The 144,179-nt window shown below is 34.5% G+C and overlaps 1 pseudogene; it reads left to right on the top strand.

Annotated features, from left to right (window-relative positions):
- Window positions 1–32,752: 32,752 nt before the first annotated feature.
- On the top strand, window positions 32,753–109,055 carry LOC131831132 (large ribosomal subunit protein eL20-like; annotated as a pseudogene).
- Window positions 109,056–144,179: the final 35,124 nt, after the last annotated feature.

Here is a 144,179-nt window from a genome sequence, read left to right as displayed (position 1 = left end):
TTAAAATGGCCAAAAGTAGTGATAAAGAAAGGATTTTAAAAGTAGCAAGAGAAAACAATTACATGCAAAGGAAACCGAATAAGGCTGATTTTTCAGCAAAAATTTTGCAGGCCAGAAGAGAATAGCATGATATATTCAGTGTTGAAAGAGAAAACTTGCAGTCAGGAATGCTCTATTTCAACTAAGGCTATCATTCAGGAAAAGGGAAAGAAAGAGTTTCCCAGACAAACATAAATTAAAGGAAGTCATGCGCACCAAATCAGCCTCATAAGAAATGTTGAAGGGGACACTAAGTGCAGAGGGAAGACCATATATAGGATTAAGAAAAGTAGGAAGCATAAAAGCAATAAAAACAAGTATATTTATAAAAGTCAAAGGATTCAAAAAATAAAAGAATATAAAGTATGACACCATATATTTAAAACATGCGAGGTAAGAGGAGTAAATAATGGGTTCAAACTTAAGAGAATATCAACCTAACATAAATAGCTATATGCATAAAATACTAGATACAAACCTAATGGTAACCACAAATAAAAAACCAATAATACTATCCAAAAAATAAAGAGAAAGGAATCCATGTATATCCTAAAGAAAGCAAACAAATCATGAAAGAAGAAAGTAAGAGAAGAAACAGGAAAGAACAAAAAAAAAATCACAAAATACATAACAAAAAGACAATAAATGCACACTTATCAATAACTAAATTAACTTAGTTAACTTAACTTAATATAAATGGACAAAATTAACTTAATTAACTTAAATGTAAATGGACCAAACATTCCAATCAAAAGACATAGGGTGAAAAAAATGGATAAAAGAGCAATACACATCTATATGCTACCTATAAAGAGACTCACTTCAGACTTAAAGCACATGCAGACTGAAAGTGAAGGGATGGAAAAGTACTTATCATGCAAAAGGAGTGAAAAGAAAGCTGGGGAAACAATACTTATATCAGACAAAAGACCCTAAATAACCAAAGCAATCTTGAAAAAAGAGTAGAACTAGAGGCATTAAAATCCTAGATTTCAAGATACACTACAAATCTGTAATAATCAAAAAACTATGATATTGGCACACAAACAGACACAAAGATAATGGAACAGAATAGAGAGGCCAGAAATAAACCCATACTTCTACCATCAATGAATCTATGACAAAGGAGGCAAGAATACATTCCAGGGGGGAAAAAGTCTCTGCAACAAATGATGCTGAAAACCAAACAGCTACATGTAAAAGAATGAAACTGGACCACTTCCTTACACCATACACAAAAATAAACTCAGAATAGATTAAAAACCTACACACGAGACCTGAAACTGTAAAAATGCTAGAAGAGAGCCTAGGCAATAACTTCTCTGAATCAGCTATAGTACCATTTTTCTATATATGCCCAAGGCAAGGGAAACAAAAGCAAAAATAAACTATTGGGACTACATCAAAAACAAAGAAAACAATCAACGAAGCTAAAAGACAACTTACTAAATGGGAGAAGATATTTGCAAACAACATATCCAATAAACAGTTAGTATCCAAAATATATGAAGAACTTACACAACTCAACACCAAAAGAACCCAAATAATTCAACTAAAAAAATGGGCAGAAAATATGAACAGACATTTCTCCAAAGAAGACGTACAGATGATCTATAGACATTTGAAAAGATGCTCAACATCACTCATTATGAGTGAAATGTAAATCAAAACCACAATGAGATATTGTCTGATACATGTAGGAATGGCTAAAATCAAAAATGCAAGAAATAACAAGTGTTGGGTGAGGATGTGGAGAAAAAGGAACCCTTGTGCACTATTGCCTAGAATATAAACTGGTATAGTCACTGTGACAGAAAGTATGTAGGTTCTTCAAAAAATAGAACTATCCTATGACCCAGTAATTCTGCTAATGGATAGTTATTGAAAGAATATTAAAACACTAATTTAAAAAGATATATGCACCCCTACATTTATTGTAACATTATTTACAACAGACATGATATGGAAGCAAAGCAAGTATCTATCAGTAGACAAGTGGATAAAGAAGTGATTATATATATATATACATATATATATATAAAATAATATTCCATTGGAAAAAAAATTACATATATATGTGATTTTCTAATGGAATATTACTCGGTCATAAAAAAGAATGCAATCTTGCCATTTGCCGCAATGTGCATGGGTCTAGAGTATAATGCTAAGCAAAATAAGTCAGTCAGAAAAAAATACCATATGATTTCACTCATATGTGGAATTTAAAAAGCAAAAGAAAAAAAGAGACAAACCAAAACACCAGACTCCTAACTATAGAGAAAAACAGGTTGTTACCAGTGGGGGTATGGGCAAAATAGTTGAAGGGATTAAAAGTACACCTATCTTGATGAGTGCTGAGTAATGCATAGAATTGTTGAATCACTATATTGTACAACTGAAACTAATATAACACTGTATGTTAACTATATTAGAATTCTTAAAAAATATGCAAATGTCCAATAAATATCTAAGAATCAGAGACTCAACATTATCATCTGCAGGGAAATTTTGTGGAGTTGTAAGACTATTCTATAAATCCTAGAAATATTTCAATTAAATCTGAAAAACATAGTTGAAATCACAAATATCTGGGTGCCTGGGTGGCTCAGTTGGTTAAGCTTCTGCCTTCAGCTCAGGTCATGATCCCAGGGTTTTGGGATCAAGCCCCATGGGGGACTCTCTGCTCAGTGGGATCCTCGTCCTCCCTCTCCCTACCACTCCCCCTGATTGTACTCTCTGTCAGATAAAGAAATAAAATCTTTTAAAAAAATGAAATCACAAATACCAAGTACTATTAACTACATACCAAATAAGGACACCAGTTCTTAAAGTTAATTGTTCATATCAACTATGTAGGAGGTTTGTGAAAATATCTATAAACTTAGGTAACAGACATCATAGTATAAGAAAGTAAGGGTAACAAAAGAACAAAAAAGAACAATATTTTCATTTCTAATAAGTCATTTTTCCTAATTTGTATATACTGCAATAAAGATCATTTTGTCCAATACTGTTAATAAAAATATATCAGAATGCCTTAAAATATTAATGTACGTCCCCAAGATTTTTAAATCAATTAAACCAATGTCTGTAAGTATCAAATATTTACCAAATAATTCAAATACTTTTTGAGTACCTATTAAATCTAAGACTCGTTTTTTTTTTTCATTCTATCAGTAAACAAGACACTTAGAGAAAACTAAGTTTTAATTATTTTAATTATCTAAGAGTTCACAAATTAAAATAAAATATCTTTATTATTATTTGATATTATATTGGTAAAATACAAAAAAATTCTATTGAGTTTAAGATGATTTCTAGGTTCTAAACACTGCTTATTTTTTTAAATGAAAAATGGCTACATGAATTGAAATTCATCCAGCTGTTAAAAAGCAGTCAATTCACCATACCAGTACCTTTTTCTTTCTTTTTTTAATATGGTCACAAGCTTCTTTCGCACATATACACACAATCTTTAAAACCAGGTATGAAATCATATCATCCAAATTATTTATTATTATGTTAACTGAAAGGGGAATAATATTACAAAAACGATAGTAAAAGGGATTCTTTTTCCTCCCTTTCTATATATGTTTTTCAATTTGAATTTTTGCAATTAAGTATAATTGATTGATTGATTTAAAAGTATGAATAAACAGAAGTGTATGAGTTGCTTTTTTTGTCAATGAAGAATCATGGAAAGTTTGTAGGGTACAAGCATCATAATTATAGTTGTGTTATTTTTTTTTTTTCCTAATGAGCTATAAAGGATAGATTGGCAGGGGAAAACAAACAAACAAAAACTGAAGAAAGCAATCCAAGTTATTTATCCCAATCCAGGGACTAACAGTGAGACTGGAATGAACTGTATGCATATGTCTCACAGATAGATTGAATTCGTCATTGTTACTAAATAGTTGTGTGAGATGATGGGAAAATATATTTGATACAACCATGCTTTTCAGTGTGAATATCGGGAAGATCTTGCTAATGATGATCTAAAAACAAAAGGGAAGAAAAATTAGAAATCTTGTTTTCTTAGATTGTGTGTGTGTGTGTGCAATATATGGGAGAGAGGAGAAAGAGAGGCAGGTCATTTTGACTGGCTTTAAAATTTCTAGAGAAAGAGGACAAAAATAAGAGAAAGAAGAATTGAACTTAGGGTTGATGAGAGCCCACATGTCATTTGTTAACCTGAGTTCTCTGTGGTAAATTTAGAAAATAAAGTATAAAGGATTCACATGTAAACCAATTTGCAGCAACTCTTGATTTTACAGTATACTTCCCTTTATGTTTCTTCTGCACACTGAATTATAATGGAAAATGAAAGAAATACACACTAATTTACACACATATTCTCATATGCTCACATTGCTGTGTGTAGAAGGAACAATTTGTAATAAAATTGATGTCTCTAAAGTCATGAAGTGTTTTCTCCTTCCAACAGTATTTATATGCATAGAGTTGATATTTCAGATATTTTTGTAGTGAGATAGTCTTTTGGGACTTCAGCTACTGGGGATAAAAGGAGTGTGATGTTGATAGAATTCAAAATGCTGTTTGAAGAGGCATGCAAAAGTGGATCTCTCTTATTACCTTCAGAAAAATTGTGGAAAATAGCAATCTTATGTCAATTATATTAAATACACTTATTTTTATATTTTCAGCACAGGGCTTTGAAATTTTAACAAGATTTAAATGTAAATGATAAGTTATCATGATATGATTTTAATAGCACCAACACATCAGAAAAAGATAATTATCATCTTATACTTTCAACTATCCTCGGAAAATTTAAAATATGCAGTTGAGTTTAGGCATTTGGTAGTTGTCTAATAAAGAACATATTTAAATATAAATGCTTTCTAAATACAAATCATTGACAGTTTAATATGCAATGGTTCACAAATAAGTATTCGGTCTTCAAAACTCTGCCATACATGTGTATATCAACATCTATCTTCAGTCATAAAAACACAGGAATTGATTTAAATACATTCAGCAAATGGCAACAATGAATTAAGCTAAACTTAATAATAAATATGCAGATCACACAATACCACCCAAGGGTTAAAAAGAATATATATATATATATATGTGTGTGTGTGTGTGTGTGTGTGTGTGTGCGTGTGTCTAATTTTAACACAAATTTGCTATCTTCTTAGCAATCTACAATATTCATTCCCATGCTGGTCTCCATAGTAATGGCATATACCTGTATAAGTCCTGTTCATCTTAATACTAGCTAATGAAGAAATGGCCAACATCTGTCAGCCAAAGTGAGCAGAACATTAGGAGAATATTAAGATATAATTGAAAACATTTCCTGAAGATTTAGGCATATATTTCTGTCCTTTGCCTTGTTAAAACACTAGATTCATTGAACAAACGCTTACTGAGTTCCCCCTCTAAGTAGATATGGATCTATGCACTGGAATATCAGGAGAGGATAAGAAAGGTTACTGCTTTGCACAGTTTGTCTAACAGATGGAGACATACAATAAGAACAGACAAAATACTTTCATCTAAGTACTATGAAGAAAAAGACTGTGTGTGTGTGTGTGTGTGTGCGTGCACACACACACACACTATATGGGACAGAAGGGATGATGTGAGCTTTCATCTAATGATGAGACATGAGGGAGGGAACAATTCCCACAGAGGAAATAATGTGTAAGTGCCTTAGGATTGTGTGTATGTGCACTCAAGTGCATGCCTATACATGTAGCATGTGGGACTGAGGGGAAGATCTGAGCCCTCGTCTAATAACAAGAAGTAGGCAGTCATATAAAAATGGGGTTTGGGGAGCAATGTCCATGGAGGGAATAGCATATGTAGTCCCTTGATGCTGGAAAGAGATTGGCATGGTTGAAGGAGAGAAAGGGCAGTGTTCATAGAACACGTGAGAAAGAAGAGAGGGAAAAAGTACAGGTAGTCCTGTCTCACGCAACTCCTTTTTGTAGAATAAAGTTACTAATCCTGTTGAATTCTCAAGTAAATTCTAAGGTGATGTGCTACAATTATTATAGGAGCATATAGTTAATTATATCAGGAAAAAAATTTTTAAGATTTTATTTATCTGACAGAGAAAGAGAGTACAAACAGGGGGAGTAGTAGGCAGAGGGAGAAGCAGGCTTCCACTGAGCAGGGAACCTGAAGAGGGACTCGAACCCAGGACTCTGAGCTGAAGGCAGTTACTTAACTGATTGAGCCACCGAGGTTCCCCTAAGGAAGATTTTTAAATAATATTTTTGAATATAATAGCAAAGCTTCTAAACCTTCCCATAGCTATTCAATCTTTAAATTACAAACACAATTTTATGAAAGTAAAGTAATAATATACACATATTAGAATTCTGTCCAAATATGCAGTGATTCAAAAGACATTTTCAACACTGGTGTGTTTATTTTACTAAGTTAATCCTTTACTCCATTGTAGTCATTAAGTACTTAGATTACATTAACTTTACCATAAACTTTGTCCTAAGAAACTGCCCAAATGGTACCTCTCATTATGCAGAGTTCCTTTTATGCTTGTTATTTAAATTTTTCTTTAAGGGGTGCCTACTGGCTCAGTTGTTAAGCGTCTGGCTTCGGCTCCCATCATGATCCCCGGGACCCAGGATGGAGCCCTTCATTGGGCTCCCTGCTCAGCGGGAGGCGAGCTTCTCCCTCTCCCATTCCCCTTGCTTGGGTTCCCTCTCTCGCTGTGTCTCTCTCAGTCAAATAAGTAAAACAAAATCTTTAAAAAGTTTTTTTCGTTAAATTTCTTATGCTAGATTTTTACTAGGAACATCTGGATTAAAAGAAGATACAATTACTCCGTTTCCAGGTTATTTTTTCTCTGTCTCTCATCAGATGATAGAGCATGTCCCAACTCCAGGATGGAAATACGGAAAAGCCAAGGTTGGAATTTTACTCTAAAATTTTAAGCTTAAAAAAATGGGTTTTAGAGTCAAATGATGAAATTCACAGTAGACTTGAGAGCTTTACAGATAATAGCCTAGGCTAAGTATACTGCCCTGATTATGTGAGATAACCATCTGCAACAATCAGTGAAGCAAAGCAAAACCTCAACAATTAAGACATTCTGAAATAGCTTCAAAGAAAAATCAATCTTCCTTTTTTTCAATACTTACCTTCCCTTTCCCCCAACACACTTCCCAACTTACTTGTAAGATTATATTTGCCCCACTGCTTGTAATCTCTGTCAAATAAATAAATAAAATCTTTAAAGGAAAAAAAAAAGATTATATTTGCCCCCAATGTTACTCAACACTTTCAGAACCACAAAAGGTTGTGTATTCAATTGGTGTTGCAGAAATGAAAGGTAACAAGCCCTAAAAGTTTACTCCATGCAAATAAGTCATTGCTTAAAATGTCCACTCAGTATTCCCCACTGTGACATTTTTACCTTGAATGTACTCATGATATAGTGAGATTTCCACTATATGAAAAAACAACACATTTGATATTATGATTCATGACACATTTCATGCAATTCAGCCAGATAACAAATACCAAGGAGGAGAGAGAGAGAAAGAGTTTAGAGAAATAATTTGATGTACATACATATATTGATGCTGATTTTAAGTCTGTATCTCCAACCTATCAGAACTTTTCTGGGATATATAACAAAAGTAATATAATAATTTATGTGATGTTTATACAATGAAACTAATACACACACACATACATACACATATATATATATATATATGTGTGTGTGTGTGTATATATATATATATATATATATATATATTTTTTTTTTTTTTCCTAAGCTAGATAAATGGTTTGACTGTGGGGAACTTTCATTCTCATGAATGCTCAGTGGATCACAGACAAACTTCACTATATCAAGATGTTTCCAGCCGGTTAATGTTTCCATTGGCCATGTGTGCTCTTGCAGCACTCACCTCAAACACTGATCTAAAGTGCCTAAAGAACTTCTAAGAGGAGGACATACACCTAGACCAGTTTTCTCTAGCCCCTAGATTTGACATCACCAAGTTAGTGATTATTTACAGCGTTCTGTTAAGCCCCTAATGAAAGTCATTCACAATCTTTTTGCCAGTATTTTGGTTCGGTCTTTCCCTATAGGTATTATGCACAACAAACTTTTATATTTAGTGTATGGCATTCATTCCTCACAAAATTCCACAGCTAACATAGATTTTCTTCTTTATATCCCTTTGACTGTTTTAGTAAGAATTTAGTAGGATGACATTAGGCTTCTATTTTACTCATAAATCCCCATGTATATGGATTAAGGGGTATACTGAAAGATCTCATAATCTGAGTATATTGAAGTTGGCACAAACTTCATAAAGGAAGTCTAATACAAAGAGAAAGGATAATCCAATAAAAATAAAGAGCATGGAAAAGGCTATTTAGAAGGAAGTGACATCTGGAGATCCTAGCAGGTAGGAAAACAAATAATTACCATCAGAAAAGTCTATAAACCATGAAGAGACATTTCTCCACAGAAGACATAAAAATGGTCAACAGACATATGAAAAAATGGTCAACATCACTCAGCATCAGGGAAATACAAATCAAAAACACAATGAGATATCACCTCATACCAGTCAGAATGGCTAAAATTAACAAGTTAGGAATAAACAAATGTTGGCAAGGATGCAGAACACTATTGGTGGGAATGCAAGCTGGTACTGCCAACTCAGGGCAACAGTAAGGAGGTTCCTCAAGAAGTTAAAATTAGGGCAACCCTATGATCCAGCAATTGATCTACAGGTATTGACCCCAAAGATACAAACATAATGATCCAAAGGACACATGCACCCCAATGTTTATAGTAGCAATGTCCACAATAACCAAACTGTGGAAAGAGCCTTAATGTCCATCTACAGATGAATGGATAAAGAAAATATTGTATATACTAACAATGAAATATTAGTCATCAGAAGGGATGAATATTTACGTTACATGGATGTGGATGGAACTGGAGATATTCTTCTGAGCAAAATAAGTCAATCAGAGAAAGACAATTGTCATGTGGTTTCACTTATATGTAGAATATAGGAAGCAGCACAGAGGAAAACTGAATGGGAGATGATCAGGTAGAGACAAACCATGAGAGACTTTTAACTATGGGAAGTGGGCTGGGGGTTGCTGGAGAAGAGGTGGGTGGGGGGTGGTGGGATGACTGGGTGGTAAGCATTGGGGAGGGTGCATGATGTGCTGAGCACTGGGTGTTTGATGCAACTGATGAATTATTGAACACTACATATGAAATTAATGACATACTATATGTTGGCTAATTGAATTTAAATTAAAAATTAAAAATTAAATCCACAGGGGCAATTAATTAAAAAAAAAAAAAAAGGAAAGGAAAGTCTATAAGCAAGTACCAGGGTTTTGACAGAAACAAATGTATAGGGTCAGGATTCAAGACTCTGGAGTTGAGAGGCCTGGAGATTGGTAAACTCTAAGCAAAAGTGGCTTGAAATTGGGATCTAGTTACCACAATTACAGGATACAGGCCACAGAAGTCAATTTTCCAGAATAGAACTAAGAATGACTTATTATAGAATTCTGATCTAAAGTACCTTAATTCTTTATAAGTAGGGTCATGATGACACTGACGGTTTAGGGAGAGAAGATAACTTACGTTGAGGAGAGGAGTGATACAGAGACAGACACTGATATTTTGCTATACTATTAACTTCTGTAATACTGCAATCCACGTGATAAGAATCACAAACAAATCACAGGTCATAGTGAATAGTATGAATAATATGTTAAAAAAGAACTAAACATTTCTGGGTTTATCCAATAACTCATCTCTTATTTTCCAAATGCTATATTGCTTGTCATACATGATTTGTATTCTTTAAAAAACACAGTTCTTCATTGTCCAAAAATCTACTGTTTGCTTTTGCATCTATATTCTACACACTGAAATTATCCTTAAGTTATATTAAGAAAATGTTCTCTATCACTTAAGTGAAATTGAGTTTGCTATTCAACATGAACACAAGGGTTTTTTTCCTGTTGTATCAATATATAAATTTTCACATCTACAAATGATTAAATTTTCCTTATATTTTAATCATTTGATAAGTAATTGTTATATACTATTTGAATGCACAGTTCTATGTTATTATATATTGAATTATAAAAGAAATGTGATTTCTAGTCCCCAAAGGCAAAATTATATCATATATAGCATTTAAATTCAGAACTATATATGAATAAATAATATTACATAAATTGACCTGAGAAGATTGGCAGTATGACTATACAAAATTGCTTATACACAAATGAGTGTAAATAAAAAATAATAACCTATTAATAACATTATTCGTAAGAAGTTTATAAAGCTAAAAGTTCTTGTGTAAGGAGAAATAATAGCACTTACCACTAAAGGAAACTTCCTTAACTGGACAAAATAGATGACTATATGTTCAGTGCATATATTCACCAGTAACAATGGAAGTTTACTGAAATTTTTATAGAAATCTCAAAGAAAGGACAGGAAGAAAACTTATGCTCATTTAAAATTAATTTCATTTTTTCTATTCCTTAAAGAATCACAAACCCATCAGATATTCTCATTTTACTATGACATTTTCTCAAAATAACACAGATTTTTGATATATAATTAGATACATGGAAGGAATTAAAATATTTTATAGAATCATACACAGTAGCAATATGGACTTGTCCTTAAATTTATTAAGGATTATTTATCAAAACAAGCTAAATGAAATTAAATAATTTTGAATTAATTCTCTTTCAATTACATTTATTTAGCATTTTACTATTCTTTAAAAAAAAAAAATATTGGATCTCAGGCACCCTGTTCTATGAAGTTGAATATACCTTGCAACAAAAGAGAATAATATTCCTAAAGCACAAATTTATTTCATCCAGTCATTCTCTTGATTAAGAATATTTAATGGTCCCTTCATTGCCCATTAAGCAAAGTAGAACCCAGAGGTGATGGGCATTTAATCTTACAGTTATATCAACCTTAGAGGTCATCTTGTCTAAGAGCCTACTTAATGTATATAGCACTTCTGTGTTTCATCAACACAAAGAGTGAAGTCAGGGGAGTTAATCTGCATCTGGATGGTGATCTTAGCTCTAATTTCAGTGTGGCTGGGGGCTGTCAAAGGCTCTGTTCACATATAACCAGCTCTTGGTACTTGAATGGTGCTACCACACTCTAGCAGAAAGAATTTGGTGACTCTGCAATGAAACAAAACTCTACTTACATTCCAAGTTTTAAACAATTACACACTGAGAGAGACTGGATACATGCATGCATGCTCTTTTTAAATTCTTTTTAAAAATTCTTTCTGTGCAGACAGCTTGATTAATTTCTCGGCTTCTTTGTAAGTTACAGGTAACCAAGAGACTAATTTCAAATCAACCTGAGTGAGAATGATTTGCACTGCTTTCAGGTCTTAAAACCACCCAAACATAATCTTCCATGTTTTTCCCCATGCATTCATTGCCTGAATGCAAAGGACTTTCAGGCTAGAAAAGAGAAAATCTACCTTATGATAATCCCGTGTCCCTAGACTACCATGCAGGAAAGTGCCTGAAAATTAAGAATCGTTTTTTAAATTTTACTTAATTATAAATATATTTGTAATTATATACTTGATTATAAATTATAATAAGTGTTGTGTTTGTCATGGAAACTAGTGTCATTTTCATTAATGCACTTGTAATGTGAATATACCACTTATATATGGTTAATATAACATTAAATAGTCCATGTATTGCTAAGACTAAGCATAATAATGCTCAATTTTATGCTTCATAACTTTTTTACTATTTGTTCCCAGAACTTCCTTCGACTTGGCCAGGTTCAAAACGATGGTAATATCATAAACCAAGTTTACTAACCCACTCATGTTAAGACATTTTAAATCTTTTAAAAATCATCATTGTTATTTTCTTCTATATTTCAAAATGAATACTTTTGATTTCTTAATTAATTAGAGAGAGAGAGAGAAAGAGGGAGGAGCAGAAGGAGAGGGAGAAGCAGGCTCCCTGTTGAGCAGGGAGTCTGACAGCATGGGGCTAGATCCCAAGACCCTGAGATTATGACCGGAGCTGAAACTAGAGAATTAACTGAGTCACTCAGGAGTGCACCCCCTTTTTTTAATTATTAGTTTTTTCTTGGAGAGAGAGAGAGAAAGAGGGAGAAAAATTTCTTAACCTTCCCTTGTATACTACTATGATTAGCCTGGAATTCTACCTGGAGTATCCATCTATAAAAAACCATAAAACAAGGATTAGTTGGGCATCAACTATATGTTATATATAATATTCTATAAGTACCAGGGATATAAAGATTAAAGAAAAAACCATAAATCAAAGTCTACTATAAAAGACAACATAAACAAATATGATACTTATATAATATGGACTATAGTAAACATACATTTCAACTTGTTAGTATTATCTTTATAGCTTTATGCATCACTAGCTCACAGAATCTGTGAGATTCAGGTATCCGAGCACAATTAAGCTTATTAGCATTGCAATTCCCACCTACAATGTGGAAGTTGTCTTGTCAAATGGTTGGATAGTAGGACAATGAGAATAAAAAAGAAAGACTTAGTTCTAATAGATTTTTAATAAATAGTTGACATGATTTGGTGACAGCAGGACAAAAGAGAAATAGCAAACATTATTCTGATTTTGAAGAATGAAAAATATTGTTATCATTAATACAAAGAGTGAAGTGAGCAAATAATTCACATATGGGTGGTAATGATGACTTTGGGGTCTGATTTAGACAACCAGAAGGAAACATTTAGAAAGGAGCTCCAAATAATGGTTCTGAAACAAGGAAAATCTGATAAATAAAGTACTGAAGTGATATATCAAGGAAAACTTTACAAAACAGAGAATAAGGACAAATCATTTCATCCATATAAGTGATTAAGTGGAAAGTATTCAAGTTTTTGTAATTCTCTAACTTAGGGTGATGTACCTAGAGGTCCTGGATAGAGGTTAGAGGTGTGCCTTTACCCAACCATATCATACATGCTGCAAAATTTAACTATATTGCTGTTAAATATTTAAGATTAAATTATCATTCTGTGGTCAATCAGGAAAACAAAATTATTCTAGGTACTTCACAAAAAATGATTCAATTAGGGTATTAAGTATTTACAAGACCGTTCAATGCATTGTAGGAGTGAGGTCAGGGAAAGTCTTTACTAGCTCTGGAGTATCTGGACCCTAAAAGTCACAGCTGTTGTAATAACAAGGCAGGAAGGCCACTGGGGAAAGCCACAGGTGATGCAAATTTCTATCTGCTGAAACCCAAACATGTGCCTTTTACTAGTCTTCCATTCTCATTGGTGGAATCAATGTTGACCAAGGATCATTAGGCTTTTAGCCCTGTGGTTATAGCACAGAGGGCAGGAATAGAACTAAATACCAATAGGAAATCTGGTACAGCAGCATTAGTTTGTTAGCTATTGAAGGCTAACGTTCAAAGAAGATGTGGTTCAATATGGCTGATTCACCAAAGTACAAGCTGAAGAATTCAATTTTACCTCTCTACTCTAGTGGTGGTCAGGTCTGTGGAAGCCAACACAGGAATCTCTGAAAGTTTAACTTTCTAACAAAGTATTTAGTGAACTGATTAGGAAGGGAGATATAATAAGAACATGAATTTTTAGTGGTTATTCATTTAATATGTTACCCACACTAGATTATATGTTCCTTGTGAGTAGGGAGCTTCTCACTTTTGATCACAAGTTCACATGAGCCAAATGGAGAATAATAAAAAGATGGCTTTTAAGGTTTAATTCATGTTATTTATCTTTACAAAAGACCTTTTTCTTCTCTGCAAATATTTCCATTTTTTTAAGATTTTATTTATTTATTTGACAGAGAGAGACAGCTTGCTAGTCACTCTTTGTATTGACATCCCAAGACACTGGGATCATGACCTGAGTCAAATGCAGACACTATGACAGAGCCACAAAGGCAACCCTCTGCAAATATTTCTTAATAGAAATATTTAATAAATAAAAATATTTAATAAAATTTTAAAGTATTTAGTAAATAAAAATATTTCCTAATAAAAATATGTATTAATAATTGCATATACCAATAGCAAAATGGAAACTCAGGGTCAAAATAATGAACCTAGAAGGGATCATCCCTAAAGGGATTACTGAATCATCAAAGAAAAATAGATTTATTTTTTGTATAGTTTTTAAGAATAGTATATCATATTTTATCACACACTATTTGAAAAACTGGGAACAGTATATTCATTTGTCAGACAACTTGAATCAGAAAGCTCAATTAGGGCTGCCTGGGTGGCTCAGTTCATTAAGTATCTTCTGCCTTTGGCTCAGGACATGATCCCAAAGTCGTGGGATTGACCCAATGCATCTGTATTGGGCTTCCTGCTCAGCAGAGATCCTGCTTCTCCCTCTCCCACTCCCCATGCTTGTGTTCTCTATCTCTCTGTCAAATAAATAAATCTTTAAAAAATTAAAAAAAATAAAGCTCAATTAAAGTCAGAAATATAATTGGGAACACTCAATTAAAATTCAATTTAAATTTTTGAAGCAATGTTCATTAATAGGGGATCTATTAAATAAATTATATGCTGTAATATTTAACTATGAAAATAATGTTAATAGCAATGAGAAACATTTACTGTTTACTTTGCAGAAAACAGTTTGCTAAGTGCTTTATTTGCATTAACTTAATGAATAATTTATTATTTTTTGTATAAATTTATAATATAATAAAATCTATTAAAATAAAGATACTTCTTGGAAAACAGCATGGAGGTTCCTCAAAATGTTGAAAATAGAACTGCCCTATGACCCAGCAATTGCACTATTGGGTATTTACCCTAAAGATACAAACGTAGTGATCCAAAGGGGCACGTGTACTCGAATGTTTATAGCAGCAATGTCCACAATAGCCAAACTATGGAAAGAACCTAGATGTCCATCAACAGATAAATGGATCAAGAAGATGTGGTATATATATACACAATGGAATACTATGCAGCCATCAAAAGAAATGAAATCTTGCCATTTGCGACAACATGGATGGAACTAGAGCGTATCATGCTTAGCGAAATAAGTCAAGCAGAGAAAGACAACTATCATATGATCTCCCTGATATGAGGAAGTGGTGATGCAACATGGGGGCTTAAGTGGATACGAGAAGAATAAATGAAACAAGATGGGATTGGGAGGGAGACAAACCATAAGTGACTCTTAATCTCACAAAACAAACTGAGGGTTGCTGGGGGGAGGGGGTTTGGGAGAAGGGGGTGGGATTATGGACATTGGGGAGGGTATGTGCTTTGGTGAGTGCTGTGAAGTGTGTAAACCTGGTGATTCACAGACCTGTACCCCTGGGGATAAAAATATATGTTTATAAAAAATAAAAAATTATTAAAAAAATAAATAAATAAAATAAAATAAAGATACTTCTATTTAAAAAAAGTAAAATTAAACAAGCTTTTGATGGAAGATTAGATAACATTAAGTAAGTATTTTATAGCCATACAATATGAACCCTGTGATACCCTCACTCCATGCAAATGGAAATTTTAAATTATATGCAGAATATATGTACTAAGATGATTTGGTTAATCATTTTTACTGAAAATTCTACATACATTATCAATTACATATTCCCTTAGTTACAGCAGGAGAAAATTACTACTTACAATAAGCTTATAGTAGACATCAAATATATTTCATAAAAACTAAAACTGAAAGAGTGATTCATGCCTATTATATTCCTCAGTTTTTCCAACTTACAAATGCTTAAATAATTTTAAGCATACTTAGGATCCACTAGAACAAATATTGTTTCTTATCATAAAGAGAAATTATTTCAAAATATAAATATGATCACAAAATAAGAACTTTGGAATTTTATTCTACATAGAGTTCTATAAACAATGATATGGCATCAATTTCACTGGAAGACAGCTTACATTTAAAACCATCAATACTTTTCTATACTTTCCTTCTTTTGCATCCTTAATTATTTGTATAAGTTTTTGCCACATATCTGGGAGTCCCAAAGGACTTATTCTAATGGTCCTCATCTGCAAACTTGAACATATATAACATCTTACACTAACTGTACATAGCCAAACTACCTACTTTATGGGTTCAGAGACAACAAATCAATGCATGATTAAATAACACCATTCTACTTTTGACTGAAAAATGGATGGCTGAAGTGTTTCCCATTATTGGTTGGTACCAAGAAAAAAAGAAAATATTCTCCCTATGAAAAAATATATTGGTTTCTCTTCTTGACAGAATGTAAGTTTATCTATAGAAGGCATCTGAGGCATTCTCAGTACATTCTTCATAATAATCCAATCAGTCCTTTAAAAAATAAATATAGGAACAAACTTTATATGTATTCTCTATAACAAGTATTTAAACCATTTCATATATCTACAAAGAGTTGAGTAGAGAGTATATTAGGTACAAAGTCTTTATTCCTATTTCATGGTCTTTAAAAGGCAGACAGATATACATGTATACATGTGAATAAATATATCACAAAGTACTCTGCATTTACAATAGTACAGGAACAAATATAGAAAATATTTTAGCAGTTAATTATGATAGAGTCCCCATGGTGGTAGTGGATGGTAGGCAAGGACGTTGAGAAGAATACAAATGAGGGGAAGAAGTTATGGATGCAATGGCACTTAAACTTGGTCTTGATAAATGAGAAGAATTACAGTAAGTAGGTGGATTGTTGCCATGTCAATTGAATATGATGGGTGAGGTCTGAATATTCCCATGTATATAACTTAATTAGAGACCAGAAATTGAAGCATATAAAAGCATCAGGATAGGAAATCAAATATGGGTGTAGCTATCGACAACTGAGTGCCAAAATAAAGCATTCACAATTTATTTGGTATGTAAGAAAGAGAAATTAAAGGATACTGAGGAGGAAACCCAACTTGCAAGAGAAGATGGGAAATCTACTACAATCTGTAGGAATGATGTTGCGAGACAATTTTGATAGTCTAGGTAAGAACATGTAAAAAGACCTGAACTGAGGGGAACTGGTTATAACAGCAGCCTATAGCTATTGGTATAATTCTAGCACTTAGCTGTAGTGAATTTCCCCAGAAGCATGTTCCCAAAACAAATGTGCTAAAGAATCATATGTTTCAGGGAAGCAGCAGATGAAATTATGTGCATGTGTATGTTTTGGATGTTACCTTTTTTTTTACACTATGGTAATTATTAACCTCTGTGTGCCATAAAAAGAATAAAAGACAAATGTAGTTTGGGCCTAACTTACAAATTAATACACACACACACACACACAAAATCATCAAGGACATCTGTGTGCAATACCTCCCCAACTAATGTGTCAAAAAAACTACTCACCCTCTTAAGAATGTGCCTGCAAAAGACAGAGAAAAAAGTTCTCCTCAGGAATGCTTTTTCTTTTTCCTACAGCAACATTAATTACATTGTCGGCTAGAGCCAAAGAATGAGATAGGCAGAGGCAATCTGATTCTCATCTTGTTTAAACTTGTCAGTTCTAAAATGAAGTCAAGAGTGAGTCAGGGAAAATGGAGAAGGTCTCCTTCTTCATTGAGAGATAAATGGGAAGTCCAACTCCTAAATTTTTTAAAAAGGAGGGTTACTCTCCAGAAGACAGTTGTCTCTTTTTAAAAGTACTACTAATTCATCCCCTCACATGACAGCCTCCCAGAGGTGGGGACTGATGTTTTTCATCAGGAGACACTCTTGTCTTTAGCACAGCTATGCATCATCTGTTGTGCCTTTGACCCTCTGCTAAAAGAAAAGGTATCTCTAAAGTGCTTAAGAGCTGCCAAGACTTACAAATTTTTAATGTTGAAATTTTGCTTCAACTCAGTGTTCTTACTTCCTAGCTCTGCTGTTTCATGTAACCTGCTAGGCAACTCTGAAGAGAAGCTGAGTTCAATAAGCATTTATTTGTTATAATTCTGGCTCATCAAATGATCTTGAAGATTAATATAATATAATAATATAATATAATATAATACAGTATAACATAATCTATCTCCAGATGAGAGAAAGGAAAAGGAAGAAACCTGAGAGAAGAACAAAAATAGATAAAGTATGAATGAGTAGATTACCCATTGATGGGAGAGTTAGAGTATGATATTTAGATGTGAAGTAAGAGGCTGAGAGGCCAAGATGCATGTGATTTGCACCAAGGATCAAAATACTCTGAATGTGCCATGTAGTGCAGCAAATTTAAATATAGATCCTGTTCAGTTAACAAATTTTTTTCCCTCTGAGTTGTGAATTCCCCACCCTTCAAGTTGTGTATTCCTAACCTTCCCCCCACCCAAAAAAACCTTTTATCTCAAGTGTTAAATGAGTGGAATAAAAAGAAAAAGTCCTTTTTAAATTTCTTGTTTCCCAAACAGATTTGTTATCCCAAATTACTTACTGAAATTATCTGGGACGATTCTTTTAAAAACCCAATGCATGAATGATCTTATTGTTGAGATTAATACATTCCACCAAATTCTACCCACTATTCCACACCACTCTGATTGCTCATGTGAATTTTTTAATTAGATAAGTTTTTAAAGTGTGTTCTTAAAAGAATCTGGTTTAAATGTTGATTTTTAAAAAGAAGATTAGATACATGAGTGAACATTGACTTTTTTGGAAAAAAAAAATCACTTGAATCAAAATATAAGGTTTGTTCTATTTACCAATGCTGTGCCTACAACTTTGATAAAACATTCCAATGAAATCCAAAGAGTTAACACTTCCTAAATTCAGGTTATCTACACATGGGCTGGGAAATAACAGTTTCTCCATTATATTCTTTATAACCTGAATCTCAAAGGTCAGTCAATGATGGCAAATGCAATGGGGGAAAAGGAAGCAACAAAAACAAAACCAACAAAAAAGCTTTACTGCCAATTAAAAAAAAAAAAAAAAAAAAAAAAAAAAAAAAAAAAAGCCCTGATAAGTAACAAAGAATCCTGATTTTTTAAAAAAAAGTACATTTACCAATTTTTTTCTAATCTCTTTAAAGTTTTTCAATAGTTCTAAATTAAATCCCTTTCACCCTTATCTCTTTATCCATCAGAAAATCCGAAGGGTATTTGGATTCAGACATCCATTGCACCAAAGATCTTTCATTACACAGCACAAACAAGCACTTTTATTGAACAAGAACCCAATTACTTAACCTAGCTTCAGGTTTCATTCTACCCTATGGCATCTACTTTGACAGAAGCCTACTAATCTGTTCTGATGGATGTTGCTACATATCAGTTCTGATACACAGAGATGATTCCTAACCTTCTTGTAGAGAACCACTGATTAAATAAACTGAGATGCCCATCTCAGCTTCCGTGGACCAATGAATAACAATGAGAAAGACTGCAGGCAGATATAGACCCTTTCCTCCTCTATAAGGCACCAGCAGAGAAAGAGTTGGAAAAAAGGAATATCTGCTCTGAGAAAATGACCAGCATTTAAAAAAGTCCTATATCAACATTGTCTGGGATTCTCTCCAGATTGTTTCTGCTCTTTAAATCACTGTCATACTTCCCACATTTTGCTATAAGAAAAGAAAATCAATTATGTCAGGTTCTTGTACCTTTGCTACTGCCATTCTTGTTTTCAAACTTATTGATAAACAATGTTAATGACTTGAACTTTAGGTCAGTAATTCTCAACACTAAACACACATTAGAATACTCTAGGAACTTTTAAGAGAGTCTGAGACCCATCCTTACAGATTCTGATTTATTTCATCAGGATTGGAACCTGAGCATTATTATTATTTTTTTAAATGTTCTCCAGACGGGGGAAAAAAGGGAGGGCAGGGGAGTTCTCCAGATGATTATAATATAAAGCTAAAGTTGAGAAGAATTACTTGATATAAATAGCAACAAACATTTTTTTTAAATTTTATATTAGAATCATAAAGAGCTGTTAGGAACCATTTAGTCTAGTTTCACTAACTTCACTAACCATGCAGGAATATTTTAAAGAAAAGCCTCTGAAAAGTTACACAATGAATGTATTATTACCTCATGGCAGTCTATATCTTTGGTTTCCTTTTAACATTAAATCTTTAGAAAAAAATCCCCAAGATACTTCAAAGTATCCTGCTTATGATAACACTGTTTATATTAATAAGCTCAATAATATCCAATAATAAAGAATGGGGATAGAGAGAGAGGGAGAGAGGGACCTACCCAACATAAATGGATGTACCTATGTTCATGTAAAATAATACCTTTTTGAAGAATATGGTGAAGATCGGTTTCTAAGAAATATAAAGTTAGGCTTTTATTTTTAGTTTACACCTTTTAAATTACTTATATATCTAATCATTTGTATGAACTGCTTTCATGTATTTCAACTAGCAGAATTTATTTGGATATTGGGATAATAAACCATTTGTATCCCCCTTTTAAAACTTTTAGTCTTATTTTCCCAGTACTGATATGAAATTAGCTACTTGCCTTTTCTTGTGCTACCATTTAGAGCTAACAAAATTCCATATGAGGGCCTGTTGGCTATTTGAAAGAAAACAATAGTGTTTTCCCTTGGTGGAAACTCATTTCAATTCTTCTTCATATTCTTTTAAAGATTGTGTATTGTGTGCTTAGTATTAATGTGCTGGAATTGAAGGATATAAACATAATTTCACCAATTCCTGCCATGAAGAAGCTTATATTAACAATGAAAGAGATAAAAATAATAACAAAAAGTAGGAGGGAGGCAAGATGGAGGAGAAGTAGTAGACTGAGATGATATCAGGTCGCAGGAGTTCAGCTACTTAGCTATCAAACCATTCTGAACGCCTACAGACCCAACAGGATACTGAAGAGAAGAATAGCAGCAATTCTAGGAACAGAAAATCGACCATTTTCTGAAAGGTAGGATGTGCTGAGAAGTGAATCTGAAGGGATGGGAAGATACACCGTGGGGGGAAGGGCCAGCTCCTGGCAAGCCACAGAGCAGCAGAGGACAAAATTGTAACTTTTAGTTAGAAGTCTACTCCACTGAGGGACATTGTTCCAGAGGATAAGCAGAGGTGGAGTCCTCATGGGGATAGTGGATTCAGGTCCTGCGGGGTCAGAGAAAGACTGGGGTGTCAGTGTCTGAGTGCTCGCAGGTATCAGAGTGGGGAAGAGTGACTACAGAGACAGAGCCAAGGAGTGAGCTCTCATCTCAGGGTTACCTTAAACCGGGATCTGCGGCACAGTTGGACCACTGCTCTTTGAGCAGGTAGCCCACAACTGGCAGATACAAGGAGACTCAGCTTTTTCCCCCGGAGGAGCAGCACAGCAGGAATATGCTGGATTTGGAGACTCCAAATGGGGCTGTGTGCCAGAAACAGAAATGCTCAGTCACAGGCTGCGTGAGCTTGGACCATGTCTGGAGATCAGGGAGACGGGAGTGATTGACCACTTTTCTCTGAGGGTACACTGAGGAGTAAGGCCCTAAACTCTTGGCTCCTCCAGGCCAGAGATTGGGAGGCCACCATTTTCATTCCCATCCTCCAGAGCTCTACAGAAAGCATTCAGGGAACAAAAGGTCCTGAGAGCAAACCCGAGCAGGTTACTTAGCCTGGACAATGGCAAGGGCAGTGCAATTCCATCTCAGGCAAAGACATTTGAGAATCACTACAACAGGTCCCTCCCCAAGAAGATCAGCAAGAACATCCAGCCAAGACAAAGCTCACTAATTAAGGAGAACCATGGAACTTCAGAGCTGGGGGAAAGTAATGCATGGAATTCATGCCTTTCTCCCTAAGATCCTTTAGTCTTGCAAGTTAAATTAATTCTTTTTAATTTTATTTTTTTCTTATTCTAATTTTTTTAAACTTTTCCTCCTTCCTCTTTTAATGCTTTTTAACTAGTTTATCTTAACAATACCTTTCTTTTAAAAAAAAATCTTTTTAAACCTTCATTATTATAGTCATTTTTTAGCCTTCCTTGTATTTAACCTTATTTTTTGTATACATACAGTTATTTTTTCCCAAAAAATTTTGGGATACAATTTCTTCTAATGGATCAAAATATACCCTAAATCTAGCACAGGGCTTTGTTCTAGTTTCCAGCCTGAGCATATTCTCACCACTTTCTTTTTCTTTCCTTCTTTCCAACCAACTTATCTTATCAATTCCTTTCCTAGAATTTTAAAAAAATTTTCATCTTTACAGTCTTATTCCACTACTTTATTGAGTTTATGCTAATTTGTGTGTATATATATATGTTTTTCTTTCTTTAAAATTTTTGAAGGTAGTTTCTTCTAAAAGACCAAAACACACCCAAAATCAAATATATATATTGATTTTGGGGAGAAGAAAGGGGGTTAAACTATATATATATATATTATATATATGTATATATATAATATATATTATAGTATATATATACTATTATATGTATATATATAGTATATAGTATATATATAACCCCCTTTTAACCCCCTTTCTTTCCCCCCAATTTGGGGTCTCTTCTGATTCAGTTAGCATACGTTTTTCTGGGGTCTCTGCCACCCTTTTAGTATTTTATTCTCTTGTTCATATATTCATATCTGGATAAAATGACAAGGTGGAAAAACTCACAGTGAAAAAAAGAATAAGAAGCAGTACTGAAGCCTAGGGACCTAATCAATATAGACATTAGTAATATGTCAGATCTAGACTTCAGAATAATGATTCTCAAGGTGCTAGCTGGGCTCCAAAAAGGCATGGAAGATATTAGAGAAAACTGCCTGGAGAAATAAAAGCCCTATGGAGAAATACAAAAACTAAAATCTAACCAAACTGATATCAAAAAAGCTATTATCGAAGTGCAATAAAAAATGGAAGCTCTTACTGCTAGGATAATGAGGCAGAAGAGAGAATTAGTGGTATAGAAGACCAAATGATGTAGAATAAAGAAGCTGAGCAAAAGAGAGACAAACAACTGGACCACGAGGGGAGAATTTCGGAGAAAAGTGATACCATAAGATGAAACAATATTAGAGGGGCACCTGGGTGGTGGAAGGCAGTGGGTTAAGCACCTGCCTTCAGCTCAGGTCATGATCTCAGGTTCCTGGAATCGAGCCCCACATTTGGCTCTCTGCTGAGCAGGGAGCCTGTTTCCCCATCTTTCTCTGCCTGCCTCTCTGCCTACTTGCGATCTCTGTCAGTCGAATAAATAAAATCTAAAAAATAAAAAAAAAAAAGATGAAACAATATTAGAATAATAGGGATTCCAGAAGAAGAAAAAAGAAAGAGGGGGCAGAAGATATATTGGAGTGAATTATAGAAGACAATTCCCCTCATATGGCAAAGGGAACAAGCATCAAAATTCAGGAGTCACAGAGAGCCCTCCTCAAAATCAATAAAAATAGGTCGACACTCCGTCATCTAATAGTAAAACTTACAAATCTTAGTGACAAAGAGAAAACCCTGAAAGCAGATTGGGATAAGAAGTCTGTAACATACAACGGTAAAAAGATGAGATTGGCAGCAGACCTAGCCACAGAGACCTGGCAGGCAAGAAAGAATTGGCATGATATATTCAGAGCACTTAATGAGAAAAATATGCAGCCAAGAATTCTATATCCAGCTAGGTTATCATTGAAAATGGGAGAGATAAAAGCTTCCAGGACAAACAAAAACTAAAAGAATTTGCAAACACCAAACCAGTCCTACAGGAAATATTGAAAAGGGTCTTCTAAGGAAAGAGAGAGCCTAAAAGTAGTAGACCAGAAAGAAATAGAAACAATATACAATAACAGTCACCTGCTCCTTACAGGTAGTACAACTGCACTAAATTCTTATCTTTCAATAGTTACTCTGAATGTAAATGGGCTAAATGTTCCAATCAAAAGACGAGAGGTTATCAGAATGGATTTAAAAAAAATCAATATGCTGTCTTAAAAAAACCTCATTTTACACCCAAAGACACCTCCAGATTTAAAGTGAGGGGGTAGAAAAAAATTTACCATGCTAATGGACATCAGAAGAAAGCTGGGGTGACAATTTTAAGCCAAAGACTATAATAAGAGATGAGGAAGGACACTATATCATAAACAAAGAGTCTGTCCAACAAAAGGATCTATAATTATAAGTATCTATGCCCTTAACATGGGAGCAGCCAATTATATAAACCAATTAATAACAAAATGAAAGAAACACATTGACAATAATACAATAAAATAGGGGACTTTAACACTCCCCTCACTGAAATGGACAGATCATACAAGGAAAAGATCAACAAGCTAATAAAAGCATTAAATGACACACTGGACCAGATGGACATCACAGACATATTCAAAACTTTCTATCCCAAAGCAATAGAATACACATTCTTCTCTAGTGCACATGGAATACTCTCCAGAATAGATTCCATCCTGGGTCACAAATCAGGTCTCAACTAGTACCAAAAGACTGGCATTATTCCCTGCACATTTTCAGACCACAATGCTCTGAAGCTAGAACCCAATCACAAGAGAAAAGTTGAAAAGAACTCAAATACATGGAGACAAAATAGCATCCTACTAAAGAATGAATGGGTCAACCAGGAAATTAAAGAAGAATTGAAAAAATTAATGGAAACAAATGATAATGAATACACAACTGTTCAAAATCAATGGGATACAGCAAAGGAAGTCCCGAGAGGAAAGTATATAGTGATACAAGCCTTTCTCAAGAAACAAGAAAGTTCTCAAGCATGCAACCTAACCCTACACCTAAAGGAGCTGGAGAAAGAACAGCAAAGAAAGCTGAAACCCAGCAGAAAAGAAATCATAGAGATCAGAGCAGAAATCAATGAAATAGAAACAAAAAAAAACAGTAGAAACTAGGAGCTGGTTCTTTGAAAGAATTAAAAAGACTGATAAACCCCTGGCCAGACTTACCAAAAAGAAAAGAGAAAGGACCCAAATTAATAAAATCATGAATGAAAGAGGAGAGATCACAACCAACACCAAAGAAATACGAACAATTATAAGAACATGTTATGAGCAACTATACACCAGCAAATTTGACAGTCTGTGAATGCATTCCTCGAGACATATAAACTCCCAAATCTGAACCAGGAAGAAATAGAAAACCTGAACAGACCCATAACCAGTAAGGAGATTGAAGCAGTCATCAAAAATGTCCCAAAAAGCAAAAGCCCAGGGCCAGACAGCTTCCCAGGGGAATTTTACAAAACAGTTAAAGAAGAATTAACACCTATTCTCCTGAAACTGTTCCAAAAAATAGAAATGGAAGAAAGACTTTCAAACTCATTTTATGAGGCCAGCATTACCTTGAGCCCCAAACCAGAAAAAGACCCCATCAAAAACTAGAATTACAGACCAATATCCTTCATGAACACAGATGCAAAAATTTGCTCCAAAATACTAACCAATAGGATCCAACAGTACATTAAAAGGATCACTCACCATGACCAAGTGGGATTTATTCCTGGACTGCAAGGTTGGTTCAACATCCACATATCAATGTGATATAATACATTAATAAACAAAGAACCATATGATATTCTCAATATATATTGAAAAAGCATTTGACAAAATACAGCATCCTTTCTTGATCAAAACTCTTCACAGTGTAGGGATAGAGGGTATATACCTCAATATCATCAAAGCCATCTATGCAAAACCCACAGCAAATACTATTCTCAATGGAGAAAAACTGAGAGTTTTTCTGCTAAGGTCAGGAATATGGCTGGGATGTCCATTATCACTATTGCTATTCAACTTAGTCCTAGAAGTCCTAGCCTCAGAAATAAGACAATAAAAAGAAATTAAAGGCATCCAAATGGGCAAAAAAGAAGTCAAACTCTCACTCTTTGAAGATGATATGATACTTTATGTAGAAAACCAAAAGAATCCACTCTAAAATTGCTAGAACTCATACAAGATATAAAATCAATGCACAGAATTCAGTTGTATTTCTATACAACAACAAGACAGAGGAAACATAAATTAAGGAGTCGATCCCATTTAAAATTGCAACCAAAACCATAAGATATTAGGAATAAATCAAACCAAAGAGACAAAAATTTGTACTCAGAAAACTATGAAGTACTCATGAAAGAAATTGAGGAAGACACAAAGATATGGAAAAATTTTCCATGCTCATTGTTTAGAAGAAAAAATAATGTGAAAATGTCTACAATACCTAAGCAATCTACACATTCAATGCAATTGCTATCAAATACCATCAATTTTTTTCAAAGAGATGGAACAAATAATTCTACAATTTATATGGAACCAAAAAAGACCCCGAATAGCCAGAGGAATGTTGAAAAAGAAAGCCAAAGCCACATAGATCAATGGAACAGAATAGAGAGCCTAGAAATGGACCTTCAACTCTCTGGTCAACTAATCTTTGACAAAGCAGGAAAGAATGCCCAAAAGAAAAAAAGATAGTCTCTTCAACAAATGATGTTAGGAAAATTGGACAGCCACATGCAGAAATATGAAACTGAACCATTTCCTTACAACACGCACAAAAATAGACTCAAGATGGATGAAAGACCTTAATATGAGAAAGGAATCCATCAAAATCCTTGAGGAGAACACAGGCAGCAACCTCTTTGACCTCAGCTGCAGCAACTTCTTCCTAGCAAATGAATTGTAGTTACTGAATGAAAAACTTCTTAAAAAGGAAGACTCCTTACTTTTTACAAGATTGAAATTAAATAATTTTCCCCTAAATAATTTGACAGTTGCATATCAAATAAAATATAGCTTGGAGTAAGAATGTAGGTTAGCTGTGACAAATTATAGGAAATGACCACGTGGACAAATGGCCTGTATAAAGTATGTTAGTGAAGGCAAGATTCCCTACCAATTCCACTTCAGTTATAAATGTTTCTGGTTGCACAGTTTAGCCCAGGAAGAAAAACAAACTAGTACAATATAATGGAGTCAAATTATTGAGGAGAAAATATTTCATCTTTTTTATCTGAACTTTATACCAAAGGGGAAAAAAAAGGAAAGTAAAAAGAAAAAAAAACGTTGTGTAACTTTCCTAAGATTTCTGTTATCATGTTTCTAGATTAGTCTTACTTAAAGTCCTACTTACTTAAAAAAAAAAAAAAAGAAAAAGAAAAAGAAAAATCACTTTTTTTTCAGGCTCCCCTCCCATCACAGGTTAGTAAGTATAAATCAGCATGTAGTTCATTCAGTATGATTTATATTTTTTTCTTAGTATACCTTTGAAACTACTTTTTAAAAGGAAAAGTGTTTCTTTTTTGTTTAATTGAGATTTTATGACATTTAGGGTATAATGCCAACAATTAATGTTCATCTAACTTTTGCAATAAAACTTTAATCTGTGACTTTTTCAAATAACACACATTGTTAAAATCACTGCATTATATTTAATGCAGTTTCTATCTGTATGAACTAGTACACCCCCTTAAATGTTATATCATCTTTTTCTGACATAAGATTTTACAGTTATAATAACCTGTCCCACATATACTGACTTCCAAGGGAGTCTTTCTGAAACACAACTGTAAATGACTCCATTGTACAGTGTGTGACTTCCCCTGTACATTTTTTAGTAAAGGGGCTGATCACTGGGAAAAGGCTAGCCCAAGCCCTCCATGACTGGAGGGAAAGAAAAAAAAAAAAAAAGGTCAGCTCCAATAAATGTTTTCTCTCTCTCTAGAGCATTTACCAGGTGGAGGTGGCATATCAGAGTATAATCAATACAAATTCCTTGATTTTGAGTTGGAGCTGGCCAGACAATCTAAATATCCATGTTCTGAAACATAAATAATTACAGAAGAGGATAAGTAACCAATGGGTAGCTATTCATTTAACAGATAGAGGATATGTGCTGGATAAAAGCTGAAAGGGACCAAAAAAGTCTGCTCTCCAGGGTTCTGACAAATTTTAAGACATGTCTATTCTTAATATAAGCATAATTTTCTTGAACTTGAGTGGAGCTATTCCTTAATACCAACAAAACCCTACTTAAAATAGACCATTCTAAGCAAATGTGAACCTATCCATAAAAATCATAACCCTTTCCATTTCAAGATGATATTTCTAAACATTCTGCTGTTCATTCACATAATGGCAAAATCTGATGCATTTGCCTAAGTCCTTTCAATCCTGTTATATATATTAACCTGTCACCTGGAGAGCACCCCCTCTTTTTATCATTCTCTTTTAATTTTTACAATAACTGTCTCTTTTGCACCCTCTTTTCTATTGGTGGTTGAGCACTGGATTTTCCTTGTCTGGATAATTTGCTCCATCTCCTACATCTTGTTCTCTATTTTTCATTCTGTTGTTTGTTGCCATTTTTCTGTTTCATTAATGAGGAGTATATATATCACAAAGTCCCAGGCTGTGATTCAGGGAACCCAGAATTTAGTCCTTCTTACAAATATGAGACCTGGGAAAAATCACTTCACTTTTTGAATGCCAGTTTTCTCAACTAGAAAACCTACAGTCTCTTCAACAAATGGTGTTGGGAAAATTGGGCAGCCACATGCAGAAAAATGAAACTGAACCATTTCCTCACATCACACACAAAAATAGACTCAAAATGGATGAAAGACCTCAATGTGAGACAGGAATCCATCAAAATCCTTGAGGAGAACACAGGCAGCAACCTTTTTGACCTCAGCCACAGCAACTTCTTCCTAGAAACATCACCAAAGGCAAGGGAAGCAAGGGCAGAAATGAACTATTGGGACTTCATCAAGATCAAAAGCTTTTGCACAGCAAAGGAAACAGTCAATAAAACCTAAAGACAACTGACAGATGGGAGAAGATATTTGCAAATGACACATCAGATAAAGGGCTAGTATCCAAAATCTATAAAGAACTTATCAAATTCAACACCCAAAGAACAAATAATCCAATCAAGAAATGGGCAGAGGACATAAACAGACATTTCTGCAAAGAAGACATCTAGATGGCCAACAGACACATGAAAAAGTGCTCCACATCACTCGGCATCAGGGAAATACAAATCAAAATCACAATGAGATACCACCCCACACCAGTCAGCATGGCTAAAATTAACAAGTCAGGAAATGACAGATGCTGGTAAGGTTGTGGAGAAAGAGGAACCCTCCCACACTCTTGGTCGGAATACATGATGTTGCAGCCACTCTGGAAAACAGCATGGAGGTTCCTCAAAAAGTTGAAAATTGAGCTACCCTACAACCCAGCAATCGCACTACTGTGTATTTATCCTAAAGATACAAAGGTAGTGATCCAAAGGGCATGTGCACCGTAATGTTTATAGCAGCAAAGTCCACAATAGCCAAACTATGGAAAGAACTTAGGTGTCCATCAAGAGATGAGTGGATAAAGAAGATGTGGTATACAATGGAATACTATGCAGCCATCAAAAGAAAAGAAATCTTGCCATTTGCAACCATGTGGATGGAACTAGAGGGTATTATGCTGAGTGAAATAAGTCAATCAAAGAAAGACAAATATCATATGATCTCCCTGATATAAGGGATTTGAGAGGCAGAGTGGGGGGTTTGGGGGGTAGGGAAGGAAAAAATGAAACAAGATGGGGTTGGGAGGGAGACAAACCATAAGAGACTCTAAATCTCACAGAATAAACTGAGGGTTGCGGGGGAGAGGGGGGTTATGGAGACAGTGGCTGGGTTATGGACATTGGGGAGGGTGTGTGATATAGTGAGTGCTGTGAAGTGTGTAAGCCTGACGATTCACAGACCTGTACCCTTGGGGAAAATAATACATGTTAATAAAAATAATTAATAAAAAAATAACAAAAATTGAAAAAAATAGTAATTTTGCTATAATTTTATAAATAAAGGAAACAAATGCATATGGGGAGTCTTTCTTTCAAGATGGTGGGCAGTAAATACAGAGAGTAAAGTTGGTAAACAGGCATAGAACACTTTTATAAAAATTTACTTTTCAAGCTAACAGTATTTTTATGTGTTATTTTAATGCACTTTTATAACAGTGCCAATTCTACTATTTCCAATTTATAAATGCATAAATGGAAGCTCATGATATAATGGCTTTAAGATACATTTCTTCTCTGAACATACCCTGATTCATCAATATTGCTCTAAAATATCCAAGAATTAAAGATACTTTCTAAATGTGGTCTGATCAGTGCAGAAGCAAGTGACTCTACCAGGTCCATTGACTTTAAGACTAACACATCTGATAATCTGTTCTAGAGTGAAGAGTGTGGTGGGGGTTGGCAGAGGCGGGAATCAAAGAAGTTGAGTATGTGGAGGAATGAGCAGTTAAGCCTGCCTAGAAGAGTCAATGATAGTTTCAGAGAGGAAATAAGGTTGGCTCGAAATGAGGTTTGAAAGGCAAGCTATAATATTCTGGGGAGACAAACAATGGGGTTTTCATTCTAGGCACAGGGAGTAACACAACCAGAAACACTGTCTGTTTTGGGATGTTTTCATACTGCATAGAATCATAAGGACAGGAACAAAGGGACAAATGGGAATGAGATCAGAAAGGTAGGTAGAAGAATGACCATTATTATCTTGGGGATTTGGATATGATTCCACAGGCAATTGATCAACAAAATAATAACACATTTTATGTCCAGGAAAATATCTGTGTATTCAGTATAAGTTAAAAAGGAATAAAATCATATATAATAGAGATGCTTTTAGCTAAAATATCCACATAAGTATCAGTAGCTTTTTAAGTTAAAAAGTCAGTTTGTTACTTTTGTAATTTTTACTCCTTGTCAGAAACATAGTCACACACTTTTGTGAGAAATAATGGTCTTTTTCATTAAGTTATGTGTGATATAGAAGAGTCAACAGGTGCCTAATATGAGTGATTGTGGTTAGGATCACTTTCAAATTTATTTTGGCATAATATTTCCAGCAAAAAATTCTAAGTCAGTTAATTTAAAAAAATGCCAAACTTCTGTTAGAGGTCATTTATTGCAGTCTGTATACTATGATTTCTTTGCTTCTAATTTCCTGTCAAACGAAAAGCCATATCTTAGTTATCTTAGTTACTCCTGAACAATTTTTAGTTTTAGCTTCTATAATACAGATGTCTACCGCATATTCTAAAATTTGGATCCCTACTGAGAACAACAGGAAACCATGGTAAGGAAAGAAAATACACAACAATATGCATGAAAAGAGAGTTTTTTCTCTCTTAGTTTTAATGTTCTTTAAGACAGCATGCTGATTTCCTCTGATGTGAGAACATTCCTCAAAGACACTAAATTTAGAGTCTTTAAACAATATTCTGTTCTACGAAATTCTTATAAAACACTCATTGTTGAGATTTTAAAAGTATGGGTTAATAAGCAGTTTCAGACAATAACAGAACAAAGCTACTTATTTTATATTTGGAATATGAGACTAAAATGTTTTTGTGCAATCCAATGTTAGGGATTACACTGTTTTTTTGTTTTGTTTTGTTTTTTTACTTGATAGAAGTATAATTTATAGCATTTGTATGTAGATTAATTGTGATTGTTTCATGTTTTATTGTCAAATTTCCTTGGCTAATAAAGCTATAGATAATGAAGCTGGCAGAAGAGATCATTTTCTAGAGTTTTCAAGGTCAAGATGTCAATTAAGATCTCTGGGCTAATTCATTAGTATCGGAAAAAAATGAACATGCTGAGCAACAGGAGATTGCAAGTCTGGGATATCAAACATCTGTATTGACTTATGACAGCCTCAAGTCCTCTCTTTTGTGAAGTGATTTAGAGAGGCAAATTACTTTTTCACTAATTTGACAAAGATGAGACTTTTTAAAACTTCATAATATAGGTTCAAAGATGCTGCATCATATAAATCAGTGAACCATGATATGTATATTAACCAAATTCTCCAGTACATAAGTTTTCTATGTCCTTTAGAAACAGCATGAATGTGTTTCAATTCATTCATTTGACAAAGATTTATAATTTACTGAATATGTACTCTGCACAAATTCTATGTTAGCCACATGGGAGGGGGGAAAAGACATATCCACTGTCTTCGGTCTCAAATACCCTACAGAGATAGATATTAAATAATTGGGTACACAGTTGTTAATTATAGCTGCCACAAGTCTCACAAAGGGAAAGTTATGCAAGATGTGAGAGCATACAATTATTATCATATAATACCTTCATAATGAGAAATATATGGCCTGAACATATTCATGGACTATATAGACATTAATTTTATAATTAAATATAACTGAATAAGGATTTAATGAGAACCTAATATATTCCATTCATTCTGTGGAGGTTAAGGATATAAGGAAGTCATATATTGTAATTGGGGAAACAGACATAGGCATAGCAAACTGCTAAAAGCTCTAGATAAAAGAGTGGCTAGAGGTTAAAAAAATTCTTTGGAGAGAGGACTCATTTATTCATTAATTAAACTATTTGTTGAATACTTACCATTTTTCCAACATTGTGGTTGGTGTTAGGGATATATGTCAATAAAACATAACCCCAGTCTGTAAAGGACTCACTTTCTAGAGCAGTTTTCTAAACAGTTTTCTAAACAGGACTCACTTTCTAGAGCAGTGGTCTAAACTAGGGTGGTTCTACTCTCAGGGGACATATGGCAAAGTTTGGAGATATTTTTCTTTGTCACAATCGGGAGGGGACACTACCTTCATCTACTAGGTAGAGGCCAGAGGTACTATTACACATCCTACAATAAAAATAACAGTAGCCCCCATGAAAAATAATTAAACATCCCAAAATGCCAATACTGCTAAGACAGGTAAACCCTTTAGAGTCACAGAGAAATAAGTAATCAATTACAATTCAGCAGTATTAGTGATGAATGGGGATATGCTTTAAAAGACTGAGGAAAGGGGTGCCTGGGTGGCTCAGCGGTTTAAGCCTCTGCCTTCAGCTCAGGTCATGATCTCAGGGTCCTGGGATCGAGCCCCGCATCGAGCCCCGCATCGGGCTCTCTGCTCAGTGGGGGGCCTGCTTTCCCCTCTCTCTCTCTGCCTGCCTCTCTGCCTACCTGTGCTCTCTATCAAATAAATAAATAAATCTTTTTTAAAAAAATAAATAAATAAAAGACTGAGGAAAGTAAAGGGTAGACCATGACATGTCAAGGAGAGTAGGCAAGAAAAATCATTTCACTTGGTACACTATTATTGCAAATTATGGTAAGATACTGGGAAAAGGATAGAAATATTAATAAATAATAGATATGAGAGAGTATTTGAGAGATAAAATAATTATTAAGTTATTCAGTAATTTTAAGATGAAAGTTTGGGAGGAGAAAGAGTTGAAGCAGATGAAAGAGCCAAGGATTTCCTTAAAATTTGTTTATTTGGGTGGTGTTAATGTTCACATATACTAGAATGAAGGAAAAAGAACAAGTTTTGAAAGATATTAATAATGGTGACAAAAAATAATATTTACATGTTATATGTCAGACAGTGTGCTAGTCACAGCAAACTATTAAATATGTCATAACCCTTGATAGGGAGATAGAACTATTTAAATATGTACTGTTACCCCTAGTTTTTAAGACAGGATAAGAGAGATTAAATAAATTATTCAAGGTCACATAGCTCATTAGGGGCAATATCCAGACTCCAACTGAGATTTACCTTCTAAAGCCAATATTGTCAACCTCTATGCTCTATCTGATAAGAACAGACTATAGAGAATTGAGGTGGAATTTTCACAGTTTGGATCCAATTTGCCTAAGTTCTTCAAAAAGCAAAACCTGGCATAAAAGCATGTATACTACCAGTTTATTAGGAAGGACAATTCCAGAGAAGCAGAAGTGAAGAGAAATCTGGGTGAGTCAAGGATATACAGAGAACAAATATTCAGTATTAAGTTAAACAGACTTGATCTCTTGATTGTAGGACGGTCTTCTAAGAGGGCATTTGAACTATCATATTTCAGAATAGTCCATGTGGAGGATGAAAGGGAGAATACTCACCAACTCTCAGCAACATTAAATATTTGCTCCAAAAGCTTTAGCTCCCTGCCTTTCCTAGGTTGCTCATGCAAAGATACCAAGTGGGCCTCAGTGGCAACAGAGATGTCTTGTGGCAGGATGCAAGATAGATTCAGCATGAATGGAAAAGGTACTGATGAGTTGTTGGTTACACAATCACAAGGAAGCTAATGCAAAATAAGAGGCCAAGTTCCTGAGACAAGTACGATTGGGAACTATGCAATGGTATGTAAGAAATAGCTGATATATCTGTTCTCTAAATATTATCAGCTTTGTTGTTCTCTTATGTTATTTCCCCTTCTGGTGTCTTAATTTCTACAAAATGGAGAAAGTCACAGTACCTATCAAGGAGTGCTGTGGGGATTAAAAGGTTTTAATATTATCAATCATTTAAAACGGTAACAATATAAGCATCAAATGCACTTATCATTTGTTATTGACATTATCACCATCATTGTTGTTGAGAAGGAGAAAATCACCCCCTTAATATCCAGGAACTGGCTGGGTACTAACACCAAAGCCTGGGTACTGTTAGAAGCTGGCCTGGCACTCACGGCTAAGAATATAATGTTCTCTTATTGAATATAAACAATCTAACTGAAAACACGAGGATCCAACAATGTCACTTTGTGACCATGTTGAAGTGAGACAAAAACCAAAATCTTCATTTATCAAATAGGGAGTACGATAGTCCATATCCAAAAAAAGTATTTGAGAAAATGGGTAAAATAGAAGACAGATTACATTGGGCAAATTGATGAATAGGAGATGGGGAATTCAGTCATTTTTAAAAGTATAAATGTGAATGGGACAGAGATGGAAATTTAACTTGGGGAAATGTAAGGTTGCAGGAGAGATTACTTAATGACAGGGAAAAGTAAACATTTTAGTTTGCTTTAAGAAAGGGTCCATGGGAAAGATGTGTTTGAAGATCCAAGAAAATGAGGAGAAATTTGATGAATGAAGTTCCTAGAGTACACAGAAGAGATATCAAGAACATAGTTGGAGAACTAACCCTGAAAAGGAAAAGGTATTTCATTCTCTGAAATTGGAGGAGAAAGGGAGATAAATAGTATTGCCCAATGTGAAGGATCTGTGATAGATGCTAAAGGGAGAAGGCAGTAAGAAATTTTATCACTGATGACTTGTTTTCTCAGTCAGGAAGTAATCCAAGACATCTGTTGAGGGTAAGGGTCAGTGGCTTAGTGACACTGGAACAGCCACAACAAAAAGAGAACTGGAACCAATAGAAAGGAAAGAACGAGGTATCAGGCACTATTAAGAATCCAGTTAACACTTCCTTTCATGGGTGGTAGTGAGAGTGGATAGTGCACCCTGAAGGCCTCAAGCACATTGTGAGAGTACAAGGTGGAGTGGCGATGCCTGCCCACCTCCAAAAGGTACACTCCTATCCTCTATCCAGGTGAATCTTTGCTCCTAATCATGGCATTGCCAAGTTTCACTTCTGGTACTTTGCATCTCAGCTGAAGACTGAAGAGTTCAGGGGAAATTGTCTACAAATTGTCTACCTGTGGACAGGTGTTGAAGAAATCTACCTTACGGGTTAAGAACTTCGGCACCTGACTATGCTATGACTCTGGAAGTGGCAACCACAACATGTACTGAGAGGAACAGGACCTGACCACTGCAGGAAGTGTGTCTCCCAGTGCTACTGACACATGGATGAACAGCACTGTGTCTGGGCCCACTCAATCCAGATCATGATGGTGGAGGAGACTGCAGCCAGCAAGTGCCCACTGGCAGCCAAGCAGTTCCATGATTCCAAGATCAAATTCCCACTGCCTTGCCGGGTCCTGAGCTGCCAACACAAGCCATGCTTCACCAGCAAGAGGCCCAATATCTTCTTTTACGTGCAGAGCCTCCCTGTCCCTAGGTCTGCCCGAATAAACTCCATGGAAAAAAACAGGGGAAAAGAGAGAGAGAGAAAGAATGCAGTTAAGTCGGAAGATTCTATATTCATACCTTAATGGTCCTGATCAGTGAGGCTATGTAATGTTTCTCTAGAAGTCCTTAGCAGCTGAGATGAGGAAAAGACAAATCAAGACTGATTCCTTTTCTCAGTGGCAAGTTTTCTGTGGTGTAAGGTTAATTAAGAAAAACAAAAGAATAAAAAATCTAAAGAGAACCCAGTTGAAATAAGCAATGCATATGTCCAGACTCGATAAGAGGTAAGCAAAGCCAGCTACAGACTGACTCATTAATGGAAGTCAAAGTTCTAGGTCACTGGAGGTGCGGGATAGGGTAAGTAGGTGGAGATGCAGAGGAGAGGAAGAATGATGGCTAGGGTAGGTAGCAGTGCCACTGAGGGAACTGGAAGATTGGAAGGATACAGGGTTTCAGATAATAAGTTTTAAGATTTTGGAAACTGAAGAGTTGTAAAGGATAGTGAGATGCATACAATACTCTAGAAATTTGTCCTTGAAGTTGGGCAGGGGTGTGGAGAGAAGTACCAGAGAAAAGTTCCAAGACCCTAGCTGCCATAAAAGGTATTAAATATTAATGAGACAAATTTTGAAAAAATTGACAAATATTAGTTATTATATTTTCTCAGGGAATGTAAGATTCCTAGTACACTATAAAAAGAAAGAAGAAGAAGAAAACCCCTTTAATGTTTCATATTATAATTCAGAAAATTTACACTACTGTATGATAAGTTTCATTAAGCTGCAGTGAGAATTATTTTTACAGAATGCTTATATGCTACACATAAATATTACAAATAAATTTGCTGGTATCTACTGATACAACTTTAAAACATATTCAAAAGATTTAAGAAGCTACCTTGTTAAAAAAACAGTATATAATTCTTATGCCACTTTTCTATGTATGAAATTCCTTTTTTTATTTTTAAGATTTTATTTATTAATAATAGAGAAGGGGAGGGGGAAAGAGAGAGAGAGAGGCAGAGGGAGAAACAGGTTTCCAGCAGAACAGGAACCTGATGTGGAACTCGATCCCAGAACCCTGAGATCATGACCTGAGACAAAGGCAGCTGCTTAATGGACTGAGCCACCCAGGCATCCCTGTGTATCAAGTTCTTAATAGGAAAAGTAACTGGACAAATCTAGTGACCCTAGTAAATATTTGGCACTTACACTGAAGCTTTACTTAGCCCTGAAAAGAAATTCAGTATTCTCACTCTTGGTGAGATCTTAAAGAATGACTCATTACACCTAACTGTTCCTCCAAAATGTCTGGCTGTTAGAAGTGACTTAGTAGGGCAGAAAATAAAACATACCCATACTTTACTTGCTATAAAGAAGACTGTAAACTGTAATTATGAAATATTAAATCCCATTTCCACAGAAAAAAGTTACCTGATTACATCCCTGAAAAAATACATATGTCTTAATTTTAACATCTTAATTTTGCTACATTTAATAAGACCTTATTTTAAGGTTTTCCTTTTTCCTGATGCTGATCATCATACTAGGAGAATAATCAGAAACCACTAAGAGAAGATGGCAAAGAAATGCCATAAAAAATTACTTAAATAGGATATATTGGGGGGAAAAAAAGTGTCATCTAGGCAGTCTTATTTGATATATAGAATATCTTTTACAAAAATTGTGATTTTTAGATGGTGTTTACAACTAAAAGATAGAAAAAGTTAACATGTTTTTAATTTGACTTTTCTTCTGGAATCCCCAGACAATGTTATAACTGATTATAATTGACTCATTTAACTCATCTGAATTAGTTTTTAATAAGCTATAAAAAGATGGACAAATTTTCTCTAGTTTCTCTTGGGAATTGGAGATAATTAAATGAAGGTGCAATCCTTACTTCTAAGGATATTTTTTGGTTAATTTTCTTCCTTCTAATTTTTCTTGGGTCTGTATACCATTCTGACCCTAACTCTACCATGGGTGATTAAGAGTTGTACTTGTACATATTTCATTATCAAATATGAATAACTCTTATGTCACAGTTATGATTTACCTGCAAAGCCAAGAACCTTGTCAGTTATTACCTAGCATTATACTATTTTATTCACAAACAATTCACTTATTGATTTCATATGTAAGTAATGTTTTATGTTCTTAGCAATTAGATTTCAATCCTGAAATCTTTACTCTTATTTCTCAATTTCCACGTATCTATTGGGATAATCAGAAATTATGAATAAACCATGTATGAGTACCTACAATTCTGCATGCAATATAAGAGCCACTAATCATGTGTAGCTATTGAGCCCTTGAAGTATGTCACTAGTCTGAATTGAGATGTGCTGTAAGTTTAAAATACAAAGCAGTTTTGATGTCTTAGAACAAAAAAGGTAAAATATCTCACTAACTTTTATATGGATTAGATGTTGAAATGGTGATATTTTAATATATTTGCTAAAATAAGACATATTAAAATAATTTTACCAATTATAGTATAATGGTATGGCTATAAAAACTTAAAAATTACATATATGATTGACATTTCCATTTCCCATTAGAACTTTATTGGGCACTACTGCCCTAGCACAAAGATCAAAATTAGTACACTCAGTAAATGTATCCTACAAAAGAATGCAGATATGGAGAATATTATAGGAAACCCTATTATCTGCCCCACCATTTCTCATGGTTTTACTCATTCTTCCTCTTTGAAAATAACCAAGATTTTAAAACAGCTGTTTAAAGGTATGAATGGACAAGAACCAAGTTTTAAAGTGTTTCAGAGTACAATCCAATAATTATATAGTATTTTTATTGCTTACAACATAATGTGTTATTATGTTGTGTTATCAAAATAGCTGATGGAGTATGATGTTGAAACTCTGTATCTCCTAACTCTAGCATTCTTTACACATTAAAATGGTTATGTAAAAGCAGACCAAAAAAAAATAATAATAATAATACCACCACCACCACCACAACAACAAAAAACTATGGCTACTCACATAGTTACTCTTTTGATGACAAATATGCAATGATTCCTCATTCAACATTTTATAAGTGCCCCACTGCTGTAAATGATTCAGCACTCTCTGGCCATAAATAATTCATAGGGGAAGAATCAAATACCAAATATGTTGGGTTATGTGATGTTTACAGTGGCTTTTAAAACTTATCTGCAGAGGGGCACCTGGGTGTCTCAGTGGGTTAAAGCCTCTGCCTTTAGTTCAGTTCATGATCCCAGGGTTCTGGGATTGAGCTCCGCACTGGGCTCTCTGCTCAGCGGGGAGCCTGCTTCTTCCTCTCTCCCTCTCTGTCTACCTCTCTGCCTGCTTGTGATCTCTGTCTGTCAAATAAATAAATAAAATTTTTAAAATAACTAAATAAAAAATAAAACTTATCTGCAGACTTATTCCCATTGCTCTATTTCTTATCATATCTTTGTGGGAGGACAATTACCATGATGGACATAAAACCTGAAACAGTTAAATAATACTGCAAAATGCTCTATAAAATTTAAGTGCAACATGGAATAATTTCTCCATTTCTCTAAGTATGATGACTAACCTTGGGATTCATGGAAACATCAAACCTCTGTTTTAAATAGGGATTTTTTTGAAAGTATGATAATTTTAGCTTTGTAACTACAGATGGCATATAATGATTTAGAAAATTATTGACTTTTGTCAACTCTTTTTCTTATTTCTTCCTCTCATTTTTTATTTCTTTTAATCATCAATAGTAATCTTTTAAAATCACTAAAGAATCAATATTCCTTATAACAAGTTACAAAAAAACAAAGTGAAAATATTTTATTTCTTTTGATTTTTTTTAAAGATTTATTAATATGAGAAAGGGAGCAAGACAGTAGGGGGAGGGGTAATAGGAGAAGGACAAAGAGAACCTCAAGCAGAATCCACGCTGACCATGGAGACCCCACATGGGGCTTGATCTCACAACCCTGAGATCGTGACCTGAGCTGGAACCAAGAGTCAGTCACTCAATTGAGCCACTCAGGCCCCCCTCTTTTTTTATTTTATAATAGAAATAATAATATCAGGTTTAAAATATAATCTTCAATGTCTAAATGTCAATGAGGAATTACCACTTCCAAAACTAATTTCTTACTCCTAAAGCTATGAGGATTTAAAACTTTTTTTAATACCTATGTGGATTTATCTTATCTGTAATTCATACCTACTGATACTAATTTATATTAGAACTACAAAGAACAAGTATAATCTCTCTTCCATGTAAACTGAAGTGCTTTCTTAACATTTTTTAGCATTTTATATTATTTTTGTAGGTAATCTCACTCACAATCTCATATATATTACATATACATAGCTTATAACATTTCTTTCTGTGCTCTCGTTCCATTCAACTTTTTATTTATTTTTTCTCCATTTAGCACAGGCATACTAAATTTAGCAGTCTTTAGAGCATCTCAAACTCCATGCACTGAAAATGAAACCTCTCTGCCCAAATTTGATGAGTGATTTTACTCAAAATGGAATCATTCTTAGATCAGCTTCTTCTTCACTTCCTATATCCCATCAGTCACCATGTCTTTTCAACCTCATCCCTAAATATTTGCTAAAACCCAGGATTTCTTCCCAGCAATCTCCTCAATTCTCTGGATTAACTTCTATTATCTCTCACCCAGGTGGAGGTAATGGCTTTTTAAATGGTCTCCCTGCATCCATTCTTGATACCCTCTGCTCATCTCTGAGCAATCAAAGTGTTTACTTAAATATATAAAGAAGATGAAGTTACTCCTTGCTCAAATTTTTTACATTGCCTTTTCTAGTTATTTAGTAAAAGCTCAGAAGACTTAGTAGTGGTCAACCACTGGCTACAAATTCTGGGTTCTGCTTACCATACCCCTGCTTAATTAATTACTCCTCACAGTTCAGATATCAGGAAAAAGACTTTTGCCCAAGAAAGCCTTCCCTAACTTCACTGAGCACTGTCCATTCCCTCATTACAATTTACTCGTTATACCATGTGTCTCAACTTCATGATGTATAATATTATGATTTCATATTAATTCTGAAAGAAGGAATAAAACAGTACATTAAAATTAACCTTTAAAATACTTAAAATGTTTATGTCTAGATCCAAACTGTAGCCACTGGTATATATTCATATTTAACATGATTCAGGCAAATAACAACAAGAATTCAAAGATTAATTACACACCCAAATCTAAAAAAGCACGGGCATACTAAACCACTATAACTCCAAGCAACAGAGAAAAGTTACACCCTTAGCCTATAAAATACTATAATCTGTATGGAGAAAAGCAATACTTATTTTCAAGACTACCATTATAATATAGTTGTGAGTGAAGGAAAGACCATGACCCTGAAAACAGTCAGAAAAATAATATGCAATACAGTCTTTGCTGCATCAGAAGCTCTATTAGGCAAACAGATCTGCTTCTGCTTGTAGGGTGGTTCACTACAGATAATGTGAGAGGACTGCCTTAGGGAATGTCACAATTTCCCCATAAAGCCATTTTCATAAATAGATGTTTCAGTTGGATGGAAATTAAAAAACAAAAGCAAAGAAAAATGTCACTTTCTCAGTGGACACTTTCTCAGATGGGCACGAATACATTCATTTTAAAACATAGAAAAATCTGGGAAACCATCAAAATAACCATCTGTTAGAATGGTCTTAAAGGGGTACACTTTCTTACAGTCAAACTTCAGAGGTGACCCAACAGAATCTGAGAATGGGAGTGGCAGATGGCCCCTGGAGATTACATTTTAAATAACTTTGTTCTAACCTCTGGGTATATAAGAAGTTGTAAGAAGGAAAAAAGAAACAGAGATAAACTGGCATTCCCTGCATTTACTGTGACACAATGAAGGATTTGTTATTCTTTCAAAGTTCTTATATAGGCTTACACACATTATAAATTTTATTTTATTTTGATTTTATTTATTTATTTATTTGTCAGAGAGAGAGAGAGAGAGACAGCAACACAAATGAGCATAAGCAGGAAGAGCAGCAGGCAGAGGGAGAAGCTGCTGACCCAGGAGCCTGGATGCTCATAGGAACATGACCTGAGTCAAATACAGATGCTTAATGACTGAGCAACCCAGGCACCCCACATTATAAATTTCACAATAAAGTGCATATTTTGCCTAAATTTGTCCACGGCATTGCATTTTTCTTAAGCAAGAGACTATGTCATAGAACATGGTCACTCAGAGTTATGAAAAGCTCCCACTTGCTGAAATGAACTGTGAGTGGTGGGAAACAGAGTCTTCTTTATTGTACTACTCCACTTATTTTGATATGAATTCCTAGTTAAGATTTTAGAAATTTTACATATTATAAATCTGGTGCCCAGAATGTTTTCTTTCCCTTATAAATTAAAAAAACTGGTTTAACAAAAGCTGTACATATCTATTATGGGCTGAATTTTGTCTCCCCAGAATTCTTATGTTGAAGTTCTGGCCCCTTGTGAAACTATTTAGAGCTGGGTCTTTAAGGAGGTAATTAAGGCTTAATGAGGTCATAAAAGTGAGCCCTAATCCAATAAAACTAGTCTCCTTTTAAGAAGAGAAAACTGTCTCTCCCTGTCAACAAGAAGATGCCATGTGAAGACTCAATGAGAAGGTGGCCCTCTGAAAAACCGGAAGAGGCCTCACAAGAAACCAAATTTGCCAACAACCTGATCCTGGATTTCTAGCCTCCAGAACTGTGAGAGAATGAAATTCTATTGTTTAAACCACCAAGCCTGTGGTATTTCTTTATGATAGTCCCATCTGACTCATACACTCTGGTATCTTTGGAGGACCTTAATTCTTTGGTCTGTTGGTTTGGTTTGTTTGGTTTTGGACAAGCCTACAATAATTTGGACAAATACATAGTTTTGAACATACCTATGACTATAACTACATAAACATTTTTATGTGTCAAAATTATTTTCACCCCCCAAAAATTTTGTGTCATCTCAATTTCACGCTGAATCAATGTTTGATACATTATCAAAATACAATAGCAAATCTGAAATTCTAGAAAACATTTGACAATAGCAGCTTACCTTAGACTACCTCCCCATTAATTAATAATGACTTGTCCCTAGCAATACCAATACAATCATGTTATGTAACTTGGACAAGGTCAAGCTTTGCAAATGATGTTTTAGCAAAAAGAGTAAAGTGGCTGGGTGCCTGGGTGGCTCAGTGGGTTAAGCCTCTGTCTTCAGCTCAGGTCATGATCCCAGGGTCCTGGGATCAAGGTCCACATCAGGCTCTCTGCTCAGCGGGGAGCCTGTTTCCCTCTCTCTCTCTGCCTGTCTCTCTGCCTACTTGTGATCTCTCTCTCTGTCAAATAAATAAGTAAATAAATAATCTTAAAAAAAAAAAGAGTAAAGTGGCTACTAGCTCAAAAATTGGGTATGAAAATGTTACTTAATTATTTTTTATTGAAAGAATGCTTATAATCTTCATAAAACCTTTAAGTCCCAGTAGCTCTTACAACTGAATTTGGATACTGAAAAAAAAATACAAAACAGCAATTAAAAAATGAGGCAAATTATATAAGTATGCAATTAAGAAACAAAATTCAGAATGAATACTATATTTGTTTTAGAAGTTCTTTTCTGAGGCATCTGGGTAGCTCAGTCAGTTAAGCATCTGCCTTCGGCTCAGGTCATTATCTCAGGGTCCTGAGATTGAGCCCATTTTAGGGCTCACTGCTCAGCAGAGAGTCTGCTTCTTCCTCTCCCTCTTCTGCTCCCCTTACTTGTTCTCTTTCTCTCTCTCTGCCCCTATTTCTGTCAAATAAATAAATAAAATCTTAAAAAAATAAAAGTTCTTTTCTCACTTACTATACATATAATGCAAATTAAAATATAATATGATTTTTGTCTATCTAGTCAGCATTTTTTTTTTAATTTAGACTTTATTTTTAGAGCCATTCTGGATTCACAGCAAAATAGAGAGGAAGATACAGGAATCTCCTATTTACATGATGGCTCCCCAAACATACACCCTTGTCCTTTATCAAATTCCCCTATGAAATGATACATTTGTTACAAATGGTGAACCTACATGGAAACATCACAATCACCTAAAGTGTACAGTTCACACTGCAGCTCACTCTTACTGAAATATTCTATGGGTTTGAACAAATGTCTAATGAGGTATATCCATCATTACACTGCCCTAAAAATCCTCCGTGATTTTCCTATTCTTCTCTTCCCTCCCCAAAATGTCTGGCAACCGCATATCATTTTATTGCCTATAAAACTTTGTTTTTTCCACAATGTCATATAGTTGGAACCATACAGTATATATAGCTTTTTCAAATGGTTTTTTTTTTTTTTTTTTTTTTTAAAGATTTTATTTATTTATTTGTCAGAGAGAGAGAGAGTGAGAGCGAGCACAGGCAGACAGAGTGGAAGGCAGAGGCAGAGGGAGAAGCAGGCTCCCTGCGGAGCAAGGAGCCCGATGTGGGACTCGATCCCAGGACGCTGGGATCATGACCTGAGCCGAAGGCAGCTGCTTAACCAACTGAGCCACCCAGGCGTCCCAATATATAGCTTTTTCAGATTGGCTTTTAAACACTTAGTAACAGGTATGTATATCTCTTCCATGCCTTTTTATGGCCTGATAACTTCTTTTTTTAAGTGCTGAATAATACTCTACTGTCTAGATGTGCAGCATTTGTTTAGTCATTCACATGGAAGGACATTAAAAGGTTGCTTTCAAGTTTTGCTGAATTCTCTGTAAAATTACTGTCTAGATGTGCAGCATTTGTTTAGTCATTCACATGGAAGGACATTAAAAGGTTGCTTTTAAGTTTTGCTGAATTCTCTGTAAAATTACTACAAACATCCACGTGAAGATTGTGTGTGGATGTAAGACTTTCACATAAACTTTCAACTCCTTTGGGTAAATATCAAGTAGTAGATTACTGGGGTCATCCTTAGTTTTGTAAGGAAACAACCACATTTTCTTCCACAGTGGCTGCATCATTTTGCATTCCAGCCAACAATGAATGAGAATTCCCATTGCTCTACATTCTTACTGGAGTTTGGTGTTGTCCATAATCTTGGATTTTGTCCATTCTAAGAGGTATATAGCGATACATCATTGTTTTTCATCTGTAATCACTGATGACATATGATGTGAAGAAGCATCTTTTCATATGCTGATTTGCCATCTATATATATTCTCTGGTGAGGTGTCTCTTAAGGTCTTTGATCCATTTTTTAATGAGTTGTCTTCTTATTGTTGATATTTAAGTGTTCTATGTTATTTTAGGCAACCGCTGTTCATCAATAAGTCTTTTGTAAGCATTTTCTCTGTTTGGTTTGTCTTCTCATTCTCTTGACATTATCTTTCACAGAGCAAAAAGTTTTAATTTTAATTTTAATCTACTTGTCATTTATTTCTTTCATGGATTGTGCCTTTAGTGTTGTATCATTATCAGTTAGCAGTTAAGGTTGATTTATATATATATTAAATATATATATATATAAATATATAAAATATATTAAAATATATATAAAATATATTAAAATAATCTAATTTATAAAGATTAATGTATATAAATACAATTCTGTTTTAAAATGGAAAAAGAAAAAGAACAACATACTCAAATTCTTTGGAAATTTTAAATAAATTACAGCATATTCAAAGACTGAAATACCATGTATTCATTAAAATGATCCTGAGAATATACTATGATTTGGAAATCATCTATGATAAAATTTTAAAATAAAATGCAAAAGAAACAGGGGTGCCTAGGTAGCTCAATTTGTTGAGCGACCATTTCTTCATTTTGGCTCAGGTCATGATCTCAGGGTCATGAGCTCAAGCCCCGCACTGGATCTTCCCTCAGCGTGGAATCTGAGAGAATTTCCTTCTCCCTCTGCCTCTCTCTTTCTCTCTTTCTAGTAAATAAATAAATAAATCTTCAAAAAAATGCAAAAACAATATGTGATATAAACTCAATTTAAGTAAAAATTGTATTTATGCTCCCCGCCTAGCAGAGAGCCCGATGCGGGGCTCCATCCCAGGACCCTGGGATCATGACCTGAGCCAAAGGCAGAGGCTTTAAACCACTGAGCCACCCAGGCACCCCTGAATAATGTTTTCTTAAAGTTCAAGTAATACATCCCCAAGTTCAAGGTAGATCATATACTAAAATAAATTATCTTTTGTTTCATTCATCTCATTATTTACATTTCAATCTTTTCCAAAAGTTAAAATAATTTTTAAAAATTAACTGACAACTCTAATTACATATTGCATAGTTGCCTAATAAGCTAAATAAAACAGACTCTGAGGCCCATTCAACCTCCCTTTAAGAACAGTACATAAACTCCAGTACTCCCACACAGCTGAGTTTCCAAGCACCTATTTTCTTTCCTTTTAATTTTAACCACAAAATGTTGCCTTGTCTTCCTTTACATTTATTGTGAAATCTTCTGCCACCTTCTTTTCCCTTTCTTATTGAAGTTGTCAGAGTCTATATTTTTCCTTCAGCATTTCACTCAGTCTTAATGAAAATTAACCTCACAGTCAAAATAAAATGGAGCTTAATGGAAAAAAAGAAGAAGGTAATAAGTTTATAAGAAAACTGATGCCATACGTAGGAAAATCAGTGTCAAAAGCTGTGATCATGTTATCACTTGATGATACAACATCATTAACACAGCTGATGTAAAGTTATCCTGAGTATAAGTAATTGTGTCTGAGAGAACACAGGTGTGAGTGTACATACCACCCACTGGATTTCACTCAGAATCTGTGAAGGTCATATGTTGTCATCACATTTCAGGACCTGACACCAAAATAGCAGCACCTTTGATGATAAAAGATAAAGCCGAAGCATGAACAGAAAACCAATCTCCTTCTTTCTTTATAATGCGGAAAACTCACACTGCAAGGCATTTCCATTCTAATAGAAATATACTTCACACATTCTACAGATCAAAAGGTATTTGAGTTTCTCATATCTGGCATAGGAGGATATTTCATTTCATGTTCCAGACTATTCTCCTTTCTCTCTCCCTCTTCCTCTCCCTTCACTCCCCTTCCCTGTTCTCTCCTCTTTGACTCCCAACCATATTTCCTTACTAAATCACACCATGAGCAATAAGTTTCAACTTTGCCTTAATCGAATACACATAAACCAATCAAATTGATTAAATGATTGAGCACCCAAGAATTATAACAGTCTCTGTAGAAAAAAAAACTAAGGATACAACATCTATAGTACAGCTTACATTTTCAAAGTGACAATCTTTCCTTCTATTTACCTCTTATTTGGTTATTTTTCACTTAATTGTTTTTTGTAAATTTGAAGTTCAGGAAGCCAAAGAAAATCCACGAGACATTTTAGGGTACCATAATAATCTGGTGTTTAAATTTTAACTTTTCCTAAACAATTTAAAAAACATATAATTAAAAACAAAAATAATCCAAATCTTTCTCTAGTTTTTTTTGGAATTCAGAAACAGTTGATTCTGGAATAAATTAGTTTGTAAATTACCTTTTATGATTGATTATGATTTAGTAAAAGTTTATTAGTTTGTGTGTACTTAGTATGATCCTTTTTAATTTTTTAAAAGCATTATTTCACTGACAGTAATTCTATTAGTGGCGATAACATTCAAGATTCTGAATCCTTCTTCAGTTTCTATTTTCTTTCTTAGTAGAGTCATGTCTGTCCATTCTTCAAGGCCAAACTATTCCAGGCTCCTTTATAAAACTCCCAGGTTATTCTAGATCTGTCACGCAGTAGCTAATATATATTTTTGGCTATTTATTCTCATTTGGGAAATAGTCATCACCTATTCTCAACAGTGTGGTTCCCATGAAAATGATTCCATTTGTAATTAAATGCCTGGCATGTGACAAACCTGACCAATAAAAGCCTCACATTTCTCTGCCTCTGATTGGCTCCAAGATGGATATGTGACCTCATCAGAACCAACTGAGCAGGTTTTACTAAGATTTCTCAGAGAGAATTCATCTGCTTTCTTTGCAGTAGTTGGCCTAGTGGTACCCAACTTGCAAACACAAGGAGTACATCTGTCTGAGAATGGAGCTCCTGTGAAAGACAACCAAGATCTAGAAAGCAAACAGATTGAAGGACATTGTTTGATCCTCTGACTCAAGCAGCTAATGAGTTTGCATGTATGGTTAGAAGTGTCAGATTCTAGAGACAGATTTTGCCTTTTGTTTGAACCATTCTGGGTTAAATTTTCTGTACCCTGCAACCAAAAGTCTTAATTGACACACAGCAGTGATCACTGTCACTTCAGATTTCCTATAGAAATTGAAACTCTAAGAATTGTCATTTATTAATATACAGGCTTAAATTATTTAGCCTATATTAACAAATGCTTGTTTTTAATCTCTCTGATGGGATTTAATTTCTACAAGGAAAACTTTATAATTAGTCATGTTCTCCTGAATAAAAAGGAAAACTGAGATACCTTAAAATTTTCAAGAGCTTATTTGAGTATACTTTTAATGGAATCACATAGGCAAACCAAGAACAGTTGAAAGCATTGCACAGACAAAAGCTAGGGGCAAGGTTTTATAGAGAAGACAATGAAACAAAGCAATTATTTGATTGGTTATAGCTTAAGCAGTTGCCTGCCTTGAAAAAGCCTCAGCATCTGTTTGGGATTGATTGCCGTTAGGTTTCATTTTCTTGGATTCAGGTGCATTGACTCTGACGTAGGTTTGGTTTGCTTACACAGATTACTGAGGCATTAGAGCCACCCCAGACTAATGGCCTCCTTCTTTAAATACTTTGACACCAGCATATATTCTCCGTAAGTCTAGGTTTGAATATGACACAGAGGGACAAAAACAAGACTTATTGAAACCAAGTTCTGTTAAGGATACGTCTAACCCTACCTTCTCACCTTAACTACGATAGTGAGAGAGAAGAGAGGTTCACCATGTCAAATACCTGTTTAACTATCACATATTATCTAGGAATGAATTTTATCATATTAACAACACAACTGATTAAGAATGAGAGAATTCGGGTGCCTGGATGGCTCAGTGGGTTCAGCCTCTGTCTTCGGCTCAGGTCATGATCTCACCGTCCTGGGATCAAGCTCTGCATCGTGCTCTCTACTCAGAAGGGAGCCTGCTTCCCCCACCCTCTCAGATCTGCCTGCCTCTCTGCCTACTTGTGATCTCTGTCAAATACATAAATAAAATATTAAAGAAAAAAAAAGAATGAAAGAATTCCCTGACAGGATATTTTATTTATTGTGTTATTTACTGAAAGCATAATTATTATTTTCATGATAAAAAGTGGGTTTCTGATATAATTTCTTAGTACCTTAAGCACTGGAAATCCTTAAACCAGTCTAAGGATTGTTTTTGAACCAATCATGCCAAATATTCCCTCTACATCACCTACTTAATGTTATTCTGTAACTCTGCATATTACAATCATCATTTATGCCAGTTCGTGTTATGAAGTTACTTCTTTGTATTTGGTCTAAATTACTGATTGCATAAATGTCTGTCTGCATCTACCATTTTTTAAAAGTTAACTTCTTAGGTAGAGTCTTTATCATTGGTTTTTATATTTTTCTAATGCTTTTGAACAAATTTCTTTATCTTTCTTTTTTTTAATTTTAGATTTATTTATTTATTTGAGAGAGAGAGCAGAGGGTAGGGGCAGAGGGAGATGGACTGAGAGAATCTCAAGCAGACTCCCTTCTGAGCACAGAGCCCTACATAGGGTTCAATACTATGACCTTCAGGTCATGACCTGAGCCAAAAATCAAGAGTTGGAACATAGGTTCCAATAAGTTGCACATATTGCATAGAGCACTGTGTGTCATGCACAAACAATGAGTTTTGGAACACTGAAAAAAAAATTAAATTAAATTTTTTTTTAAAAAAGTGTTGGAACATTCAACTTACTGAGCAACTCAGGTGCCCTTCAAACAAATCTCTATCTCTGTTATCATCACTTAGGATTTTTTCTTCCTAATTAGATGGCTGTGAATGTCATAAAAGGTACTATCTCTCCATCCAAAACCCCCATCATCTTAGCTCTCTGATTACATGGCAATAGTTTTTCTAACTCTTGCCTCAGTTACTTCAGTGATAGGACTTTATACAGAAGCCATGTCATTTAACTGAAAGAACCCTTTCTACTTAGATAATGCAGATCCAACTGAGAGCCAAAAGAACTAGGTATCAACATATTTTGTATTACTTACATTTAGCATTTCCCCCATCTCAAAGTTACAAGTAATTTATTTTTATTTAAATACCATAAGATATGTATTCACCAAAGTCTGGCACTTAAGATGTACCCCCTGACTATGTTGACTAATAAGAAAAACCACTGGCTGATAAAATTAATGGGCACCATTCATTTTCCCTTCTCAGTTTTCTAAATTGTGGCTTTCAACATTAAGTCCTATTATAGGAAGTGTACTAAGTGTTGATCTATTAGCTGAAAAAAGAATTTCCAGGCTGATGATCAGTGATTCAAAAAATAACTAAATTCAACTGAATACAAGTGTCAACATCTAATTAAGAAGATCATCAACTCAACAAGAATTATGCTACCATCTTCATTGTGTTATTAATAACCTCTCAGGGAGAAGCTCTTCACTCTTCAGGTTCTACACTGAATCCATGCTTTGAATACAATTCCTAATCCAAGATTAATTCATTTAAACTTTACCTTTCTGTAAAACCTATCAACTTTAAGCAGGCTTCAGTGGGACTATAGGAACTCAAGGGCTCTATAATATCAAAGAGTAACCGTACTGAATTTTAATATAAGAACATTTACATTTTATCAGAACATGTGAAAAATCATCTTCCTCACTTGTATTTTGGTTTACCAAATTATTTAATGAAACCACTTCTCCTGAAAATCAATCTGCCACAACACTTTATTGTACAACCCGTTATATACAAGACCTTAAGTAATAAGAAGTTAAAGTTATAATGGTTACCTCTTTTGAGGAATTTTCATTATTACTTACAAATATTTTGAAAACCTCTAACAACATACAATAAGATAAAATAATAACTTTGGTCAGCTTTCTTAATGTTATAGAATGGAGATGTTGATGAAGGCTGAGAGAATGTTTCAAAAAAGGAGAATTTGAAATTTTAAAATTGATAAAGAGCATGTTTGGAAGAGAGTGAAATGAAAGCAACTAAAAAGTCATTACAATGAAGAAGTATCAGCACCGCCATCATTACAGAGCAGTCAGGAAACTAACCTCAGCATAACAGTGAGGTAGATGACACAAAAAATTAAAATATGGACAGGTACTTTAAAAATGCTATTTTGCAGGCAATAGATTCACAGGAATAAAAGCTTTATCAAATGTGATAATTAGTGGGATTCCTTTAGAAACTCTGAAGTGTAGTCTAGTTATCAGTTTTTACTATCATCACTCTTATAATTTGGAAACCAAAATAACAATGCAGTATTAAGTAGAAAGAATTTAGACAGAAAATCATCAAACAAACTTAGGACTTTAGAAAAGGACCATAGTTAAATAGGAAGAGAACTCAAGGTAGGGAAAAAAAAAAAAAAGGCAGATGAAGAAATAGGAGAAATAATAGGATGCTAGAGTTTTAGGAAAACAAAGGCAAGAAAAGGATGTTTCTTCCCCTGTCTTTTTTTCTTGCATGAGAATGTACATTTATGGCTTTATCACAACTGTTGTTTTTTTTTTCACAGTTCTTAATAGGTAAGCTAACCTGTAATTACCAAACAATGACTACAGTAGTTCTTCATATAGCAGGACACTGAAAACACATTTACACTTAACAGGAGGTGATTAGTTGGTGGAATGTGTTAGAAAAGCTGCAAATCCCATACAACAAGTATCAATCCTCTCTTGTTCAGAGGTTATCACTGACTGAAAACATAGTCGATTCATTAAACTTTCTTTCAAGTTCTAAAATTGTTCCAGGTGAGTTATCAGGTGTTTTTCCGATCATATCATCTATAGTGGATTGGCAAAGACACAAAAACACCCAGTCAAATATAACTGAATGAACGGAAGTCTTCCGGGAAAAATTTACTATCAAATGGCCGCCTCAACATTAAAAAAAAAGGGGGGGTGGATTCAAAACTACATTAAAGAAACATTTTTTGAGTTAATTATGTGCCAAACACTGAGGTAAACACAAACGTACATCCCACCCCATGTAAAACCAAAACCAAACACATTTACTCCAGTCAAGCTTCCATTTAGTAAGAAAATAAACAGCAACAAACCAAATACTAGTGATACAATATGATAAGTGGTAAAACATTCTGAAAAGATAGAAGGGAAAGTGAATATTTTGTAAGGTGAAAAAAGGCAAGTTGATAACTCAGTTGGATCTTGAAAGATAAGGTGGTTTCACTTTTTTTTTCATTGTTTAATTTTTGTTTGTTTTCTTGCTGAAAAGGAGAAGTAGGTAATAGGCAAGAGGGAGCAAGTGTTAAAATATGGCCAAAAAAACGGGGCTGATTGTTAATGCTGTTCTACTTGAAATGGTCACTGTATCATCAGTCAGGTTCTCCCGTGAAACAACTAATAGGATATAGACAGAATGATTAGATAGATAGATGATAGGTAGATAGATAGGAATGACAAAAGGAAAGAAGGGGAGGGGAGATTTACTTTAGGAAGTGACTCATCCAGTTATATAGGTCTGCAAGTCCCATAATCTGCCCTCTACAGACTGGTATAATTCAAGCCCAAAGGCCCTTGTATCAGGGGCTCTAATGTCTGAGGCTAGGAAAAGATTAACATTTTAGCTCAAGAAGAGAGTGAATTTGTCCTTCCTTTTCCCTTTGTTCCATTCAGGCCCTCAACAGATTGGGTAAGGTCCTCTCACATTGGTGGGGGCAGACTTCTTTACTTAGTCTACTGAATCAAATACTAATCTCTTCCAGAAATACCTTCAGCTGACACACCGGGAAATAATGTTTTACCAGCTATCAGGCATTCTATAATAGATAAAACTAACCATAGTCACCATTAGAAAAAAGTCACTAGACTTTTCACAAATCTACAGCTGTCTTATCACTTATGTTCCAGTTCAGATATCGTGATTTAGATTTTGAGATTTTCCCTGATGTTTTAATCCAAAGCAAAACCACACCTCCTCTCCAGTCCTATCACACCGCTTATTTTACTTTATTTTATTTTCACTCTATTTTCTTTCACTATAAAACTATGACTTCCTGATTTTTTTGTTACTTGCATATTTATGTATCCTATGTATCTTTCTATTGAAAACATAAATTCCATAAAGCAGGGTCCATATCTTTGTATCTTTTATGTGCATGAGAGCAACAGATGAGCACACAAAATTTCAAAAAGATCACTTAGGAGAGTGATTATTTTAAAAATAAGCAAGCATATAATCCTAAATAGATATCAAAAGCTTAAAGAATGAAAGAAATAATGATTCTCCAAAGACCACAGTCTAATGCAGTAGGGCTTAATTTTCTATTATATATAAATACACAATATTTACTCAAAAAAGTAATACTAATGCATTTATTCTTAAGAACTGAAAAGATGAAGTTCAAGGAAAATGAAAGTTATTATAGTAAAAGCAAAAAAGATTTGATGCTAAAAGCTTAAAATTCCAAATTCTTTTTTCAAGTTTTGAAAATTAGATATTACTAATTTCTTAATGGATCAAATAATTTTTCTCCTACCACCCCCAACACCCAATAATAAAAATCATATAATTATCTACATTAGATTATCAGAAAAATAGCTGTTCCATTAGTATCTGCCTTTACAATTCTATAATTGTCTTTCAAGACTTCTTTTGAAAAGATATTGGTCCCCCAGTATTTGACGGTTTTAAAACATGTGTTCAAGTTCTCTGACACTCTTTACATGAGGAGGTAAATTCTATGTTCCTTCCTTCCCTAGAATCTGGTTGAGTTTGTGATTTGCTTGCAACTAATACAACATGGCAGAACTGATACTGTATGATTTCCGGGGCTGAGTCATAAAAATCAATGCAGCTTTTGTCTTGTTCACTGTAACACTCACTTGTGGGACTCTGAAATGACATGCAAGGGTCTAACCATTCTGAGGAAGCCATTTTCTAAAAAGCCCAAGACACATGAAGACTCCAGATATATTGATGCGCCCTTTGAGAATCCAGGCTAAGGGTCAAGCCAGGCCCCAGATATCACTAAAGAGTGAAAATCTATTTATGTTGTGACTTTTTAAAACTCCTAACCCACAGAATCAGTGAGCATAGCGACACTGTTGTTTTAAGCCACTAAGTATTAGAGTAATTGTTACGCAGTAATAGTTAATCACTATGCAAAGATTCTAAATTTCATCAGCATGAACAAGGGATCCATACAAGCATGGAGTGAAAAACATAATCCTTCAAAAGTTTATCCTCAAATAATTAGTTACTCACTGTTAAAGAGGATTCCATTTGGCCTGAAAGAACCCAGACATTTGGAAATTCTAAAAAGTTCTTTACCAGATAGGGTATTATTGTGCTCTATCAAGTCAAGACCCTATAGAAAATTTATGTGCTTAAGAAATTAAACTAAAACTAGGTTTGCCTTTTCTACTTATCCTAAACTGATAATTGTGACCTGGTATATTTGTTACGCATACAACGCTGTTACTACTGAGTATCTCTACCTTTAAAATATGCGTCATAAGCAAGGAAAATGGCTGTATAAAACAAGCAAGCAAGTAAACAAGTGACAAGAGAAGATAACCTCTTTCTCATCAGAATAGTTTCAACCTAGAGAGAATGTTTTTCTGACAGTTCATACAGCTGGTTGAATTACTTAGACCGAGGTCTGTGTACAAAAGTGTTTGGATCAGATGAAAAATATCACTACAGTTTCTAGTTAGATAGCTTAATTTGTGAAAGTAAAAACTTCTTTTTACCCAAAGGTGGTACCTGAAAAAGTCACCTAAGTTTTAGTTCAAGTTGTACATGATCATGGAGAATGAAAAGACATTTGACTTAGTCAATGTAGCTAGGTATTCTAGAAGACATTCTATGTTTCCCAACAAATTAGAATGTTTTTTTCCCTAACATAATACAAAAATCAGTGTAACCCTCCCTCAGAACAACATACTGCTTAAAATATAACCTATGAGAAATTATACTCGGTACCAAGCATGCGCAGATGTAGCTTTAAGAAGAACATGTACTGGCAATAGGCCTCTGGGGGAGAGGACAGTAGGCGTCCTTGAAGCGGAGCAGCTGGGGACACCGAGCTTATGCAAGGGCAGAACGCTGCCTGCTAAATTTTTCTGTTATTTCCCCTTCTCTGGAGAGCACCAGCAGTTAGACAATCCTTTTGTTTGGGCTTGCTCACTGTAGGTCAGGTACTACGTAACCAAACATATTTTGCCTTTCTTCTTTCGTATCTACAAAACTCATGGTCAATGTGTAATCTTCTCCGGCTTCTTTGTTTGTTGTTACCCACTTTCTAATAAATATGAAACAGGAATTGTTCAGAGCAACAGTCTTTTTTACTGTCGTCCCCGGCTCCCATTCTCTTGCAGCTGACTTTTTTGTGCCTCATTCTTCTCCCGTGCACTGTCACGAGGTGACAAATCAGTAGATTTCAAAGATTATTTTGTGTTAGCAGGTCATGCCCAAATATTAAAAGACATTGGTCATAATATAACCTCAGTATTATTTTGTCTTAAATTCAATTTGGATTTTGTCATCTAAATTGGAAAATATGCCCTCTTTCATGAAAATTTAATTCACTTAAATGAATATGCAATAAATTCTCTGCAATCTGTGTAAGGGACACTTGGCAATTCTACAGAACAGTGTTGATCAGCAGGAACAAAATGTGACCACAAAAAATAAATAAATAAATAAATAAAGCTGCATATAGAATTTTAACTTTTCTGGTAGCCACATTTTAAAAAGTAAAAGAAACTGGTGAAATTAATTAAAATATACATAATTATAACTTGTCTGTCTAAAATATTATTTCAACCTATAATCAATTAAACATTTTGTTTTTGGGGGTGCCTGGGTGGCTCAGTGGGTTAAAGCCTCTGCCTTTAGCTCAGGTCATGATATCAGGGCCCTGGGATCGAGCCCCGCATCTGGCTCTCTGCTCAGCAGGGAGCCTGCTTCCCTTCCTCTCTCTCTGCCTGCCTCTCTGCTTACTTGTGATCTCTGTCAAATGAATAAATAAAATCTTTAAAAAATTTTTGTTTTTTTGTGGTACTAAGTCTTTGAAATAGGTTGTTTATTTTACACTAACAGCACATCTCAGCGTGAGATACAGCCTTATTCAAATGTTCAATAGCCACATGGGACTAGTGTTGACTAGCTGAAGAGTGTAGCTATAGAATATTACCCACAGTGAAGCAAATTTCGGGTTTTGTGCACTTTTATCTACTTCATTTTCCCCTTTATGGCAAGTTTCTAATTATTACAAGAACCTCAAATAATGAGTAAATATATTTGATTTGGATCCTTTTATGGAAATTAAAAATATTATTTATTATTTAAAATAAACTTTCATTTCTTCCCATTAGCTCTGATTCTAAATACTGATATGCTACTTTAATTCAACAAGCAAATTTAATCAGTTTACCAAAACTATCAAGAAAAAGAAAAACTAGCAAGAAAAAGACTGAATATAATAAATGAATAGTTCTTTTGGCTGAATTATCACCTGTTCAAAGAAACCTTCTCTGACCACTTTCTCTTGTCCTCACCCTCCATTCTATCAGTCACTCCATCATGTAATCCTGCTTAATTTTTTCAAGTTTCATATAACTATTTAAAATGTTATTTAAATCAGTTTACCTGTTTGTTGTCCATCTCTATTACTATATTATAATACAGGTCCTGTGAGAGCAGGCATATTTTTTCCCTAAAGCACCAATTAAATTCACTGCTTAAAACAGTGAATAAGACATCAGAGGTGTTCAATAAGGACTTTTTATTGAACTTATAAAGATCCTCATTGCATTTTAAAAATCATAGGCACCTTTTAGTATGATTTACACTAAGCAAATTCAGCTAAAATACTGTTTATAAAGTTTCACCTGAGAATCACTGACTTCTTCCGCTCTTTCTAGGAAGTAGTGCAATTTTTATGGTGGTTCATATAATGGAATGTCTCCTTTAAAAGCAAGAAATTCGGCCACCTGGGTGGCTCAGTAGGTTAAAGCCTCTGCCATCGGCTTCACATCCCAGGGTCCCGGTGTCCAGCCCCATATTGGGCTCTTTGCTCAGCAGGGAGCCTTCTTCCTCCTCTCTCTCTCTGCCTGCCTCTCTGCCTACTTGTGATCTCTGTCTGTCAAAAAAATAAATAAAATCTTTAAAAAAAAAAAAAAAGCAAGAAATTCAACGATGGAAAACATCACATTTCTGATTCTAGGAGAGCAGAAAACCTTATCCTTTCCCCCAAAATATCATCTATAGTCTAGTGAATATGGTTTTTTTTTTTTTTTTTAGATTTTATTTATTTATTTGACAGAGATCACAAGTAGGCAGAGAGAGAGAGAGGAGGAAGCAGGCTCCCTGCTGAGCAGAGAGCCTGATATGGGGCTCAATCCCAGGACCCTCGAATCATGACCTGAGCCAAAGGCAGAGGCTTTAACCCACTGAGCCACCCAGGCGCCCCGTGAATACAATGTTACTAATACAACATACAAACATGTTTCTTTGTTATTGAAAAAGTCTCTCAAATTTAATTAAAGTCAATAAAGAAATTAAAAGCTTAATGAGAGCAAGAATCCTCTGAGTATGCTCATGCTGCTATCAGCCTGTGATGTTGTAAAAGATAGGATTATGATTTCACTGCCAGACAACCAAAAGAAGAGAAAGGATAACAAGAAGAGCCGTGAAAAACCTCCCGGTGAGAGAAATCTTAGAGGGAAAAACTGTTGCACTTAATCAAGTCAATGGAGAAATTAAATACAAAAGGAATGGCTTCTTAACATAACCACCTATTGTTTAAATCAAAATAATTTGGAAAAATAATTTGAGATTGATCTAAATAAGATTCCTACTCAATGTGAAATTTTGTGGGATACTCCAGGAGAGTGACCACCACCCCTTCCCAAGTAATCTCAAAAGATTACAATTGGCCTGGATCAGAATATATATATTTCTTTTTATTTTTTCACTTTAACAATGAGTATTATATGAACAACAAATTCACTACACACCTCTAATTTTTTGCACCCAGATTAAGATAACTTCTCATCAGGTGTCAAACACTTCCACGATGATGGTCAAGAGAGAGATGTGTGGGTACAATACTGGAATTTTCCTGCTTCCCACTGCCTTGAGAAATAGTACAGAGGGTACCCCAGGTGCCATAAGTTTCTCAATACTTCTTCCTTGAGACCACCACCCCTATAGCCTTCACTGTGGTTTATTTCAGATCACTGTAAGAAGCTCCTGACTTCACATCTCATTTCTTACATTTTCATCCCTTTAGACTCTGCACAGCTTCTCCTATTCTTTCTCTCCTAGCCTTCCACAGTTCCTAAAACTTGCCCACTGTGCTCTGTGCAAGTCAGTATATTTTCATATATATTTAGATATGTATAAAATTTATATATATATAAATATATTTTATATATATTCAGTATATTTTTCTCCCTCTTTCCCCACACACCTGAGCCTGTATTTGGCTACGTGTCCTCTGTATGCCTCATCTCCAATTCTTGATTATTCCCTTTTCATTCTCTCTCACATGCTTTAACTTTGAATATGTCAACAAATATTACCATATACCACTCTTTATAGTTAACTTCTGTCCCTCATGTTATTCCTCTTGATTTATTGAAAAGTTTGCTTTCTATTTCATCACTCTCTCAAAGATCTTACAAATCTTAGTGATATCAGTTTATAGGAGATGATTCTTCTGACATTATACCATCATACAAATAACAGTAAGATTATCATATTCACAAGTTCGAGCACTTACTTTCTGGTTATATACATACATATAGGAAAGAGAGAAAGAAGAAGAGAAGAGAAAAGGAATGGAACAAAGAAAAGAGAAGACTGGTCTCTTTTGAAATGTTTGATTGTGAATCTTAAGTGATTCCTTAATATTTAACAATTCCTTTAAAACTTAATAATTAAGTTTCCTAGACCACTTATAGAAAACTGTAATAAGCCTTTCCATTCTTTAAATCTTCAACTTCTGAGACTCCCTCAATCAGATTCTTAGTTGTCAGTTTTCTCTCTCATTTCACTGAGAAAGTCAAACAACTTTCACCAAAACTCCCACCCTCCTACCCATATATTCTTTCATCCAAATGAGATAGATGAAACATCAACATCCCCATTAATAAGTGCCCCTCTGCAATGTGAACAAGAGTCCATGGCTTCTCATGCACTCAAGGGTAAGAGTCATCTATCTTATGATCCCCAATAGATAGTTCCCATTCTCACCTCCCCTTTAGCTACCACTTCTTTTTTTTTTTTTTAAGGTTTTATTTATTTATTTGAGAGAGATTTATTGAGAGAGATCACAAGCAGGCAGAGAGGCAGGCAGAGAGAGAGGAGGAAGCAGGCTCCCTGCTGAGCAGAGAGCCCGATGCGGGACTCGATCCCAGGACCCCAAGATCATGACCTGAGCCGAAGGCAGCGGCTTAACCCGCTGAGCCACCCAGGCGCCCCTAGCTACCACTTCTTTTATTTGTTCTCCTTTACAGAAATACACTCTGAGACAGTTTTCCATGCTCACTATTTTCAATTTTTCTCCTTACTTTGATTTTTTTCATCCTCACCTGGTATTACTTAATCCAAGAGCAGCAGGTGACATGTTTGACCATTCCCTCTACCTTGACGCACTTTCTTCTTTAATGTTCGTTCAGGTTATTTTCCTACCTCAATGACCAACACTCTCTTTTGGGGAGAATGAGAGAGGTATCCCAGTCCTTGGGTCTTAGATTCTTTCATTTCTCTTTCTGAACCACTCTCTTGGTGACTTCATCCTATCTCATGACTTTAAATCCTACAGTAAATATATAACTGCTTACTTAATATCTCCATTTTTTGATGTTTAACTGACATCTGAAAATAAAAATGTTCAAAGGGGAATTTTTATTTTCCTACCGAACATGTTTCATCTTGGTCTTTCAAATTCCAGTGAAGGCTATGCTATCCTTTTGGTTATTCATATTAAAAAACATGGGAGTCTTTCTTGACTCCTTACTTTATCTCTCATCTCTCAACTGATTCACAAGCTAACTTTATTTGGTCTACCTTCAAATTATATCTAGATTCTGACCACTTTTCATCCTTCCTACTGCCACTGTTCTGTTCCAAACTGGATTTTTTCAATTGTCTCCTAACTGATTTTCCTACTTCAACCTTTGCTCTCACTCCTCAGTAAATTTTCCACTCAAAAGCCAGAATGATTGCACTAAAATTCAAGCAGTATCTTGTAACTCCTATATTTAAAATTCTCCAATTTTTCCCCATTTTACTCAAACTAACTTGTTTAGTACCTATATGATATACATTCAAATAATAGTACCATTTTACAGACCAGGAAGTTTGGCTCAAAAAACAATAGTTACTTGCTCAAGGTTACAGGCTGGTAAGTGGTTATATGAAGATTCAATCCAGCTTCAGATATCACATTCTCAACTACTATTATTTACTGAAAAAAAAAATGTTTTAAAAACTAACAAGATTCTAAAGCATCCACATGTCTGGCTTTATGACAGACCTCTTCCCCTATAATTCTCACCTCTGCTTACTTCTTCAGCCAACCTACCCCTATTGCTATTCCTCGAACTATTCAAATGAAATGCTTATAATTCCTTCAACTATATAAAACTTTCCTTGCTTCTTAGTTTACATGTCTATGTGGCAATTCAAGTTTCCCGTTCTTCCAGCTGCTGATTTCTGTGTCATTCATGAAAATTGTATTTACTGTCCATTTAATAAGTGATAGCAAAGTGGGAGGATGGATATGACTAATGCTGTCCATCAGGAATCTGGCTCTAGAAAGTCAGTACTCCATACAATTAATTTCTAAGACTGAGAGATCTTAATCTATAGATCTTTAAAACAGAGTCTCCTACCTCTTTCGATGCCATCTTAAGGGCTTTGTATCTGTCATTCCTCCTACTTGGAATATTCTAAGTCTTTGTTTTTGCATTGCTGACCCCAACTCAGCATTCATGTCTCCACTCGTGTTACCCGCTCAGGGAGGTTTTTCTGACTACTCTAGCAGACATAGCCATCATCACTCTCTAACCACTCAATCTACACCACCATCCGGTTTTATTTAGTGATCATTAATGCATCTATTCAACAAAAATCTAGTACAGGTCAGATATTTGTCAATCAGTAAGCATACTAGATCCCCTAGAACGTACCTTCTAATGAGAAAGATAGTCAACCAAGATATAAACAAGTAAAAATCAGGTTGTGATATGTACCATTAAAAAAAAAAAAAAAAAAACCCAGGTTGTATTTCATAAATAAATAAATAAATAAATAGATCAGATTAATGGGGGGAAAATGCCTGTAAGCAGGAGCAATCTACTTTTTCTCAGCCCTTTGTATATTGGGCATTCTGTTTGAAAAAAAACAGATAATGACCTGCAATAAACATATTATGATCATTTTTATAAAATTTTGATTGATTAAATTTCCTTACCATAAGAAGTTCTTCATAAGGTAAGATCACAAGAGATGATTTTCCTGGTGGGAAAAAAATAAACCAGAAAATTAGAAATAATAAGTATCACATCTTTTGTGAGTTAGCTTTACTTAGGTTTTGATTTCTAATTCAGATATCTCTTTCTTCTTGAACTTAATCATACTTTTTAAAAGATTAATTAATTAATTAATTTGTCAGAGAGAGAGAGACCATAAGCAGGGGGAGCAGCATGCAGAGCAGGCAAAGGGAGAAGCAGGCTCCTTGCTAAGCAAGGAGCCCAATGTAGGGCTTTTATCTCAGGACCCTGGGATCATGACCTTAGCCAATGCAGACCCTTAACTCAAGCAACTGAGCCACCTAGGCATCCCTTAACCATAATTATTAAAATAAAACTACCATCACTATTTGAACAGCCAAAATACTTTTAAATTTGTTGTAACACTATTGGGTCTATTAGCAAGTAAAACAGCACACCATACTAGGTGTTAGTATTTTTACTATATTAGGTGAAAATACTTAAGAAATTTCAACTTCTAATATAAATCATTTAACTTTTATTAGACTCAGTTTCCTCATTTTATAAAATCACAGAATTTGTTTCAATTGATTTAAAACAGATCTAAAACTCTCTGCTCAAAGCTAAGCTAAAATAATTTTAACTGGTTTAAAGAAAAGTCTTATATTTTAATCTTGAGATACCAAATGTACACACACAAACACACACACAAATTATCAAGATTTATTGCCTATATCTCACGTTTAAATTAGATTTGAAGTTATTGAGTAATTTGCAACTATTGAATTTCAACCAGAAGAAGAACATATTTTCCTTAAATTTTAGTATTCTGAACACTGGAAGGCTGAGATGAAAAAGAAGAAAGAAAATTCTAATTTGTCCCTGAGTGATTTAAATGGTTTTAAAAGAATCTTTTGCCCAAAGAAAATATTTGTCTATCCATTAATTTTTTCAATCCCTACCATGTTTTTTCCAATACCATATTTTAATTTGAATTTTGACTACCAACTTAGAATTGAGCAAAAGCAATAGATTTCCAAAATCAGTGGGCTGCTGTGAATCACTTTCAATAAGAGAAGAAAAACAAATGAATTACAGCTAGCATTAGGCTCTGGAATTGAAATTACAAGCACTCTAAGGAGTAATTATAGTATGTGGTCCAAGAATCCTGCTGCTCAGGTCCATTAACATTACAGACCCTGCTGAATTATGAAAATGTTCCTAAGATCTAACATTTTTACAAAAAGATGCTGAAACCAAATCCCCAAAATACTCCCTTGATAAATACAAGGTTATATAAAACTCAATATTTATATTGTAGTCTTAAGAAAACTTTTAAGACATACAGATATATTTCACATGTCAAAAGCAGTGAAGTGTCTGGTATTAAAATGAATGTGCAGAGCAAGTGAAAACTCCATTAAATAGACCTGATTTTAAATTCCATCGCCAAGAGAAAATGACTCTTTAGTACTCCCAAAGTAACAAAGCCCAGATTTCTTTCTCTGCAACTCAAGAATGCAGACCTGGGACAGGTGAATGTTACAGAAAGGTTGATCTCATCTTACTGTAAGGAGGGAAAATGCATCATGAGATAGAGTGTTCCCAGTGACCAAAAACATTTAAATAAAGAATAGGTTCATGTCAGACCATTCTAAAAAACTTTCTGATTAGAGGGCTGCAACACTTCAGGCCTTGTAATTCTGTGTTTCAATAATCTTTGTAGAGCCCTACCAAAAAATCTGAGATGCAAAACAAATCTGTATTAATAGATTTTAAATATCAAATACATATTAAACATGTCTTTAAAAATGTATCATGCTGTTCACCAATGAATTATAATCATAAGTAGGACTTCACATTTGAAGTTTCCTATCTCAAAGACACTTTCCCATCCTCTTTCCCAGTAATACCTGAGTATCCTATAGGTTCTAGCTACATACTTTTCCAGAAATTCTTTCCTGTTCCTTCCTACCATTGAGATAAACTGTGTTTTACCTATTTCCCTTAGTAGATCATAGGCAGTAGTTGTGATTATAATTAAAATGTATCCCAAAAAATTGGTCCCATGAAAACACAAGTTCCAGACTGTTGCTATACTTTAAAAAGATTGTTTTTGAGACAGATTTGGAAAATGCTACATGATTCAGAGTTTAAGCCAGCTCATTTCATTGCAGAGCCATGAAAGCATTTTATATTCTGTGAATTATTATTAAAAAGTTAAATGGAGGGGCGCCTGGGTGGCTCAGTGGGTTAAGCTGCTGCCTTCGGCTCAGGTCATGATCTCAGGGTCCTGGGATCCAGTCCCGCATCGGGCTCTCTGCTCAGCAGGGAGCCTGCTTCTCTCTCTCTCTCTCTGCCTGCCTCTCCATCTACTTGTGATCTCTCTCTGTCAAATAAATAAATAAAATCTTAAAAAAAAAAAAGTTAAATGGATATAGAATTGCACAACATTATTTTACTTCAAGCTTGTTCCCCAACCATGGAGCACCTGTAAGACTAGATTCCTTCACATTTATTTTATTTTTTTCCTTCACACTTGTTTTAGAGAACACTGAATTAATTTATTAATTATTAATTAATTTATTCACCCTTCCCTTGATTGTACCTGGCACAAAGTAAGCAGGTAAGAAAAACTAAGTGTACACTAAATGTTTTTCAGGTTTCTTGATGAATGCCACCCTACCTACTCCATTTTTTTTTTTTTAAAGGGACTTTGTGATCGTTATCTTTGTTCTGTATACAGCGTTGCCTGATATATACATGGTCACTTCTGTGAAAACAACTCAAGGCTAAAGATATTAAATCTACATGAGGCAGTATGTTTCATTTTCAGATAGCAATTGTTTAAAGAATTCCTTTTCATTGAATTTATAGCTGAATACTTCTAACTTTAGTCCAAAAACGTTCATTCTTTCTTCTATATAACACTTTATAGGCATTCCCTTTTGGTTTCTCTTCTCTGAGGTAAACAACTTAGTTCCCTTTTCTATTGCAGTGTGGTTTCTAGATTTCCAAATTGACAGCAATCTTGGTATAAAAAAAAAAAAAAAGTTTAGTTTGTTAATTCTGTTATATTCTTCCAAAGCTTACTTTAAGTCACAATAAGATAGTATCTTCAGATTTTTGAAAGATCCCACCACTCAATCCTGTGTTCTCTATCCCATTCATGTTCTTCCTATTGCTCAGAATGTTTTTCCTTCTTCCCTTCACCTCTGCAAACATTAATTACCCTTTGAGATAAAGTTTAACCCCATCACGTGTCAAACTACTTCAGCTGTCATTTCTTCCCTCCTGCTCTCAGACAAATTATTTAGGACTCAGTCTATTATCACAACTCAGCCTCCCAATTTTATGTATTATTCACTGACATTACATGTGTATTTTTCTTCATTCATCTAGAAGTTATAAGAGTTGTAAGAGCAACTATTTTAATTTTTTTTTTAATTTCTCGAGAGCACTTTCTAAAGTGCTTACACACATGAAACTATTGATTAAGCAGTTGCCTGAAAATGTTAATACACTCTTATATGCAGGTATCTATGGCTATCTCCCTGATGAACCTCCTTGCTCCTTGATGTTTAGAGTGCTAAGGTAAAGAGCACTGGGCAGATCCAGTCAGCTGGTATGCACTTTGCTTCCTGACCCTCCACGCTTTCTCGTTACTGGGAGGGAAAGGTGGTGTGCAGAAAATGACAATTCTAGATTCTCTTGGCTGGTTTCTTGATAGGTCCTACAAGTGGGAGGCAGGAATTTAGAGGTAAAAGCAAGACAAAAAGTCCTTCTCTATTCAACTCTCAAATTAGCAGAAAGGCAACTATCAAGGAAATATAGACTCCAGCATTTTCAGGTACTAACAGCAGCAGTTGAGGCAGCCCCATTTCAGAAGCGGTGACTCAGCTTAGCTCCGAGTGCTCTCCAAGACAAAGGCCAGGGTGGCTTCCTGATTTCAGGTAACACCCACTCATCCCTTTCCTGTGCATCTATCACTTTTGAAAACATTCCTCTACATTAAAAACCTCTCTTTGAGAGTATACAAACGGCCATTAAATATATGAAAATCTGTTAGGGAAATAAAAACCAAAAGCATAATGAAATATCTCAATAATCACCTGACTAAGCCATTTAGAAAATACAGAAATAGGGGCACCCGACTGGCTCAGTGGGTAGAGGGTGGAACTCTTGATCTTGGGGTTGTGAATTTGAGCCCTGTGCTGGGTATACATATTGCTTAAAAAACAAAATAAAATCTTGAAAAAAGAAAAGAAATAAATAAAATACCAAGTATTGATGAGGATGCAGAGCAACCATAATTCCCAAACACAGCTTCTGGAAGTGTAAACTTGGTACAGCTTTTATGGGAACCTAGTTGGCTGTTTCTACTGAAGGTGAACATTTGCCATCTTTATGGTCCAGGAACTCCCATTTCTATGTATATGCTCATCATCAATGTTTACAAATATTTACCAAAACACATGTAATAAGATCCACAGCATACTATTTGTGGTACCTGAAACCTGGCTATTATTCAAAACTTCATTAAAGCTGAATTAAGGTATGAATTAAGAATGAATTAAGGTATATTCACATAAAAGAGCAATGATGATGACTCTCTTCAACTACATGCAACAACATGAATGAATTATACAAACATAATGTTGAGCTAAATTAGTCAGACATAAAAGTACATATACTATATTACCCCTTTTATATGAAATAAAAACAGACAAAATAAGTATGTGCTCTAAGAAGTTAAGATAATGTACTGCTTTGGGGAAGAGCAGAAGAGGGCCTAATGGGGTATCAGGAATGATCTGTTATGCAAGTGACGAGGATATTCAGTCGGTAAAAATTATTGAGGTGCATACTTTCTGTGCATATATTGTACTTTAATACAAAATTTTTAAAAAAAAGTTTTCGGTCTACTTCAGACCAGGAAATACCAATAACTTTGTTACTGCATAGCTAGGGTAATATTAGCCTGGAAAAAGTGAAAGCAAGTATTCCAAACATTTCCTTTGGCCATTAAAATGAACAAGCAAATGCTAATCAAGTTTCTTCAGAACCTTAAACTATAAAAAGAAACAGAATAACTGAAAAACCTGGAGAATCTTCTGTCTTCTAGATTTAATACATATAGCATTAAATGCATGTAGCTTTTTCTGCTTTCCAAATTAACATGTTAATTCTTATGTTCTATTTCAAAATGACTTTAATCATTTATGTAAAACAACTAAAAATTCCAGAACATACATGTTAAAAATATCTGCCAAATCCCATGAAAGAGTCCAACTTGATAAGAAATAATTGAAACTTTAAAAATATGTAACACATGCCAATGGCATTTTCACATATTTTTAAACACCACACTTTATCTTCCAGAACCTATTTAAACATTTTCATTTATTATCATTATTTTCATAATATTTCTTGAGTCTTTCACAAGAATAAAATTCCCGGCTTCCAGACAAGGAAAAGGAGTTATTAAATAAAAAACTTGAAGAAAGATAATTTGTTTTATTTTTCTTTCATTATTAAAAAATTTCCAGAGACTCAGACTATTAAATGGAATTTTTTTTAAACCTACAGAACCACACTGCCTAAGTACATTTACAAATGCCATAATATTTCTTTACGGAATTCCTCATTCATGGGGATAAGATTACAGAAACAACATACCTACAACTTTTAGGCAATGACCCAATCAGTCCATTTCTTAGCCATTTTAGAAAAGTGTTCCAACAAGGAGATATAAAGTACAGGATATGCTGATCCTGAGAGAGCAAAACCAACCAAAGATATATAGATCAGGCAAGACTCACAGGATCAAGCTTTGTATGGGATTTACATCTTACATGGCTAAAATTCAAAAATCCAGTCTTTAATTCCTGGGTTTACCAAATAGCAAAAGAGCCAAAAATCCTTCTTACACTGAATTCTTTATCATTTATTGCTTATCACCTTTAAGTAACTTTTTCAATAAGATTATGTTGTTCATATATATTTTGTGTCTTGTAAAATTTGGAAGTATTTCTATTACCTTTGCTCATGAAAAACACCTTGCTTTGGCCTGAAATTGTGATATACCATGTCCCCCTGAAATTTAATGCTATTGAGAATTCTGAGGCTGGAAATCTTTTGCATTTTTAAGTAACTCTGTATTTTCTCTAGAAAAGTATGAGATTCTCCCTATTTTTCCTTATAATTAAAACAAAATCCAGACGTGTCAGTATAGGTCTTTTTTTTTTTCAATTTTACTTGCAGTGCTGCAATACATTCTTCTTGATCTTTGTTTTTAGTGTGAGTAAATCATTCTATAAATTACACCAAACATATAAAAGAGGCAACAGATTCCTTTTAGTTTTTTTAATTTAAAACATTTAACTCTGTCATCACTTTGTCAATACTCTTTCCAAACTTAAGAATAATAAACAAGTTAGTATAACTTCATTCCATAAGGTACTATTGCGTCAACATCCTAAATGATTTTATTGTTCCAAGTATCTCTCCAATGCATTGTCTATGTCAGGGTTTCTCACTGTGGGCCCTATCAACTTTTGGGGTTGGATATTTGTGGTGAGGGCTACCCTGTACATTATAAGATATTTAGAAGCATCCCTTCTTCCTACCACAAGACGTTATTAGCCACCTCCCAACCTGTCATGACAAGCAAAACGAATCCAGACATTGTCAATTGTCTCCGAGGAGTCAAAATCACCCGTGTTGAGAACCAGTGATCTTTATTAATGCTAGAATTATCTTTTTAAAATACTCATTATTCATTCTACAGCTTAAAGAATATTTTTAATGGTTATTTTTATTCATCTTTGAGATAAGTATATTATGAAGCACCTTGGTGGCTCAATCGGTTAAGCATCTACTTTTGGTCCAGGTCATGATCCCAGGATCCTGGGATCAAGCACTGCATCAGGCTCCCTGCTCAGTGAGGAGACTGCCTCTCCTTCTCCATCCCCCAGCTCATAATCACTCTCATACCTCTCTGACTCTCTCTCTCACTCTTTCTCACAAAATACATACATACATACAATCTTAAAAAAAAAATAAGCATATCATCCAGAACTTATGCAATAAGGCTTGGTACTCATTCCTAAAATTAAATCATTACATCACACAATTTTGTTTCAACCACAAAGAACTCTTTTGTCTCTCAACTCCCCTGATTCTTTTATGCTTCTGTGTTTTTGCTTATGTTTATCCCTCAACAAAAAAAGGACTGCCTTTTTTTCCATTTCAACTTAGAAAATTACAGCTAAACTATTAAAACAAGTTAAAGTATCACCTCTGTGAAGCTTTCCTTCACAGATACACAGAATTAAATATTGTCTACATATAGGAAATACTTTCCTGATCATTTATTTGTACATTTATTTTTACTATTTTGAGCTATAACCAAATTATGTTATTTTGGAGAAGAAAATACATTAACTACATAATGAAAACATTGGTTGACTGTTTACCAGGAAAATAGAATTCATAATCCTATAATCATGAAATTATTTCCAACTATACTTATCACATTTATACTTGCTTAGAGGGAAGTTCCTCTGATGCATATCTGACCCCTCATAAAGCCTTCAAGCATAGTTTTTCAATTTGGCATTTCCATTCCCAGAAGAACTTAGTTTCATCTGCAAACCTGAAGATTTCATTGGACTTTATCTCTTCCAACTCATTTATAAGCCCATTTGATAGTACCAATCCCTAGTGAACTCAGTAAGTAAAATTCTGTAAAAAGCAAGAGGCACTTTACCTAAAAATGTAACTGAGGTCCTTAGTGCATACATTTGCATTGAACAGCTACTGCATACTTTGGGTCAGGACTGTCCAAGAGAACTTTCAGTGATGATGATGTTCTACATTTGCACTGTTTAATGTGGTAGCCATATGTGGCTACTGAGCATTTGAAATGTGGCTGCTATGATTAATGAACTGAATTTCGAATTTTATTTATTTAAACTTTAATTTTAATTCAGTCACATACAGCTAAAAGCTGAAGATTCAGGCTATCACCAAACAGTTTTCCTGAATTTTCACAAAAAATGTAATTTGAGGTTTCTATCAATTACTGTTTACACTTTTAGAGTTCAAGAGGAAAAAAGTAAGTTTTACATTACATTATCCTCTCCCCTCTTTTTTTTTTTTTTTTCAGATTTTATTTTTAAGTAGGCTCCACACCCATTATGGGACTTGACCTCTCAACTCAGGAGATCAAGAGTTGCATGCACTACCCACTGAGCCAGCCAGACATACCTACATCATCCCATCTCTTATTTTGCATTACCCACTCCAGTTTAAGGTATCAAAAGTAAGAAAAGTGAGTCTGAACAACAGTATACATAATTCAGAAACATCCCAGCAAGAACTTATTTTATTCAGTTATTTAGAGAAGTTGAGAAAACAAGACAAATTCTAATTAAACTATACTCATTGAGATATCACACACATTCCCTAAATGAGAAGATTTCTTGAAGTTATTCTAAAAAGCTAAAGAGAAAAGATTAGTGTTCAACAAAATTTTGTAGAAGAGAATTTTTTGACACTAAGAAGGAAAGAATAAAATTCCAATGAGTCCAGTGAGATGAGTAGAGCAAGCACTTGACAATGGTCAATAAGAAAAATGGTATGGTCATAGAACCAGAGAGGTAAGTGGTGACCATAAAAGCCCATGATTTAACATTACTTAACACAGCTTTTCTAAGCTCTGTTATGGAAGAAAAATGGCTAAAATGAGACTTGAGATAGATGGTTCCTGTAGTTTGGCTTCACAAGACTAAAATGAAGAGAGAATTACAAAGGGAATATTTCAATAATGCAGAATCAAAGGAAAGAGCAAAAAGATGAAACAGAAAAAGGAAAATCTAAAAAGCAGAGTACTTTATAAGTCCATTATTTCCCACTGCATATTTAGTCATTTTAAGAACACAAACCTGCTAACCGCACCATGATGTATTCTAATTTATCTCTCTTCTACAGTACAATTTCTCCAGCTATGATTTAAAATTTAATTACATTCTTAATTAGCCATTTCTGCCCAAGAAGTGATATGCCCCTAGGGCGGCAGAATACAATTATTCACTCACCGATTTCATATTGAGCATATTCGATGTACTGCCAGTGACCCTTGGCCTAGCTTCTTGGCCTTCCAGCTGGATGATCGTAAAGACCAGAGTGGAAGTGTGATGTAAATTGACCATAATGGATAGATGGGAAATAAGGTGAAATGACATCTGTATTCCATCAGTGTTATCCTGGGAAACTGTCCAACAGGCACATTCAATGATTATTTATTATTTCATTCTCTAGAAGGATACAGCTTTGTTCAACATACTATTAACTATTATTTAGGGACCAGATTCTGATGTTTCATGTTAACTTGGAGCTTTTTATCTCATAGGATGGTCACCAACTTTGCATCTCACCTAGCAATTTATTCTAACATTTTTCTTTCAAGCCCTATGCTTACTTGGTCCCTCAAATGCTCTTTAGATTAGCTTTACCATCTTGTTAATTCTCTCATTAATAAGGTAAATAAAGGTTTATTACATGTGCATTTTGTATTTATATTAAGGTCACAAATAAATTTTATCAAAATTACATTTTGATAACAGATATGGGTTTAAAAAACAAACAAACAAAAAAGGCCAAACAGTTCAGGTAGAGGGAACTGAGTGATAAAATGCAAATATAAATATACACACTTGATCCTTGAACAATGCTGGAGTTACTGGTGTCAACCTCCCCACGCAGTTGAAAACCCACATATAAATTTTGACTCCAGTTAAAACTTAACTGCTAAAAACCTTCTATTGACAGGAAGCCATAGCAAAAACATAAATGGTCAATTAACACATATTTTATGTATGTCTTATAAACTGTATTCTTACAGTAAAGAAAGCTAGAAAAACTAATGTTACTAAGAAAAACCATAAGAAATAGAAAATACATTTACAGTACTGTATTATTTACAAAAAAAAAAATCCACATATAAATGGACCTGTGAAGTTCAAAATTACATTGTTCAAAAGTCAACTGTATAAAAAAGATATAGGGAAAAGCCTTTTGTTTCTCACTAAATCCACCCAGTATCTGCTCTCAGATGACAGAAAGGGTAGTTTGCTGCCACAACATTGGATGACCTACAATTGGATGAAGCAAACATTTTCATAAACATGTTACAAGAAAGAAGCTAAACACAATAATATGTACAATTTATATATATTACAAAAAGATGCAAAGCTAATTTAAAGAAAGTAGTTACTCTTCCAGAATGAGGAGAAGTGGCTAAAAGGGAGCATAGGGCATCTGTCTGAGTTCTCATAAGGCTGTTCCTGATTACACAGATGTGTACAATTTATGAAAATTAATCAAGCTTATGACATGTACATTTTTCCAAATGTCATTTATAGTCTAATAAAAAGCTAATGGTACCTATCATAAATGCTTAAAAATGTTCATAATAAAAAGGAGCATTTTTTTTAAATAGCTCTAGATTTGGTACAACCTCCTCTACATTGTATTTAGATGCCTATTTCTGTCATTACATATATGATGTCTGCATGATCCACAATTTCTTTCCAAAAGAATTGCCACCATTAATCCACTACTATATATGTCTTAATATAAATTTGTCACCTCCTTTGCATGAGCCACACCCAAGATCTGTCACCTTAAAATTACATTTTCACTTTAAAATGTCACAAGTGAAACATAAAGATATTTGACTGAAATATAAATGCAGACTCTTTTTAGTTTTCTGTGATTTTTCTCCCAATAATTTACAGCTACCATGACACAACTGATTCGACAGCAATACTTTTTGAGACATTAATTTATTATTATTTCCAAAGCATATGACTTAGTTTTCATAGGGAAAAGGGTTATTTTCAACTTATGGTTATCAATTACTATATAATTAATTTTTAAAATTAAAATATAGCAATATGTATAAATATGCTTGGGTACAGCCCTCTCAGTAATCGTATTATTCAACTGATTGATGAAATGGAGGTGCAAATAGCAGTTAGCCTACTATCTGTATGTGAGGTATATGTGATGAATATCAGGCATATATTTCAGAAAGAAGAATGGAGAGCATGGTTGAATCTGGTACACCAATTAAGTAGAGGTAAGTTGAGATAGACTGAGGACATTTTTCCCATACTGCAGTTTTGGTTGTAAGGGTGTAAGAACAATAATGAAAGTGAGGTCTACAGTTATATCAAAACCAGATCATGGAAGGTTCTAAATTAGAGGCTACTGAACATTTGTGTTATTTTCTTTGCATCAAGAAACCAGAGAATATTTTTGAGTAAGTAACATAATAAAATCCTGTTTCAAATAATGTCATCCAGAAGAGTTGGGCAAGTTGGAAAATTTTCAGCTTATCCATGCATAAGGCTGTCCAGATAAGGATGAAATATACTTGAATGGCTGTGTTATTACTGAAAATGAAAGAACTTGGAAACCAAATCTACATATAGTGGTGCATTATACAAAACACGTAGGAAAAAAAGCATTTTGTCCTAATCACCAAGGAGTTCTTCTATGAATGAAAATATTAACAACTAATCAGTAATCAATTTCTTCAGTGATACTGGCCAGTATCAGGGCAGCTCAGTTAACAGTTTATATCAAATCAAAAATGCAGATACATGTACTAAAAGGTCTTTCATCTTTCAATATTGTGATTTTTCTCCAACTTTCTAAAACTGAGTTGTTCTGTGAAGGATATTTATTCAAGTGTTTTTTTTTTTTCTCCCCAAATATAGTACTGGTATGTTACAAATCCTTTTGTAATAGATGGCTTTACTCAAGTACAATGTATTATTTTCTAATATCTTTAAGGTAGAAGGGTTATTATTTTTTTATTAACATATAATGTATTATTTGTTTCAGGGGTACAGGTCTGTGATTCATCAGTGTTACCCAATTCACAGCACTCACCATAACACATACCCTCCCCAATGTCCATTACCCAGCCACCCCATCCCTTCCACCTCCTTCCTCTTCAGCAACTCTCAGGTTGTTTCCTGAGATTAAGAGTCTCTTATGGTTTGTCTTCCTATCTGCTTGCATCTTGTTTCATTTTTCCCTCCCTTCCCCTATGATCCTCTGTCTTGTTTCTCAAATTCCTCATATCAGTGAGATCATGGTAGAAGGATTATTATTATTCATGTGACAAAGAATGGTGAAAAAAAATTTTTTTTAAATACTGGTGTGCTTTCCCAATGGTTTCAAGTGTGTTCCAGGAACAATTAAACAATTGTTTAAAATTGTTTAAAATTCCAGGTAGAATTAAAATGGCTGAATGTGTATTATTATCCCATTAACTAAAATGAAACACACAAGTTGAGGATAAAGTTTAAAAGAAGTCACTCAGTGTCAAACAATAAAAGACTGTTTGTTTTACATCTTATAAGGTTGTCTGGAGCAGAAGAGTATGTAGGTTAGATGTCCCACGTGGGGCTCAGCTCACATAGGGGTACTCCCTAAGTTGAGTTTAAAGATGTTTATCTTTCATTACCAATGTTTATATTGCCAGTCTATTAAACTTTTTTTAGAATTATATCTGCTCACTGGACTTTTTTCAGCAAACTAAATGTGGTATTTCTAAAGGAATTAATCTTAGTTCGCCAAGAAGAGATGGAGTGCTGATTTACTTTAAAACTCATTACTGCTAGGTAGGAGAAATAAAGATATAAAATGGGAAACACTTGTTCTTAAATTTTTACACAATAGGGCATAGGAGTCTGTGAATGTGACTCCTATAATAATAAAAATACTTTCATTATTATAACAAGATGTGACTGATCCCTAAGAGTAGGATTCTTCTGAGTTGTCAGGGTTCACCTAAACTGAATCATACTACCCTGGAGCCCTGTTTTGTAAGCAGATGCCACTAATAAAAATGACCTTAGTGGTTGATTTGGGTGCTTACAATGCACCTGCAGGGGGCCAGCCTTAAACAGCAGCAAGCTGAGGAGGGCTCTGTTGTGAACACTCAGGTGTCATTAATGGATCATCCAGTCAACAGATCATGACAGCCCCTTTGGAAAACTCCAGCTCCATGTTAGCACACTCTGTCCAGAGAGTTAGAGAGGGACTTTAACAGACTACAGTGTGACTTAAAGCAATTCAAGAGGGAAAAGGGACATGTTTCAGTAAAGTCAAAAAGATAGATTATCAAAGAGACTACATACAATCTTAAGTAAACAGGGGTTTACTGGGGCATGGAAATTTTATTAAAAATTATATTTTTCATGTTAAGATATTTTTAAAACATAAATATTTATCCTTAATAGGTAAAGAAATAAGTAAAACTTTAAGTCAGTCTTCTTATAGATGTTTAAACTATGTAAACACTTTTCTCACCTTTACTGATGAAATTTTGATTTTGATCTCCCTCTCTGGGATACCAAACCATACATACCTTAATTCTTTTGGCCTAAGGTCATTTTGTAGATAATATCTCAATATTTTAATAGCTTCAAAAGCATTTTTAGAAATTCATGCATGAAGAGTCCTCTAACCACTCCAAGGTAGAACTAACATGAAGAGATTCTCTATTAAATAAATCCATCATTTGTAGGCCTCCTGATTTGCCTGAATGGAAACTTGCCATCTTCTACTTCTGTATATTGAAAATAATTTCCATGACTAATATTTGAACACAGGTATGTGAGGTGAATTAGAACTAGAGAACCCAATTTAAGCTTCAGAAAAAATTTACTAACTCTTCTTAATCAAGAGTCTATTTATTTTCTTGTTTAATAATACTATTTGGTTTATAGCAAGCATTAATAAATGCCTGCTTCTGAATGGCACTACCAAGTTTTTATATATATTATTTTTATACTCCAAATAACATATATATATATATATATATATATATATATATATATATATGCCCTATATATGTGACATTTTCTCCATGTTATAAATAAGAAAAAATGAGAAAACCATCTTACCTAGCCTCATACTCCTAAGTTTAAAAGCATGATTTCCAGCCTAGTTCAAAACACTGAAGTTTATGATTCTGAAGCAGAATTTACAGCAGTTTTCTTTTCTTCCACTGTCCCTATCTCAGCGTTGAAGCAGTGGTTCACAAATCTGAACCAGCATCAGAATCACCTAGAGGGCTTGTTAAAACACAGATTGCTCAACCCCACCCCTAGAGTTTCTGACTCAGTAAGTCTGGGTGGTACCTAAGAATCTGTATTTTAACTAGCTCCCAGGTGAAGTCTATACTGCAAGACCACACATTGGGAATAACTGCTTTAAAGTCATGCAAAAGGTGGAGTGGATATTAGTGAGTCTCCCTGCCTTCTGTTTAGATTCATCAAAATGTGCCCTTTTTTTGAAGCAATGGGTTTCATTAGCTTGTCTCTTATTTTAAGAGGATGTTGATATATCTCTGAATTTAAAAAAAAAAAAAAAAGGAAGGAGTTTATGATTCTAGGTTTAAGCAATGCCGTTAGATGTCTTATGAAAAAGCAGTTTTCAAAATTTTCTGATGGGATTAAAGGAGGGAGATGTGAAGACTGACAATAGGAAAGTTTGTGCTTCCTTTTTACTAAGCATTTTTTTTCTTACTGTTATCTTTTCTGTTTTCTTTTTTTAAACAAAGGAAATAATATATCCTGATAAATAACATTTCAACTTAAGCTATGCCAAAAGATAAAGATTTTGTTTTTGTTTGTTTGTTTTTACAAATATGATACCAAGTTCTTAGGACATGTCTTTGTCTATGCACAGATAGACCAAAAGTCTGTAGAGTAAGACTAGTCCTGAAGTAAATTATTAGACTTAAATCCACTTAACCATTTTGAAGGGAGTCTTAGTCCTGTGAGAAAGTACTGTACTACATATGTAATCTTGTTATACAATAGGAGAAACATTATTAAATGGGCTATGTTGCCATGAATTTGAAGGAAAAGTTTTTGAACTAGTAGCCATTAAATTTGACACATCACTGTTAATTTTTAATCATCTAATATTCTTTACTGAGATATGTCACTGTAAATTTGTGGAGGAAAAATAATGGCCAATTGTTTTATACAGAATGGTTATATTCTTGTTTAACATAAAAGCTAAAAAAATTAATATGCTTTTTGGCACCCTACATTTATATGATAATTCTTAAAAGGAAATCTATTATGTAGATGATTGTTCTTTGCAAAATAAATGGTAATAAGTGTTGTTTTCAACAATCAGCGTCCAACATCTTGGCCACTGCATACTTTTGCAATGAGTAAACTATAGAGCATGAGTATGTTAGTCTTACTGCTTTATATTTGTACCAAAGGTTATGTGCAGAGTAATTTAAGACTTTGACTTTCTTTTGTTATTACCGTACTTTAAAAAACTGAAACTTTAGCCTTAAAGCCCATTAAGTTCTTTTCCACATTTTATTTCTATTCATTAAGAATTTAGTAGTTTGATTTTTTAATCTTCAAATGACTTTCATGAAATAAGTAATTCTATGAATTTGAAATAATATCATCCAGTGGGATAACAAATCATATTTTCTTTTTATTTTCTTCCTTGTTCTTACTTTTAAACTGATCATTTAAATGTTATAAAACCAATTCTTCCACTGCTAAAGGGTGATTCAATGTTACAAAGATATCATGGTTTTTTTTTTTTAATTTCCCTGTGATTTGTCTCATTTCTCAAGTCACTGAAAAAAATGTATAAAAAGTAGGAATTCATTCATATTTTTGTTTTTCAGTGACAAAAAGCACCAGTGGTTTTCCATTGTATACCTTTCCTCCCACACCCTTACCTCTACCTATGCCATTTGAGATAAAAAAATAAATTTGGTATTTTAATAGATAATGACCATACCATTTTATGTGTTATCTGGAAACAATATGACTTTTTTGGTATTGGAATATTTTAAAAAGACTGGAAAAGCACCATAAACATTACATTTAGTTTATCATGATGTCTTATGTGTGTAGTAATTATGCTGGCTAGAGTTAAGCCTCTTCCTTTAGCAATAACTATTGCACTAGGTTAGGTATTAGTAAAGGTTTGTTTAATAGTATACTGTAAAATCTGTTATAAGATTACAGAGAACATTATAATTTCTAGAAATATATCATAGAATCTAATCTTCAAGTAACTACCACAGCGGAAAGTGATTTTAAATCCTTATTCTTACTTTTCCCTCCATTCATGACTGCTCACTGCGTCAAAGTCAGTAATGTATCTTTTATTTATTTTTTTGAAGATGAGAGAGCAAATGAGACAGGGAAGGGACAGAGGGAGATCATCTCAAGGAGACTCTGCATTGAGCACAAGCCCTAGGTGGGGCTCCATCCTACAACCCCCAGAGCACCACCTGAGCTGAAACCAAGAGTCAGACACTTAATTGCACTACCCAGACACCCAAAAGTAAGCGGTATGTCTTTTAAAAAATAAAGGAAAAATGTGAAAAAAAAATGCAAAAGTTGGAAAAAAATCTTGACAACTTTGTTTTATAATGAAGGAATTTGCATTATCAGTGGTGACCTGAGACTATCAAGGCCAAGTGTTGCCCAAGTTGATGGGTACTATATAAAGGGACTGATATCTGCAGGGTACAGCCTGTAAAGTACATTCAGGTACATGTGCAATTACTACGAGCAGATAATAAGAGAAACCAAAGTTTGTGGGTAAAACGCACCATGTTATTGAACTTAGTAAAAGAGTGACCTGATAGATATTTTAAGCAGAAACCAAGTAATTTCACAGTGTTAACAGAGAAAGGATAGAGGAGACACTCCTGTATTTCCACATCAAAGTTAATATGGTTTAGTCCAACATTAGAGTAGCACTGGGTAGGCTGAAAGCTGTACTTCCATTGTCCATTTAATAAGATCAGATGTTTTCAATCAACAAAAGTAACACCATATACAAAAATTAATTCAAAGCAGATTCTAGGTCAAAATATAAGAGCAAAAACTGTAAAACTATCATAAGAAAATATAGGAGTAAATCTTTGTGACCTTGTATTAAGCAAACGCTCCTTAGATAGAAGATGCAAAAAGCACAAGTGAGAGAAGACAATATAGATAAATTGAATGTCACCAAAATTAAAGCTTTTGTACTTTAAAGGACATTATGCAGAATGGAATACATTTGCAAGTCACATATCTGATAAAAGACTTTTTAGCCAGAATATATAAAGGACAGTTACAATTCAATAATAAATAATCCAACTAAAAACTGGACAGAAGATCTAAATAATTTTTTTAAAAGATACATGAATGCCAAAAAATATGAAAACATACTCAATATCATTAGTCATCAGGGAAATGCAAATCAAAACCACAATGAGATACCATTTTGCACATTCTAAGATGGTTCTAATCAAAAGGCAGATAATAAAAAATATTGGCAAGATTGTGGAGAAAATGGAAGCCTCATATATTTTCGGTAGCAATATAAAGTGCCACCACTTTGGAAAACACTCTGGCAGGTATTCAAAAGTTTTAATACAATTATCATATGGATTGGCTATCCCATTATTTGGCATATTCCCAATAAAAATGAAAATATATATCCACACAAAAACTTGTACATTAATATTTATAGCAGCATTGTTCATAATAGCCATAAACTAGAAACAGCCCAAATGTCTATCAACTGATAAATGAATATGGAAAATGTGGTATATACATTTAATGTAATATTATTTAGCCATAACAACATCAAAGTACTATAATTATTGCAATATGAATTAATCTTGAAAATATGCCAAGTGAAAGCAACAAATAACAAAAGACCACATACTGTTTGATTCCATTTATATGAAATTTCGAGATTTAGCCAATCCTATAGAGAGAGTAGATTTCTGAATGACCAGGGCAGGTATAATGGGCAACAAATGAGGAGTGACTGCTATTGAGTACAGTTTCCTTTTTGAGTGATGAAAATATAAAACTGATTGTAGTGATAGTTGCACAACTCTGAATATACTAAAAACTACTGAATTGAAAAAAGAAAGAGAAACTTGAGAGACCTATCAAGAAATTTCTTATACATGCTTGCATTCTGATTTGAACAAAATATAAAGACAGAAAGAAAAAGTTGTAGAGGGAACACATATTATTGAAAACAATGCCTTCAATTTTGTTCAAACTGAATCACAAGGGTAGCTGTGTGTGTGTATGTGTGTGTGTGTGTGAGAGAGAGTGAGACAGAGAGAGACAGAGAGAGAGGTCTGGAAGCAGGTTTACCCATTTACAATTTCCATAGGCCTATTTCCATAGGTCCATCACCGAACCTGAATCCACTCGCTTAAAAGGAACAAGAATTGGTTCACCTGGCCATAATGGTGACACAGTTGGGCATCCCGCTAAGATGCCTGTTGAACTGGGATTAGACTACTGCATGCTTTCTAACCTTCCTGGAGCTGAAACATGGAGAAAGCCTTATTTGGAGCAAGGTCTGAGAAGGAGCACATATGCCCTCATATTTAAATATAAGAGACCAGGCAAGATAGTCTTGCTACTTTAGCTAATGTGTCTGTATTCTGTGGTGGTAGAATAGTGTGTTCTGGTTAGAAATATCAAACTTTATGGTACCTGCTCATTTACATTACTTGTATATTCTATATTTATGTGTGTATATATACCTATATATATGCCATTCATATACATTACTTATATGCATTACTTGTATACAAACTTGTATATTCTATAAATATTGATGCCAGAAAGAAACACATGGCCAGTTAAAGCACTTATCTTGGGCACAGCCATTGGATGATATGTACACGGTTCAATATTGGCTGCCTAAATAAAATCTCACCATAGTTCCCTCAAGCCACAATCAAGTTGACCCAGCAAGGTATTCTCAGTTGGAGATTGTGGGAAAATCCAAATAACTGCCTGACCTGATAGCAAGTAATCAGAAATATGTCCTGCGCCTGATCATGGTATGGGGGATTATCTAAAGTCACATGTCACTTATTAGCCTTATGAGTAACTGTAGGTTTTCATGAAAGCGTAACAGATATTCAAGAAGATAGATGGGACCAAAGGGGTAGGAAAAGGACAGCTTACACAAGGTCATATCTATATAGCCCTTATTAGCTATTTTATCTGCTTCCTCTGTTCTGAATTCTGTATCCAGAAGTAGTTTCACGTTTAGAGAACAGAGCATCTGCTAACTCCTCTACCTAAGAAATACATGCACTTTAGTGCCAACAGGAAAATAGTAAACTTGAAGTAAACGGGAAAAAGATGCAAGATGGAGTACATGGTAATTCAGACAAAAATACTGAACACCTGAAATAGCCTGACCCGGTTTACCCACTTTGAAGCAAATACTGCAGCATTCATATACCAGAAACAGTTCGCTCATGAAACGCTCAATTTGGTATCTTGAAATGTTTACTATGCCTTCCTGTAGATCCTTATTTCCTCTTTGTATCATTTTCCTTTAACAATTCTTTTCTCTGTGTGTGTGTGCACGTGTGTGTGTGTGTGTGTGTGTGTGTGTGTGTGTGTGTGTTGGTGATGAATTTTTTTTAGCTTTTTGTAAATCTGAAAAAGTATGTCACTTTCATTATACATATATTTTTGCTTAGTATAGTATTCTAGGTTGATTTTTTTTCTTTCAGTACTATAAAGATTTGCTGGCATCCATATCTTTGTTACTCTGTATGTAATAATTCTTCCCCCTACTACTGGCTTCTTTTAAGATTTTCTCTTTATCAATGGTTTTGATCAATTTAATTATATCATGCCATACAGTAGTTTTCTTCATGCTTCTTCTACTTGAGTAAGTCATTTGGAATTGTCCCATAGTTCACTGATACTCTTTTCCTTTTATTTTTTTTTAATAAATTCTTTTTTTCTCTCTGTTTTATTATGGATTGCTTCTTTTGCTGTTTTCAAGTTCACTGATCTTAGTTCTGCAATGTTTAATCTGCTATTAATATCATCCTATGTATTTTTTTCAACTCGGATATTTCAGTTTTCATCTCTGGAAATCTGATTTCTATCTTTTTATATCCTCCCTACTCTGCTTAATGTTTGATCATAAGGAAAACCATTGTGTCCACTGTTTTGCCTGCTAAATACAGTATCTGTATCAGTGCTGGATCATTTTCTGTTCATTGATATTTCTCCTCATTATGGGGCATATCCTCCTTTTGAATGCCCTTTGTATGCCCGTTTTTTTCTCCCAAATGCCAGACACTGTAAAATTTTTTGGTCAATACATTTTTGTATTCTTTTATACATTTTTGAACTTTGTCTAGGACACAGTTAAGTTACATGTAAAAAGAGTTTCATCATTTGAGACTTGCATTTAAAATTCATTTGGTAAGACAAGAGCCATCTTTAGTCTAGGACTAGTTATCCAACTCCACCCCACCCCCTAGCCAACTGAGGCAAAACCTTCTGATACTCTAATGCCTTGGAAGTTATTAGTTTTTCTAATCTGGTTGGTAGAACACACAATACTCTCAGACCTGTGTCTGTTTCAAGTATTTTTTTCTACTATTCCTTTAGGGTGGTTCTGTCTTTGCCCCTATAATATTTTTCCTCACAAATCAGTACTCTACTAAACACTCAGATTTCCCTATGTAGATCTCTGGAGTTCCCTCTCTTGTACCTCTTCTCGTCCAACCTGCTGATGAGATGAGACTGTTTGAGGATTTACCTCTCATTTCTCCATGATCACTCTCCCTTATTGCCTGATACCCAGTATCTTGAAAACTACTGTTTCATATATATTTGTCTGTTGAGTTTTGTTGTTTGTTTCCTTGTTTTGGGGAAGAGGGTAGATCTGGTCCCTGCTACTCCACTTTGGCAAAAAATAGAAGTTTCCCAATAATTAATTCTTAACTTGAACCAAAAGTTAGTTTATTTTTAGTTCTGATTGAAACTGGTTTATATTTCTGATCCAATATACTTTATGCTTTAAGCATTATCTTAATTAGTGTGACCTCTAAAATTATTAGAGAAATGGATTAAATATTAGTTAAATATAACACTCTTTATTTGAAGGATTATACTGGAGATCTGAAAGATGAACCTTACAAATTCTTAGGAATTACTTATTTTCCATACCATCTTTCCTTCTTTTTCTCTGAACTGTAGGGAATGCTAGCCATACACTGTCACGTGCTAACAACTTTGCTGGTTTTCTGGATAACTTTATTGATTAAATAATATTTTGACTTATGTATTTATTTCAGATTTCGGCTATGGTTCTATATGCATACCATTAAAAATTATATCATCAGTATTTTAGAGTATTTAGAGCAATGTAAGTATATCTCTTTTGGTAAGGTTCTCTCCATTTATACTGATTATAATTTGTGGAAGCAAATTTCACATTGGAAACCAAAGAAATCATATGCCATGATTAACTGTGAAAGCTGAACTTCTAACATAGTTTATCATAACTGATTAGGAAATCTGCCTCAAAATTAGACTTAAATTTGCAGTGCTGGAAACCAATGATAAGTGAACAAAGAATTGATCCATTGCCCTTTCTATTTTTTTTTTTAATTTTACCTAAAAGTAATTAGCATTATCTTTGGGGAGAATTATTATTCATACCATTTCCATATGGCATGTAAAATTATATATATCTGACATGGTGTTTTTTTATTATAATTTTTTAGTAAAGTAAAATAGAAAGCAAAATATTTTCCTGGAAATCACAGTTTAACAGCAGTTGAAAACTGGATATCTTCAGTCTGAATTGACCCTGAATGCTCAATCCTTGGCCATTCTTGCGTGTGGTTATTTTTAAAGTTGAATTTCAGTTTCAAAATTTATCATGATGGCTTTATGAAAGGGTAGTGCCTTAACGCAACATAAATTTATTCTCTTACCATTCTGGAGGTCAGAAGTTTAAAATCAAAGTGTTGGCCGGGCTGTGTTCCTTCTGGAGGAAGGCTACGCTCCTTCTGTTCCTTCTCTCTTTAGGATAATCTGTTTCCTTGCCACTCTCCACTTCAAAAGGCCACCTGCATTTCTTTGACTCATGGCTCCTTTCTCCATCTTCAAAGCACATTTCCAACCTCTGGTTCCTTTGTGAAATCGTCTTCTCTGTCTTTGGCTTCCTGGCTTCCGTTTAAGAGGACTTTTTTGATTACTTGGGCTTGCCTAGATAATCCAGGATAATTTCCCTATCTCAAAATCTATAACTGGATCACATGGTGGGGGCTGGTAGGCATTATTTAGCCTGCCGCAGCCATTCTCTCTAGTTATTTTCCATTCTCTTTGAAAATATTTTATTTATTTTACCTGCCTGGATACTATAAGCACTGGAATTTGCAGATCCTGATTTCCAAAGGAGTGTACTGAGTCTTCATATTACTGAAATACCACAACTGTAGTTAGAAGTTGACTAATCAGATTCACAGATACAAATGGGTGTTAATAAAATACGATTTGCAATTAGCTTTATTGGTACATAAAGACAAGAAACACATTTGGTATAATACCTTTCTCTCATCAAAAGGCCAACAGTTACCCCCAAACACAGCTTCTTTTGCTCCCTCACCCACATGTGGCATGAAAGGATGGACAGCACAAGATCTAACACTTCCAGGCCTCACCTTGACCCAAGTTTTGGAATTCTCAAAACACAGGTACTATATACAAATCTTTTTTCATGTTTTAACAGAGCACCTAGTACTAAGACTATCATGATTTTGGTAATTTCCATTAAGTCTTTTGAGGGCTTTGTAAGATAACACAATCTTTTCTTTTCTTTCTCCTCTCTTTTCCCTCTTCTTACTTCTTATCATCACAGTTGTAACATCACCATAGATATAATGTACAGCTATAATTTCTGAAATCTTTGTCTTTTGATTTGGGTAAGTATATATATGCAGGTGTCTACTATCGTATCTACTTAACTATTTTTCTATTAAACTGAAACTGATATAACCCTCTATTTCTCCCAAACCTGTTTAACCTATACCCTTCCTTCTAGGTCACAGATAACTACATTCTTCAAGTACCTAGTCAACAATAATTCTTTTCTTTTTGTCATTTCACATATATTCTGTCAGTAAATCTTACTAGTTTGGTCTTCAAAAAAAAAAAATTGTACAAAACTCCAGAACCTTATCACCTTTACTTCTCTCAATGCCACAACTATATACTAAGCCATCATTATATCCTATCTTGGTTATTGTAAGAGCCTCTGTATCCCTTCCATCTACCCTATTCTATTGTCAACACAACAATCAGAGAGGTCCTAGCTAACCATATGTCCAAACATATGTCCCTGGCTCAAACACTTCTAATGGTGTTCCATTTCTCTAAAAAAAAAAAAAAACAAAAAAACAAAAAAAAACTGGGTCTTACAATGATATACAAGGTCTAGCTCAGTTTTCTCTCTGGCCTTATCTGCTATATTTCTCTTCTTTTCTCTGTTTCAGTCACACTGGCCTCTTTGATTCTGTCAGAACACTGTCAGACGTGTTCCTACTTCAGAGCCTTTGTACTTGTTCTCTTTGCAATGCCCTGCCCCTAATACCTACATGACTTATTCTTTCTCTGTTATGGGCTGAATTGTGTCCTCCAAAAATCTGTATTTTGACATCCCTAACTCCAGTACCTCAAAGTGTAACCATATTCAGAAAACAGATCTTTAAAGAACTGGTTAAGTTTTTAGAGGCCTCTTTTTAGAGGACATTAGGTTGGGACCATAATTTAATATGTCTGATGTCCTTAAAAGAGTAAGAGACACCAGTGATACGTATAACATGCATGTACAAAGAAAAGACCATGTGAGGACACAGCAAAAAGCTGGCCATCTGCAAGCCAAGGAGAAAATCCTCAGGAGAAATCAAACCTGATAATCCCTTGATCTTAGATGTTTAGGCTCCAGAACTGTAAGAAAATAAACTTCTATTATTTAAGCTATCAGTCTGTTTTGTTATGGCATTTTGTTATGGCAGCTCTAGCAAAATTATACTCTCCCTTTCACTAGGTCTTTGAGTAAAAACCATATTCTCTGTGTAACCTTATATAAAACTTCCTACATACCCTAGATCCTATTATTTTCTTTTTATCATATATGCAACAGAATACAAACTGCATTTCTTTACCTTATTTATTGTTTATTTCCTCTATTTCATGAGCTCAATGAAGAGATTTGGGCCTTTTATTTATTTATTTTCTAGATTTTATACTACTATCTCCCTGGAATGTACAATAGTGTCCTTCATAGAATAAGACCTCAGCAATTTATTAACTGGGCTGGATGTATACAAAAATGTAAGGATTATTAGGAAAGAAAAAAACAATACGTAACTGAAATCCATGCCACAAGAGTAGAAATAGAGGGTATAACCTAGGTCTTTAACCTTTTATTGACTACTCTACAGAGAATCCCATTCTAGAAAGAAAGAGAAAATAAGCAAATATTTGGAATATGGAGTGATGAGAAATATGAACAAAATAAGACTAGGATGGAGTGGGTATGTTGAAGGGGACAGGTGCACATAGTGAAATATTAGGAAAGTTAAGAAAGGCTCCCTGGAGGAGGACTTTCTAAGAGTATGAAAACCTATTTTGGAAAGAAAATTATTAGGTATTGCCATAGGGCCTTATGTTTCAATTTTTGTGTGTTTTTCTTTTCTCTTTTAATATATCAAAGTACAAAAAGATAAAAATATCACAGAAAATCTACCTTAGGAGCTAGATATGGCAGAAATACATTCCATTAGGCTTAGAGTGCTCAAGAATAGTTCAAATGCCCTTGATCTGGAGGCCCTTCTTGGCTTAGCTCTGTCATTTACTTGCCATTTGATTTAAAAAAATTAACTTGTGGTAAAAATATACATCTTAGTGATTTTTAAGTGTACGGTTCAGTAGTATTAAGGATATTCATAAACCGTACAGCCATTACCACTATCTGTCTCTAGAACCAGCTTCATCTTGCAAAACTGAATCTTTGTAACCATTAAACAATGATTCCCCATTTCCTCCCTCCTCTGGTCTTTGGTAACTACCATTTTACTTCCTGTCTCTATGAATTTTATTATACTCTAGGAAATTCATATAGGTAGAATCATAGAGTATCTGTCCTTTTGTGACTGGCTTATTTCACTTAGCATGTTGCCCTCAAGATTCATCTGTGTTGTAGCATGTGTAAGAATTCTCTTCCTTGGGGCGCCTGGGTGGCTCAGTGGGTTAAGCTGCTGCCTTCGGCTCAGGTCATGATCTCAGGGTCCTGGGATCGAGCCCCGCATCGGGCTCTCTGCTCAGCAGGAAGCCTGCTTCTTTCTCTCTCTCTCTGCCTGCCTCTCAGTGTACTTGTGATTTCTCTCTGTCAAATAAATAAATAAATAAATAAAATCTTAAAAAAAAAAAAAAAAAAAAAAAAAAGAATTCTCTTCCTTTTTATGGCTGTGTGTGTGTGTATATATATATACATATATGTATATATATATATATGCAAACTTTGTTAATCCATTCATCTGCTGGTTGACACTTGGGTTGCTTCTACTTCTTAGCTATTATGAATAATGCTGCTATGAATAAGAGAGTACAAATATCTTCTGAGGTCCTGCTTTCAATTCTTTTAGGTATATAACCAGAAGTGGAGTTGCTGAATCATATGATAACTCTATTTTTAACTTTTTAGGGAATCATCAGCCACAATGGTTCCAAAATCCTATATTCCCACTAACCATACATGAATGTTCCAATTTCTCTACATCTTCACCAACACTTGCTATTTTCTGTTGTTTTCTTTTTTTTTCTTTCCTCTTTTCTTCTCTTCTTTCCTTTTCATTTTTTCTTTCTTTATTTTTTTCTTTTTAAATGTGTGTGAGGTGGTACTAGTCATTTGAATTCGAATCTAAATTTTCTATAAATTTCTGTTTCTTGTCTAAATTGTCTAAATTTCTGTTTCCTGTTTACTATGAAATTTGGATGATCCAGTAAGATGTAAGGCTAGTAAATACATGTGAAATTCCTTTGTGAAACTTAAAGATTCTACTTTGTTCTGGTAACTCTTTGGCTCTTCTAGAATTCTTATATGTCTGGGCTTTTCCTAAAAGAATGTTAATTACTAAAGTAGACTTATAATTGCATATATAAATAACCAAAGATAAATGGAAAAAGTTAATCATTTTTCCCTTCCACTCCCTGCCCTTTGCTCACAAACACAAGTGTGAAATTTTATAATTTCAAGAAATATATAACAACTATTTAAATGACTCAGAACACAGGAAAGCCCCTAAATATCCCCAACTCATTCTGTAATGCTATCAGGACTCTGACACACAATCTAAACAGAGATACTATAATCACAAGAAATTAATATAATTTGAAAATGGAAGCAAAGAAACTACTAGCAAATTGAAATAACAATATATAAAAACAATACTTAACTACAAAATTATTCCAAAATGTCTAAGCTGTTAATGAAGTACATTACACTAATAGAAGGGGTGGGGAACCCTCTAAAGTTTTTCAACTCTAAAGTTGAAAAGGCATGTGATAAAATTTACTATCACTTCATGATTAAAATTATAAACATTCTTTGGAAATAGGGCAAATGGTACCCCTCAAAATCAAAAATTGTTTTTGACTAAGTTCAAAATTGTAAAGCTTTGTGAAGTCTATAAATTATTAGATACAATATAAAAATGAGAACAATAAGGACTCACATTTATACATAAGAAACAGGATTATGCCCTTTACCTGGATTATCTCATTTAATCCTCACAACAATCCCAGAAACTGGGGGCCAGTACTGTTTCAATTTTATAGGTAAACAAACCTACAATCAAAGAAATGAAATATACCCAGAGTCAAAGAGCTAGTCGCTGACAGACCCGTTCCTCAGAATTAAGCAAGCTAAAGAAAGACTTCGGTTTCATACAACTTTCATAGTATGTCCCTGACAGTTACATAGAATACTGTCCCTGAATTTTGTAGCCATTTTTGTACCAGCACTCCCAATAAAAAACCTTAGATGAGCGTCCCTGTAAAATTGAGTTTCTCTTACTCTTTGATACCATCTGTGATCATATCAGCAGGTGTTAATTGTTCTTTTGTTAATATCCAAGCTAATCCTATTAAGGCTAACAGTGTGTGGCCCACTACAATTTAGTACCAAGGTCCAAAACATAAAAGGAGATCTGGTATCCATTTATGCCTCCAAATAATACACTTTTTAACTGCAATGAAGTGGTCAATTCCCCAAAGACATTCTAAGCATCTGCCTGAAGTGTTAAAGGAGTTAGTTCCCCTCATATCGATTAGAATAGACAAATTAATTGGAAAGGAAATTCATTGTTTAATATTATGTACAATTTACTGACTTAAATAAAACCCAACTTTTGAGATAAGAGAAGCTTTTCTTTTGTGTAGAAAGATGCAATTTCTGTTGGTTAAACATGGCATATACCAATTAGGAAAAATAAAACAGTTAACTGTATTCATTCAATGACCTCTCTAGGCATTTGTAAGCAATAGGCATTTAACCTTCCTCTTTATGTTTTGTTGAAGGCCAAAAGAAAATCCAGAGATTAACCTTTTGTAGGGCTTTTAAAGGAAGACATATACTATATTTCCTTTTGCTTGATTGATAAAATTTGCCAAAAAGAGGGTTTGGAAACCAAAATAATGACTATGGCAATTTAGCTTGAATTATAAAGTGATCCTTTTTACAGTTTTTATGCAATTGAAAATAACATATATTTATATGTAACTATGGGCATTTGTGTGTATAAAAAGTTAGGCATCAAATTATAATATACATTACCTACCTTCATACTTTGTATTTATGCTAAAATTAGGTTCATTAAATAAATGAGGATTACATTTATTAGAAATGCACTGCTACCAAATTAAACTACCATTGGAGTCTAGCAAATTGACCAGAGAGCTAATCATTTGTTTTGCTGATCTCTCTTTCGATGTGCTAAGAGCCCCTAATAAGGATAGTTAAAGCATTAAACTGAGAACTCAAGTGTGAAAACTAACATTATCTCCTAATTTGATGATAGACATTAATTGTCGGTTATATTTCACAGTTAATGACTGAGAGAAATTTCCACATCTGTGTAGCTTTTTAGTTGCCCACATAGTAGTCCCCCAAATTATACCCCAATGAAAATAGAGGAGAAAAGTAGCTACACAATTTACCAACAGTGGTAGGACAAATTTTTAAAAAGTTCTTCTATTTATATTAAAAAGCCTGCAACAGATTGAATACGGATCTGTTTGTTTGGGTTGTCTTCTAGAAAAGAAGGCCACATGCTCACAAATAAGCAAAAACACCATATTACCTAGAGAAGGGGGAAGGTTTGAATTGTTTAAGCATAAGTGAGAGCAAACATTTTTCCATTCTCCCAAATGTATTCCCAAGAAAAGGTAAGTAAAGTAATTATACTCATTACATTATTTATTTATTTTTATCTTAGAATTGTTGGGCATTTCGTCCTGATGCATTTCCAACACAAGGAGTACATATGTGCGCACACACACACACACACATTCTCACACATTTCTCCATGTGTATATATCCACATAAGCCCTCCCCACATTCATGCTCACATATTCTCCCTTGTTATGCAATCCATTCTGTTCTTGAACTAGGATACCAATGGATACATGCAGTTGTGCTTTTTTAAATATTTACCTTGCATATAAGTCAAAATACTAATTACCTTCCTTCTGCAATCAATACATCCTCAGACATACAAAATGGGTATTTTTGTCAAGTCACTTCTTGCAGAAGGTAAACTGAAGCAGAGCTCACTTAATCAATTTCTTTTTATTCTATCTGCTTTCAGTGAATATGTAAATGTATCCTATAATTTCCAGAAGTATTTTTTTTTATTTTTAAATTTTTTTATTTTTTATAAACATATATTTTTATACCCGGGGGTACAGGTCTGGGAATCGCCAGGTTTACACACTTCACAGCACTCACCAAAGCACATACCCTCCCCAATGTCGATAACCCCACCCTCCTTCTCCCAATCCCCCTCCCCCCAGCAACCCTCAGTTTCTTTTGTAAGATTAAGAGTCACTTATGGTTTGTCTCCCTCCCAATCCCATCTTGTTTCATTGATTCTTCTCCTACCTACTTAAGCCTCCATGTTGCATCAACACTTCCTCATATCAAGGAGATCATATGATAATTATCTTTCTCTGCTTGACTTATTTCGCTAAGCATGATACGCTCTAGTTCCATCCATGTTGTCGCAAATGGCAAGATTTCATTTCTTTTGATGGCTGCATTCCATTGTGTACATATACCACATCTTCTTTATCCATTCATCTGTTGATGGACATCTAGGTTCTTTCCATAGTTTAGCTATTGTGGACATTGCTGCTATAAACATTCGGGTGCACGTGCCCCTTTGGATCACTACGTTTGTATCTTTAGGGTAAATACCCAGTAGTGCAATTGCTGGGTCATAGGGCAGTTCTATTTTCAACATTTTGAGGAACCTCCATGCTGTTTTCCAGAGTGGTTGCACCAGCTTGCATTCCCACCAACAGTGTAGGAGGGTTCCCTTTCTCTGCATCCTCGCCAGCACCTGTCCTTTCCTGACTGGTTGATTTTAGCCATTCTGACTGGTGTGAGGTGATATCTCATTGTGGTTTTGATTTGTATTTCCCTGATGCCAAGTGATATGGAGCACTTTTTCATGTGTCTGTTGGCCATCTGGATGTCTTCTTTGTAGAAATGGCTGTTCATGTCCTCTGTCCATTTCTTGATTGGATTATTTGTTCTTTGCGTGTTGAGTTTGCTAAGTTCTTTATAAATTTTGGACACTAGTCCTTTATCTGATATGTCGTTTGCAAATATCTTCTCCCATTCTGTCAGTTCTCTTTTGATTTTGTTAACTGTTTCCTTTGCTGTGCAAAAGCTTTTGATCTTGATGAAATCCCAATAGTTAATTTTTGCCCTTGCTTCCCTTGCCTTTGGTGTTGTTCCTAGGAAGATGTTGCTATGGCTGAGGTCGAAGAGGTTGCTGCCTGTGTTCTCCTCAAGGATTTTGATGGATTCCTTTCGCACATTGAGGTCCTTCATCCATTTTGAGTCTATTTTCGTGTGTGGTGTAAGGAAATGGTCCAATTTCATTTTTCTGCATGTGGCTATCCAATTTTCCCAACACCATTTACTGAAGAGGCTGTCTTTTTTCCATTGGACATTCTTTCCTGCTTTGTCGAAGATTAGTTGACCATAGAGTTGAGGGTCTATTTCTGGGCTCTCTATTCTGTTCCATTGATCTATGTGTCTGTTTTTCTGCCAGTACCATGCTGTCTTGATGATGACAGCTTTGTAATAGAGCTTGAAGTCCGGAATTGTGATACCACCAACGTTGGCTTTCTTTTTCAATATCCCTTTGGCTATTCAAGGTCTTTTCTGGTTCCATATAAATTTTAGAATTATTTGTTCCATTTCTTTGAAAAAGATGGATGGTACTTTGATAGGAATTGCATTAAATTCGTAGATTGCTTTAGGTAGCATAGACATTTTCACAATATTTATTCTTCCAATCCAGGAGCATGGAACAGTTTTCCATTTCTTTGTGTCTTCCTCAATTTCTTTCATGAGTACTTTATAGTTTTCTGAGTATAGATTCTGTGCCTCTTTGGTTAGGTTTATTCCTAGTTATCTTATGGTTTGGGGTACAATGTAAATGGGATTGACTCCTTAATATCTCTTTCTTTTGTCTTGTTGGTGTAGCGAAATGCAACCGATTTCTGTGCATTGATTTTATATCCTAACACTTTACTGAATTCCTGTACAAGTTCTAGCAGTTTTGGAGTGGAGTCTTTTGGATTTTCCACATATAGTATCATATCATCTGTGAAGAGTGATAATTTGACTTCTTCTTTGCCGATTTGGATGCCTTTAATTTCCTTTTATTTTCTGATTGCTGAGGCTAGGACTTCTAGTACTATGTTGAATAGCAGTGGTGATAATGGACATCCCTGCCGTGTTCCTGACCTTAGCGGAAAAGCTTTTAGTTTTTCTCCATTAAGAATGATATTTGCAGTGGGTTTTTCATAGATGGCTTTTATGATATTGAGGTATGTGCCCTCTATCCCTACACTTTGAAGAGTTTTGATCAGGAAGGGATGCTGTACTTTGTCAAATGCTTTTTCAGCATCTATTGAGAGTATCATATGGTTCTTGTCCTTTCTTTTATTGATGTGTTGTTATCACATTGACTGATTTGCCGATGTTGAACCAACCTTGCAGCCCTGGAATAAATCCCACTTGGTCGTGGTGAATAATCCTTTTAATGTACTGTTGAATCCTATTGGCTAGTATTTTGGTGAGAATTTTTGCATCTGTGTTCATCAAGGATATTGGTCTATAGCTCTCTTTTTTGATGGGATCCTTGTCTGGTTTTGGGATCAAGGTGATGCTGGCCTCATAAAATGAGTTTGGAAGTTTTCCTTCCATTTCTATTTTTTGGAACAGTTTCAGGAGAATAGGAATTAGTTCTTCTTTAAATGTTTGGTAGAATTCCCCCGGGAAGCCATCTGGCCATGGGCTTTTGTTTGTTTGGAGATTTTTATGACTGTTTCCATCTCCTTACTGGTTATGGGTCTGTTCAGGCTTTCTATTTCTTCCTGGTTCAGTTGTGGTAGTTTATATGTTTCTAGGAATGCATCCATTTCTTCCAGATTTCAAATTTGTTGGCGTAGAGTTGCTCATAGTATGTTCTTATAATAGTTTGTATTTCTTTGGTGTTAGTTGTGATCTCTCATCTTTCATTCATGATTTTATTTATTTGGGTTCTTTATCTTTTCTTTTTGATAAGTCTGGCCAGGGGCTTATCAATTTTATTAATTCTTTCAAAGAACCAGCTCCTAGTTTCATTGATTTGCTCTATTGTTTTTGTGGTTTCTATTTCATTGATTTCTGCTCTGATCGTTATGATTTCTCTTCTCCTGCTGGGCTTAGGGTTTCTTTCTTGTTCTTTCTCCAGCTCCTTTAGGTGTAGGGTTAGGTAGTGTACCTGAGACCTTTCTTGTTTCTTGAGAAAATCTTGTACCACTATATATTTTCCTCTTAGGACTGCCTTTTTTGTGTCCCACAGATTTTGAACTGTTGTATTTTCATTATCATTTGTTTCCATGATTTTTTTCAATTCATCTTTAATTTCCCGGTTGACCCATTCATTCTTTAGAAGGATGCTGTTTAGTCTCCATGTATTTTGGTTCTTTTCAAACTTCCTCTTGTGGTTGAGTTCTAGCTTCAGAGCATTGTGGTCTGAAAATATGCAGGGAATGATCCCAATCTTTTGATACCGGTTGAGTCCTGATTTAGGACCGAGGATGTGATCTATTCTGGAGAATGTTCCATGTGCACTAGAGAAGAATGTGTATTCTGTTGCTTTGGGATGAAATGTTCTGAAAATATCTGTGATGTCCATCTGGTCCAGTGTGTCGTTTAAGGCCTTTATTTCCTTGCTGATCTTTTGCTTGGATGATCTGTCCATTTCAGTGAAAGGAGGGTTAAAGTTCCCTACTATTATTGTATTATTGTTGATGTGTTTCTTTGATTTTGTTATTAATTGGTTTATATAATTGGCTGCTCCCACATTGGGGGCATAGATATTTAAAATTGTTAGATCTTCTTGTTGGACAGACCCTTTGAGTATGATATAGTGTCCTTCCTCATCTCTTATTATAGTCTTTCGCTTAAAATCTAATTGATCTGATATAAGTATTGCCACTCCTGCTTTCTTCTGATGTCCATTAGCATGGTAAATTCTTTTCCACCCCCTCACTTTAAATCTGGAGGTGTCTTCGGGCTTAAAATGAGTTTCTTGGAGGCAAGATATAGATGGGTTTTGTTTTTTTATCTATTCTGATACTCTGTGTCTTTTGTTTGGGGCATTTAGCCCATTAATATTCAGGGTAACTATTGAGAGATATGAATTTAGTGCCATTGTATTGCCTGTAAGGTGACTATTACTGTATATTGTCTCTGTTCCTTACTGATCTACCACTTGTAGGCTCTCTCTTTGCTTAGAGCACCCCTTTCAATATTTCCTGTAGAACTGGTTTGGTGTTTGCAAATTCTTTCAGTTTTTGTTTGTCCTGGAAGCTTTTTATCTCTCCTTCTATTTTCAACGATAGCCTAGCTGGATATAGTATTCTTGGCTGCATGTTTTTCTCGTTTAGTGCTCTGAATATATCATGCCAGCTCTTTCTGGCCTGCCAGGTCTCTATGGATAAGTCAGCTGCCAATCTAATATTTTTACCATTGTATTTTACAGACTTCTTCTCCCAGGCTGCTTTCAGGATTTTCTCTTTGTCACTGAGACTTGTAAATTGTACTATTAGGTGACGGGGTATGGGCCTATTCTTAGTGATTTTGAGGGGCATTCTCTGAACCTCCTGAATTTTGATGCTCGTTCCCTTTGCCATATTAGGGAAATTTTCTCCAATAATTCTCTCCAGTATACCTTCTGCTCCCCTCTCTCTTTCTTCTTCTGGAGTCCCAATATTTCTAATGTTGTTTCGTTTTATGGTGTCACTTATCTCTCGAATTCTCCCCTCGTGGTCCAGTAGCTGTTTGTCCCTCTTTTGCTCAGCTTCTTTATTCTCTCTCATTTGGTCTTCTATATCAGTAATTCTTTCTTCTGCCTCATTTATCCTAGCAATTAGAGCCTCCATTTTTTTTATTGCATCTCATTAATAGCTTTTCTTATTTCAACTTGGTTAGATTTTAGTTCTTTTATTTCTCCAGAAAGGGCTTTTATATCTCCCGAGAGGGTTTCTCTAATATCTTCCATGCCTTTTTTGAGCCCAGCTAGAACCTTGAGAATTGTCATTCTGAACTCTAGATCTGACATATTACCAATGTCTGTATTGATTAAGTCCCTAGCCTTCAGTACTGCCTCTTCCTCTTTTTTTTGTGGTGAATTTTTCCGCCTTGTCATTTTGTCCAGATAAGAGTATATGAAGGAGCAAGTAAAATACTAAAAGGGTGGCAACAACCCCAGGAAAATATGCTTTAACCAAATCAGAAGAGATCCCAAATCGTGAGGGGGGAGAAAGGGGATAAAAAGAGGTTCAAAAAGAAAGAAAGAAAAAAAAAGAAAAGAAAAGAATTTAAAAAAAGAAAACGAATAAAGATAAATATAAAAAAGAAAAAATATATATATTAGATAAACTAGTTAAAAATGTTAAAAAGAAAAGGGTAAAAGTTAAAAAAAAATTTTTCAGAAGAAGAGAAAAAAATGAAAAAGAAAAAAATTAAATTAACTGCAAGACTAAAAAATTCACAGGGAGAAAGCCATGAGTTCCATGCTTTGCTTTCTCCTCCTCTGAAATTCTGCTGCTCTCCTTGGTATTGAAACTGCACTCCTTGGTAGGTGAACTTGGTCTTGGCGGGATTTCTTGTTGATCTTCTGGGGGAGGGGCCTGGTGTAGTGATTCTCAAGTGTCTTTGCCCCAGGCAGAATTGCTCTGCCCTTACCAGGGGCTGAGTAATCCGCTTGGGTTTGCTTTCAGGAGCTTTTGTTCCCTGAGTGCTTTCTGTAGAGTTCCGGAGAAGGGGAATACAGATGGCGGCCTCCTGGTCTCCGGCCCGGAGGAGCCGAGAGCCCGGGGCCCCACTCCTCAGTGCACCCTCAGAGAACAGCGCCCAGTTACTCCCGTCTGCCTCACCTCCGGCCACGCTCCGAGCTCACCAAGACTGCGACGGGTTCAAAGTACCCCCGAGCTGTGATCTTACTGTCTGCTCTGTCTCTGTAGCGGGTTTTCCTGTTCCAATACCCGCAAGCTCTGCGACACTCAGACACCCCTGATCCTTCTGTTATCCTGCAGGACCTGAGGCCACACTGACCCCGCATGGGCTTTGCCCCGGTTTAGCCTCTGGAGCAATGTCCCTCAGCGGAACAGACTTTTAAAAGTCCTGATTTTGTGCTCCGTTGATCCGCCGCTTGCCGGGAGCCGGCCCCTCCCCCCGGGGTCTATCTTCCTGTTGCTTTGGATTCACTTCTCCACCAGTCCTATCTTTCAGAAAGTGGTTGTTTTTCTGTTTCCAGAATTGCTGTTCTTCTTCTCTTCGATCTGCTGATGAATTTGCAGGTGTTTGCAATCTTTAGATAAGCTATCTAGCTGATCTGCTAGCTGAAGTAGTCTCAGCCTGCTACTTCTCTGCCATCTTGACACCTCTCCTTCCAGAAGTATTTTTAATCTCCATAACAGTCTTTATAATATTAGATGATTTCTTTTATCATTATTTTTAAAATAAATTTCATGAAAACCTTATATTAAACCTGAATTACTCTCAAAAGTAAGTAAGTGGCCAATTTTGGGAAATCATTGTTGAAATTCTACAATTTTGAATTTCTATAACATTTTCAAAATATCAGTATCATTGTATTCATTCCTTTTAACATTCATTGTATCTATAATCTATTATGTGTCAGGTACTTTGCTTGATTCTAGGCATACAAAGATGAAGAAAATTTTCCCTGTTTTAACAGAGCTATAAACTCCACTGAATGAAGGGGACTAATTTGTAAATACCATTTATCAAAATGGAAGTCCCTAGATAAGAAAGACACAAAAATGTAGAAGACCTACAAGACACCTCTGCAATTGACTTCCAAGCACAAAGAAATGCTGGAATAACAGAATGTTAGCAAAGCTTAAGCAGGCCTTCAAAGACACAGTCTAACCTAGATTCCAGAGTCCTTATGAAACTGTTTATGCTATATCTAACTACTACATTGATCTATAATCTCTTACCCATATTTGAGCAAGCTGAAAAAATGCATGTGACTATGTATAAGTATTCATTATCATTTAGATTGCATTTTGGGGTTTTAGTTGTTATGGTAAAACCAATGCTTTATGGTAAACAAATGTGCAATTAGGATAGTTAATACCTATACACATTGTGTAACACTCTATATGAAAGTGTTTAAGCAAATTTTGAGGCAGTAGCAACTCCTCCCCATTTCTCTTGGATTTGATGTAAACTCTTTTCATAGAACATCCCTGAAGAAGTGCAGAGAGCTAGAAAGCACATGACTTGGTTTTTATTAGTTGACAGTCCTACGTAGCTGGTGATAACAATAACTCTGGCTCTGAGAAAAAGAAACAGCAAAGAAAGGAATAGAATATGATTGAGTGCACAGAAAGAAGACAATTTTTGGATTACTTATAAGATGTGACAGATGTATAAGTTCCTTTTTTTAAAAAAAAAATTTTATTTATTTATTTGACAGACAAAGATCACAAGTAGATAGAGAGGCAGGCAGAGAGAGAGAGGAGGAAGCAGGCTCCCCGCTGAGCACAGAACCCGATGCGGGACTTGATCCCAGGACCCCAAGATCATGACCCGAGCCAAAGGCAGAGGCTCAACCCACTGAGCCACCCAGGTGCCCCATATAAGTTCCTTTTAAGAATGAAGATATTATAATTATGAAAAAGATGGTAAGAAAAGTGCTCAGAATCTGGAGTCTACTATAATTTCTTCTCTGATTCTTTTAGCAAGAACAGACTCCTTTTAAAGATTAGTTTATTTTAATGAATCTTTTAGTATAAATTATTAAAATCTAATACTCATATAAGATTTTTATGGTACAAAATAGGTATTCACATTTATAATAGTAATATTTCCCTAAACACATGAATTTGGTTGGTTTTACCAAAGTACGCCCTCCACAGAATGAATACTAGTATCATATTCAGTATGACGCTATCAGTACCCTTGAAATTAAGGAATTCTTTATCTTTAGCCTTTATATCCCCTAGACACCTCAAAGCACCCCTTGATGAAAGGCTCAATTTACAATTTTTTAAGTCTAATTTAAATGTGTTTTATATTGTTGTTATATTCTATTGACAAAGATAATAGCTCATTACAGAGCACTTATGTGTGAGTATGCATATAATTTCATGGAATTGTAAGAATATTGATTCTGCATCACTGATTGGGATAACAGGTAAGAGATCTTTTTATGTGTGGATGTCTCACAAAACCAGTATCATAAAGCACGTAACTGCTCTGATTATATATCCTGAAGATTTGTTCATGTCATAGGATGTTTTTCTAAATCATGATTTTAAATAGCTACATGGTATTTCAGCATATAAATGTAACATAATTTAATCATTCAATTCTCTAAATTCTTAGATAAGCTTTCAGATTTTTTGTATTTTCATTTTTGTAAATAATGATATAATGAATATCCTTACATATTTTATCCTGCACATATCTGATTATTTTATTAAGTTAAAGGGAAGAGCTATATTCAAATATATAAAGAGTTGGATAGCAATGATTTTTGTCAAATAACTCTAATATGGTTGAGCAAGTATAAGCACAATGTACAAGTACACTGTATCTGAATTATTGCATTTTCTATACTTTTGTTAACAGTAGGTATTAAAAGCAAACTGGTACAGCCACTGTGGAAAAAGTATGGAAGTTCCTCAAAAGTTAAACATAGTGGGGTGCCTGGATGGCTCAGTTGGTTAAGTGTCCAACTCTTGATTTTAGCTTGGGTCATAATCTCAGGGTCCTGAGATTGAGCCCAGCATTGGCTCCACGCTCAATGCAGAGTCTGCTTGTCCCCCTCCCTCTGCTCCTTCCCTTGATCTCTCTATCATATAAGTAAATAAAAAATATTACTTTAAAAGAGCTAAAAAATAGAACTACCCCTATGATCCAATATTACACTACAGCGTATTTACCCAAAAATACAAAAACAATAACTAATTCAAAGAGACATATGCACCCTTATGTTTATAGCAGCATTATTTATAATAACAAAATTACAGAAGCAACCCAAGTGTCCATTAATAAATAAATAAGAGAAGACGTAGTGTAAACACACACAAACACACAAACACACACACAATGGAATATTACTCAGCCATAAAATTACTCAGCAAACACAATGGAATACCACTTAGCCATAAAAAAGAATGAAATCATGCCATTAGCAGCAATATTGATGGAGTTAGAAAGTATACTGTTAAGAGAACAAGTCAGTCAGAGAAAGACAAATACCATATGATTTCACTCAGATGTGGAATTTAAGAAACAAAACAAATGAGCAAAAAGGAATTAAAAAAAGAGAGAGACAAACCAAGAAACAGACTCAACTATAGAGAACAAACTGATGGTTACCAGAGGGGAGGTGAGTGGGGGAGGGGGGATGAGTGAAATAGGCAATAGAAATTAAGGACCACATTTGTGATGAGCACCAGGGATTGCACAGATGTGTTCAATTGCTATATTGTACACCTGAAACTATTATAACACTGTATGTTACCTGTACTGGAAATAAAATTAAATTAAATTAAATTAAATTAAAATAATAAAATAAAGGTATTAACATTTATAATTATCAACATGGCAAGCAAAAGGTATAATGTTTTAATTTTCCATTTTTTTCAGCTATGACTAAAAATGTTGATAACTCAGTTTTTTGTGTGTGTTCTTTTGCACCAACATCCTGACTTTGGAGTAGTATAATTTCTTTCACAAGGTTCCTTTAATTTTGAGGCACTAAATGACAAAATAGAAAAAGGAGACATTTTTACAGGTCAGGGAGAAATATATATTCTTCCAACTTACTATGTGTATGTATTTGGGCTCACTGCAAGCATTCTATAAATCACTGCTGATTTTTGGCCTTACAGTGAAAACTTTAACACATTTATCAAGCGATAATTAATAAGGTAGTTGTAGGTTCAGACCTCATACTAGTAAAATACCCACCACAGACTAAGTGACAAACATAAAGTTCATCTAATTTTAATTGAAACCACATATTTCTAAATATCTTTCAAAAGTACCTGAAGATACTATTTATAAAGCAAGGTTAAATATATAATTAAATGACATTATTTAAGTACAAAAAGTTCCCATTTTAACAAATATTTTCTTTTCCTTAAGAATAGAAGTGGCCATTTTAATTTATTGTATGTTAAGAAAGAGGCCCATTTTTTTGAAAGAGAAAATTAATCTATTAGACTACAGATTACATGATGCATGTTAAGTAAAGGTATGACATCTGAGCTTTACTCCAAGAATGGATGGGAAACCAGTGAATGGTATTAACCAGGGGACTGACATTAGCTCACCAAATTTGTAAGATTATACTCTGATCACTGTTGGAAGAGTAGATTGTGAGATTAGAATGAAAGCTGAGAGATAGTTTAAGAAGTTACTGCTAATGTCCAGAGAAATAAACAGCAATAAATAGCAATAGCTTGGATCAGGATGGTAGCACTGGAAAAAGAGAGAAGAAAGTATCTTGGTCCTAGTCAATCAGTCTTATTGATGGACTAAATATAATAGGACAGAACTTCACAACAACTCCTAAATTTTTGGCTTACCCACCTGACAATGTCATTTATGAAGATAGGAAAAGCTCAGGAAAAAGTGGGTATGGAAAAGTAAGTGTAAATCAAGTACTCATTTCCAAGTAGAAATAAAAGTGACTGTTGAGTAATTCTATGTTCAAAGTCAGACACTATGATTTCAATAATACAGCAGAACCTAAGTAGGAATTTATAAATGTTACCTTATAGGGAAACAGGTGTTTGCAGATGTGGTTTTATTAAGAATTTTGTGGGTTGGGGCACTCAAAAGAGTCGAGTAAGCACCTGACTCTTGGTTTTGGCTCAGGTCATGATCTCAGGGTCCTGGGATGGAGGACTGCATCGGGCTCCACACTCAGCAAAGAGTTCTCTTAGGGATTCTCTCTCTCTCTCTCTCTCTCTCCCTCTGCCTCTCCTGCTTGTGCCCTCTCCATTTCAAATAAATAAATAAATCTTTTAAAAAACTTTTTGTGATGAGGAGCAGAGATTATTCTGGATTATCCACGTGGATTTTAAATCATGTATGTCCTTGTCAAGGGGTAGAGGCAGAGGGAGATTATACGTACACAGAAAGGAGGTGATGTAAAGATGGAGCTAACAGAGATTTTAAAATTTTGGCGTTGAAGAGTAATGTGGCCACAACCAAGGAATGTCAGTAGTCACCAGAAGTTGAAAGAAGGGATAGATTCACTCCTAGAGCCCCCAGAGGGACTGTGGTCATGCTGACAACTGGATTTCAGTCCAGCGATAATAATTCCTGATTTCTGGCCTTCAGAACTGTGAGAGAATAAATTCCTGTTGCTTTAAGTCATTGAATTTGTTATAATTGGTTATATCAGCCACAGGAAACTAAAACAGATTTTGATACTGAGAGTAGGGTGCTGCTGTAACAAATTCCTGAAAATATGGAAGTGCCTTTGAGATTGAGTAATGGGTAAAGGTTGGAATAATTTTGAGATGCATGATAGAAAAACTTAGATTTCTTTGAACTAACTGGTGATAAAATTCCGGATGCTTAAGCACGTCTAGTAAAGGCTCAGAAAGAAATTAGGCACGTGTTATTGAAAATTGCAGGAAAGGTGATCCTTATTACATAGCATCAGAAAGTCTAGCAGAAATATGACCTACCATATTGAAAGCAGAACTTATAAGCAATGAACTTGAATATTTCACTGAGATTTCCTAGGTAAGGGTTTAAGTGCAGCTTTATTTCTTCTTATTGCTTATAGCAAATGTCAGAGGAAAAAGGAAAACTCAGGGAAGAAAGTAGTAAGCAAAAATAAACCAGGACTTCATGATTTGGGAAATTCTCAGGCTCTTTACATTACAAAAAATTCTAAAATTATGGGACTTACTGTGAGGAAAATGAACTCTGAATATAAAGCTATGGGTATGGCTAGACAACCACTGGCCATTGTGCCCAAACAATCAAAAGTTAAGAGTACTCTCTCACAGAGGGCTCTTAAAGAGCATAAGCATGTGACTCATGGACCCACTCAACCATCTCAGCAGAAGCCACAAATAAAGATGGGATTATCCAGAAAACAGGTATAGAGGACTCTTGTCTATTGCCATAAATCCCTGTGACAAAGGGGATCCTGGAGATCTACAAGAATTGAGAAATATTTACCAGTAGAAATACTGCCATCTTTGCCTGTAAGGGACAAAGAGAGGATACAATGAAGGATATATAATTCCCAGTAGAGTGCCATAGGTCAACATGCCAGAGTCATGGGTATAAGAGTAAAGACCAGATCTGTGTATACAGAGGCCAGAGTCATGAGCCACAAGGCAAAGCCTCAAACCACAGATGATTATTCCCAGCACTTGGAATCTAATGAACACTGACTAGATCCTGAAATTGCTTTGGGGCTAGTAACTCCTTTTTCCCTTCTGTTTTCCCCCTTTTGGATTAGGAATGTAGATAGCTGTTAATCCTTGGCCTGTCCAAGCACTGTACTTTAGAAACAGATAACTTGTTTCCTAGTTTCACAGATCTAGAAATTGAGAGGAATTCTGTCCTAGACTGGATCATACCCAGACTCTAACTCATTTCTAAGTTAGATTATTTAGATAATGCAATTTAAGACTTTGAGTTCATAATATTTAGATGAGATTTTACACTTGAGATAATACTCTCATGAGTTGAGACTTCTCAGGATATTGGAATGGGACAGCTATATTGTGCATGTGGGATGGATCTGAATCTTTGTAGACCAGGTGGTAGACCATGGTAGGCTAAATAATGTCCTCACCCAAAAGGTGTTCATGTCCTAATCCCTGGTGTCAGTGTTACCTTTTATAGCAAAAAAAAAAAAGGGGGGGGGGGGACTTTGGAGATGTGATTAAATTAAGGATCTTTGAATAAAGAAATTATTTGGGAATTTCCAGAATGGTCCTTAAATGCAATCACAAGTGTTCTTATAAGGGAGAGGCAGAGATAAACTGGAGACATAAGAGAGAAGACAATGTGACCATGTGACCGATGTGACCATGGAGAAATTATTTTGGAATTTCCAGAATGGTCCTTAAATGCAATCCCAAGTATTCTTATAAGAGAGAGGTAGAGATAAACTGTAGACATAAGAGAGAAGAAAATGTGACCATCAAGGCAGAAACTGGAGCAATGTAGCCACAAGAAAAGGAATGCTGGCTATCAGTGGAAAACGGAAAAGGAGAAAACAAATTCTCTGCTATGGCTTCCAGTGGGAAGGTGGCCCTTCCACAACTTTGATTTCATCCCAGCAATACTAATTTTGAATTTCTGACTTCCAAACCTGTGAAAGAATAAGCCATTGATTCCTGCTACCTAGTCTGTAGCTGAGAATGTAGGGGAGAAGGTTTTTTATTTTAAATAGAACTTAGGGAACGGGAGCTTCATTGATTATCTGACATAGGAACACAAATTATTTACTCATGCTCCTCTTTCTTCTTGCCCTCTATCATAATTCCAACAAATGCTTTGGTAGGCACCATGTAGGAACATATGACAAAGGGTTTTATTTGCCCCCACTGAAGTTAACTGCAGCACTTAAAAGAAATAGAGCTCTACACTCAAATTTCTAAAATAATATCAAATGTAAATTTGATCACATTGTGACTCCTCTCCAGGTAAACAAGTCTCGGTCTTCTATATAAAAGGATAATTTAGTCAAAGGAATTTGTTTCATGACACACAACCAATTCATCATAACAGCAGCAAAAGCAATGTGCTAAAAAAATAAAAAGCAATGTGCTTATGACTGGCACATTCACCCACTGGCACAGGAAAAATTCTTGAAGTTGGTCAAATCATCATTTAAGTCATTTGGCTGACTGGCTAGACCCAAATTCCAGTAAACACATCCTTGGACTCCATGCAAAAGGCTTTGAGGACTTCCACTCCTGCTGGGAAAGCTGCAGGTCATTACCACATAAAACTGCCTCTGCTGTTACATATTTCAAATTAGTATTTTTTTCCTCTCTCCCCTCCATCCTTTTCCAGACTACTGGTGCCCTTCCCACTGTGCATAAAATTAAGCATTAGATGGCTGCTTAGTAATCATGATGTGGTTTGTTTGTTTATTTTTGGAAGTACATATTGGGGGTACTTTTACAATTATCTTTATTCTCTGTAATTAATTTCCAGAGCATTAAATGTAAATTAGCCCTCTGTGTGAAGTGTCAGTGCTATCACCTAAGCAAGGAAAGAGGTTCAACTTTCTAAACTATGGGAGAATTTTCTCTACCTCATTCTGTTAGCTCATTGTGAAGGGAAAGACTAAAGTAAAAAAAGAGAAAAGGCAAATTTTAGGAAGCTAATCTTGCTTTCTCTGGCTTCATCGTTTCTCAAACTCATAATTGCTTTGTACAGTTTGCAGTAAATCCTTGGAGGACTAGCAGAGGATGCTGCAGTACAAAGTAAGCTAAGATCTAAATTTCCAATAGGTCAGAAAGCCCTAGCTTGATGACTATTAACCTCAGTGGTCAGTTTACTCAGAGCAGAGCATGGAGCAATTTCAAATGCACAATGAGCTCAGGTGCCTGAATATGCTTAGAATTTCTTTGGCATTTTAAGGCCGACTTCAGCAATTTTCACATGAAAACCACACAGTAAAATATTATTGGAAAAGCAATGTGAAAATTTTAGTCACTATGTTGCCCTTTCCTTAGGATGAGCTGATGTGAATCACACATATTGAGTATGATTAATGTACAATTTGTTGGAATGAGTCATATTACATACAAGTTTCTGTGGTAATCTTTTCATTTTAATCACTGGATTTCTGAATCTAAGATGTGCCGGTCCACAGGAAGAATCCAAAAAGTTACTCTCCTGTCCTTTTCCCTTGCTGATGTAACATATATGTTGCTAAAATGCATATTTAGAAGAGGAGATAGATTTAAATATTGTAAATATTCAAAGTCCATATTTCTTACATTTGGTCATGTGATTGAGGGAACTCTTTGGTCTCCCTGATAAACAAGTTATCAGCCTTACAATCCCAGGACCAGTTTCATAAAAGTATGTCACCCAAATGCTGAACTTGTTTTAGAGATATTTCAAATTCTATTTTAAGTGCTTTGTAACATTTTGTTACACAAATCTATGCGGAAGTTCTGATAGGATCTAATGGGAAAAAATTTATATCAATTCTCTGCCTTATTCTTTGCTCTTATCTTTATCAAAATATGTTTCAATTATATAAATCACAGTAGCCACAAAAATATAACAAACATTACAAATAAAAGATGGCCTCTTTGTTTCCATGCATGCATCTTCAAAACTGAGGTATACTGAGGCAAGGTAAAAAATGACTAATGAACTATAAAATATAGATGTTGGGGTCACCTGGATCGCTCAATCAGTTAAGACTTTGCCTTTGGCTTAGGTCATGATCCCAGAGTCCTGGGATCGAACCCCATGTCAGGCACCCTGCTCAGGGGGGAGTTTGCTTCTCCCTCTCCTACTCCCCCTGCTTGTGCTCTTTCTCTCTCTTTCTCTCTGTCAAATAAATAAAATCTTTTTAAAAATAAGTAAAATATAGATGTCATATCCCTAGTTTGAAATATGTTAAGACCTTGACTTCTGGATTACAGTATACCAGGATCTCTGTCCCTCCGTTTTTTGGCTATGTGACCTCAGGCTAATCATTTAACTTCCATAAGCCTAGGTTTCTTCATTCATTAGGAAAAAAGAAATGATAGTTATCTACTTCTGGAGCAGTTTTGGAGCCAAAATGGGTAACATAAAAAGTAAAACAGCTAGTGTGTAAAGGGACTCAACAGACTGCCTGTTCTATTTAAAAGTTAAAATACTTTCAACTCCCCCCTTCACCTTCAACCTCCTCTTCTACTATGTACAGATTAAACAGAATACACAAAAAGCCAAATTGGCCCATGCCTACTAGCATATAGTCCCTAATATGATTTCAACCCCCCACCATTTTACAGAGCATAAAATGGAGAACTAGAAAGGCAGTCTTCCCCAAATTTGTATGATTAATTAATGGTAAGAGTTCATCACCTCACTCATTTGCAGGACAATATTATTCACTATGAATAATCTGACCACATATATATTTTATTTGTAATCTTAAAGAAAATTACTACATCATATGCTGCACCTTTCTCTGAAGCTTACAACAATTTCTCACAGTTTTCCTAGAGTTATGACATCCTTTTTTTTTTTTTTTAAGTTTTTTTTTTTTAGTTGTTTATTTGACAGAGAGAGATCACAAGTAGGCAGAGAGGCAGGCAGAGAGAGAGGAGGAAGCAGGCTCCCTGCTGAGCAGAGAACCCGATGCGGGACTCGATCCCAGGACCCTGAGATCATGACCTGAGCCGAAGGCAGCGGCTTAACCCACTGAGCCACCCAGGCGCCCGAGTTATGACAATGTAGTAAACCTAAAGGAAGAAAACTGGCCTTATTCTAAGACATCGTTTAGTGGGTCACTTGCTTTTAACATCTTGAATGTATGTAATGTATGGTTCTCAACTTCACTAAAGGGTTAAGGATGAAACATTTGCCTAATGTTACTGTTTCAATATGCTTTAATCACTTAGGTCCTACATTTTGCTCAAAATAACTTTGCCACTAGGTGGAAACCTTTAAAAGATAAAGGCTGTTTCTTTTTCTACAGTACCAGATTTAATGCTAACATATGGACATTATAAAAAGTTTAAAATTTTTGTTTCCTCTGAATTTAAAAAAAAAAAAAAAAAAGCAAAATAAGGGCTCTAAGAGGCTCCACAACAATTGGAAATGTAGTTCAGTTAAAGTCTAAATTATCTTTAAAAGTATTTTTGAAAGAAGCTATTCAGAACATACATATGCTAAATGTTTAAAACGAAGTTCAGTTCAAAACCGTTTGGCAAAGCCTTCTTTTGCTTTGCTTTTGTCTATTTTCTATATCATGTGCTATGTCTTAATATGATTTTCTTTTGCACTCTCTAATAATTTTATATAATAATTAGCATGAAATTGTCCACATCTGCTTCAGAGGTTCATTAGGCATTTACCTATATATTTATTTGATTTAGCACTTGGTACTCTATCTCTCATAAAATTGCCTGTTCATGCTCTGAGCTAAATTCAACCTTAGAGAAGCCAAAGTAAGCACCCTTGGCAGTGGGTGTAGCTTCTATTGCCATTATTTTAGCCAAAAGTCTGCTTTGCCCCATTATCAAAATGCAAATAAAGTTTAAAAAAATTTTTAAGCGTATACATGTCCTTAAACATTCTTATTCATCTGCTCAGAACCTAAAGCTACTTGGATTTATTTCCTAACCAAAACATCAAAATCTACATTTTTTAAGTTGAAATTCATTAAAGCATTATAGTTCCAGAAGCAGGAAATAGCTGACACAGATTCCAGAATAATTTGGGGGATTTTTTAGAAAACATTAGACTATATATCTGTTATTAAAGCGTATAAGCTAGCTATGGGATTGGATTTTTACAACTTATTTGCAGAGGATTTGAGGGTAGCTGATCCTTATTCTCGAACCACACAACTAAAAGTGCAAAGCTAATAGTTAATAATGCTTGAGAGAATCTGGAGAAACAAGGGAGAATTGTTCCCTCCAGTTTTGTGTAGCTAAGTGGTAGTATTCAGGAATGTTCTGATCATTCCCGTCTAGTATCTGACAATAACTTCTGCTGACAGCAAAATATTTATTTTCTTACAAAATGCTTCAAAACATGAACAAATATCTTCTAATATGATAAAATGCTGCATACAAAAACTACTTTGCTAGAGCAACTTATAAAATGTTGTTTGTATCTACTAAAGTGTTGATGTCTTATTTTACCCAGGAGTATTTGCATTTTAGAAAAAAAATAATAGAAAAAGAACTTCAACTTAATGAGAGAATTTTGTATGGATCAAAGATTGTGAGAGGTATTTTGGGTGAAAGACCTTTCTAGAACCTCTAAAATGATGCCATACTTATAAATGTCTACTCCAAAATCCTGATTGTTCCATTTTGTACCACTACCTTAGTACCATCGTATGAATACCTTTTCACTTCATACAAGCTTATGAAAGTCGTAAGTTACCAATGATCAAATGCTTATGTTGTAAGCACTACATTTAATCATTACAATCATTTCTCCTTCCTAGGAAGCAGATGCCATTATTCCCACATCAGATATGGGAAAATTAATAAAGGAGGTAAATTAGCTAAAATCATTGATCAGCTCTGCAGTAGAACTAGGCTTCAAAATAATTTCTATCTAGTTGCACGGCAAATGTAACTTCATGATATACAGTTGAGAATGATCAGGATCAAACAGAACAAACCAAAACAAAAATAGCTATATGGAGCCAGAACCCAAGTCTGTTTGAATTCCCACTGTTTACATAATTTGATATATGCCTTCAGATTTCTAACAAAGTTTAAATATTTAATTGGCACTAGACACACAATAGTCAACACTTAAGACAGAGTGCTATAGTTTTTCTAACATCTTATAAAAATGAAGCTTCTACATACTGTTTTAGGAAGAACAGCTTGGTTTTCACACGTATCTCTGGAAACATTAAGTCTCTTGTTTGTCCTAAGGAAAACTTCCAAAAGAATGGGGTATTCACAGCGAAACAGTACTTCAACACAACCGTCAGGAGCACACTTCAAAAAGGTCTGCGGTCCTTCCTGCACCTCTAGCATAACTGATGACCTCCTGACCCCATGCTAACCCAGGGACACAGGTGCCACAGAGATGACTTGATGGATATCCCTGGTGTCTGCAAAACAGAGCCTGCGGTTCGCATGTCGGACTTGTTCTGGTCTTTGGCCACCACCCTGCACACCATGAAAGCAGGTGACCTCCAGAAAGTGAAAGAAATTCTGAGAACTTTGGACAGGAAAGTTAAAACATTCTTCACTTGTATGATGGTGAAGGTGGGAGATTGGGGTAAATCCATGATACTCCCCAGGTCTGTAGCCCGACAGGGTTCTAGGGTTCGCCCTAAATTCCCTACACCTGCACCTTAACTGTCTGGCCACCAGCCGAGCACAGAAACTGAGCTTCCTTAGCCGTAGAAACACAGCAGCACTTTCAGCACGCAGTGTATACTGGCCCTTCCTTGCACTTTCGCCACACCTGAATTATTGGCTCTCCCTACTTCTTCCTCCTCCTCCTCTTCTGCAGGCTCAGCAACGCTTTACCTGGCCTTTTTTTTTTTTAACCTTTTTCCCCCTAAACTAATTCTGCTTGGATTTTTGTCTTGTTTATACAATTAAAATTACCGGGGTGGGAGGGACATTTTATTCTTCAAAATTGGATTTGTATAACAAAATTTATAAAAAGCTGATAAAAGAAATCAAAGAAAAACCTGTCAAAAAAAAAAAAAAAAAGAAAGAAAAGAAAAGAAAGACAAGTACCATCTTTGTGTATTGAAATGCAACACAGCAAAGAGGTCCATTCTACCCAAACTGATCTATAGGTTTAATGTAATTTCTATCAAAATCTCAGCAAGATGTTCTGTCGATATAGACAAACTCATTCTAAAATTTATCTTGAAAGGCATAAACCTTAGAATAGATAAAACGGTATTGGGGAAAAAAGAATAGTGTCAGAGGAATCAATCTAATATTGAGGTCTACTGTACGGTTACATGAATCAAGATAACATGGCATAGGTAGAAGAATAGACATAAGGATCAAAAGAAGAAAATAGAGAACAGAAATAGACACAAACAAATAAGCTCAACTGATTTTGGACAAAAGAGCAAAGTCAATTCAACAGAGGAAGGATAACCTTTTTGACAAATGGCGCTGGAACACTTAGACATCTCAGGTAAACTCAATCAATCAACCCAACAAACAACCTTATACAAAATTTGAAGTTAAAATAGATCACAGACTTAAGATGTAAAAATAGAGAACTTTAAAACTTTTAGAAAAAAAACAGAAAATCTTTAGGATCTAGGCCTAGGGAGAGAGTTCTTGGATTTGACATCAAAACCATGATCCATACAAGGAAAAATAAATAAACTGAATGTCTTCAAAACTATTAAAAGGATGAAAAAACAAGTCTCTCTTCTACACACACACACACACAGAGAGAGAGAGAGAGATAAGAAACAGACTGGGAGAAAATATTTGCAAATCATTTATCCAACAGAGGACTTTAGAGTATATAAAGATCTCCGAATACACTATAGCAAAAATAAAAAAGACAGAAAGATTTTAGGGGCTCCTGGGTGGCTCAGTTGTTTAAGCATCTGCCTTTGTGTCAGGTCATGATCCCAGGGTTTTCTGGGATTGAGCCCCCTTGGGATCCGTGCACAGTGGGGAGTCTGCTTCTCCCTTACCCTCTGCTGCTCCCCCTGCTTGTTCTCTCTCCTGTTGTGTCGAATAAATAAAATATATTTTTTAAAGATTTTATTTATTTATTTATTTGAGAGAGAGACAGAGGGAGGAGCAGAGGGAGAGGGAAAAACAGACTCCCCACTGAGCTTGGAGACTGCCTCAAGGCTCCCTTCCAGAACCCTGAGATCCTGACCTGAGCTAAAATCAGATGTTTAACCAACTGAGGCACTCAGGTGCCTCTCTGTCTTTTTTCTTACAATTACACATGAATCCACAAATATCTCAAAGGAAAAAGTTTAATTTAAAAAATTATTTTTGTGCTCAAAAGTAAGGGTATTAAATGCTAAATTTGATAAAAATATAAATCTAAACAATGTTTAATTAGGAACTGAAATAACTTTTTTGTTCTACATATGGCTTAAAACCTTTTATTAAAATCATTTTTAGCACATTTGAAATTGTAGAGGCATATTTTTTAGTAAATTAAGAACATTTATAAAGAGCTGAGAACTTAGGAGAAATAGACTTTAAATTGTAGCCAAAACTCATTTTTTATTAGTTCTATGTCCTTAAGTAATTGGTTGGCATATAACATATTTTTAAATATTTGAGGAGGTAGTTGAGAAAGAGAAGGAAATAGCAGTGGGGGGTGGTGATAATTATAGTGATAATGTTAGTGGTGGTGGTGGTGGTGGTGACAACCATGGATTAAATTTTGGGATTAGGGATGTAGGTTTTATTTTGCAAATCAAAAATTTTTTGTGTATGGCAATGAGGTGACTAGAGTCTAGAATTAAGATTATGTCTAATGTGTTTTTTATTGTTATTTTATTTGTGAGTGTTCTTCTCTTTGAAATCCACCTCATGATCTGTCCTTAAATTAGTGTTTTGTGATTGTTGTATCTTTTTGTTTTTGTGTTTATTTTTAAGGTACCTTATAAAACTAATCTCACTCCTGATTATTAACTCAGCTTTAGTCTTAGCTAGTGGTATCTTTGCTATTTTCTTTTGCTATTTTTGCTATTTTCTCTTTTCCCAACTTTAAAATACCATACTGCTATGCTGATGTCTCTTTAAATATTGACCAATTTTTATGAATTAAAATTTCAAGCAAGTAATAGAAGGTCATTTAACCCATACATTTAGAGTGTGTGAGTATATAATGTATTCTTATGGAACTATGTCTATTAACATGTATTGCCAATCTCTACTGAAGACTCCAACTTCCCTTAGAGAAAGAAACAATCACAATTATAATCTTATAATCTTGGACAAGCTAGGCATGTTTGGTTTAACAACGTTTAAAAACATAAAGCAAACATGTATTTGGAAATAACAGTTTTTAAAGTGGGGTAATAGTACAGTATTTTCTCTTTCACACAATCATTGCCACACAAACCTCCAGTAGCAAAGCATTTTTTTACATTGTATGCTAATTGATAATTCTCAGTCTATCAAAGTGACAGAATTGTTCGGAGTTCATACTAATTACAGCAAAATTACACCCTTTTTATTAATGTCTGATTTTCACCTGCTGCATTGTCTTGGTGTCTGAGACATGAGCCAACACATGTTGGGTTTGCAAATATGCACCTAAGGTAGGAAACTCAGCAAGGTTTGATAAACAGATTGTTTTCTGCCTACACGTAAATTTTATGATGGTATTTAGTACAATGTGAAATGTCTATAAGGTGCCCTTGGGCAGGAACTCTTTGTTAACAAGCTATCAAGCTTAACTGGGATAACCTGTAGGAAATCTTTACTAAGCAAACACAAGCCAGTCAATTCTTGGGAGATACATGTATCAGCATGACACAGTCACCAGTCTTCTTTAAAGATTAATCCCTAAGCCACTGCTGGTTGTATTCTGATTGTTGTGAGTCAGTTCAAATTTCATAAAACATTCACTTGTCTTCCTAGTCTAAATCCCATTTTCTTACACCTGTTAGAATTTTTTTCTTTTATGCAAAAACTAGTCTCCCTTGAATTTAATTTAAAAGCTGTGTGCTTTCCAAGTTCAATAGTTTGAAATGGCAGAAAAACATGCAGTAATTTTCAGCTAACTTTCAATAAACTCTGAATGATAGAAGCATGCTGAGTTGAAGGCTATATGAAACATGAGAAGAATATTGATCATTTATCTGTTATCTGGTTTTTCTAGCAATTCTTGGGAGGCTTATTGCTCAGGTAGAAGCAGGGTGGCAGTAGGAGCCCTACTTTTGAGTGAAGGTTGGGTGAAATGCTGACCTCTCTTCTCTTTTCTGAACATCATTAAAATGTCCATGAAAGTGGAGTCTCCTCACATTGGGAGCTGCCCTAGAACAGTACCCTTCAAGGGATGACTCTGCTTGACAAAAATCATTAATCAATGTTAAAAATATCAGTTTCTGCTGCCCCTGACCCTGGTGCATACTCTGTGGAATTGCCCACTTGAGAGGTGTCTGGGTTTCTAATTAACACATGCACGTGTTCTGGAGGGTGGATGCCTTTTTGATGTTCTTCCTTGCAGACCCATAAAGTGATCGTCATATGTATCACGTTGACCATAATCTCTTCCCAGCATCCCCAAGGACCTTCTGATTTAGTACTACTTTTACTTGATACAGTTATGGATAGGAAACCTGATTTTGTTTTGTATTGATTATATAGATCTACATACTTTAGAATAGACATGGTGTAGGAAAATCAAATATCCTTTAAATTTCTTGATATGGTTGTTTATTTTCTTGTAAAAAATATAGATAGCTTTATACCTTAAGGAAACTATATATGCAAGGATATATTTAATTTTGTTTACTTCTTTCAGGAAACTAAGTCAGGTGGCCCTTTATTTTGATAAATAGTCATCATTCTTCATATTGGGAAGAATATGCTAATGAACATTAACCTAAATAAGTATTTGCATTACCTTCATTTTACTGTAAGTCATCATAGAGTCACATCATAATAAAATTATGGCCTGAGATCATGTTCTAGCATGCCCTTACAGACTAAAGAAAATATAAAAAGTATGAGGCTTATAGTCAGAATTTATATAATGTATGTAATTTACATATTTGGGGTCATTTAGAATCCTTTTCATGTTTATTATTTTAAATAATTTTAACTATATTTTAAATATGCTCTTAAAAATAAATAAATATGCTTTTAAGTTACAAGATTGTCAAATTTTGAAGTTGAAACCTTTAATTTCTTACTGTATCAATAAAAGCTTAGTACTTATCCAGGTGACTTAGTTTTCTGTTAGTGGTCCAAGAGAAAGTAATGTTTTAAAAAATGTTTAAAATATCCACAGAATTTTTTAAGCTTAAGATATTAAACAAATTTTTAATATCTATATTAATCCTAAAATTTAGGAGAAAATATGAATAATACCAAACCAAAGCTATATTAATGTTACACATTTTAGAAAACTAGCCAAATATCTTAATAAATAGTGTTTCTTGGGCCAAATTATATTGGTCCTTTAAAATTTATAGATAATTAAAATATTTTATCACCTGAATAAAATAATAAATGATTTTCCTACCATTAATCCATTATCCAGGTAAGATCTGGACAATCATTTTTGTCATAGCAATACCTTAACAAATCTAATTTGATTTTAATATTTTCCCCAAGAAAAAACCTCATTGTTTAAAGAATTCAAGAAACATTATTTTTCAAAGTCTTAATCATAGCCATAATGCCCCACCTATGAGAAGGTGGGAGTGAAATATTCTATGTAAGGCAAAAAGTGTGATATTTTTTTTCCCAGTTGAATTTGCACCATTTTTGCAGAATGAATTGTAGTAAAGCTTGGCTGGTCAACAAATTTACTTGGTCAGAGGGAATCTCTCCGTTGAGAATTCTACATAAAACCTTAGCCAAATCATATAATTATACTAATAATTATAATACTGTCCATGCATTAGATTAAGAAACATGTATTTCTAGCCTATAAAGAGCTATAGTATAATTTTGTTCAAAGTTAATGAGTACCTCATTTGGAAACTTGATCCTTGACTTGCTCTGACCTTGGATTCTATTTTAAAACCAAAAGGTTTGCTTAATAGCAACCTTTTCAGAAATTTCCTATAAACTAGCAGAGCAGGTATTTATGGGCAGCTGATTCACATAATATATATTTATTGAACTCTTTCTGCACAACTGGGATCAGGCATGGCACTAAATATGTAGGAGAAAGATTTGTCGTTCCCTGATGGAGTCTCCATTTTAATGTAGAAGTCTGCCTTTAAACAAATAATCATGCAAATAACATTTGTCATATTTTGTAATAATACATACAAATTAAAACTGGAGAATATGAGAGAGTATATCAGAAACATTGATGTCGATTTGGAAGTCTGGGGAAGTAAAGCTGAGTGATGCATTGATATGGCCAACTGGGGTTTGGACAAGGGCATTTCAACAGCAAGGAATGACTGTATGAGTTTCCGGAAGCAGGAAAGAGCTATCCCCACTTGAAAGCCCAAGAGCAGAATCAATCAATGGAAGCAGGATCCATCGCAAGATGGAAAAAGCTACAGTTATCCTTGGATATCAGAACATGGCGAGGTGTTAAAAGAGCCCACTTCACACATGTAGTGTATCAGAAGGTTATGAGTAAAGCCTCTCAGTGTGACTGGATTAATATGTTACATTTCTGCCCTATCCAATTAAATTAGCTGTAGCAAGTTTCACCATTCTTCCTCAGTCCTATAAAAGGCAAATCTAAGGTACACATGTAAAAGGAAGGGAATGTAGTTTATAAGTATCCTTTGGGTTATTAGGAGTTAGAACAGAGCTGGTGAATGATTATTTCCAATCCTAGGGGTGGGGAGATAGGCAGGGATTTTGCATCTGAGATGTTGTTTAAGTAGTGGTATTTTTTCACGAGAGTGATTATATTTGTGTGGTGATACTTTACCTTACTGCTCCAGGCTAGGTAACTTATATACACATTTCAATTAAAAATTTAGCCTACAAACTGACACTTTTAAACTAGTGATTTAGACTATAATTCTTAAGGTTAGAAGAAAGCATCTTTCCAGTAAGTCTTTCCTATTGCCATGGAAAAAATCTGCAGTATTATAAATAAACAAACAACAACCTGGAAGCTCATTCTTCTAACAGATTGAAGACAGATGCTAACATGTCAGCAAAAGCGGAGTACAAATCCAACATCATTCGGTACATCAAATGTTTACATAGATGTCATTTAAATGAGATTCTCATTATATTAAATGAATATACAACATCATTTCTCAGTATATGGCAAGCAATAGAAAACTCAATTATTTTCTACTAAACCATTTTATCTTGAATTAGATTATGGTCTTTTGGTTATCCAGTACTCATAGGAACACTTATCTAGAAAATACAATTTCTATAAGATATAAGTTTGCTATAAGACATCATTTTCCAAATTTAATATACAGAAAGTCATGTCTCCGTTACCTTTAAAAGTATCTTTCTTATTGGTATTATTTCAGTAAATTTCTGATATCAAAAATAACATGGCCTGCAAATATTTGAGACATATATTTAACTAAAATGGTCATTCTTTGGAGTGCCTGGGTGGGTCAGATGGTTAAGTGTCTGTCTTTGGCTCAGGTCATGATCCTGGGTTCCTGGAATCTATTGGCCCAAGTCTGGCTCTCTGCTCAGGGGGATCTCTCCTTGCTTGTGTTCCCATGGGTAAATGTGCGCACCCTCTCCCTCTTTCTCAAATAAATAAATGACGTCTCTCAAAAATGGTCATTCTTCTCTACAAAACAATATTACTCTTCATAAATTTGTATCTTGAGCTTTATATCTCAAAGGTATATGAGAGAGGATCTAAACTTCTTTCACCTTACAAATTAGTCACCAGCATTGTAAACACTAACCTTAGCTGAGGGAAATTCATCCCAACAAATTAATTACTGTCATTTTTTTTTTCACATCCAGCCTCTGTTCATGAATTTATATTATTAATGAAGTAGCTTTGATTTGGAATTCAAACTGAAATTAGAACACTGACACTCTCCTTGACTATATGTGTGAACATCAGTAAGTTATTAAATCACTCTAGTCTAATTTTTTTATCATTAAGGTGGTAATAATAACATACTTGAAAGAGTTATTGTGGAAACTAAATAGCCTAGGGCCAACCTAGGCCACTATAAATGCAGTAAACTGTTGCTGTTATCATTAATAATAATGGCGACATCTGCGTCTGTGCTCCCTGAGTGATTTTAGGTATAATCAACTAAGTCATTTGAGAATCAGCATTCTAGAGTGATCACGTGATTTGTATGATAGTCAAAAAAGCATGTAACTGATGTTCAGAATGAAAATAAACTGGATGGGCTCCTGGGTGGGTTAGTGGGTTAAGCCTCTGCCTTCAGCTCAGGTCATGATCTCGGGGTCCTGGGATCCAGTCCCGCATCAGGCTCTCTGTTCAGCAGGGAGCCTGCTTCTTCCTCTCTCTCTCTCTCTCTGCCTGCCTCTCTGCCTACCTGTGATCTCTCTCTGTCAAAGTAAATATATATATATATATATATTTTATGAATGAACCAACATTTTATACCTCTGATGGTGTTCCTTTCACCGCGGCTGATCCAGATTACCAAGAGAAATACCAAGAGTTACTTGAAAGAGAAGACTTTTTTCCAGATTATGAAGAAAATGGGACAGATTTATCAGGGGCTGGTGATCCATACTTGGATGATATTGATGATGAGATGGACCCAGAGATAGAAGAAGCTTATGAAAAGTTTTGTTTGGAATCAGAGCGTAAGCGAAAGCAGTAAAGATAAATTTCAACACATCAGTTTTATAAAGCAGTTTAGGTTATGGTGATTTAGCAGAACACAGGAAAATGTGTCACACTTATACCAAATTAAGGATGTTGAGTTATGTTACTAATGTATGCAACTTTAATTTTGTTTAACACTATCTGCCAAAATAAACTTTATTCCCTATAACTTAAAAAAAAAAAAAAAAAAAAAAGAAAAAAAAAAGGGCGCCTGGGTGGCTCAGTGGGTTAAGCCGCTGCCTTCGGCTCAGGTCATGATCTCAGGGTCCTGGGATCGAGTCCCGCATCAGGCTCTCTGCTCAGCGGGGAGCCTGCTTCCTCCTCTCTCTCTGCCTGCCTCTCTGCCTACTTGTGATTTCTCTCTGTCAAATAAATAAATAAAATCTTTAAAAAAAAAAAAAAAAAAAAAAACTGGATGTCCCATGCATGGTTGTTGAGAGTACAAACAGTACAGCAACTCTGGAAGATAGTTTAGCATTTCTTTTAAAACCAACATAAACCTACATGCACCCCACAAATATACTCATAAGCATGTATCTTACAGAGATGAAAACTAATGTTCACAAAAAAGTATACGCAAATGTTCATAGCAAATGTCTTTCAACATGTAAATAGTTAAGATAGATAGTACATACATATAATGATATACTACTTAGCAATAAAAAGCAACAAATTACTGATACTTGCAGGGACTTTGGACCAATCTCAAGGATATTATGCTGAGTGAAAAAAATAACAAAGCAATCTCAAGGAGTTTACATATTGTGCTATTAGTTCATTTACACAATGTTCTCAAAGTGACAAAGTTACAGTGGTAGAGAAAAGGTCAATGATTGCCCAGAGTTAAGGTTGAGGGCGGATGTAAATATTAAGAGGTAACATTAAGTAGTATCTTCTTGGTGAAGGAACAGTTCTGTTTCCAGATTGAGGAGATGGTGACTGATGAGGGAACAGAAGGCTGGCTAAGGACAAAGCAAAAGCTGACACCCTACAACCTTCCCCCACCTCCACTTTAGGATTCTTTAGAAGATTCTTTAGGAATCTCCCAACTATCTTCATGTTAATACCTTGCTAGAGGGAAAAATAACCTTGACAATGGCAAGGCCTCCAGGCCTCTGGTATCTTGTTGGTCCTCTTTAGCATATGAAAGTTCTATTGAAACCTCTCTTTTCCTTACTTCCCCCACCCACTTGGTACATAACCTGCCACCCCTCACAACCACCGGGCAGCAGCTCTTTCTGCCAGCAGGTCCTGTCCCCATGTTTGGTTTTTTTTTTTTTTTTTTTTTTTTTATAATTTTTTTATTTTTTATAAACATATAAGTCCTGTCCCCATGTTTTAATAAACCACCATTTTGCACCAAAGATGTCTCAAGAATTCTTTCTTGTTCATCGGCTCCAGACTCCACCCCACTGAACCTCACCTATATTCTAAAATCATCAGTGACTCAAAGCTACTCTTGTGATAAAATTTTCTAGAAACATACACAAACCCAGACACACAGAGACACACAGGAACACACTTAGAGTGCATATAAAAATTGGTGAAATCTGTCTTAGGTCTATGTTTTTTTGTTTTTTGTTTTTTTAATTAACTTATTTATTTGACAGACAGAGTTCACCAACAGACAAAAAGGCAGGCAGAAAGTCAGAGAGAGAGAGAGGAGGAAGCAGGCTCTCTGCTGAGGAGAGAGCCAGATGTGAAGCTTGATCTTTCCCAGGAGCCTGAGATCATGACCTGAGCTGAAGGCAGAGGCTTAACCCACTGAGGCACCCAGTCACCCCAAAGGTCTATGTTTTAGTTAACAGTATTACACCGATAGCAGTTTCCTGTTCTGACAATGTACTACAAATACATAAAAGACCATTGTTAGTTGAACATGAAGGAATTGTAAATGAGTAGATGTAGGGACTCCCTGCACTATTTTTGCAAAATTTTTTGTCTTAAACTACTGTTATCTTTCATAAAGCATTTATGTGAATGCAACATCCAAAAGTTCAGTTTCATTTGCTTCAGTGACATCTTTGGTACCCTTGGGAAATAATATGATATTTTGTAATGCTATAAGCATTAACTTGATTTTTTAAAAAGAGTTAAGAGTTAAAATTGAATTAGAATTATAATACTTTAGAAACCCTTAAAAGAAAATGTTTGTTTTTAAAGACCCTATTTTTGTTTGTAGTTTCTATCTCAAAGCGAGATAAAAACAAAACTGTGTTTATTTGCAACTGAAATTGGCTATAGAGATAAGGATAATAAAAACTGAGATAAATTCATTATTACTCATACTCTGCAGTCTAAAAAATAAGAGAAACGACTCTACCAATAAATAGTATCAATGCAAAATTCATTACTTTATGTTCCTATTTTTTTTCTAGACATAACAATTTTTTTTCCTGAATTGCCATCATTTTATTCATTGGAACTTATTGGTGGACTTTATTTTTTTTTAAGATTTTCTTTCTTTCTTTCTTTCTTTCTTTCTTTCTTTCTTTCTTTCTTTCTTTCTTTAACAGTGAGAGATCACAAGTAGGCAGAGAGGCAGGCTTGGGGAGGGGAGGGTTCTCTGCTGAACAGAGAACCTGATGCAGGACTCAATCCCAAGACCCCAGGATCATGACCTGAGCTGAAGTCAGAGGCTTAACTCATTGCACCACCCAGGCACCCCACTAGTGGACTTTATACAGGAAGAGGTGCGGACTATAAAATGTGGTTTCAATATAAACCATAAATTATTTTTGAAATATAATCTAAAATTGATGACCAGCATCTCATCCTGATGATGATGATGGTGAATCATGTAAACCTATATCTACATCTATATCTAAATTAGTATCTATATCTGTATGAATATCATCTATATCTCACTGTCTTAGTTTGGTTTCCTGAGAAGCATATTCTAAGGCAAGGATTCCAGTACAAGTAGTTATTTTGGAATGTCATTGTTGGTCAAAACACTAGGGGAATGGGAAGCAAACTAGGGAAGATGGTCAGTCAGCATTTATTTTTTAAGCAAGTTACTTTTCAGGGTAAACAAAACTGAATCCTAGAGAAATCTGGGACCCAGTAAAAAACCTGACTTATCCCAACCTAAGAGGTAAGAATAAGTATATTTATATATCAACTTGCATTGTTCCTTAGTTAAAGCCGCTTCTAGAGAGATAATGGTCCAGCTTGTCCCATAGGCAATAAAATAGCCAAGCAGCCAGAGAAAGTCCCTAGACAGAGAATGCAAGTGCTGATGATAGCCCGTTGGCACATGTGCAATGAAATGATCAAAATAAGGGGATCTCATTAGGTCCCTGAGAGCATCAGTTACATATACCCTATCTAATTCTGTACATATTGGGCCTTTAAAATGTACTCATTGAACTCACAAATTTTTAGTTAAGTTTGCAGAATGAGTGATACACTTTTTTTGTATTACAGAACTTAAATATTTAGGTTTAATCTAATTTGATATATCTCTTTTTTAGATGATGTATTTTTTTCAGTTACCTTGTAAATCACATAATATCTGTTGCTTTAGTCAATCAACAAATAATTTCTCATTATTTGATTCTATAGGGAATATTGTTGAGAAATGTGCTAGCCTCTAATAAGAACTATTTTAAAAATTCAGGAGGAAATAGGTAAATCAATAGGAGTTGACAGGTCTCACATAATCGAATCTATTTAGAGCCCAAAAATGTAATACTCCATGGTGAAAATTAATGAATTTTTCACCCATCTGTTAGATTTAGTGGGTTAAGGACAAAGTAAGGTTACAACACTCCCAGAGATAGGGCCACTACTTCTTACTGAAAGTCAGGCTGTGTAAGTCAACTTCTTCCTTTTGAAAGAATAAATTATCAATGATCTGAAATTTAATACTAATGGCTCTTATCTGAAATACAAAGATCTCATGGTTAATATACTTCTTTGAAATACTAATAATGTTATTTTAATTTTTAAAAATACTCCTCCAAACAAATGAAACTTAATGTTAAACTATTCAAGTTAGTGAGTAAAGAAGAGTTTATGTCAAAGCGAGAATTGCTACGTAAGAAAATAAGGTACAGAAATTGGCCATTTCCCCATATCTATCTATCAGTAATAAAAAGGGTGGCAGGCATTGCAAATATTCTGATACTACAGACAACCTCATGTAAGAAAAGTCTAATGGGGTTCTATCATGACTCTAGGATGGAGGAGGGTGGCAAGGGGGTTGATTAATGCCAAAAAAGAAAACTATTTCCCTCCATCCCTTTTTATTTCCCTCTATTCATGATGATCATCAAAATGAGACAAACAGGAACAAACTTGGATCAATTTACACAGAACAGAATAATATCATTTAAGTCTTCATTATTTTTCCTAACAAAACTATACTTTGAAACAAAACTTGATAATCTAGCTAAAACTATTCCAAGTCAGGTACAGTCAAGAAACTTTAAAAATCAAATTAATATAAAAAGGTGAGAAAATAGAACTCCCTAAATTTCTAAGTGGAAAATGGTTAATTAGATTGTCTTTTGTCATATTTATTAAATGTTCGGTTTTGCACAGCACACAAAAAAGTGAAAGGGGACTTTTGATAAATTACTACAGAAAATGTAATGGATCATATTTTGATTTAACTGGAATTTATTGGACCTTCAGTGATAATCCAATATTCATATTTTAATTTGTCGGTATGATCAGGACATACCTTTTATAAGCCTTTCATTTTCTGTGAAAGAAAAAGGCAAGACAGAGAATTTAAAGACGACTTATTATTCCTGGAATGGTTGGCTTGAGAAGATGAATAGAATGTGTCTTTTGATATTTCAGCAGTGTTATTTTAAAATTCTCATGTAGGTCATTACTTATTCTAGAGCTGGATCAATCAAAGGGAGGTGAATCAGCAAGGCGCAAAAGAGGAAGCCACCTTGAAATGGATTAAGTGAAATAATTGTGTGAACATATGGCCTGGAAATTAAATTGATTCAGCTAAACAAGTTATATTAAATAGATCAGGTAATTTTCAGGCATCTGGTCAGATGATCACAACTTAAAGCAATTATATAATTGGAAACTCTGAGAAAAAGAGAGGGGCCTACTAGCCTACAGAGACAGGGACCACAAGATGAAACTCAAGATGTTAGTGATTTTTTCATAGTTTGCCATTTTAAAAAAGATACATGTAAAGATAAAGCCCTGGATAAAAGAATTCAGAGTTTTCTATATGAAAGTTGTCAGACATTTAAGTTGTCAATAATCTATTCACTTATTTACTCACTTAAAAAATAAATATTTATTGAGAACCAATGCTCTTTAAGCTCATTATAAAATGCCCCAGTTCTCAAATTTTCTATATTTCAGAATTCATATGTATTGAGAGCAGAAAAATAGGTTCTTTTTAAGTTGATAAACTTTAATCCACAAAATCTTCTTTCACATAAAGTTATTTTTTCCTAGGTTACTGTCTTGATGTTTGAGCCCAATGTAAAATATACATTTAGATACTGTCTCTCTTCATTTTGCCTACTGTTTCCAAATATATAGGTATATAAAAATACCAAGAATGCAACTGTTAAGTAATTTGCAAATCATAGGCAATGTGTATCATATTCATAGGCCACGAATGGCTACTGATTTAATTTTCCAAAACAAGACATGAAATATAGTAAGATGTTTTCATTTTTAGTGTGAGCAGTAACTTCTAAAAACTTTTTTTGTTGAGTAATGTAATAAACTTATGGATAATTTTTATATACTGAATTATATGAATCATGATTATCATACATTCTTATTTTAAGGTTGTTAAAAATTGAGATTTTAACTGTACAAGTATATGAAGTACTTTAATCTCTTAATCATAAAGGTATCTGAGAGGATGAAATATCCTTTAACTTACATTAGATTTAATGTAAATAGTGCAGGCCTGTTGTCTTTAATGTAAGAAAGTTACTCATGTAATTTTTTTTTCAAAGTTTATTCAATAGAAAGCATTTGTGTAATTCTTAGAGCTAATATATCCTCATGGTTACAATGGAAATGAAGCAAACAGTATGAAATTTTTATAATTGTAATAGGCAATTTTGTAGGTTGGGTTTACAGAAAATTAATTCACAGATGAGAAATGAAGGGACTTCAACCATAATAGGCAATGAGAGGTATAAGTATTTTGTAAAAGTCTTATATTTTATAAAGTGTCCTGTCATGTACAGTTATTGAACTTTATCAACAACCAGGTGATAAAACTACACTATTCTGCATATAGATTTAAAAAAAAAAAAAAGCAAAACCCTGAAGCTTAGAAACCCTCGATTTCCCCAAAGATACACAAATAAATATGACAGTAGATAGGATAGAAATACAGATGCAGTTTAAAGAATGCCTTACACAGGATATGAGGTAAACTAGAAAAAAGGCCAGTTGAGTGGCTATTATTATATATTGTGGATAGAGATGATGAAACCCACCATAGAGGTAATGGCAATGGTTGAAGAGGCATAGATTAATTTCAGAGATATTCAAGATAATAGAGTGGCTAAATGACTACTGGATAGGGGATGAGGAGTGGGGAGAGGAAGGAGAAGAAGGAGGAGAGAGTGGAGGAAGAAGAAGAGGAGGAGGAGGTAGAGGAGAAGAAAAAGGAGAAGGAGGAGAGGGGAGCAAAAGGGGAATGGGAGGGGATGGAGGAGGAAGACGAAGAGTTAGGGGGATGAGGAGGAAGAATTCAGCCTTCAGAAGTGATCATAGATCTAAAAGGAAAACTTAAACAAAATGTCTAGGGGCGCCTGGTTGGCTCGCTTGGTAGAACATACAACTCTTGATCTTGGGATTGTATGTTGGGTATATATTTTGGGTATTAAGACTCTTGAAAGTAAAATCTTAAAAACAATTAAAAAAAACTATAAAATGTCTAGGAGAAAGCATGGGGGAAATTTTTAGGTAAAGATTTCATAGCTATGACACCAAAAGCATAATCCTTAAAAGAAAAAATTGCTGTCCAGACTTCATTAAATTTAGAAAACTGAACACCTTTGGGACGCCTGGGTGGCTCAGTTGGTTAAGCAGCTGCCTTCGGCTCAGGTCATGATCTCAGCGTCCTGGGATCGAGTCCCACATCGGGCTCCTTGCTCAGCGGGGAGCCTGCTTCTCCCTCTGCCTCTGCCTGCCTCTCTGTCTGCCTGTGCTCACTCTCTCCCACTCTCTCTCTGATAAATAAATAAAATCTTTAAAAAAAAAAAAAAAAAAAGAAAGAAAACTGAACACCTTTAACATGATGAGGAAATGAGCCAAAGATTTAGAGAAAACATTTGCAAACACTATATCTGATAAGGGACTTTTATCCTGAGTATAATAAGAACTCTCAAAGCTCTAATAATAAAATAACCCAATTTTAAAAACGGTCAAAATATCTGAACAAATGCTTCATTAAGAAGATATTCAAATGGCAAGTAAGCATATGAAAATGTGTTCCATGACATAATTTTTTAGGAAAATGCAAATTAAAACCACAGTGTGTTATTCCATTTATTTATTAGACTGAGAAAAAAAGAGAAAAGCAATTGATAGTACCAAATTATGCTATGATATGGAACAATTGGACTCTTCTAATATGCTGGAGGTAGTACAGAAAGTACAACCATGTTGGAAACAGTCTGACAGTTTCTCATAAAGTTAAACATACAGTTAGTATATGACCCAGCTATCCTATTCCTAGACACTTGTCCAAAATATATTAAAACTTACACTCACACAAATATCTGTATCTGAAAGTTTATATAGGATTTATTGTTAACTGTCCCAAACTAGAAATAACCCAAATATCCTTAAATTGGTGAATGGTTAAAATACGGTATATCCATACAGTAGAAGACTAGCAGCAATAAAAAAAACTACTGACATTTACTATAACATGATGGTGAATTGCATATCAAATGTATTATATTAAGTAGAAGAAGCTGGGTTTAAAAGTTTGCATATTGGGGTGACTGGGTGGCTCAGTGGGTTAAAGCCTCTGCCTTCAGCTTGGGTCTCGATCCTGGGGTCCTGGGATTGAGTCCCTCATCCGGCTCTCTGTTCAGCAGGGAGCCTGCTTCCCTTCCTCTCTCTCTGCCTGCCTCTCTGCCTACTTGTGATCTCTGTCTGTCAAATAAATAAATAAAATCTTTTTAAAAAATTATTTAAAAGTTTGCATATTATATAACTCTATTTATACAACATGGTGGAAAAGGCAAAAGGGACAGAAAACAGATCAGTCATTAGTAGACTCTTGAAAAGAGTTACAAGGGACATAGATGAAATTTTGGAGACAATGGAACTAGGCTATATGTTTAATTTAATGGCGGCTATATAATTGTATGTATTTGTCAAACTCTCAGAAATGTACATTTAAGGGTCAGTTTTTCACTGTGTATAAACTTTACCCTAATTTAAAAATAGAAAAAAATGGTCAAGCCATTTATAACACTTTGAGATAACTGCAACTGCCCCTCAGAACAATGTATTACTTAAAACATAACCCCCTGGGAAATTTTACTAGTTACCAAGCACATTTAGATACAGCCTTAAGATAAACAGATACTGCAACAGGCCTCTGGGGGAGAGGACGAGATGCGGCCTTGAAGCTGAGCGGCTGGGGATGCCCGGCTCGCTCAGGGCGGAACGCCGCCTGCTTCATTTTTCCGTTATCTCCCCTTTCCCCGCCCAGTAGAGCACCTGTGGCTACTTAGATAAGGCCTTTGAATGTGCTTGTTCAACTATAAACTTTATACTACTTGTACAGACATGTTTTGCCCTCCTTCTCGTTTATCTACAAGGCGTATGACTAACGTTTGACCTTCATCGACTCTTCTGTGGACTATTGTTTCTATCTAATAAAAGCGAGACTGTGGAGTTGCTTGGGGCAGCAGTCTTTTCGACTGTTGTCCCCTGCTCCCAATCTCTTGCCGCTGACTTGTTTGTGCCTAATTGGTCTCCCATTCACTGACTGGAAGCGGCAGATAACATGTAAGAAAAGAACAGCATCCTGTCTATTGGATTTAGGAACATGAGTGCCCTTGTTGAGAAAAACTTTGAAATACCAGAGAAAACATTAAGTATGTTTGCAGTTTTTGAGGAAGCCAAGCAATTACATCTGATAAAGAAGAAACCATGAGTATAGTTGACAATTCCCCCAGGAAACTTTACCCTCAGGAAAATAAAGAGGGAGAGGGAAAGAGAGAGAGAGAGAGAGAGAGAAGGTGTTATTTACAGTGTGAAGATAAAATTAGGTGAGAATAGTTTTTAAAATATGAGAGAAACCTGAACATTTTCCCATATATGGGGAAAAGACAGTAAGAAGGAGGTTGAGGAGACTAGAAAAAGAGGGGATATTAACAGTGTGAGGTCTCTGGGTCAGGGGGGAGACACGGATGAGCTAAAGCACCGAAGTGAAACAGTAAGCCTGACAAGGAGAAAATAAAAATGGGGAAAATGAAAATGATGCCACAAAACAGTATTTATTTTGTTTTGTTCTAAGAGTGTTAAGCAACCCACACACAGTTGAAGAAAGATGAATACCTTAAGTCATCCAAGGTCTCTCTCTTTTTTTTTTTTCTTTCCTCTGAACGATGAGTTGGAAAAACAAATAAGGCATAGGAATTGAGGATGATTTCTAAAGGTATGTATGTCAGACTGAACTATTTAAGAAAGCAAGTAAAGGTATGGAGAAGAAAAAGAGCCAGGAATTTCTGATCTTAATGAAGTTGAATCATTGTGGTGGGTGAACATAGAAAACAACAACAACAAAAATTTAATGATTGAAGACTTTTATCTGAGAGTGGGATTTCAGAGCCTGCAGATTTTGGAAGTAGAAGAGGTAAGAATAAAATTCAATATGTGACACTGAGGGGGAAAAACTAATATTGAAAAGAGATCATATTACATGATATGAAATGTTAGGATACTGCGTAGATTTTCCATGGTCTTTTTTAAAACACTGAGACTAGTGTGATTATTAAATGAGATAATAAATACTAAGTACAGTTTCTGGCTCAGTAATAGTGATGGGAACTCCAGTGAGGGCAAAGATGCAAACTGTCTTCATTCAAGGGACAATGAGGCTTATGTTTAGCCCAGAAAGGAAAGGACTTAGAGGATGAGTGATCTAGCATTTATATGGAATGATGGGTTGAATAAAGTCAAAGAGAGCAGCTGTATGTTAGCTCTCCCTAAGTAAAACCATCAAATAATTAGAGCTGTCTAAAATTGGATGCCATGCCTCAGATTTGGTGACTCGTTTGTTTATGGACCATGAAAAGCAGAGGCTCAATGAATAATCATTATAAATGTTTTGAACTGAGTTTACATAAAAAAGTATGACTATAGTATATCCAAGGTCTTCATATTCTGTTGTGTTCTTTATACCACATAAGTAAGAATTAGTTTGAGATTATTAGGCTCTAATGAGTCAACTTAAAAAGAAAATAAGAAGAAAAAATGATTTGAAGGGTAATTGGTTATTTGGTCAAGACAACATAGAATATAGGGGTCAAAATTTAAAGGTTATATTAAATAGTAATTAGAGCTCTTTTTAAAAAAATTAAACACATAAAATCATAGAGTTGAGAAAAAGGAGTGGATGGGCACTAAATTTTAAGCCTTAGATAGATGATATATATTTGACATACCTTTGAATCATCATGAAAATCTTATGTGATTGGCATTTTTCAAATGGCAAAACTGAATCTCAGAAAATGTATTTGTCTAAGGGAGCCAAGAAGCTGAGACACAGACCCACATCTCTACCAAAGTTTATGTTTCATAACACTACTGTATACATAGGCACATGAATACACGCACATATCTGTATTGTTATATATAGTAACTGAGTAGCAGTTTCTAAAGAATATATAAATTATCTTCATATGTGATAATTAAAAACATAATTTATAATTTATATACAGTATAATGAAGCATGAAATAGAATCTACTCAGTCTCTTGAAAGTATCCTTCTATTAAAAGTTAACATGATAAACTATAACCAGTGTTTGTAAAATAGGAAGAACTACTGTTATTAAATCATCTAACCATGACTTTCTTGATGGCATAGAGTTCTTCCATTATTGGGGCACCTGGGTGATGGTGCAGTTGGTTAGGCATCTGCCTCTCAGTTTTGGCTCAGGTCATGATCAGGGTCCTGCAGCCCTAGGTCAGGCTTCATGCTTAGCATGGTGTCTGCTTGGGTTTCTCTTTCTTTCCTTCTGCGCCCCCCCCCACCTGTGTTTACTCACAAACTCGCTCTCATATGAATATATAAATCTTTAAAAAAAAAAAAAGAATTCTTTCACTATTTGTGATGATTCAAAAATCACTTATTTTTTAAAGAAGAAGTTTGGCTTTTTTTAATCTTCCAAGAATGGTAGAAATATTGATAACTGCATCCAATTTATTGAGAAAATATAACTGAAGACATCACATCTTGGAAAGGGAATTGAAAAAATTATTTTCAAAAATAAAACAATTTTCTTTAAGCACATTGATACTTTTCATATGAAGAAAATACATAAATGCATAAATTCAATTTGATTTTCTCTCACCTCTTTTACTTTCTCCTTGCCAAGACAAACATATTTTTTAAATCTCTCTCAAATGGATTTACAGAATAAAAAAAAGTAAGATACAGATTTAATAAAGAAACCTATTAAAATAGGCTTGTGACTGACAACTAGGGTTAGAAGAACAACTTCCATATAGTATTTTACTGTCAACTAGAAGCTGAAAAGTAGAAGCTAATTCATTCTTGAAAATCTATATCCTAAGCCAAATTAAAACAGCATACATTTTATCATGTACAGTCCTAACCTAAACACATTTTATCATTTCATGTAGTTGTGATTCTATAAAGTACAAACTAAGTTTTCATCAAGTGTATTCATAAAGGTTAATTTTTGAGCAACCTTCACATGAATCACTTTACTGTGAATTGCCTACTTATCTTCACATTGAATAAATAGAACATATCATTAAATCTTGTTTATTAATTTACCAGTTTAATATGATCATACACAGAAATTTTCCTTAATGTATGCTGAAACAACTAAATGGTTGTGAAAGCACAGGAAAAAAACCTTTTACTTAACTTCTTTATTTGTTTAACTCGATACAAGTCTTGTTTCTAAGATGTGGACTACACCTTCTCAATTTCTATCCCTAAACTTCCTCCACCATTCGAAAACCAGTAGGATTTTCTTCATCACTGCCCTCAGGGTATGGATAATAAAGAGAATGAGGACAAATTTTTGGCTTCTGAACACCTAAGTAGATTTTGTTAGTGTATTATGGAAATAATATTCAATGGAAGCTAAGGCTTCAATTTTTAGAGCAAATCACTTAAGAGAATTTTTGTTTTGTTTTAACATAATCCAAAAGTTTATCTTCACATATAAAGAGCAGTTTGAAGAGTCAAAGAAAACCATTTATATCAGGAGTCAGTGGACTTATCCTATAAAGGACCTGGTGATTCACAGACCTGTACCCCTGGGGATAAAAATATATGTTTATAAAAAATACAAAATTAAAAAAAATTATTACCCCCAAAATATGCACTGTCTAATCCATGAAATCATTGACTATTATCTTTTATGGGGAGAAAAAAAAAAGACTTTACAGATGAGACTCATCTAGGATTTTGAGATGGGAGATTATCCTTAAATACCATCATAATGGTGTTTATATGAGAGTTACAGAGGGAGATTTGACAACAGAAAAGAAGAGAAGGTGACCAAGGAGGCAGAGACTGTAGTGATGTGGTCACAAGGCAAAGAATGCTGGAAGCCACCAGAGGAGGAAAGCAACAGATCTCCTGCAGAGCTTCTGGAGGGAGCCCTATCAAAACTTTTGATTTCAGAGTGGTGAAACTGATTCGGATATCTGGTCTCAATATTTTTGGGAGAATGAATATTTTTTTTGTTTTAAGCGATAAAGTATATGGTATTTTGTTATATAAGTTATAGGAAACTAATACACTGTTACAGCACTAACAACCTACATCTTTGTTAGAGGAAATGGTAGTATGTTAATTTTTACATCCTTACTTTATTTTGTGTCATTAAAGTTTACAGAATGAAAGGGATGTGTAAATGACTTATTACCCAGGGTTGGGACCTATATTAAAAAGTCATGCCTCTTTTGTTGTAGTATTTTTGGGTTATACAATACACCCTTACAGGCTGATTTATTGAAAATTGGACAGCTAGTTAATTAGAAAAAATTTTTTAATTCTAATCTTAATTTTGCTTTCCTGTAATTTCCTTCAACTGGTCCTACTTGTGCTCTCTCAAGCCACCCCAAATATCTCTAAACTTTCTATTAAATCATAATACTTTAACGTGTTGAAAAAATATCATGTCAGTCCCTATTCTACCCCAGAGTATCCTACCTTAACCTAAGTTCCACTATCTTGTTTGTAACAGTAATTTCTATAAACCTCATCATCTGAATTCCACAAAAATGGTAGGATAACAATAGTTCATTTCTTGTGAGATTATCACATGCTAGGCAGTGAACTAACGGCATTATCTCCAATATTGCTATCCCAGTTTTATAAAGGGAGAAGCAGAGTTTAGGAGAATTGAAGCCATTTATCCAGTATATCTAGTAAAGAATTAAAATGAAGATTTGTATGATATTTTTTAAGATTTTATTTATTTATTTTAGAGAGAGAGAGAGATGCACAACCAGGGGGAGAGGCAGAGGGAGAGGAAAAGAATCTCAAGAAGACTTCAACTTGGGGCTCAATCCCAGGACCCTCAGACTATGTCTGAGCCAAAACCAAGAGTCAGATACTTAAACTGACTGAGCCACCCAGGCACCCCTGTATTCATATTTTAAAACACCAAATTGTATGTCCTTAACTACATTGTATAGCAACCAATGGTTACTTATTTAGGAAGCCTCTCTCAAATGTTGCCCTCACTACTGTTCTAATGTTTGAGTTTACAGTAGAGTGATTCAACTAGAAGGACTTTATCAAGAGGAATACTACAAATTTTAATTTCACAGAATTCACTGTAACTTTTTGAAACACAGCTATGGTATTCAACTTGCTCATGCTGAGCTCATAGTTAATTAAAAATTCCATTTTTAAGAAGGGCCATCTGTACCCCAATGTTCATAGCATCAATGGCCACAGTCACCAAACTGTGGAAAGAGCCAAGATGCCCTTCAACAGACGAATGGATAAAGAAGATATGGTCCATATATACAATGGTATATTACACCTCCATCAGAAGGGATGAATACCCAGCTTTTGTATCACCATGGACAGGACTGGAGGAGATTATGCTGAGCCTGGTAGTGGGTATTAAGGAGCGCACACATTGCATGGAGGGCTAGGTGTGGTGTATAAGCAATTAATCTTGGAACACTGAAAAAATAAAATAAAATAAAATAATATATTTTCATAATTCTTAAATCAGGCCCCTATTTTGTGTTTATGAAAATTCTTTCCAAAAATTATACTGTTATTATTACTAAATATTATTAAAGCAGTAAAATATATTTAAACATTATTAAAATTATACATATTATTATACTACATATAATATAAATTTGGCTTCTATCAATTGTTTAAGTGCCTAGGCTCATAGACTGGATTAACTAGAATCCTTGATTCACAATATCGTCTCATTATTCATCAGTTAGCTACTTTAATAATGTAGTGCATACCTGTGAACATACTCTATGACCCAAAATTATGTTGGCCACTTTCTTCTTTTCCTTTTAATACAGTTTGTTACATTTATGGATATTGTCTTTGTATTTCAATTGTATTATATTTGTATCTCAATCTTTGTTATACTTCAATTTTCAAACTTATATAAAGTACATCATTCTACATCTAGTTGTTTGGGAGTCTTTCATGTAATATGATATTGTTAAGGTTCACCAATTGCTGACATGGCTTATTTAATTTCTCTGTTGGAAATAATCCAATGTATAAATGTTACATTATATTCATCTACAATGGGAGACATTGAAAACACATTTGTGTTTTTTTTTTTTTAATACTTAAACTTTATTTTTTCAGTGTTCCAAGATTCATTGTTTATGCATCACACCCAGTGCTCCATGCAACACGTGACCTCCTTAACGCCCACCCCCAGGCTCACCCAACCCCTGCCCTCCTCCCCTCCAAAAACCTGTTTGTTTCTCAGAGTCCACAGTCTCTCATGCTTCATCTCCCACTCCAATTTCCCCCAACTCAATTCTCCCCTCCTTCTCCCAATGTCCTCCATGTTATTCCTTATGCTCCACAAGTAAGTGAAACCGTATGATAATTGGCTCTCTCTGCTTGACTTATTCCACTCAACATAATCTCCTCCAGTCCAGTCCATGGTGATACAAAAGTTGGGTATTCATCCTTTCTGATGAAGGCATAATACTCCATTGTATATATGGATCATATCTTCTTTATTGATCCATCCATTGAAAGGCATTTTGGCTCTTCCCACAGTTTGGTGACTGTGGCCATTGCTGCTATGAAAATTGGGATACGGATGGCCCTTCTTTTCACCATACCTGTATATTTGGGGTAAATACCCAGTAGTGCAATTGCAGGGTCATAGGGTAGCATTTGTTGTTATTTTGGGTAGTAGTATAATTTTTTTAAAGCTTTTTTTAGGGTACCTAATGAGCAAAAGTTCTTGACTTTAACACAGTTACATTTTTCTTTTAAGAACTTTCTTCCTATCCAAGTTCAAAACAATATTTATCTACATTTTCTACTGAATCTGAATTTTTCTTTTATATTTAAAATCCTTGATAAATACTGAGGTGTTTTTTTTTTTTTTAATGAAATAAGGATTGGATTTTATCTTTTTCCTTATATTATAACCATTTTCCTACCTGAGTCATTTTTGTGAGATATCAAAGTTCTAATTCCATAGGTATCTTTTTGGGGCTCTTTATTTCATTGGTCTATTCGTTCAACCCTATGTCAATAAAACACTCTCTTAATTACCATACCTTCATAATAAGGCATTTAGGAAATTGACTTTTTAGAAAAAGTAATTTTGTTGAAACTCCTAGTCTTCACTACTGTACTCTTTTCCCCTCCTTTTGTGCAAACATGATATTTTATTTCATAGCCCTCCACCATTTGGGCAGACCCATGTGATGAATTCTAACTAATGAAATTTCATTTGAAACCATGTATATCACCTCCAGAAAGAGGCAACAAAATACCCAACCTCCAATCTCTCTTTTCCCTTTTGAATGTCCAGTTAACTCTGTTTCAAACAGAAATGTGATGGAGGCCTGGACAGCCTGGATCACATTTCTCTATGGGACACAAAAGGTGAATGAAAAATACATTTTGTGTAAATAAGATATTTATGTTTTAGAGTTGTTTGTCACTGTATTTTGTAATGAAGTTATATTATGAATTCAAATCCTTAATCCTTTAACTATGCATAAATTAAAAACTTTTTTTTTGGTAAATATCCTTACACACTGACACTAACATGGTTTAGGATACAAGGCTTCTTTCTATCTGTGATATTTACTTATAAACTGACAGTTTAAGATTATCCTCCCTACCTAGTGGTTTCAAGTTAAGAGAAATTTTTATTTAAGAAATAAGATCGTAAGAGAGCATGAGACAGCAGATGGGGAAGTTGAGAATCTGATGGCTTTCCACATAAAGTATCAATATTCTTGCCTGGCAAAAGTTTTACCTTCTAAAAATACAAAGTTGAATGTTTTAAGAAATATGGGCTTTATTCCTAAACTAGGATCCCAAAAATTAGGAAAAAAAGACAAGAAGAACATTTTCAGTAATGAAAGATTAAAATGTGTCACAAAGAAAAGGCTATAGAATGCTATTATATAAGGTTTTGCCCTGCATAGAAATTAATCTATTTCTTTTGCATTTCTTTGTCTCTGCTAAGTGATTATTAAATTATGGATGAGATTAAACTAGAAAGTAAAGGTATATTTCATGAGTTAAAGTTCTGGAAAAATAGTCAAACTGCATCATGGACTAAAAAAAAAATTTACATGATTGACATAGTTTAAATGGATATCTTAGCACCTAAATTGGTATACTATAGGTTTCATCAAGTATTTTTGTTTTTTAAATTGAATACTTACAGAATCATGAATAGCTATGATACTGTCCTTATTAACAACTTTACTTCTGTGATAAAGTTACAGTAATTTCACAATAAAGAAACCTTTTATTGTTTTCAAATGTTTTCACTGAAACTTTTCTACACTTCAGAATTTGTACTATAAAAATCCTATTGCCATAATACATGCCTGCAGCTAGATACTTAAGTTATCACACTAAAGATTGATTTAAATTGAGTGTAATTATCTGCCTGGAGTCTTTCAAAAACTTCTTTCCCCTTCTTTAACCATTAATTTTCAAAAACCATGATTATCCACAATAAGTTTAGTTGGTGATATTTAATTAGTGTCTATTAAAATAAAATCTATATGCTGGTTAATTTAATCTGATTAAAAGAGAATCACATGCATAATCACTAACATAGTGAGCAATTTTGTGAATTTGAAATGGGATCTCTTAACTTTTACAGCTGAAAGATGTGCTCGATTCACCCACATTAAAATGTTGCTGAAGTCCTTATATTCACCCATTAGCTTGGCACTTGAAAAAATGTCAGTGAGATTCCACTTTTCACCTATCGAGTTGAAAAATGTAAAGTTGGAAAAGTTTGAAAATACACAGCATTAGCAAGAGTATAAAAAGGTCAATCACTTTTCCCATATATATTGTGGCAAGTATTAATTGAGACAATTTTTTGAGAGTGATTTAATAATATATATCAAAAATTTAATAATCAAATCATTGACCAGTAATTTTCATTTCAAGAATTAATCCAATTGATTTTCTCCTTTAAATGTAAAGAAGTATATACAAGATGATTCATTTTTTTGGAAGTGGGAATAATAAATGCCCTTAAAGGCACTATGAAATTGGGACAAACCCATACAATGGAGTATAATAAACTCTTATTATTCAAAAGAGAGCCAGAAGCCTGTGCGTTGCTATATACAATTGTTACAAAAATAAAATAAATGGTGTGTGTACTCTGCTTTGATGCATATATTTTAGTTAAGTGTTTGTGTACATACACCCACATATTTATGTTTGCATGTGTAGACAGATTTTGAAATATACAAAAATATTTTTAACAATGGTTGCCATTGGTGATGTTGATTTGGAATTTGGGTCAGGAGAACTTACTCATTACACTGTTAGACTCTTTCTTTCTTTGTTCCTTCCTTCCTTCCTTCCTTCCTTCCTTTCTTTCATATACATATATTAAGTTTCATCTAAAAAATCATGCAAATAAAGCAAAGACAGAACATGTTAGCATGCTTAGTTTTTTCAGCATATAGCACTACAACATAACACTGAATATAAAAACTGTCCTGTATATCCTGCTGGGTGCTACAAAGATCCTCTGTCCCCTGTCATACCCACTCGATCTAGTTTTCAATGACTTAGCAGTGACCTCAATTCCAGGATGAATATTGGAGCAAAGTCTGGTTAAAAAAAAAAAAAAAAAAAGTCCTGAATCTCTATAGAAAGCTATTTTTATGTATACAATTTCTTAAGTTATTCTAGGCAAGGCATCAACTTTTATTCTTTATCAATTATGTACGTATGTTTACCCTAGAGCTATTCACATCTTTCTAACTCTTTCCAGGTATCTGATCATCCACCATTGATTTATATCTCCATGGCTTATTTCTTTTTATTTTGCAAAGGAATATGAAAGGTTTTTGCCAAACAATATTACGACTAGGAACTGATGCTGTGAGACTGGAAGCCTGCCCCTCGTTGTAAAATAAGATTGTATCATTAAATAGGGCTCTCAGGTATTTGCCAACCTGGGTAATGATGTCTCTCTGGGATACCTGCCCTTTTGGCAGCCTCCCATCCAGGCACGAGTCAGCAATCACAATTAGTGTGAAGTGGAATGAGAGTGCCAAGTCTGCAGAATGCAGAGGAAATGCAGCAAAGTCTGAAATGCAACTCAGTGAGCAGTCACAATCCTCAAGACAAAAATTGCTCTATTCTTAAATGGGAATAAAGCAATGATGGATCAACTGCCAAACTATATTCTCTGTGTAGGTATGCCTGATCATCTTGTCAGTCTTTCAACCATTTCAGAGTGCTCCCAATATGATTCTTTCCTCCCAAATAGTCTCATACGCCTTTCCCCAGGTACTCATGGCAGAGAGAAGTGACACAGAGTTAAGGACTCCTGTTGAGGACAGCTAGAATGAGGTTTATCCTTTACTGAAGAGGTTAGGAAAAGACTGAATAAATAGAGAGCAGAGAATGAAATGGTTACAGTTGTTTGAGTAAATCCATACAACGGATTTATCAGGTGAGAGATAGCTTTAAGATCCTCAAGTACACTTGGGAGGTAGGGCAGAGAAATTTCAAATCAATTTATGTCTTCCTTTAATTATGCTTTCATGCTAGCCAGTCACCTTGAGGTTATATCTCTCAGGATATAGCACTCTTAAACTCCTAAGTATTTGTTTGTGCTGCATGTTTTTGACTGTGTCTCTTATAGTTCCATTCCCATAGCGGTTAGCAGATTGCCTTTAATATGATGTGAGGGTTGGATGGGCAAGTTTAGGTTTATTTGCTGATATATTATCAATATTCTCACTTAAGTTGTAGCTTGAACATATCTGGACCTATGAAAAGGCATGGTATTTTCTGATTTATATCTATGTCTTAGTTGACCCACATAATTATTTGGAAATACCTTTTAGAGAGCTGGAATACTGCAAAAAACAGACACAGAATTGTATTGTGTCTGCCTTCCCTTTTTCTGTTTTCCTGAAGTGATTTAATACGGATTATGTAGAATCACCTAGCAGCCACAGTCGCATCGACAATTAACAGTAACTTTACAGTTAGATTTTCTCTCCTTCCCTTCTAAATAAAATACATAGAATGCTACTACTCCAAGTCATACATGCTTTTAAGTTGTGTTAAATTATTCCCAGATGAATGGAAATATCTTTTGTTTCTTAAAACATAAGTGCCATTACTGAAACTCCTTAAATTTATAAACACTAAAACCATCAATGAAAAAAATCTTGTCAAAATGGGCTTACAGGTGGACATTCTGCTTACTCTCTCATGCATTTAATTGAATTTTGTGCAATTTCATGTGCATTATAATAGACTTCTTTTACACCATCAGGAAACAAGTTTTAAAACATGTGCTGTGCATTAAACATCACATAAATATTCAGTAAGGGAAAGAAAAACAGTTCTGAAGAAGTATAGTGATTTTACAGTCTCTGGTTTCTAATAAATTTTTACAGCAATCCTAAACTGCATTAGCAAGTCCTGGTTTATTGTCAGACCTCTGCACAACATCCCTCAATGACATGTCAAATCTTTACCACAGCAGTGGAACTCCTCAAGCTGTCCTCATTGTCAAGAGTCTTGTCAGATTAAATTGCCAGTTCTTGTCAAGTAAAGATATATGATCGAATCGTAGTCTCCTGATGATGACATGAGTTGTCCTTTCACTGTGGCTGGACTGTAAATTCCCAGGACATCCCAACGACCACAGATTTTGAGAATAAAAAGAATTTATTGACCTTTCAAAGTGACAGTTCTCCCCTGAATAAAACGTCCAGTCATTTAACAATAGGATTCTTCTTTTTGTGTGTTGTTATGCTACATCATTTATCAACACATTTATTTGGTAACTTAGGATATTACATATGCTTTACCCCCTGCCTCTCTACACTTTTCTTTCATTTCCTAAATTAAATGTCATGCATGTATCTCTGTCAAAAAATTATTTTCTATTTCAGGTATTCAGGATTTTATATTTGCATAGCAGAACTCCTAGAGTCTCCTTGGTACTTTGAATTTTTGTTTAAAACATGAAAAAAAAAAAAAAACACTGTCAACAGGCTGCAGTGACAATCCATGGACAAGAACGTCATTCATGGTGCCAAATTTTAAATATCCGAAATAAAAGCAATTGTTTTCTTTGTGTGAGTAAGTCACTTGCGACTTCAGAAAATATTACATGTGTTATGAGGCAGGAAGAGATATCCTATGCCTTTCTACTTAAACTCAGGACATCAACTATCTTTTGAAACAAATAAATGAAATATTTATCACAACTACAAAGAAGGCATGGCTCTTAGAATACAGGGCTCCAGCTGCAGGATTTTATACACCTTGGCATACATCCCAAGTGTAGTTAGATTTCAGAAGACGAAACTCTTTCTGTGAGGTAGCAGCCATCATTAACCTCAATATTTATAAGAAATCTAGGACTACACTTTAAATGGTAATTTCAATAGTCAGGAAAACATTGCTTTATAAAGATAGTATAAGTCCATGTGAAAAGTCACATATTTTCCTCTTAAAATTGTTCTCCACTTCAAATATTTCATTGAACAATGCATTCTGCTCAAGTCATGATAAACATAATCTGACCCTTTAATTAAATTTTACCATTAGGCTGACTACTAGTGATATTTTCTTCTGAATAAATCTAGAAGTATTTTGCATTATAATGTCTCATATTATCAAATAACAAAAGTTTTCATTTTAAGCATGCATTTTAAATACATTTCTATATAAACTTCTTCCACATGCAAAAAAAGATTTCACATGCATAACAAATGAGTCCAAAAGATGATTCAAAACAACTTGTTGAAATTTAGATTTACCCATAAATTGGGCTTAGTGGCATTCTATCTTATAATAGTGTTTGGTCCTTATTCAAATATCCATCAATTGCCCACAAAAATGTTATTCACATGTTTAAATCACTACAGGTTTCCTTTACTTATGGAAATTGACTTTATACTAGATTAAATCACATTAGTTCTTCATTTTGGACTAGAATTATATATTTTTTAAGCTTTAACTTGATCTTGATTGAGTTAAACCACAAAAACAAAATAGCATGTATTTCTGCTTTATAGCTACATAACTATAAATATGACCTTTTAAAAACAATACCTGTTAAATACCTTAAAAATAATTATTTTGGGGGCACTTGGATGGCTCAGTGGGTTAAAAACCTCTGCCTTTGTGGCTGGGGTCATGATCCCAGAGTCCTGTATCTAGCCCAGCATCTGGCTCTCTGCTCAGCGGGGAGTCTGCTTCCCCCCCCCCTCTTTCCCTACCTATCTCTCTGCCTGCTTGTGATCTCTGCCTGTCAAATAAATAAATACAATATTAAAAAAAATAAGTTTTCTTTTTAAATGAGCAAAGACAAGCAAATTCTTTCCCAGATTCTTGCAAATGCAGATCACAAAACCAATAAAATTTTATTATGGGTGTGAGATTTAGGTGATTCATTTTCTGTTTTAAATATTCTTAAACATCCTTAAATTTAGCACTGGATTATAAGACATTAAATACTGTATAATAATATAATTCATAATATAACTCGAAATAGTTAAAACTCAGTATGTTAATTTAGTATAAATCATCATTAATTTGTAATAAATATCAAAATAGTATCAAACAGTCCATTTTATACCATCTTTCAGTATGTTAATACAATTCTGAATAAACTAAAGAAGGTAAATTTCCTCCAATATGTTTCTTCTATTAGGATATGAAGTATTATATTTCTATTTTGAAAATTTAAGTAATAAAAAATATTGAAGGAAATATGCTAACTGAAATGTCATACAGAAAAAGATAAATACTATAAGATATCACTTATATTTGAGGTCTAGAAAAAGTAAAAAAGTGAACTCCTAGATACAGCAGATTGTTGTTTATTAGAGGAATGTGTTGGGGGATGGGTAAAAGAGGTGAAGGGGGTCAAAAGATACAAACTTTCAGTTATAAGATGAATAAGTCCTGGAGATGTAGTGTACAGCATCCTGACCATAGTTAGCAACACTGTATTGTATATTTGAATGTTGCTAAGAGAGTAGATCTTAAAATTCTTATCCCCCCCAAAAATTTGCAATTATGCATGGTGATGGATGGATGTTAACTAGACTTCTGGTGATCACAAGATATACATATTAAACTAAGACTAATATAATGCACACCTAAAACATACAATGTTATATGGCAATTATGTGTCAGTTTAAAAAGTAATTTTTAAAGTTGCATTACTATTAAATAACATACATGTACATATGCATACATAAATATATACATAAGCTTGGTACATTTTTGTCCTTATAACATAAAAACATGAACACACATTAAAAAGGATTAACCAAAACCTCCTTAATAAAAGTAGTATCCACTTAATAATTTAACTTCTAAAATAAAAGAAAAATGTACATACTTGTAATAGCATCCTCAAGTTATGAACATAATTTAGGGAATTTTCCTCCAATCTATTTTGCCTATCCAAATGATAGCTATTTATCTGAAATAAAACTTATGTTTATTTTCTCTGCTAATATCATGTTGTTTCTCATTTGTATTTTTTAAAAATCTGCTTCAATTGAGCACAAGAACAAGATTTAGATAAATTCTTCGTTTCTTTATGGATCTGACATTCTATTTAAACATGTGTGTTAAAGATTTAAGGAATTTGTTACTCTTTACACTGCTAAAAAGGGACTTTTTCAGAAAGTCTCAACTTACCTACATTAATCTCATCCAAAAACAGAGTAAAGTGATATATCAGAAAACCAAAGCAACAACAGATTAATGTTGCTGTATTAAAATCCTATTTACATAAAATTAACATAAATATGAGTTAGTATGCCATATGCTACAGCATCTGCTCTTCACTGTATTAATAACAAGACTGTCCCCTATAGGGATCTTAAAATTAATACATATTTAAGTTGTATTTATATACATATTTGAAATTTTGACAATATGATATATATGAAATGTTGCCAATTACAAATAAGATAATTTATACAGAAATGATATAGTTGTCAGCTATATTGTGACCATAGCTTATGATAGGTGGCTTTTGAAATACTCCACATTTTTTTGGAATGACTGTTTAATTAATTTTAAGTTAAATAAAACCTTCATCCCACATAATTACTCCTATTATTCCTAACTTTCTATAATAAATTAACTGTATTTATGTGTGTGTGTGCGTATGTATAAATGTATACACATCTATGTGTTTATATGTATGTATACTATTTGTGTATAGATAGATATAGATACAGATATGATTTTGGTGTCTTATGATTCAGGTGTCTTATCTGGTGCCACTTATTTTCTTCCTGAAGTTGAGAACTGAGGAATCAGACTTCAAAATCTCTTCAGAACCTTTTTGTTATAACCATTTAACATCTGTAATCTCTGGTCTCCCTCTCCTGAAAAATGGCACAAATCGTCACAATGCAATCCTTCAAATATTTTTTAGGAGACTACAAATACTTTGAAGTTCATCTTTGGAAGCCAGATGCAGAATGATTTAAATAAAAATCAGATGTCCAAAGCCTCACCCTTCAAGGAGTCCACAAGCATTTGTCCTCAATTTTTTTTATTTTCTGTAAATATTGAGTAACCATTCAATAGTATAATGTATAAAATTTATAGATTAGTATTTCAATGTCTACTATGTTCTATATAGTTTGATTACAATCCTAAAATTTTGTCTTGTCTCTTCAAATTTAATGAGTTATAATCTTTGTAATTAATTTTGTGTTTCATACTAGATTTTTGAGTTGAGTTTTAGGTTGTTCTCCAGAATGTTGCTACTCAGTGTTGTGCAGAGATCAACAGTGATAACAATATCTGATTGAAATTTCAGGCTCCAATCCAGACCTACATCTATATCCACATTTTAGCAAAATGCCTAGAGGATATGAGTTCACATTAAACATCAAGAAACATTGGATTAAGAGATGCTTCAGAATGAAAACCATCAGAATTTTTAAGTAAGTATTTGGGATGTTTAGCTTTATTCATTGATTTACATCTACTTTATTGCTATAATATTTCCCTCTGCATTTCTTTATTCCAATTACTTCTATTTAGTCATATTTTCATTTTCCCTTTTTTAAACTCTTTATTAATAAATATCTGTTTTCTTATCCCAGATAATACAGACACATTTTGACTAAAAAATCAACATTAATGATGATCATAATTATGTTCATTTTCCTTTGTAGGAAGATGAACATTTTGAAAGGAAAAGATAATCAATCACCACTCAAGTATTCCAAAGAACAAAAAGCAACTAAGTTTGGAAAAATAGCACTTTGTGATTTTTTTCTACCTGTCTGACAATTGCTTGATAATATAAACTAAAACATATTATAAAATATTGGTCCACTAAAAATTATGAGTTCTGGGCCATAATTTTATATGGTAGTTAACCCAGGCAATACCAGAAAAGTATTTGTAGGTTTTTTGACAACACTAGGAAATAGAATTTGGATTCATTGTTTTCTGCATTCATAGCTTTGGTAATCAATGCTTTAGATTCTTGTCACAAAATTTAACACTTGCCTAGAAGAATTCTATATATGTTTAGTGCATGGCATGTCTATCAAATTTATTTCTAAAATTAGCATCATTGTCTGTGAAAGAGAATTTTCATCTACAAATTTAGATATTAGAGAATACATTGACCTCTGAAGTATTTTTCAAAAAAAAGTAGAAGTGATTAGGTGTACTCAATACTAATACAACTCTCAACCATACATAATGTTTTTTACTTATAATTAATGAGAAGTTGTTGTGGAAATCCATCTCTTTTCAAGTTACATGTTCTATGTTCAGGTTTTATAAGGAAAAAGAAAAAAACCAACAACTCTGTAATATGCCCAGTTTGAGCCAGAATGTTATATCATTGAATTTTGAAGGTAATTGAAAAAATTAAGCGTTTTTGCTTGGTTTCCCAGCCTTGGGGTAAACTCAGGCCTATTCATCCTGGAAATGAGAAGAAAGAAAAAATATATTATCTATATTATACCCAAGGTGAATTTGAAAATGACCAATGGCATTCCTGAAATATTGTAGATCTTTTCTTTTTTTTTTTTAAAGACTTTTTATTCATTTATTTGACAGACAGAATTCACAAGTAGAAAGAGAGGCAGGTAGAGAGAGAGGAGGAAGCAGGCTCCCCACTAAGCAGAGAGCCTGATGCGGGGCTCGATCCCAGGACCCTGAGATCATGACCTGAGCTGAAGGCAGAGGCTTTAACTCACAGAGCCACCCAGGTGCCCCTTGCAAATCTTTTCTAATTATAATGAAGATTCTCCTTCTTTATGAGGGGCAATGAGGGTCTATAATCTGGTTACAGACTGAGGAGCTGTAGTCTGGTTAAACCTCATAGAATATATCTTCTCAGGAAAATAGAATTTAAAGGACAGTTCTAGAATACATGTAAAGATGTTAACATTGTTTTGTTTTCATTTATTTGAGGTTTTTATTTTCTTTTGAAAATTGCCCGAGATAAATTAGAGAAATCTGAAATTGTCTCATCAAAAAAATAGTACCAAAACAAAACAAGATACCATCTGGACTCCCATGTTAATCTGACCATTTGCAGCTTTGACCCCTCTTAGTAAATAAATGTAAGAGAATTCCCCTCATTTTTGACGAGTAAATAAATGTCCTAATGATGGCAACTCAGTCACAGCTTTATAAATTAATTCATTCAATTAAAATTAATTGAACATCCACTATGTACACAGAATCACAATTTCCAACTAAGTTCCTATTTCTACCTTTTAAAGGGCCAAGGTTTTTGAGAA

Source organism: Mustela lutreola, chromosome 5 (assembly GCF_030435805.1).
Source record: "Mustela lutreola isolate mMusLut2 chromosome 5, mMusLut2.pri, whole genome shotgun sequence".
NCBI classification, from domain to species: Eukaryota; Metazoa; Chordata; class Mammalia; order Carnivora; family Mustelidae; genus Mustela; species Mustela lutreola.
The sequence above is the reverse complement of the archived record's forward strand: the minus strand, read 5'-3'. Positions and strand labels throughout refer to the sequence as shown.